Raw genomic sequence first — 144179 nt, 5'->3', positions numbered from 1 at the left:
AAGGAACTCTTAAGGAAACCAACCTTAAGATCACTAGTATACAACACCAGTTAAAACAACTGATAGGATGAGCTTAACCGAGCTCAATAGATCGATCAACCTCCTTGAAGAAAAAATAGTTGGGCTGATCATAAACCTTGACTTAACAGTCAATAAATATGTAACCACTAAGCAGTTAGAAGTTGCATCTGCAAAAATTATTGCAGACATTACTAAAGAGTTATCTGAAAAGATTGATTCTTGCCCTTGTAATAAAGACATTCTTGAACACATCAAAAATATTTCCATTATAGAGCAAAAAACCAAACCGGGAAAATACTCAGGACTTAAGAAATACTCACCTCCCAATCCTAGTATTGGAAACCCAGACCTAGGTAGCTCAAAAGACTCCATGAAGATTGATATTTTTAGGAAGGAGAAACAATGAAAGAAAAAGTCTCCGAGCAGCTTGAGAAATATTTCTTTAATCTTCAGTATGAAGACTATGATAAACCTGACAAAAAACTTATTCAGCTTCTATCCTTGGAAACTGAAGAATGCGAAGAACTATATTGTGACAACCGTCAAATTTCGCTCAAGTCAAAGTCAAACAAAGTCAACAAGTCAAACCGGTCAACTCCATTAACCCTTGTATGTTAGGGTTTACATTATACAATTCGCTATTTCAATGAGAAAACATCATTTGAAAAATTCATGTGTTTGATTTTCCTTAGCCTTAACAGTGCTAAACAACAAACCAAAGCGATAAAACACTATTGCACAATCATCGGGATTGTGTAAGACACTAAATCATGGCTTAACGGGGTTTATGGACCTTTCGTTGCGAAGCCGGACACTCAAAAAGATCACAAACGAAACCTCTCACAACCTCTTTCACTCAACCTCTCTCTATTAAAATCTCTCCCAAATCTCTCCCGAATCTCTCCCAAATCTCTCTCAAAAGTTCCTTTAATTTTTTGTAATCATTCGGGCCATCCCGACCCTTAACTGGGTCAAAAACCACTTGAAACGGGGTAAAAACGGGTAAAATAGGCTTAAGGACCCAAAACTGAAGCTTCAGGACCGAAGTCCCTGTCATAAAGGAAGACGACACACATTTGTCTGTCGTAACCTTACGACTCGCGTGTTGATGACACGCAATGAGTATCAAGGAAGCCCCTGTCATAAAAGAAGACGACATGCATGTTTGCATGTCATAATTTTTCCGGTTTTTCGACTACGACTTCGTTTTAACTCCGTTTTTCATTATTTTAACGTGGGATTTTCACCCAAAACTTTATTTTATAAACTAAGGCCCCAAAATATATAAATCTCCAGGGTTTTTATAAAAATGTATTAAAAGAATTGGTGGTTGGACTAATTATTGAGGGAATATTTGCTTTTCCTTATTTTATGACAAAAGCAAGCCACCACCACCTCACTCTATGATCATCCACTCTTTCCCACTACTCCTTGTCACCTTAGTGGACCTTTACACCCAATCTCCAGCTCTTCCCATGTTCTAAGAGCTGGAGGATTGATCCTCTCTCCTCATTCTCCATAAAGTTCTTTCATTCTACACTTAGCAACCAAAGGACACTCTCCAAAATTCTCTCATCTTTTCTCTCAATTTCAAGAACTTCAAGGCTTTCTCCAGGGATTTCTTCCTTCAATTAGTAAGTATCTTCATCATTCACATAATTATTAAACTCCATTCTACTCAAATCATTGATATCTTACACAAATTCCATCTTATTCGGTGTTAGATTCTCGAATCATCAAGACATCTTCTTAGTGTTCTTGGGTTGAACACTTCCTCTATCTCACTTTCATCTACTGAAATCACATAAGGTGAGTTCATACCCCTACATTTACATGTTTTTCTTAAGTTTTAAGGGGGGAATACAAGTAAAATCATCAAGAACACAATTAAACTTTTTCTAACAGATTACATCAGAAAAGATGGACGTTAATCACGGACTGTTTTGGTCAACTTAAATATTTTAGTTTTCAAAACTGTTCCAGGTGCAAGTAGTTCAAACTCTTAGATTTAAAATGGCTACTTGCACATCTCCATATGAGTTTTCTACAATTTATGGTGATTTTTACAAAACCGCCTGTCATTTCAGAGGCAAACCCGGACCAGTCTGTGATTATGAACATTTTCACCTCTGTTAGAGATCACTAAAAATCATGGTAAAATTTACGAACAAACTAGACTCATATTCCAAACTCTCAAAATTTGCGGATTTGGATTTAGAGCTTTGATGATTTTTTTATAAATTTTCTAAGAACAGTAACAGAAACTGTTTTTCAACGAAAAGTTGCTGTTAATTTCATTTCACCTTGTAACATGTTGAGCAAGGTGTATATCTTTATGTGATTATATGTTATTGCAATATATGACATTTTATCTTAATATTTAGACACACATCAGTTTACAAATGGATTTGGTCATATAAAATATAAAGAATAACAAGTGATTATAATCAAAGTACAATCGATACATTCAAACATTTAATAAACTATTTTGAATATAGTTTGCATACATTACCACGTACTACCCTTGGTTGATAAACTATAATAGGTATAGTTTATGATACATTACATAACACATACATTTAAAAATGGTACATTTATACAAAGGATATTTTCATTAAGCAAGGTACGGCCATACGGTACCAAGTTTTCATAACACGTAATTCCGTTAATGACTTTGTGAGACATTTACTTCAAATTACCATTAAGTCCTGTATTGTAACCAGAGTCTCCTTGAGGGAGAGCGTGATACTTGTGTATAGATCTATATTGGGTTTGACAAACCCACACCTAAGCTGCATGCAACAGCTAGACCGGCAGGTCTGGGGTGACAAATGTCATAACATTTCCGACTTCTGAAGAACGTCGTTTCAGGCCAACTAGGTCATAGCATGGTTATAATAACTCACATAAAGTATTAATAAACGTTGGAATTTACGGGAACTTCATTAAAATTTAACGAGTTTATGTCGATTTAAACTTGCATTGTTTTACTATAAATATGACAAATTACTTGTACATTTCGGTCTTTGGGTTTTAAGACTACATTTACACATTAAGGAAAATATTGGATTTTCTAACACAAATACTACTTTCACAAACGAAAGGCTTTTAATAATACCAAACAAAAGCTTATGAACTCACCAACCTTTGTGTTGACACTTTTTCAAACAACTTGTATTCTCAGGAAATCATTAAACAGGTAATCAAGTGCTTTTGAGGATGGGACGCTAAGGCGTCTACTATTTCATATTTTGTCAACATATTGTAATTGATTTGTAAACATGTAATTCATACAATGATGTAACTTTTTCAATTATATATATGTTGGTTGTGTTTGCTTGAATTACTATTACAATTGTTGTTATGATACTATACATGAAGTCCTCCACCCCCGGACGTTTCCGCCATCCTTGGTTTGGGGGTGTGACATATATCAAAAAGAGCACCAACTTTTTGATCAATACTTTAAAATAGCTAAAGTAAATGAACCTGATACCTGTTGAAAAATGTTTTTGTATGTGACCATCACTGAAATAAGACGAATTGTTTTTTTTATATTATCTAACAAATATTATCAGTTATTTCAGGTTGCATAAATTCGTCATCAAACGGAAAATATGAAAACACGCGAATGACAAAAACGCATAGACGATAAAATTAGTTGTGCGACTAAACAGTTTCAACGATATATATATATATATATATATATATATATATATATATATATATATATATATATATATATATATATATATATATGTATATATATTGTGTTGAAAAGTCAAAGAAAGAAGCATACCACTTGCACACACTAGCCATTACTTTAAAAATACTCAAGTGAAGAAGATATTTGTTTCATGTATGTATACTTGTATGTATGTATGGAAAGTGTATGTATATGTAAGTTAGTATATAAGAGAGTTGTGTGCTCTTTCATTCATAACCTCTTATAAACTTTGAAAAACCTCTCCATACACCAAAACCTCTCAACCAAGAACATCTCCTGCATCTTCAAGAAGTTCTTCAACATCATCTTCATCTTCATCCTTGAAGCAAGAACACCAAGAACACCAAGAACACCAAGAACATCAAGAACACCAAGAACACCAAGAACACCAAGAACATCAAGAACACCAAGAACACCAAGAACACCTCCAAACAACCTACAAATACCCTCCAAACATCCTACAAATACCCTCCAAACATCCTCCAAATACCCTCCTTAAACCTCCTCCAAACATCCTTTAAACCACCACAAAATCTCCACCTTGCTGTTTTTTCGACATCAGAATTTCGAAGTTAAGAAAAAAATCACCGAGCACAACTCAACAAGATAATACGGGAGAGATTTTTACCACAAATTATTCAGAACCTTACCTACATCTAGGAAGTTTTCTGGACGATTTTGACCAAGGGAAACCCCAGAGAGACGATATACAAAATCGGGTATCCAGATAGATTTCGGTTCACCAGATCAGAATCTTCAAGTCAGAAACAAAGCTAACTGGGTACAATACATCCAACAAACCCTGGAGAGATTTTTACCACAAATTATTCAGAACCTTACCTACATCTAGGAAGTTTTCTGGATGATTTTGACCAAGGGAAACCCCAGAGAGACGATATACAAAATCGGGTATCCAGATAGATTTCTGTTGACCAGATCAGAATCTTCAAGTCCAAAACAAAGCTAACTAGGTATAATACATCCAACAAACCCTGGAGAGATTTTTACCACAAATTATTCAGAACCTTACCTACATCTAGGAAGTTTTCTGGACGATTTTGACCAAGGGAAACCCCAGAGAGACGATATACAAAATTGGGTATCCAGATAGATTTCGGTTCACCAGATCAGAATCTTCAAGTCAGAAACAAAGCTAACTGGGTACAATACATCCAACAAACCCTGGAGAGATTTTTACCACAAATTATTCAGAACCTTACCTACATCTAGGAATTTTCGTGGTCGATTTTGACCAAGGGAAACTCCAGAGAGACGCCAGAGAAAATCGGGTATCCAGAGAAATATATCCAAAAATTAAGAAAACCTTCAAACCCTTATGTAAACAAATTGTTTTACATAAAATTTGAAACAAAAAGAATTTTGTGCTACTTATCATATTCCGGATTGAACTATTGAACAAATAGTGACAAAGTCTTTTAGGTTACCAGTCCAACCCTAAGCATGTTCAGTCAATTTATTGGCGAACTTACTTGAAAGACCAGTCGCTTCATCCGTCCAGTTCTAAACCCGTTATATATATTTATACATATTATTTAACTTCTAACATTTATATACAGTCATTTATATTATTTACAGCTTAACGTTATTTAAATACAGTTATTTACTTTATTTATAGCTTTCAGTCATTTATTGCTTTCTAGTGGTGACTAATAATCCCATATTTATTTCCGCAACTATTATTGTTTATATTCCGCATTTTATATCTAATTAATATAAATATCTGTCACACAGTAACTGTATCCGAGCCGTTATTCGTGGTGATTAGATCTTATATTATAATTTCTAACAATACCGAATGATAACAGGAAGACAATCCTAACATAAACGCTGTCATGTTCGAATACTCAGATAACAACGAAGAAATGGAAGCAGAATCTTCATATATGGCCGCAAACAGAGGCGAGAGAAAGAAGAAAAAGAACTATGAGTTCAAAATGCCTGTCCATAATGGTATTCCAAATAGTGGTAAAGGACCCAAACGAGCAATGTCCTCAATATTGATTGTATCCAGGACTTAAAACTCAGAGAAAGAGTTATAGAAGAATGGGTTACTGAGGTTTCACTAATCTTACAAACAAACCCAGATGAATTTGGGAATGCAAAAAATGTTCTCCTACTTTTAGAACACAAGACTGATGGAATTGTGCAAAAATTCCTTAGAAATAATAATTGGAATGAAGAATTACATGGATTAGACCTTTTTGATAATCTTATAAATGTCATTTACACTACCTTCTTAGGACTAGATTATGTCTCCAATAAAGACTTCACTATAAATAAGAAAGTCGACATAGCAAGAGTCTCAATGACAAACCTCCAGTTACATGATATTTGTCTCCTTGACAAATACACATGTAGATATGAATCATATCTTTATGATATTCCACAGAGAAGTGAATATTCACAATGGATATCTGGTTATCTTATGAAAATACCAATCATTGGAGAAATCTGTACTGAAAGATGGAAAAAAAAAAAGCCATTGGAGAGATTCAGCAAACATGTCTTTCTTATGCAACAAAAATTGCAAAAGAAGAAATTGACAGAATATGTCAAGATATGTATAAACAACAAAAGCTTAAAACTATAAGCAAGGATTGTTGTAACATTCTGTCTGATTTCAAAGATTTTGATATCGGAAGAAAAACTTATACTAAGAAAAAGTATAAAGATAAAAACAAAAAGAAATACAAATCTTTTTGGAAGAAGAAAAAGAGAAGATTTTCTCCAGGAAAATACTTCAAAAAATCTTCGAAAGAAACACCTAAAAAGAATACTTCCTGCCCACAAGGAAAGAAAAAATGCAGGTGTTGGATTTGCAACGAAGAAGGACACTACGCTAATGAATGTCCAAATAGGAAAAAGTACCCTGACAAGGTCAAGGTATTAAAAGCTGCTAATAACGGAGGCTATGAAGCTCTTGAAGAAGAATACGACGGTATACAACGTGTTTTCATTCTACATGTTGATACTAATTCCTCGTCATCCTCAGAAGAAGATGAAACAACTATTGATGACTCAGAATAGCCTTAAACAGACTCCGGCTTTTAAGACGGGTGTGGTTAACCATTTTTGTGCAAACCTCCAGAAAAATAATGATTCTCTCATGAATCTCACTAATCCAAACTCTATTTATGTTTCTGCTTTCCTTAACTTCAAAGGATATAAGAAATTTAGGGTACACTGTTTTGTAGACACAGGTGCATCCTTATGTCTTGCAAGCAAGTTCATCATTCCAGACGAACTATGGGAAAATGCTCCCAAAGAAATTGTCGCTACTATTGCAAATGGTGACACTATATAAATTAATAAAGTTTGCAGAAACATTAATCTCGAGCTTTCAGGAGAACATTTCAACGTTCCCAGTATTTATCAACAAGACTCAGGAATTGATGTTGTAATTGGCAACAACTTCTGCCAAGTCTATGGACCATTTATACAATGGATAGATAGAATTGCCTTTCATCTTAACTACGATATGGTAATTGTAGAAAAGGTTACTGAAGCCTTTAGTAAAGGAAAACCAAGTTTTCTTGAAACCCAGAAAAAGGGTTCTAATGAAAAACAAATTTCGGGTACCAATATAACCCAAGAATGAATTATTGGAGAAAGGATTATTTCTGCCCAAACCACCTTTTTCAAACAGATAGAAGATCTTCTTGAAAAATTTTGTTCTGAAAATCCTATTGATCCAGAAAAAACCAAAGGATGGATGAAGGCTTCAATCAAGCTCATTAATCCTAAAATAATTATTAGAGAAAAACCTATGGTTTACTCTCCACAGGATAGAGAAGGATTCTCCAAACAAATCAAAGAACTACTTGATATGAGGTTAATCAAAGAATCAAAATCTCCTCGTATGTCCCCTTCTTTTCTTGTTAACAAAGATGCTGAGAAAAGAAGGGGAAAGAAACGCATGGTTGTCAACTACAAGGCAATCAATGATGCAACCATTGGAGATTCCCATAATCTCCCTAATATGCATGAGCTCTTAACCCTATTACGGGGAAAAAATATTTATTCAAGTTTCGACTGCAAATCTGGTTTCTGGCAGGTCCTACTTGATGAAGAATCGCAGCTACTCACTGCTTTTACATGTCCTGATGGACTCTTTCAATGGAAGGTACTACCCTTTGGGCTTAAACAAGCTCCTAGTATTTTTCAAAGACACATGTAGAACGCCCTACGAGGTCTTGAAAGTTTATGTACGGTATACGTTGATGACATCATGGTCTTCAGCAAAAATGAACAAGAACACTATGGTCATGTTACCCAGGTTCTCAGAACCATTTTAAAATACGGAAAAATACTTTCAAAAAAGAAAGCTCATCTTTTCAAAACAAAAATTAATTTTTTGGGTTTAGAAATAAATGAAGGCACTCATTGTCCTCAAAAACATATTCTTGAACATTTACATGATTTTCCAAATGTTTTAGAAGATAAAAAACAACTGCAAAGATTTCTTGGTGTTTTAACTTATGCTGAAACATATATTGAAAAACTTGCAGCCATGAGAAAGCCCTTACAGGAAAAATTAAAAAAAGATGTCATTTGGAATTGGTCAAATACCGATACAGATTACATCAAAAAGATAAAGAAAATTTTAATCAATTTTCCAAAGCTTTATCTTCCGAATATTGAAGACAATTTAATTATTGAAACTGATGCTTCTGATGAATTTTGGGGAGGAGTTTTAAAAGCCAAAAATTCCAAAAACGAAGAACAAATTTGCAGATACACCTCTGGCAGTTTCAAAGCAGCCGAGAAAAACTATCATAGCAATGAAAAAGAATTACTCGCTGTAAAAAGAATTATTACAAAATTCTCTGTATATTTAACCCCGGTAAAATTCTTGGTACGTACAGATAATAAAATTTTTACTTATTTTCTCCGAACTAAGATTGCAGGAGACAACAAATTAGGCCGACTAATACGTTGGCAAGAGTGGTTCTATCGATATACTTTTACCGTAGAATATCTTGCAGGAGATAAAAATATGCTGGCAGACTGTCTCACCCGTGCCTTCAGGTATGTCTTACATCATCCATGATCTCACTTGCTCCTCTCGATCCCTATAAAAGGATATGATCCCCACGACATATTCCTTACAAACTTCACTCACAAAAAAGAGAGGGGAAGGATAAAGAGTTTAAACAATTTACAAAATGGAAGACCTCAAATCCTTGAGGATGAAGAAACAAATGCTCCTCCTAGAGCTATCAGCAATCGAACAAAAAATCAACTTGTATAAACAAGTAACAACGGTCACCGATGTACCGGAAAGCGAAAGCTTAGAAACAAAGGCTATTCCAGTGCAAACGGCATCTGGTAAAGAAACAACAAATCCGTTGAAAGCTGATGCTTTGCTTAAAAGCATAATAAAGGAGACAACTACTCCTTTTCCAGAAGGAAAAACTAGCTTGTTGGTTAATTCCAACCCTTGTACTAAAGGAATCAGTAAAATGACAATTTTGTCACCAACTAACAAATCTGTGCAGGAGCTTAAACCAGATTACAAAAAGGTTCTTAACAAAGAAGCTGAAAGATTCTATGTAATCTACAAAGGGCCACACGCCGGAATACATACAGACTGGGGAATTACAGAGACCTTCTACAAGGTCGATAAAGTAACATGCAAGAAGTTCAGAAATGAAACAAGTGCACGACTTAGTTTTGCCACCTTCAATGACGAAGCCAATCAAACCAAAAAACCTCTTCTAAAGCCGAAAGTCCAGAAGATCAAAGAAGAACACAGAGACCAAATATTTGACATCCCAAATGACGTCGAATATGAAGTCAACAACCCGGCAATCTCCTTTGAAGATTTCAGAATAATCTGGAGTAAAGCTAGAGCGGCATGCCCAGAAGATCTTATCCATGAAAGATTTTTCACAACAGATAAGAAAACCAAAAGTCTGTACAACTTCCTAGAAGGAGTAGATCCAAGATTAATCCAACAAGCCTTTTCGGCAGGATTAATAGACAACATCTATCCAAGCTGCAATTTGCAAGAACTAAAGTTCTTCCCGTCCAGCATGATAGAAACCATTAAGATCTTCCGAAAGAAAGTTCTCAAAGAAGAGATGATCCAATTTATATCAGAGTCATCTCCTCTCTTCCAGATTGGATTCAAAGAGCAACACTTGCCCCTTATCACTATCTAGAAATTGGCTTAGCAAAAGCCAAAAAAGACATTGAAAAATATCGACCCACGAAAGACAAAGATCTCCCGTTCGAAGAAATCCTTCATCAAAATCGTATCAACGGCCTTAGAAGAATTTCTGAAAAGATCATTGAGATAATCTCAGGATCAAAGAAAAAAGTTAATTATACAAATTCACACTGCATAATCACCAGCTGGAGCTATGGCAACACCAGCAACGAAGACCTTGAACGAGCATCCAAATTTGAAGAACAGTTCATGAACAACAACTTTGATGCTTCTACCACTACAAGACAAAATTTCTGTAGGCATGCGGAGCAGTTGTTTGAAGACCATCATTGCAACTACTGCATTTGCATTGATTCCACGACAAAGGAGGGTCCCTTCTCTGAAGATGACAAATCTTCATCATCTTAAAGAAATATGCTTCACACGTCAAATGGCCCCCGCCACTCAAGAAAATAATGCCTCCTACATTATTAAAAGCTTTCCAACTGTCCACAATAATGTAATCGTTAGTGGATAGAAACGTCATGCCTGACATAATAGGCAATTATCAGACCCTCTCAATGTATCTATAAATTGAGAGTTATGTTTTCATTAGAGATCATCACAATAACGAGTGCAAGAAAAACACTCCCTATTCTGTAAATTTGTAAATGTCTTGTAAGTAAAATCTCCCTTAGAAGGGAGAAGATGTGAAATATTGTAAGAGTACTCCCATTTCGGGAGCTCTTATATCAATAAATCCATGTTTTGTTATACTTGAGTGTTCATACAAAATAGAGTCATGAAACCTGTAAGTGACAGAGTGTCAGGTCGACGATGGTCAACAGTACCGCAGGCATGAGGCCAACAGGGAAACCAAACACACAGACCAAAGGATGACACAGGCTGGCTTGAATAGTTTCTATCTACGTAAGTTATACTCCTACTCCAAAACACTTATTGATTAATAAGTTTTCTCTTTACAATTTTTACATCTATTCCCTTCTTATTTAAAACATCATACAAAAAATCCCACACACCCAAACTGGTATCAGAGCCTTGTTAAAAATGGCATTACATTATAATAAAAATCGCTCTGATACCAGTTTGAGTGTGTGGGATTTTTTGTATGATGTTTTAAATAAGAAGGGAATAGATGATAAAATTGTAAAGAGAAAACTCATTAATCAATAAGTGTTTTGGAGTAGGAGTATTACTTACGTAGATAGAAACTATTCAAGCCAGCCTGTGTAATCCTTTGGTCTGTGTCGTTGCTTTCCCTGTTGGCCTCATGCATGCGGTACTGTTGACCATCGTCGACCTGACACTCTGTCACTTACAGGTTTCATGACTCTATTTTGTATGAACACTCAAGTATAACAAAACATGGATTTATTGATAAAAGAGCTCACGAAATGGGAGTACTCTTAAAATATTTTACATCTTCTCCCTTCTAAGGGAGATTTTACTCACAAGACATTTAAAAATTTACAGAATAGGGAGTGTTTTTCTTGCACTCGTTATTGCGATGATCTCTAATGAAAACATAACTCTCAATTTATAGATACATTGAGAGGGTCTGATAATTGACTATTATGTCAGGCATGAAGTTTCTATCCACTAACGATTACATTATTATGGACAGCTAGAAAGCTTTTAATAATGTAGGAGGCATTATTTTCTTGAGTGGCGGGGGACATTTGACGCGTGAAGCATCTTTCTTTAAGATGATCAAGATTTGTCATATTAAGAGAAGGGACCCTCCTTTGTCGTGGAATCACTGTAAATGCAGTAGTTGCAATGATGGTCTTCAAACAACTGCTCCGCATGCCTACATAAATTTTGTCTTGTAGTGGTAGAAGCATCAAAGTTGTTGTTCATGAACTGTTCTCCGAATTTGGATGCTCGTTCAAGGTCTTCGTTGCTGGTGTTGCCATAGCTCCAGCTGGTGATTATACAGTGTGAATTTTTATAATTAACGTTTTTCTTTGATCCTGAGATCATCTCAACGATCTTTTCAGAAATTCTTCTAAGGCCGTTGATACGATTTTGATGAAGGATTTCTTCGAACGGGAGGTCTTTTTCTTCCGTGGGTCGAGATTGTTCGATGTCTTTTTTGGCTTTTGCTAAGCCAATTTCTAGATAGTGATAAGGGGCAAGTGTTGCTCCTTGAATCCAATCTGGAAGAGAGGAGATGACTCTGATATAAATTGGATCATCTTTTGCTTTAAGAACTTTCTTTCGGAAGTTCTTAATGGTTTCTATCATGCTGGATGGGAAGAACTTAAGTTCTTGCAAATTGCAGCTTGGATAGATGTTGTCTATTAATCCTACCGAAAAGGCTTGTTAGATTAATCTTGGATCTGCTCCTTCTAGGAAGTTGTACATACTTTTGGTTTTCTTATCTGTTGTGAAAAATATTTCATGGATAAGATCTTCTGAGCATGCCGCTCTAGCTTTACTCCAGATTATTCTGGAATCTTCAAAGGAGATTGCAGGGTTGTTGACTTCATATTCAACGTCATTTAGGATGTCAAATCTTTGGTCTCTGTGTTCTTCTTTGATCTTCCGGACTTTCGGCTTTAGAATAGGTTTTTTGGTTTGATTGGCTTCGCCATTGAAGGTGGCAAAACTAAGTCGTGCACTTGTTTCATTTCTGAACATCTTGCATGTTACTTTATCGACCTTGCAGAAGGTCTCTGTAATTCCCCAGTCTGTATGTATTCCGGCGTGTGGCCCTTTGTAGATTACATAGAATCTTTCAGCTTCTTTGTTAAGAGCCTTTTTGTAATATGGTTTAAGCTCCTGCACAGATTTGTTAGTTGGTGACAAAATTGTCATTTTACTGATTCCTTCAGTACAAGGGTTGGAATTAACCAACAAGCTAGTTTTTCCTTCTGGAAGAGGAGTAGCTGTCTCCTTTATTATGCTTTAAGCAAAGCATCAGCTTTCAACGGATTTGTTGTTTCTTTACCAGATGTCGTTTGCACTGGAATAGCCTTTGTATCTAAGCTTTCGCTTTCCGGTACATCGATGACGGTTGTTACTTGTTCATACAAGTTGATTTTTTGTTCGATTGCTGATAGCTCTGTGAGGAGCATTTGTTTCTTCATCCTCAAGGATTTGAGGCCTTCCATTTTGTAAATTTTTTAAACTCTTTATCCTTCCCCTCTCTTTTTTGTGAGTGAAGTTCGTAAGGAATATGTCGTGGGGATCATATCCTTTTATAGGGCTCGAGCGGAGCAAGTGAGATCATGGATGATGTAAGACATACCTGAAGTCACGGGTGAGACAGTCTGCCAGCACATTTTTATCTCGTACAAGATGTTCTACAGTAAAAGTATATCGAGAGAACCACTCTTGCCAACGTATTAGTCGGCCTAATTTGTTGTCTCCTGCAATCTTAGTTCGGAGAAAATGAGTAAAATTTGTATTATCTGTACGGACCAGGAATTTTACCGGTGTTAAATATACAGAGAATTTTGTAATAACTCTTATTACAGCGAGTAATTCTTTTTCATTGCTATGATAGTTTTTCTCGGCTGCTTTGAAACTGTCAGAGGTGTATCTGCAAATTTGTTCTTCGTTTTTGGAATTTTTGGATTTTAAAACTCCTCCCCAAAATTCATCAGAAGCATCAGTTTCAATAATTAAACTGTCTTCAATATTCGGAAGATAAAGCTTTGGAAAATTGATTAAAATTTTCTTTATCTTTTTTATGTAATCTGTATCGGTATTTGACCAATTCCAAATGACATCTTTTTTTAATTTTGCATGTAAGGGCTTTCTCATGGCTGCAAGTTTTTCAATATACGTTTCAGCATAAGTTAAAACACCAAGAAATCTTTACAGTTGTTTTTTATCTTCTAAAACATTTGGAAAATCATGTAAATGTTCAAGAATATGTTTTTGAGGACAATGACTGCCTTCATTTATTTCTAAACCTAAAAAATTAATTTTTGTTTTGAAAAGGTGAGCTTTCTTTTTTGAAAGTATTATTCCGTATTTTAAAATGGTTCTGAGAACCTAGGTAACATGTACATAGTGTTCTTGTTCATTTTTGTTGAAGACCATGATGTCATCAACGTATACCGTACAGAAACTTTCAAGAGCTCGTAGGGCGTTATGCATGTGTCTTTGAAAAATACTAGGAGCTTGTTTAAGCCCAAAGGGTAGTACCTTCCATTGAAAGAGTCCATCAGGACATGTAAAAGCAGTGAGTAGCTGCGATTCTTCATCAAGTAGGACCTGCCAGAAACCAGATTTGCAGTCGAAACTTGAATAAATATTTTTCCCCGTAATAGGGTTAAGAGCTCATGCATATTAGGGAGATTATGGGAATCTCCAATGGTTGCATCATTGATTGCCTTGTAGTTGACAACCATGCGTTTCTTTCCTCTTCTTTTCTCAGCATCTTTGTTAACAAGAAAAGCAGGGGACATATGAGGAGATTTTGATTCTTTGATTAATCTCATATCAAGTAGTTCTTTGATTTGTTTGGAGAATTCTTCTCTATCTTGTGGAGAGTAAACCATAGGTTTTTCTCTGATAATTGTTTTAGGATTAATGAGCTTGATTGAAGCCTTCATCCATCCTTTAGTTTTTTTGGATCAATAGGATTTCCAGAACAAACTTTTTCAAGAAGATCTTCTATCTGTTTGAAAAAGGTGGTTTGGGCAGAAATAATCCTTTCTCCAATAATTCATTCTTGGGTTATATTGGTACCTGGAATTTGTTTTTCTTTAGAACCCTTTTTCTGGGTTTCAAGAAAACTTGGTTTTCCTTTACTAAAGGCTTCAGTAACCTTTTTTACAATTACCATATCGTTGTTAAGATGAAAGGCAATTCTATCTATCCATTGTATAAATGGTCCATAGACTTGGCAGAAGTTGTTGCCAATTACAACATCAATTCCTGAGTCTTGTTGATAAATAGTGGGAACGTTGAAATGTTCTCCTGAAAGCTCGAGATTAATGTTTCTGCAAAATTTATTAATTTGTATAGTGTCACCATTTGCAATAGTAGCGACAATTTCTTTGGGAGCATTTTCCCATAGTTCGTCTGGAATGATGAACTTGCTTGCAAGACATAAGTATGCACCTGTGTCTACAAAACAGTGTACCCTAAATTTCTTATATCCTTTGAAGTTAAGGAAAGCAGAAACATAAATAGAGTTTGGATTAGTGAGATTCATGAGAGAATCATTATTTTTCTGGAGGTTTGCACAAAAATGGTTAACCACACCCGTCTTAAAAGCCGGAGTCTGTTTAAGGCTATTCTGAGTCATCAATAGTTGTTTCATCTTCTTCTGAGGATGACGAGGAATTAGTATCAACATGTAGAATGAAAACACGTTGTATACCGTCGTATTCTTCTTCAAGAGCTTCCTAGCCTCCGTTATTAGCAGCTTTTAATACCTTGACCTTGTCAGGGTACTTTTTCCTATTTGGATATTCATTAGCGTAGTGTCCTTCTTCGTTGCAAATCCAACACCTGCATTTTTTCTTTCCTTGTGGGCAGGAAGTATTCTTTTTAGGTGTTTCTTTCGAAGATTTTTTGAAGTATTTTCCTGGAGAAAATCTTCTCTTTTTCTTCTTCCAAAAAGATTTGTATTTCTTTTTGTTTTTTTTATTTATACTTTTTCTTAGTATAAGTTTTTCTTCATATATCAAAATCTTTGAAATCAGACAGAATGTTACAACAATCCTTGCTTATAGTTTTAAGCTTTTGTTGTTTATACCTGTCTTGACATATTCTGTCAATTTCTTCTTTTGCAATTTTTGTTGCATAAGAAAGACTGGTTTGCGGAATCGCTCCAATGGCTTCTTTTTTCCATCTTTCAGTACAGATTTCTCCAATGATTGGTATTTTCATAAGATAAGCCGATATCCATTGTGAATATTCACTTCTCTGTGGAATATCATAAAGATATGATTCATATCTACATGTGTATTTGTCAAGGAGACAAATATCATGTAACTGGAGTTTTGTCATTGAGACTCTTGCTATGTCGACTTTCTTATTTATAGTGAAGTCTTTATTGGAGACATAATCTAGTCCTAAGAAGGTAGTGTAAATGACATTTATAAGATTATCAAAAAGGTCTAATCCATGTAATTCTTCATTCGAATTATTATTTCTAAGGAATTTTTGCACAATTCCATCAGTCTTGTGTTCTAAAAGTAGGAGAACATTTTTTGCATTTCCAAATTCATCTGGGTTTGTTTGTAAGATTAGTGAAATCTCAGTAACCCATTTTTCTATAACTCTTTCTCTGAGTTTTAAGTCCTAGATACAATCAATATTGAGGACATTGATCGTATTGGGTCCTTTACCACTATTTGGAATACCATTATGGACAGGCATTTTGAACTCATAGTTCTTTTTCTTCTTTCTCTCGCCTCTGTTTGCGGCCATATATGAAGATTCTGCTTCCATTTCTTCGTTGCTATCTGAGTATTCGAACTTGACAGCGTTTATGTTAGGATTGTCTTCCTGTTCTCATTCGGTATCATGTTCATTTACTTTAGCTATTTTAAAGTATTGATCAAAAAGTTGGTGCTCTTTTTGATATAGTTCTTCGCATTCTTCAGTTTCCAAGAATAGAAGCTGAATGCGTTTTTTGTCAGGTTTATCATAGTCTTCATACTGAAGATTAAAGAAATATTTCTCGAGCTGCTCGAAGACTTTTTCTTTCATTGTTTCTCCTTCCTAAAGATATCAATCTTCTGGGAGTCTTTTGAGCTACCTAGGTCTGGGTTTCCAATACTAGGATTGGGAGGTGAGTATTTCTTAAGTCCTAAGTATTTTCCCGGTTTGATTTTTTGCTCTATAATGGAAATATTCTTGATGTGTTCAAGAATGTCTTTATTACAAGGGCAAGAATCAATCTTTTCAGATAACTCTTTAGTAATGTCTGCAATAATTTTTGCAGATGCAACTTCTAACTGGTTATTGGTTACGTATTTATTGACTGTTAAGTCAAGGTTTATGATCAGCCCAGCTATTTTTTCTTCAAGGAGGTTGATCGATCTATTGAGCTCGGTTAAGCTCATCCTATCAGTTGTTTTAACTGGTGTTGTATACTAGTGATCTTGAGGTTGGTTTCCTTAAGAGTTCCTTCAATATTTGCTCTTCTGGCAACTTCTTCCACAAACTGATTATTTTTTAAAGTGTTTTCTAGGAGGATAGAATGTTTATCAATAGATTGGGTTAATTCAATAGTCAACCTATTTTGTTTTTCGATTGTTTCGAATAATTTTTCAAAATCTTTTTTGTCAAAATCATTTTTAAGGAAAGCTAAATCACTTTTAAATTGGTTAAAAGGTAGTTTATTTTTTGAAATATTTGTAGAAATATCTTTTGAAAAACCAAGGTAATGGCTTATTTTTGAAGTCTTTAAAAGACATCTTGCAATGATCTGGTTGAGATTATTGCAATGATTTATAATAGTTTGAATACCAGCTTTCCCAGAAGTAGAGAAAACGTATTCTTTCTTTTCAGTATTGTCGTCAAGAGTTTTAATTTTGACTGTTTTACCTTTTTTATAAAAATGAGGAAAATCTATTTTATTACTCATTTATAATCTTAGTGATTTGTTTGATATTTTGACGTAGGCTATCAATTTTTAAAGACATGTTTCTTTTTAAGTTACTATCTTTACTTTCTGAGCTTTCTCCTATGTGAAGTGAGTCCAGAGAAATTCTAGGTCTAAGAGTTTCTCCTAGAGCTTTTTTGTTTCTAGCTATGTTTAAAACCCAAGAGTTTTCTTGAGGATTTATGTCGCAGAATTGCTTATCTTTGACATGGCCGATTTCTGAGAAGACGTCGTCAAGTTTGATATACTCGTCTTTCTTGTAGTCTATGCTATGGTGACTATTGGTCAGGGCATATCCTATGAGATAGGTTATTATGAACGGTTTATCAGCTGGACTCATAAGGTCACTTCTCTCAAAGTGATGTATAAAAGATAAGGTTTTATCTATATTTGCAGATTTTAAATCCAGAGCAAACTTTGGATAGACTGAAAACATAAACTGTGACAGTCGTCAAAATTCGAGTCGGTTTTAGATTTGACTAAACTTAGTTGCACATATAGGCACTACACATACTAGACTTAGTAACTAGAAGCTAAGTTATAACCTACTAGAAACTTGGAAACAATTAGAATCAATGGATAGTGTGCATAGATTTCACATTGATATGTGAATTCTATAACTACTTAACTGTAGAGACTATCCATATTCGGGTCATTCTATGACTCGAACACCATTTCATGAATCATATTCACACATCATGCACTTGACCTAGAAGTAGAAATTAGGTCAAAGTCTCATAGAAACTTAAGTCAAAGTTGAAGAGTAGGACTAGTATACTTGATTCCTCAATTTCGTTTGAATCTCGGAATCACTACATAGAATGCCAATAAACCGCTAAAAATAAATTACAAACAATATTTCTAATTTGAATAAGAGTTATGAAACTCTAAAATAGTTTGAAGTCTCAAAATTCAAGTAATTTTGATATCCAAAGATTTACAAACTCTCAAAAACCCTAAATGCCCTAAAAACTCACATTTATAAACTTTGACCTTAAAAATTCTATAAAAATAATCATGAACCTTATAATATGATCTTATAACAATTAAAATTATGAAAATGCATTCAAGGAAAATGAAATTTAAGTCACTAACATTTACCCTTAATTTATAAACCAAAAATCAAGAGTTTTATGCATAAAAACTAGGTTAAGGTGCACATTTTATAAAAAGTTGGATATTTTTATAAAAGATTTGAATTTTTATAGAAGAAACAAGAGAGAGGGAGCCTCTCCTCTCTTAAAATCGGATCCCTCTCTCCCCATATCTCTCTCTCACACTCTCATTCTCCAACACACACATCTCTCTTCTTTCTCTCTCTAGAAAACTCTCTCTACCTTCTCTCTACTTTTTCTCTACAAACACCACTCCATTCTCTCTTCCTCCCTCTAAAGAACCAATAAATATTCCAGAAAACAAACCCAAGAACACTCCTCAAACTCGAAATCTTCATCATCTTGTGGTATTCTTGAAGGTAAAATCGATTTCTACTTCACTTTTCCTTCAAGTTTTGCTCTTTTCTTACACTTTCTCCTTCTTCATCTTCTTCAAACTTGTTTTCTTTTTGTTAAAATGATTTTTAGAACATGATGGATGTGTTTTAACACCATGCATGTATGATAAACAAGGTTGCATGTTCATGATCTTAGTGCAAAAATCGATTTTAAGGATTAAAACATCAAACTCAAGTTAAGAGTTTTTTAGAAACAAAATTTTCTTCATAAATGCATGTATACATTTTGATAAGTTTTAATCTTTTGATCTCTGGAAACATGACCAAAATATGAGGTTATCATGATATATTTAAAATACTTCAAAAGGTTTTCTCAAGGAAATGATGAAAACCCACTTTTCTAACCAATCATCATGCATGCAATCTGCCAAATTTCTTTACCTGACTTTAAACTGTCATATCTCACTCATTTCTTAGCCAAAATTCGTGATTCTTTTTCTGAAATATAATATTTTGAGTTAGCTTTCAAACCCATCTGACCTCACTGAAATAACAATCTGAAATAACAATCTGATTACCACGAATAAAAGGCTCGGTTACCAGTTACTGGGTGACAGATATATATATTTAATGAGATTAGATGCGGAAAGATAAGAAGTGTGGAATAAATAAATACTGGAAAGCTATAAATGACTGAAAGCTATAAATGAAATAAATGACAGTATTTAAATGACATAAAGCGTTAATAAAATATATAAATATATATATAGTAGGTGGTGTTAGAACGGGACTTGTGGAACGACTGTTTTGTCAAGTTGTTAGTCAAATAAATGACTAACAGGCTTAGGGTTGGACTGGATCTTAATAGACTGTGTCTCTATTTGTTCAAAGTTCAATCCGGTAAGTAACAATAAGTTCTTTTTATGTAACAATGAATTGTTTACAAAACGATACAAAATACACGGGTAATGTTTTTTTGTATGTGGGTATGGGTTTTTTTAAGGTGATTTGATGAGGTTGAAGTGGGTATTTGGAGGGTGGTAGAAGGTGGAATAAGGTTGTAGTTTTGGTGGTATAAGGTAACAAAGAGGGTGATGTTGAAAGAGCTTTGGGTGGTTATGAATATAGATTTTCGTAGTAAATCTCTCTGGATAGCCAATTCTCTCTCGCGTCTCTCTGGGGTTTGCAGTGGTCAAAAAAATCGAGGAAAATTCCTGGATGTAGGTAAGGTCCTGAATAATTTGCGGTGCAAATCTCTCCCGTATTATCTTGTTGAGTTGTGCTTGATGAATTTTTTCTTAACTTGCAAATTCTGATGTCGGAAAACAGCAAGGTGGTGATGGTTGTGGTGATTTGAAAGGGTTTTTGGAGGAGGTTTAAGGAGGGTATTTGGAGGGTGTTTGGAGAGTATTTTGAGGTTGGCTATGTGTTTATTCTTCTGGAGATGAGAGAGTAATAGGAGATATATTACAAGGAAACATAAAACACACACAAAAACTCATGTAAACATGCATCTATATATATGCAAAGGAATCAAGCAACTCTTGTTTGTTTAAGGAAAAGTAATGAAGTGATTGATTGTAAAGGTTGGAAGCACACATGATGTTTGGTACTTTTGCTTTTGTGAAGATTTCTTTCCAATATATATATATATATATATATATATATATATATATATATATATATATATATATATATACATGAATCATGCACATGTATATATATATATATATATATATATATATATATATATATATACAATATATACAATATACATACATATATATATATACAATATATACAATATACATACATATATATATATACAATATAACATATATACATATATATTTATATAATATATATATATATATATATATATATATATATATATACACGAACACTTATATATATATATATATATATATATATATATATATATATATATATATATATATATCCAATTGTGAATTGAATTTCCATTTTTGACCCTTGAGGTTTTTAAATTCTTGACAATTTTAGTCTTGATTTGTTTTGTCTTCAAACGACCAAATATTGCGTCTATTTTTCCGTCTTTGCGTATTTCGTCTTTTGCATATTTTTCTATTTCATAATTAAGCACAAATCTACGCAGCCTGAAATAACTGATAATATTTGTTAGATAATATAAAACCAATTCGTCTTATTTCAGTGATGATCACATATAAAAACATTTTTCAACAACCCTAATTCAGAAAAGGGATTTGGAACAAAAAAATCAGTCAGTCATTTCTTCTGAAATAAAAGATGTTTTAGAAATGGAAATCCTTCAGTTGAAACAAGACTTTCAAGAATCAACTGACAAATACAATATTTTAAATGAAAAACTGACTGATTCTTTAAAATAAATCAATTCTCTTGAAACTGAGAATAAAAGACTGATATGGAATATGGATTCTATCAAAGTTGCTAGAAAACTAAGTGATGATATTTTCACCAAGGCAAACACCTTAGGAACTGTCAAAATTGATACAAATTACAGACCAGGAACTGGAAGAGAATCCTTTGAAATTGAACAAGCAAAACAGGAAAACATGACGAATTGTGAAAACTCTGAATCCACTCTACCAGATATTTTCACATCTGTTAATGAGGAAGATTCAGATGACGAAACAGTTATCAAATGTAGCCCAGATGATACTGCTTTCACTGTTTCCAAAAAGTCTTTCAAAATAGTTGTAAATTCTGAAACAGACTCTGCTAGTTCTTTAACTCACCAAATCAAACATACCGACGGAACCACCAAACTCAAAAACTTTTTGAATGGAGAAAATTCCTCTTATGAAGATGGTAGTACTTCTGTACCAACTGCTTTTCTTACAATGAGTTCATCAATTGTTCGAAAAACTAGTCCGGGACAAAATGTCACACCCCGCTAAAGCGGAAACACGAGGCGTGGCAGTATAAAGGGTTTCATAGCAAAAGTTAAAAGACAACACCAACCATAGTATTAAAAATCATTACAATTTTACAATGGGTTTGAACAATTTTTAAAAGAAATTACAATGTAAATTGAAATACAACACATGCGAATGCTCCTAAAAGTGAAGTGTCCCTAAGTGCCACTTACTCGATGATTCCTGAAAAAGCATGTAAAACGAGCGTCAACTATAAAAATAGTTGATAAGTACTCACAGATAAACAAAATAATATTGGTTCCATGAATTGAAATCAAAGTTTTGATAAAAGTTTCCAATAATAAAAGTATATTGTTAAAATGAGTAAATAAGTTTGTAAAAACAAAGTTCTTTGTCATCATGAGAGATAAAGTATGTTGCCCAAATAAGATGCAACATTCATATTCTCATGGAAGATAAAGTTCGTTACTCAAACGAGTAAACAAGTTTCATTGCTAAAATGAGCAATCAATTTCGTTGCTACAAGGAGCAAACAATTTCATTGCTAAAACATGTATATAAGTTTTCAGTAATAAAAGTTCGTTGTTGTAATGAGAAACAAAGTTCATTGCTATAATTAATAACAAGTTTATTGCTATAACGAGAAACGAGTTTGTATGTGTATGAGCAAACAATGAGTCTCAACCAAACCTATGACTGAAGCCCTCTCAAGATCTATGCTTATCGTTCCATAGATGAATATGGTATCATGCACTCCAGTAATAGGGCGAGTGAGGAGTTGTCAATTCCTAATAGCGCTATCCATAATGACCATTGGCTCAAAGAGTTAATGGTTAGAGATAAGGGAAGGGCCTTAGTACGATAAGTTCTCATGTTCCGTGTTAAATAGACATACATAGAGAGACATAGCAATAAAATAGCAATCATGTTTGATACAAATCAATTTAAATACAACATTCAAATAATAGTTTTTCGGGACATGCTTTTCCACCCCAAAACATAAAAACTGAAAATAGGGGAGTGTGTGAATACTCACAATGCATTTAGATGATGCAAATGGTGCCTTGAACTACGTTCCATGTGTACCACTACCGATTCCTACAATAATGGTATTCGCTAGTGAGTCTCTAATCGAAATCTAACACTAGTATACTTACTACTACAATAGAATTATGCCAATAATGTGTCAATATTTAATATTGATAAGTTACAAACATTTTTCTGTGGAAATTAAGTTTCAAAGAATCAATTGTTATATAACAATTTAAGTGGAAAATTTCCATTATTGAAATTTTAATATTTGACATTTTAGAGGTGTTCCAATGATTAAATATTCAAAACTAAATCAATTTAGTTCTAAACTTTCCCAAACTTTGTATTTAAGTTTTAATTGAAGTCAAAGACCTTAAGATAAATTTTCTTGAATTTTTGATTTGTCTGACTATTTTTCACGATTTTAGTTTCTTGAATAACCATAAAATCATGAAAAATACTAAACAGTTAATAAAAATTACCAAACTTCAGATTTTGGTTCTAAATGTACTAAACGACTTCTAGATAAATTTTCATGGATTATGAATATGTATAACCATTTTTCACATATTTAATTCTCTAAATAGATACAAATTCATGAAAAATAGAAATCAGTTATGAAAATACCCCAAACTTTTTATAACAATGTCATTACACATAATTAAGCTGGGAAAAATATAAAAAGAGGTTTCTAACCTGTTTAACCTAATTTTATGATTTTTATGCATTTATTCTAATAAAAATGGGGATAAATAGAAAACAGTCTCTAAAATTACCCTAACTTTTTGTGATATTGTTATTAAACATTCTTAAGTTGGGAAAAATATAAAAATTGGTTTCTAAACTGTTTAACCCAATTTCATGATTTTTGAGCATTTATTCTAATAAAAATTGAAATAAGTAGAAAACAGTTTCCAAAATTGCCCAAAATTTTTGTACCACTTTTATTATACATGTAGAAGCTGTGAAAAATATAAAAGATATTTTTCAATTAGTCTTTCTATTTTTCTTTGTTTTATCCTCTTAAATAATCATTAATTGGAGAATAATTATTAAACAGTTAAAGTAAATTACCAAAAATTTTGCAAAGTTCATGTACAGTGTAAATAATCTGGGAAAAATACCAAATGTGGTTTTTATCTACTGGAATCCGATTTTGTGTATTTAAGTGTATTTAATCTTAGAAAATAGGAGAAAAATAGTATATAGAAGGTAAAAGTCATCAAAAATTTTATGTAGCCTCCTAATGTACTACAAGGTGTTCTGGCAAATGTTTATGAATTTTGGATAAGCAGAACTATTTTTCCTGTTTTTAGTCCATAATATACACAAAAATCGGGGAAAAATAGGAATACATTATGCAAAATTCTGACAATATTTTTCTAAGTCTTCCACAGAGAGTATAAGCTGCGAAAATTATTATATAACCTTTTCAAATTATCTAAAGCGGTTTTATGATTTATTGGGGCTAAACAAAAAGAAAATTCAAAACCATATTAAACAGTAACAAAAATCGATGAAACTTAATGAGGGATCATTATTTAGCATAGGGGTCGTCCAAAAATTTAACTAGGATTTATAGACCCCAGAAAGTATTTTATATGATTTATTGCCCTATTTTCTTGCATTAATTATAATAATTCTAGAAAAATGAATTATTTTCTGGAAATTTATAGATCATCTTATTTTGTTGATGGGAATCTAGGAAAAATCGGATTTCTTCAGAAAAGGAGTTTTAGATATTTATTTGGAAATAAATCCTTCATGAACATATTTGAAAGCTTTTAACAACATACTTTGATGATCTAGCATATTAGCTTGAAGATCATCACATGCATGTTGGTTTGCAGATCATTTATGAGTTTGAAATGTTCAAAAATCGTTTTTGATAGAAAACATAGGGTGCATGTGGTGTGTTTCCACCAAAACATATAGAAAAGTGCATTTCCATGGTTTTGACTTAGGTTTAGGTCATGAATCTTCACCATTTTGTAACATGCAAGATGTTTTTGGTGAAAATCTTCCACCATCATCATCAAAACTGAAGTGAATGAATATTCACACAAATTTTCTAAGAGAAAGGTGTAGAAGAAGAAGGAAATGCAAGAAAAACCTTGAAAACATGGAGGAAAATGAAAGGAAATCGTGTTCTACCTTAATGAACACCACTAGATGATGAAGATTTTGAGTTTGAGGTGTGTTCTTGGACTTATTCTCTGGAAAATTTCGTGGGTATAGAGAAATGAAGAGAGAAATGGAGTGGTGGTGATGAAGAGTATGAGAGAGAATGAGGGGTAGAGTGAGAGAGAAGATGGAGTGTGAGGGTGAAGTGAATGATTAAAAATTTTGGGAAGAGGGTGCCTAGGAAAGAGGGGGGACGAATTTTGATGAGGAGAGAGGTTCCCTCACTCTTCCATTTTTATAAAATTCTAATTATTTTATAAAAACACCAAATTTTTGTAAAATATGCACCTTAATATAGTTTTTACTCATAAAATATTGATTTTTGACTTATAAATTAAGGGTAAATGTTAATGACTTAAAATTTTTTTTCCTTGATTATATTTCCTTGAATTTAATTATTTTAAGATAATATTATAAGTTTCATAACTAATTTTATAAAATTCTTGATGTTAAACTTTATAAAATTTAGGTTTTAGGGCTTTTAGGGTTTTGGAGTTTAATAAACTTTGAATATCAAAATAAATTGAATATTTGAGACTTCAAATTGTCTTATGGTATTATAACTCTTTTATAGTTATAAATAGTGTTTGTAATTTATTTTTATCGGTTTATTGGCATTCTATGTAGTGATTCCGAGATTCAAGCGAAATTGAGGAATCAAGTATACTAGTCTTAGTCTTCAACTTTGACTTAAGTTTCTATGAGACTCTGACCTAATTTCTACCACTAGGTAAAGTGCATGATGTGTGTATATGATTCATGAAAAGGTGTTCGAGTCAAAGAGTGACCTAAATATGGATATTCACTACAGTTAAGTAGTTGTAGAATTCACATATCAATGTGAAATCTAAGTACACTATCCATTGATTCTAATTGTTTCCAAGCTTCTAGTAGGTTATAACATAGTTTCTAGTTACTTAGTCTAGTATGTGTCGTACCTATACATGCAACTAAGTTTAGTCAAATCTAGAACCGAATCGAATTTTGACGGTTGTCACAGTCTCCCCCGGTTGAAAGAATTTCGTCCCGAAATTCAATTCGTGACGTATTCTATTAGAACTCAGTCGAATACAATTATATAGCTGGAGAGGTGGTGACTTGAAGTGTTCTTTGATTATTTTGGGTTTATTTCCTCAAAGGAGAACCCAATTCATTAGCTATAGTCAAATTAATGTTTCCTTAATTCGAGTTCTTTCTTCTAGATTATGGAAAATTTGATTCATGGAATCATGATCCAACCACGGCGACGTAGTCGAAAAAAAGATCATCTAGTTATATATTATCTGAATTAAGAGAGCGGTACAAGTTATGCAGAAGCACGAACTACACTGAGCGTTAAATCCACATTGATCCTTAAGTTGCATTCTAAATTAGCACTAAGTGTAAATTTTCCGCCTAATAAAGAAGAGATTATGAACAATTTGTTCACTTCCGGGTTGGCTACTAAATCTGGAAAAGATATATTCCAAAATAAGAAGGGGTAGCACAAATAAAAGAGAAGCAATCGAGGGTAAGTTCCTAAATATACGTACTAAGGGTAGGCAACGAAGTTTTTGTACATCTCAAATGTGAAGACTATTTAAGTGTCGTCTACAAAATAAATTACGAAATTATTGAGGATCTCCGAGGCTATAATTACTACTACATTTACTCTTACAATAATAAAACCTTATTCGAAGAATAAATATATTTAGAGAGTCATTCTTGCAAATGGAAGCGATGAAAGTTTATGATATTTTAAATTACATTGTGTAGATAGCATTTTAAGTGTTTAGAAGTGAATAAAAAAAAATCTCATTGTTATTAAAATGTGTGTTTAGAAATGATAATTAATCTCACTATTATCAAAATATGTAATAATTTCAAGATAACGAAAATACATGTGTGGCGATCAAACGAAGTAGTAAAATAATATAAAGATTAATTAAGGTTACAGGTTTAAGTCATCAATAAGGGAATTTATACGAAAATATTTTGATTACTCTTTTGAGAAATTGTCTAATTCTCTAAGTCAGGACAAATTCAAGCTTATGAGTCAGAATATTTATAAAAACAAAGTTGAGAGTTTAGGAACTCAATGAAAATTACAAAGTAGAATGCTATTTTAAGAAACGTGTAAAAATATCGATAATTGAAAATAGTGGATTCTTAATTTAGTGTTTCTACAAAAACAATCATTTAGAGAATATGTAATAGTAAAATTCAAGACTTTTGATGTATTTAAAGAAAAGAAGAAGCATAAGAATACATATCCTCCACATATATTTTTCGGATATAGAAAAAAATGATAAGCATAAGAATATTCATCTTGTGTATTAATTATAAGGAAAAATACAATGAAAATTGCATTTTATATCAAGTTTCCGAACTTAGAACGAAAGAGCAAATGTAAATAAAGATCACTTGTTTATAGTAGATTTCAAAATAAAAACAAGATATATATGATAAAAGGCGTAATTGAATATATCCAAGTTGACTAAATCAAAGGTATGCCTCATGACTATACACATATTAATCGCTCAAAACGAAAGGGTAGACTTCTAGTCTTTATGTATACGAACATGATACCAGGAGAAGCAAAATAGACAGAAACAAAGTTAGACGATGTATTATGTTAATATTATGGCGTGCGAGATCTAAAATCAGAAGGAGAGCGAGAAATCAAGTTCGAGGGGAAAGAAAAAGGAAGATAGCGGCGGCAATGATTGCTATTGTTAAAATTATAAGAACAATACCTATAGGTATATTTAAAACCAGGTTGAGATATATTTCAAACTTAAATATTTGATGTATGTTGATGATTAAATAGACATGTGGGAGTTTTAAAGTGTTTGCTAAAGATTGCTAAAAATTCACGAGTTATCTATTAAGTTAAACTTCAATTGTGGAAAAAAAACCACTACAACTGGTAATTGAAAATCTGACAGTCTTGACCCTTTTAGGCTTGAGTCCATCAATGGTTAAAACGGATAAGGTAAAGACTTAACATATTTAAATGAATAATTATGCATTGTCGAAAGTGTGTCACTGGAATTTTAAAAGTGAACACTAAGTTTTTCAATTCTTTAAATTTTAGAAACTTTACAAATTATAAAACTAATTTGAAAAAAAAAATAAAGAAAATGATGTATGTTGAAAATGTAGGAATTAGAGATTTCCTATAAACATGTTTAAATTAGAAAGTTGTAAAAATACCGTGTTGGGTTTCAAGAAAACACATTTAAGTAAAGTACAATGCCTAAATGAGAAGGTAGTCAAGAGTCTTAAAACAAAAGTGGTTTGAAGATCCGATGAAGCTTTTACATATAATAGGACTTCTGTTAGAAATATATTACAATCTGATTACCACAAATAAAAGGCTCGGATACCTTGTTACTGGGTGACAGATATATATATTTAATCAGATAAGATGCGGAAAAATAAGAATGCGGAATAAATAAATACTAGAAAGCTATAAATGACTGAAAGCTATAAATGAAATAAATGACAGTATTTAAATGACATAAAGCTGTAATAAAATATATAAATATAGATATAGTAGGTGGGTTTTGAACTGGACTTGTGGAACGACTGGTCTATAAAGTACGTTTGTCAAATAAATGACTGAACGACTTAGGGTTGGACTGGATCTTAATAGACTGTGTCTCTATTTGTTCAATGTTCAATCAGGTATAAGTAACATAAAATTTATTCAAAATTCTGTTACTCAATTGTTTATACAGTAAGACAAATACACTGGTTTTTATGTAATTGTATTTAAGGTATTTCTGGTTGTTTTGAGAGGTTGTTGTTGGTAAGGTGGGTATGTTGTCTTGGTTGATTTGGGTATGGGTATTGGTTGATTTGGGTGTTGGTATGGGTTGTTTTGGGTGTTGGTATCGGTTGTTTTGGGTGTTGGTATCGGTTGTTTTGGAAGGGTCTTTTTGGGCAGAGGTTGAACACGGGTCGTGTAGATATTTGGCTTGGACTCAACACGGGGCGTGTTCAAGGTTTAGAGAATTTCTGGGTTTGGTGTTTACAGGGGTCGTGTAAGTTTATGGGTTTGCTTAACAAGGGTCGTGTTCTTGCAGTTTGCATGCATAAATTAGAAGTTCTTCATATTGTTTAGGGTTGTTTTGTGGTTGGGTTTTGGTAGTTTGATGTGAGATAGGTGTTTGGTGGTGATTGGTGTAGTAAAAAAAAGGTGGTGTAGGCTTTGTTTGATGGGTTGAATGTGAAGAAGATGATGAATAGTGTTTGTATTCTTGAGTTGTTCTTGAAGAAGAGGTTGTTCTTGAAGCTTGTTGGTCTTGGCTTTGGCTTTCTTCTTCTGGAGTGAAAGAGTTACAGAATATTACAATGAAAACTCTTTAAACACTCTCTAACACACACAATACACTCACATACATCCACACACACACATACTCACGTATGCTCTCTCTCTCTCTCTCTCTCTCTCTCTCTCTCTCTCTCTTTTTGGTGTATTTATCCACAGCACTCCGACACTTTGGTGATTTTATTCAGACTTTGGTGTTTTTCTCCACACTCATCTCTTCTTGCATGCATCTATATATATATGCACAAATACTCCAGGCAACTCTCATTTGTTTAAGGGAAAGTAAACATTGTTGAGGAGTGAAAGCTGGAAAGAAGTTGGAAGCATGCAAGTGGGTTTTCTTCTTTTGTGCTGTCTTTGCTTTCTTTCCTCACAGCACACACATACACACGATGCATGTGCATGTATATATATTCAAAAGTGATTTCTAAGTGGTATGTATGCTGGAAATGATGATGAAGCTGTGGGTTTAGAAAGAAAGAAGAAACACATGTGATGGAGACTTTTGCTTTTGTGTTTTCTTGTTTCTTCCTTCATATGTATATATATACGATACATGTATATATATATATATATATATATATATATATATATATATATATATATATAATATACAACATACATATATATACATATACACACAATATACATATATATAATATATATTCGTGGGTATTTCTTGCATGGGTGAGTCTTACGCGGTTTATGCGCGGGTCGCATGCATGGTCGCGTATAGCAGAGCGGTTTGGACCTGAAGTAAAAACGATCTACGCGGGTGTGGGCGCGGGTCGCGGGTAGGTCGCGTGCTTGGCTGCTTCTTGCGATCTGAATAGCTGAAGTGAAGAACTCGATCTACGCGTGTATGAACGCGGGCCACGGGTCGGTCGCGGGACCTGAACGTTTTGGTTCTGAATTCGGATTTGAACCATGATCTACTCGGGTATGGGCTCGGGCCGGGGGTAGGTCGCGGGACCTGATCGTTTTGGTCTGAAATTGATGCTGTCTTGTGCGGTTTAGGCTCGCGCCGCGGGTTGGTCGCGGGACCTGATCGTTTTGGTCTGAATTGTTTTTGATCCATGTGGTTTGGTATGCGAGTCAAGTCGGGTTCGTGAATCATCTTGCTTTGGTTTGATTCGTTTTTGATCTTGTATTCGGTTTTGCAAGTGGTTTGAGTTGCATGACTTGAGTCTTGAGATTCTTATCTTCATGCGGTTTGAGACTTGTCGAGTTGTGAATTTACGTCTTTGCGTTTTTGTCATTCACGTGTTTTTGTATATGCCGTTTTGATTACGCATTGATTTATCCTGAAATAACTGATAATATTTGTTAGATAGTATCAAAACAGTTCGTCTTATTTCAGTGATGGTCACATACAAAAACATTATTCAACAATTTCCCCCTATGTGATCATTAATGAAATAAGGGCAAATATTATCACATTAACAATTTTAATCTTGAAGATTTGGGAAAAAGGTTTTGTCAATGATAAGATATATATAAAACATAGTGATCGTTTTGAAAGCTTGTGACTTTGTTTAACATATCTTATGTAAAAGATTTTCAGAAATTTGTTTCCGAATCAAAGTCTCGGGTTCGGTTATCAAAGGGTAGCCATATATGTATCTAAAGAAATTTCCTTAGATTTTATAGCATTATTAACGACGACAAGTGGTCTAACAGGTCGATTCAGTTGAACGCGCATGGGTATAGCTCACACTTCACTTTGGGTGTTTGGTTGTTCTGGCAGCAGAACAAGTTAATGATCACTAAAAATGAGTGATATCTCTCTCTGACGACTCACACTTCACTTTGGGTGTTTCCTTTTCTGAATGTTTTTGGAAATATTGGTTATTTGAATGTTTTTGGTATTTTTTAAAAGGAAAGCAATTTTCAATTGTTTTTGAATTTTCCTTTTGAATGAAAGTAAACACACTTTTGTACAAACAAAAAGTAAAAGTTTAAGGATAGATGTTATCTGGATTTAACATTCCTAGACAGACTAGGAAGTATTGAAACTTTGTTTCATCGAGAGCCTTAGTGAAGACATCGGCAATTTGATATTCGGTGTTGATGAAGTGAAATTCGATATGACCCTTTTGAATGTTGTCTTTGATGAAATGATATCGAATGTCGATGTGCTTTGTCATGGAATGGTGAACGGGATTGTGAGAAATGGCAATTGCACTGGTTGAGTCACAAAATATGGGAATTTGTGAAATTTTGAAGCCATAGTCTCGCAGTTGAGTTTGCATCCATATGACTTGCGAACAACAGCTGGCGGCAGCGACGTATTCAGCTTCTGTTGTTGATGTGGATACACAAGTCTGTTTCTTTGAAGTCCAACTCACTAGTCTACCTCCTAGGAATTGACAGCTACCAGATGTACTCTTTCTATCTAACTTGCATCCTCCATAGTCTGAGTCGGTGAAAGCGTTCAGCTGAAAATCGGATTTAGCTGGATACCAAAGGCCAAGTTTGGGAGTGCCTTTTAGGTATTTGAAGATGCGTTTCACAGCAACTACATGGGATTCCATAGGATTTGCTTGGTATCTGGCACAGACACATGTAGAAAACATGATTCCAGGTCTGCTGGCAGTGAGGTATAAGAGTGATCCGATCATTCCACGATATCTTTTCTGATCAACAGGTTTGCCATTTAAGTCTGCATCGATTTTGTATCCAAAAGCCATTGGGGTTTTTGCGGTATTGGATTTGTCCATTGAAAAGCGAGTGAGTAGGTTTTTGACATAATTCTCTTGGTTGATGAAAATGCCATCAGTTGACTGTTTGATTTGAAGTCCGAGAAAAGTAGTCATCTCCCCAATCATGCTCATTTCAAATTTGCTCTTCATTAGATCTGCAAACTTAATACTCAAAGATTCATTAGTAGAACCGAAAATAATGTCATCAACATATATTTGTACGATTAAAAGATGTTTATTATAGATTTTACGAAAGAGGGTTTGATCGATTGAACCTCTTTTAAAACCTGATTCTTCGAGAAAGGTTGTCAATGTGGCATACCAGGCTCGGGGTGCTTGTTTCAAGCCATAGACAGCTTTCTGCAATTTGAAGCTGTGATCAGGAAATTTGGGATCTTCGAAACCTGGTGGTTGTTGGATGTATACATCGCGATCTAACTCTCCATGTAGGAATGCACATTTAACATCCATTTGGAATACTTTGAAGTTCTTATGTGCAGCATATGCAAGAAAGATGCGAATTGCTTCAATTCTGGCAACTGGAGCATATGTTTCATCGTAGTCGATTCCTTCTTGTTGTGAATATCCTTTGACTACGAGACGTGCCTTGTTTCGACAAACGATTCCTTGATCGTCAGTTTTGTTTCTGAATACCCATCTTGAACCTATAACAGAAACATCGGGTGGGGTAGGGACAAGATTCCATACGTCATTTCTTTCAAATTCTTCTAGCTCTTCTTGCATAGCTTTTACCCAGTCTGGATCTTTGAGAGCAGAATGTATGGTTTTGGGTTCATTCATGGATAAGAAGGCTCCAAATAAACAATCATTAGAAGTTGCGGCTCTAGTTTGGATGCCTGAGTTTGGATCTCCGATGATTTGGTCAGTTGGGTGGTTTCTGGTCCATTTTATTAAGCGATTCTCTTCCGCTATAATAATTGGAATTTCAGTATCCCATTGTTCTTCTCCGGGAGTTTCATCTTGGAATAGGTTTGAAGGTTTCCTCATAAATGATGCATCGGGATTGTTTTGGATATTTGGGGATGGGGTATTTAAAGGAGGATTTGGTGTTTGTTCCAATGAAGAAGCATGTGTAGGTGGTTCCCCCTCGAATTGATCTGCATCATTTCGGTTTGTTTGTGGAGTTCCTTCAGTGGTTGTTCCTGTAGAATCAATAGAAGTAGTTAGAAGTTCAGAATTGTAAGCGGTTTTGGGTTGTTCAAAAAGTAAATCAAGATCGATTTCAATATCTCTGTCAGGAGAAGGTGTTTGTTGAATTGGATTTTGAAAAATATTATCGATCATTTTTGAACCAAAATGTTCACGATCCAATTTCCTGACATAAAATTCATCGAAATGAACATCGGTACTTTCTTCAATTACTCTGGTACGTTTGTTCAGTACTCGATAAGCAGCTGAAGAAAATGAGTAACCAAGGAAAATTCCTTCGTCCGACCTTGATTCAAATTTTGAGAGGTGGTCTTTATTGTTCTTTATGAAGCATCGACAACCAAAAATATGGAAAAATTTGATGTTTGGTTTTCGGTTGTTAATGACTTCATATAGTGTTTTATGAAGATGTTTATGGATTAAGGAACGATTTTGAGTGTAGCAAGCTGTGGCTATTGCTTCTGCCCAGAAGCATTGTGGCAGATCAGCGAAGATAAGCATTGATCTTGCAGCTTCACATAGAGTTATGTTCCTTCTTTCGACAACTCCGTTCTGTTGTGGAGTGTATGGGGCTGAGAAGTTATGTTCAATTCCTTTGTCTTTGAGAAATGAATCTAGAGTCTTGTTTTTGAACTCTAAACCATTATCACTTCGGATTCTTCAAACAGGTCGTTTGAGCTTCAGTTCGATTTGTTTTATGAAGTTGATCATCTCTTCAGGTGCTTCTGATTTTAGTCTTAAGAAGAAGACCCAAGTAAAGCGCGAGAAGAAATGGCCGACTGACTTTTTTGTTCCAAATCCCTTTTCTGAATTAGGGTCTGATTTAATTGTTCCAAGACGTGGTTATAATCTTCTGATTTTCTTTCAACGTCTCTTTCCAATTTGTTCTTTATCCTTGTTGATTCTCCAAATTTGAGTTGCAAGGTTTGTAACTCAGATTTGCAGATATCGGAATTGATCATTGTGTCATGATATTTTTTGAGATCAGCTTCTAAACTTTTCTCAATCTTGGTTATGTGGGACTGAAAAATTGTTTTTGAAAAACCAAGTTCAGAGATCATAGACCATACCTGTTCAATGACATTTGGAGCTCTTGAAGGTCTATCAACACCAACTACGAAACATAAGTTTGATTGTGTTGGTTCATTGTCAGCTTCGTCTTCAAAAGTTGGCCAGTATTCCACGTTTGGTTCATGGATTACCATCAATGCTCTTTGCTTATCTTGATTTTCCTGTTTCTTTAACTCATTGGCTTTTTGAGCGTAGTATGCTGAGTCTTTGACTTTGGTTTTGTTTTTGGCTCGGCATTCTCTGGCATAGTGATTAGTTCCTTTGCAGTTGTGACAAATGATCACTTCTTCATCACTGTCATCCTTTTGACTTTTAATCGGAAGTCTTTCAGGAGCTTGAGTTTGGATTTGTTGGGAAGATTGGGAAGGGTTCTGTTGGAATCCAAAATTTTGGTTGTTTTGAAAGCCATTGTTTTGATTAGTGTAACCTTGATTTTGGAATCCTCTATTTTGGTTTTGAAAACTATTGTTTTGGTTATTGTTACGATGACTTGAGTTGGGATTGTTTTGAAATCCCTGGTTTTTGAAAACCTTGGTTTGAATTGTTTTGGAAGGAAGGTCTTTGAAAATTTTGTCCAAAATAAGGTCTTGGTTGAAAACCTGAGTTGTTTTGAACAGGTTGAGGTCTTGGTTGAAATCCAGAATTATTTTGTCCAAATGATGGTCGGTTTTGAAAATTTGGTTTAAAATTCGATTGACCGTGATTTGGAATAAATCTCTGGAGGTTTGTGTTTGCTACCAAAGCACACAGTTGTTGGTAGTCTGCTTCATCATTTAAATCAGATTGATCAAAAGAATTGTTCAAAAAGGGTTGGTTTTGAAAAGATGTCTGATTAAAATCATTGAAGTTTTGTTCATTAAAAGGTGTTTGGTTTTGAGAAGATGTGGAAACGAGAGCAAGTGGTCCTCCAAAAGCTGTAGTGGTTGGTGGGTCAATCGAGGATTCATACGATTGAAGTTCTCCATACAAATTGAATAAAGTTTCAGTATGAATGGCTAGATTTCCCTGAATGATGAGTTTAACCATCTTCCAGCTTTCGTAAAGATTGTTCAGTAGTGGTTGGTGGGTCATGGATGGTTTCTGATGAAAGCATCTTGAAATTATCGAATTCATTTAAAACAGATGTTCTTTTGTTTCCAATAATTCTTTGTTTTCCACAAAAACGATTTTTTAAATTTTCCCAGATTTGATTTGCAGTCAACAGTATTATGTCATCCATTTGACTTAGAATACTGTGGGGAATTCCAGACACAAGTTCCTTTTTGGCTTGGACTTGCAGCCTTTTTTCGGTTTCAACAAGAGTGGCTTGATTTGTAGCAAGAGTAGCCATATTTTCTGGAGTAACATATGTTCCTTCTACACAATTCCAGACATCTTCACTTATGGTGTTAAGATGAAGATTCATACGGCCAACCCACGAATTATACTCTTCAGGAATAAGTATGGGTGCCCATGAACCAGATCCCAAGCTGTTAGCAATAGAAACAGAGTTCATGTTGGAGTAATTAGCAGAAGACATTTTTTTGTTTTGAAAGGATTTTGAACAAGTGATATTAAAATGAAATTTTTAAAGAAAAACTTGTGGAAGGTTTATAAACGCTAACCAAAAGTTTTCGACAAAAATTTCAAAGTAAATCACACAAGCTCTAAATTTTTTTTTAAGATTTTTTTTTAATTTTTTTAATTTTTTTTTAAGGATTTTGAACAAGTGATATTAAAATGATATTTTTAAAGAAAAGCTTATGGAAGGTTTATAAACGCTAACCAAAAGTTTTCAACAAAAATTTCAAGGTAAATCACACAAGCTCTGATACAAATTGTTAGAAATATATTACAATCTGATTACCACAAATAAAAGGCTCGGATACCTAGTTACTGGGTGACAGATATATATATTTAATCAGATAAGATGCGGAAAAATAAGAATGCGGAATAAATAAATACTAGAAAGCTATAAATGATTGAAAGCTATAAATGAAATAAATGACAGTATTTAAATGACATAAAGCTGTAATAAAATATATAAATATAGATATAGTAGGTGGGTTTTGAACTGGAATTGTGGAACGACTGGTCTATAAAGTACGTTTGTCAAATAAATGACTGAACGGCTTAGGGTTGGACTGGATCTTAATAGACTATGTCTCTATTTGTTCAATGTTCAATCAGGTATAAGTAACATAAAATTTATTCAAAATTATGTTACTCAATTGTTTATACAGTAAGACAAATACACTGGTTTTTATGTAATTTTATTTAAGGTATTTCTGGTTGTTTTGAGAGGCTGTTGTTGGTAAGGTGGATATGTTGTCTTGGTTGATTTGGGTATGGGTATTGGTTGATTTGGGTGTTGGTATGGGTTGTTTTGGGTGTTGGTATCGGTTGTTTTGGGTGTTGGTATCGGTTGTTTTGGGAAGGGTGTTTTTGGGCAGTGGTTGAACACGGGTCGTGTAGATATTTGGCTTGGACTCAACACGGGGCGTGTTCAAGGTTTAGAGAATTTCTGGGTTTGGTGTTTACACGGGTCGTGTAAGTTTATGGGTTGCTTAACAAGAGTCGTGTTCTTGCAGTTTGCATGCATAGATTAGAAGTTCTTCATCTTGTTTAGGGTTGTTTTGTGGTTGGGTTTTGGTAGTTTGATGTGAGGTAGGTGTTTGGTGGTGATTGGTGTAGTAAAAAAAAAGGTGGTGTAGGCTTTGTTTGATGGGTTGAATGTGAAGAAGATGATGAATAGTGTTTGTATTCTTGAGTTGTTCTTGAAGAAGAGGTTGTTCTTGAAGCTTGTTGGTCTTGGCTTTGGCTTTCTTCTTCTGGAGTGAAAGAGTTACAGAATATTACAATGAAAACTCTTTAAACACTCTCTAACACACACAATACACTCACATACATCCACACACACACATACTCACGTATGGTCTCTCTCTCTCTCTCTCTTTTTGGTGTATTTATCCACAACACTCCCACACTTTGGTGATTTTATTCACACTTTGGTGTTTTTCTCCACACTCATCTCTTCTTGCATGCATCTATATACATATGCACAAATACTCCAGGAAACTCTCATTTGTTTAAGGGAAAGTAAACATTGTTGAGGAGTGAAAGCTGGAAAGAAGTTGGAAGCATGCAAGTGGGTTTTCTTTTTTTGTGCTGTCTTTGCTTTCTTTCCTCACAGCACACACATACACACGATGCATGTGCATGTATATATATTCAAAAGTATTTTCTAAGTGGTATGTATGCTGGAAGTGATGATGAAGCTGTGGGTTTAGAAAGAAAGAAGAAATACATGTGATGGAGACTTTTGCTTTTGTGTTTTCTTGTTTCTTCCTTCATATGTATATATATACGATACATGTATATATATATATATATATATATATATATATATATAATATACAACATACATATATATATACATATACACACAATATACATATATATAATATATATTTGTGGGTATTTCTTGCATGGGTGAGTCTTACGCGGTTTATGCGCGGGTCGCATGCATGGTCGCGTATAGCAGAGTGGTTTGGACCTGAAGTAAAAACGATCTACGCGGGTGTGGGCGCGGGTCGCGGGTAGGTCGCGTGCTTGGCTGCTTCTTGCGATCTGAATAGCTGAAGTGAAGAACTCGATCTACGCGGGTATGAACGCGGGCCGTGGGTCGGTCGCGGGACCTGAACGTTTTGGTTCTGAATTCGGATTTGAACCATGATCTACTCGGGTATGGGCTCGGGCCACGGGTAGGTCGCGGGACCTGATCGTTTTGGTCTGAAATTGATGTTGTCTTGTGCGGTTTAGGCTCGGGCCGCGGGTTGGTCGCGGGACCTGATCGTTTTGGTCTGAATTTTTATAGCATAGAGTTTAAACACTTTTATAAAAGAAAATGTTTCTAAGTTTTATGAAAACGTGTCAAAATGGTAAGCAAGGTTTAAAATGGTTTATATGCCCTTAAAAACACATTTATCCATTGAAATGGATTTGAAATAAAATTGAAATAGCAAGGTTAAAACCAATAATGGTTAAATTGAGTTTTGAAGAAAAGTGTTAAGTTAAAGCAAGTTGTCAGAAGATTTTTAGCGAGAATATGGCTTACATTGTTAAGAAATGTCTACTAAGTTGATTGAAGTGGTTATGAAATATTTTATTGATGATAAATAAAACCGATGAAGCGAAATAATTTTTCGATTGAAGGTTAAGAAGTAAGGAATAAGTATGTTAGTGTAGCTGATCGTACCTAAATACTAAGGCGAGTCTAAGGCGAGTACCGATGTGTTTTCCTCAAAATAAAGGACAAGAAAAATTGTTTGTAAAACGTTTTATGGTGTCAATGTAGTTTCGTGGCCTTTTATAGAGGTCAAAGGGGCATCCTATGTTAAGTTTTAAGCTTAAGGTGGAAACAACCTAAAGCTAAATTCGTAGTGTAGTAGAGAAGTCTCATGTATGGGTTAAACCTCCTTGTGTCTCCTCGTTAGTCGAATCCAGGATGCTCGCCAATGGTATCCAAGTGATTACTTAGTGGTGACACGTCTACCTTTTTACGCGATGCTCTGATTCTCATCCGTGTCGGTATCGAAATGCTTTTTCCTAGTTGTAACTCTACTACGAAGACGATGAAGAGGTATTGAGGAATAATTGGCATATGTTTCGACTTAAGATTATTACTAGTGTATATCTAACTACTAGCCTTACATCTAAAGTCAATAGCTACCGATGAATGCTCATTCTCAGTACTAAGTGCATTGCTCCTAGAGTGGCTAGTGATATAACCTAAGTGGTTAACCTAGCACTTGATAAGGGGTAAGAATATTTCTAAATAAAGGCATTGTTATAAAAGTGCACTTAGTTTCTAAGTGTATCTAGATGAATGCCTATAATATGCAATGCCCGTACGCACACCGAAAAATTTTGTTTTTCAAAAGTTTAAGTTGAAAATCGTTTTGAACATAATTCTACTATAACCGTTTCAAGCCTCACATTAAGTTTCCTTAATTAAGCATAGTTGGCCAGGCTATACTTAATTAAAGTCTGATAATGCGTACTCGAATTAGTTATACCAGTAGTATGTTCAGTATTTTAAAAACGTTTAGAAGTATTTTGGCTATAGTTGTGGTTTTCCAAAGGAAAACCGGTATTCTCTATAACCTTCGGCTCTGATACCATTTCCTGTCACACCCCGCTAAAGCGGAAACACGATTCGTGGCAGTATAAAGGGTTTCATAGCAAAAGTTAAAAGACAACACCAACCATAGTATTAAAAATCATTACAATTTTACAATGGGTTTGAACAATTTTTAAAAGAAATTACAATGTAAATTGAAATACAACACATGCGAATGCTCCTAAAAGTGAAGTGTCCCTAAGTGCCACTTACTCGATGATTCCTGAAAAAGCATGTAAAACGAGCATCAACTATAAAAATAGTTGATGAGTACTCACAGATAAACAAAATAATATTGGTTCCATGAATTGAAATCAAAGTTTTGATAAAAGTTTCCAATAATAAAAGTATATTGTTAAAATGAGTAATTAAGTTTCTAAAAACAAAGTTCTTTATCATCATGAGAGATAAAGTATGTTGCCCAAATAAGATGCAACATTCATATTCTCATGGAAGATAAAGTTCGTTACTCAAACGAGTAAACAAGTTTCATTGCTAAAATGAGCAATCAATTTCGTTGCTACAAGGAGCAAACAATTTTGTTGAAAAATGTTTTTATATGTGATCATCACTGAAATAAGAAGAATTGGTTTTATATTATCTAACAAATATTATCAGTTATTTCAGGTTGCATTAATGCGTGATCAAACGGAATATACGAAAACACGTGAATGACAGAAAACGCATAGACGAGAAAATTTAGCTGTGCGACTAAACAGTTTCAACAATATATATATATGTATGTATATATATATATATATATACAATATACAATGTATGTATATTGTATATATATATATATATATATATATACATATATATATATATATATATATATATATATACATATTGTATATATATATATATATATATATATATATATATAATGGAAAGAAATGAACAAAGCAAAAAGAACCCAACACCATGTGTGCTACCAACTATTACATCCACCAAGCTATTTCTTTTTCATAAACAAACACAAGTGGAAGAGTTGTTTGATTCATTTTTGCATATATATATGTATGTATACGTGATTTTTGAGTGAGAGTTTAAGTGTTTTTTTCTATTTCTTCAGGTTGCGTGGATTCGTGCTTAATTATGAAATAGAAAAATATGCAAAAGACGAAATACGCAAAGACGGAAAAATAGACGCAATATTTGGTCGTTTGAAGACAAAACAAATCAAGACTAAAATTGTCAAGAATTTAAAAACCTCAAGGGTCAAAAATGGAAATTCAATTCACAATTGGATATATATATATATATATATATATATATATATATATATATATATATATATATACAAGTGTTCGTGTGTGTATATATATACATATATATATATATATATATATATATATATATATATATATATATATATATAATATAAATATATATATATATATATATTATATTGTATATATATATATGTATGTATATTGTATATATTGTATATACACACACACACACACACACACACATATATATATATATATATATATATATATATATATATATATATATATGAATCATGCATATATATATATATATATATTGGAAAGAAATCTTCACAAAAGCAAAAGTACCAAACATCATGTGTGCTTCCAACCTTTACAATCAATCACTTCATTACTTTTCCTTAAACAAACAAGAGTTGCTTGATTCCTTTGCATATATATAGATGCATGTTTACATGAGTTTTTGTGTGTGTTTTGTGTTTCCTTGTAATATATCTCCTATTACTCTCTCATCTCCAGAGGAATAAACACATAGCCAACCTCAAAATACTCTCCAAACACCCTCCAAATACCCTCCTTAAACCTCCTCCAAAAACCCTTTCAAATCACCACAACCATCATCACCTTGCTGTTTTTCGACATCAGAATTTGCAAGTTAAGAAACAATTCACCGAGCACAACTCAACAAGATAATATGGGAGAGATTTGCACCGCAAATTATTCAGGACCTTACCTACATCCAGGAAGTTTCCTCGATTTTTTTGACCAGTGCAAACCCCAGAGAGACGCGAGAGAGAATTGGCTATCCAGAGAGATTTACTACGAAAATCTATATTCATAACCACCCAAAGCTCTTTCAACATCACCCTCTTTGTTACCTTATACCACCAAAACTACAACCTTATTCCACCTTCTACCACCCTCCAAATACCCACTTCAACCTCATCAAATCACCTTAAAAAACCCATACCCATATACAAAAAACATTACCCGTGTGTTTTGTATCGTTTTGTAAACAATTCATTGTTACATAAAAAGAACTTATTGTTACTTACCGGATTGAACTTTGAACAAATAGAGACACAGTCTATTAAGATCCAGTCCAATTCTAAACCAGTTCAGTCAATTTATTGACGAACCGACTTTATATATATTTATATATTTTATTACAGCTTTACGTCATTTATTTCATTTATAGCTTTCAGTCATTTATAGCTTTCCAGTTTATATTTATTCCGCACTTCTTATTTTTTTTTCCGCATCTTATCTCCTTAAATATATATATCTGTCACCCAGTAACTGGTATCCGAGCCTTTATTCGTGGTAATCAGATCGTATATTTTCAACAATTGGTATCAGAGCTTGTGTGATTTACCTTGAAATTTTTGTCGAAAACTTTTGGTTAGCGTTTATAAACCTTCCATAAGCTTTTCTTTAAAAATTTCATTTTAATATCACTTGTTCAAAATCCTTAAAAAAAAAAAAATTAAAAAAAAAGTTAAAAAAAAAAAAAAAATCTTAAAAAAAAAAAATCAGAGCTTGTGTGATTTACCTTGAAATTTTTATCGAAAACTTTTGGTTAGCGTTTATAAACCTTCCATAAGCTTTTCTTTAAAAATTTAATTTTAATATCACTTGTTCAAAATCCTTTCAAAAACAAAAATTTTATTATGTCTTCTGCTAATTATTCCAACATGAACTCTATTTCTATTGCTAACAGCTTGGGATCTGGTTCACGGACACCCATACTTATTCCCGAAGAGTATAATTCATGGGTTGGCCGTATGAATCTTCATCTTAACACCATAAGTGAAGATGTCTGGAATTGTGTAGAAGGAACATATGTTACTCCAGAAAATATGGCTACTCTTGCTACAAATCAAGCCACTCTTGCTGAAACCGAAAAAAGGCTGCAACTCCAAGCCAAAAAGGAACTTGTGTCTGGAATTCCCCACAGTATTCTAAGTCAAATGGATGACAGAATACTATTGACTGCAAATCAAATCTGGGAAAATTTAAAAAATCGTTTTTGTGGAAATCAAAGAATTATTGGAAACAAGAGAACATCTGTTTTAAATGAATTCGATAATTTCAAGATGCTTTCATCAGAAACCATCCATGATGCTCATGATAGGTTCAATTTTATCATGCTAAAAATGAACAATTTGGGCATCAAAAAGACACAACACGAGATAAATCTCAAATTTCTAAACAATCTTTACGAAAGCTGGAAGATGGTTAAACTCATCATTCAGGGAAATCCAGCCATTCATACTGAAACTTTATACAATCTGTATGGAGAACTTCAATCGTATGAATCCTCGATTGACCCACCAACCACTACAGCTTTTGGAGGACCACTTGCTCTCGTTTCCACATCTTCTCAAAACCAAACACCTTTTAATGAACAAAACTTCAATCATTTTAATCAGACATCTTTTCAAAACCAACCCTTTTTGAACAATTCTTTTGATCAATCTGATTTAAATGATGAAGCAGACTACCAACAACTGTGTGCTTTGGTAGCAAACACAAACCTCCAGAGATTTATTCCAAATCACGGTCAATCGAATTTTAAACCAAATTTTCAAAACCGACCATCATTTGGACAAAATAATTCTGGATTTCAACCAAGACCTCAACCTGTTCAAAACAACTCAGGTTTTCAACCAAGACCTTATTTTGGACAAAATTTTCAAAGACCTTCCTTCCAAAACAATTCAAACCAAGGTTTTCAAAACAATCCCAACTCAAGTCATCATAACAATAACCAAAACAACAGTTTTCAAAACCAAAACAGAGGATTCCAAAATCAAGGTTACACTAATCAAAACAATGGCTTTCAAAACAACCAAAATTTTGGATTCCAACAGAACCCTTCCCAATCTTCCCAACAAATCCAAACTCAATCTCCTGAAAGACTTCCGATTAAAAGTCAAAAGGATGACAGTGATGAAGAAGTGATCATTTGTCACAACTGCAAAGGAACTAATCACTATGCCAGAGAATGCCGAGCCAAAAACAAAACCAAAGTCAAAGACTCAGCATACTACGCTCAAAAAGCCGATGAATTAAAGAAACAGGAAAATCAAGATAAGCAAAGAGCATTGATGGCAATCCATGAACCAAACGTGGAATACTGGCCAACTTCTAAAGACGAAGCTGACAATGAACCAACACAATCAAACTTCTGTTTCGTAGTTGGTGTTGATAGACCTTCAAGAGCTCCAAACGTCATAGAACAGGTATGGTCTATGATCTCTGAACTTGGTCTTTCTAAATCAATTTTTGAGTCCCATATAACCAAGATTGAGAAAAGTCTAGAAGCTGATCTCAAAAAATATCATGACACAATGATCAATTCCGATATCTGCAAATCTGAGTTACAAACCTTGCAACTCAAATTTGGAGAATCAACAAGGATAAAGAACAAATTGGAAAGAGACGTTGAAAGAAAATCAGAAGATTATAATCACGTCTTGGAACAATTAAATCAAACCCTAATTCAGAAAAAGGATTTGGAACAAAAAAATCAGTCAGTCATTTCCTCTGAAACAAAAGATGTTTTAGAAAAGGAAATCCTTCAGTTGAAACAAAACTTTCAAGAATCAACTGAAAAATACAAAACTTTAAATGAAAAACTGACTGATTCTTTAAACCAAACCAATTTTCTTGAATCTGAAAACAAAAGATTGATATGGAATATGAATTCTATCAAAATTGCTAGAAAACTAAGTGATGATGTTTTCACCAAAGCAAACACCATAGGAACTGGCAAAATTGATACGAATTACAGAACAGGAGTTGGAAGAGAATCCTTTGAAAATGAACTAGCTAAACAAGAAAACATGACAATTTGTGAAAACTCTGAATCCACTCTTCCAGATCTTTTCACATCTGCTAATGAGGAAGATTCAGATGACGAAACAGTTATCAACTGTAGCCCAGATGACACTGCTTTCACTGTTTCCAAAAAGTCTATCAAAAGATTTGTAAAATCTGAAACAAACTCTGCTAGTTCTTCAACAAACCAAATCAAACATACCAATGAAGCAACCATAACCCCACTTAACAAACCAAAGGCTTTTGAAAACAAACCAAAGAAACCTGTTAAACCATACGTCATACCTCAAAAACAGGTTTCCAAACAAAAACCAAAACATTTTCAAAAACCTTTTGAAAACCGCTTTCAAGAGATCACCTTTAAAAATTCAAGGAACTTTCAAAAACAACCAAATCAGAAAGTTTCAAAACATCATCTTCAAAAAGACTTTCATAACCGCCAATCACATCCCAGATATGAAGAGAACTTTTCAAAAAAAAATTCACATCTAGGATATCATTCACCAAATCACAGATTTTATCAACCAACGAATTTTCAGAAACAAATCACTTTTTGGGAAAATTTGATAAATAAAATCAAACCTCAACCATTCCATCCTTATAAACCAAACTCTTATAGCAATATGAAGTCAAATGCTATAAGAAATTCATTAAGCAAAACACCCAAAATAACAACAACTAACAAACCAGGACCCATTCAGATTTGGGTACCTAAACCTTCTGTCTAATTGTAGGTATTTAATGCTGGAGAATCCAATGATGATACATGGTATATTAATAGTGGCTGCTCCAAGCATATGACAGGAAACCGAAACTACCTGCGTGACTTCAAACCCACCCAAACCAATCAAGACGTTACCTTCGGCAACAACATGACGGCAAAAATCAAGGGTTATGGAAACATAACAAATGGTAACTTCACCATAAAGAAAGTTGCCTATGTCGATGACCTGAAACACAACCTTATCAGTGTTTCTCAACTGTGTGATAACAATCTTGAAGTCCTATTTACCAAACAAAGAAGCTTGATCATGGACGCCAAAACCAAAGAAATTATTGTTGATTCTTACCGTGCCGGAAATATGTATCCACTTGACATGGATCTTATCTATGGTAAACCTGATATATGTCTGCTATCAAAAGCCCCAGCAGATATCAGTTGGTTATGGCACCGCCGCCTTTCCCATCTAAACTTTGGGTACATCAACAAACTGATCGGCGATGATCTTGTTAGAGGACTGCCACTTCTGAAGCTTGATAATGAAACTCTGTGTGCCGCATGTGAAAAAGGAAAACTTTCCAAATCAACTCACAAAAGCATCTCAGAATCTAGTGTATCTGAACCACTAGAATTGTTGCACATAGACCTTTGTGGCCCTGCCAAAACCCAAACCATACAAGGGAAGAAGTATATTCTTGTTGTCGTTGATGGTTTCTCGTGCTTTACTTGGGTCTTTTTCTTAAGACTAAAATCAGAAGCACCTTAAGAGATGCTCAACTTCATCAAACAAATCGAACTGAAGCTCAAACGACCTGTTCGAAGAATCCGAAGTGATAATGGTTTAGAGTTCAAAAACAAGACTCTAGATTCATTTCTCAAAGACAAAGGAATAGAACATAACTTCTCAGCCCCATACACTCCACAACAGAACGGCGTTGTCGAAAGAAGGAACAGAACTCTATGTGAAGCTGCAAGATCAATGCTTATCTTCGCTGCTCTGCCACAATACTTCTGGGCAGAAGCAATAGCTACAGCTTGTTACACTCAAAATCGTTCCTTAATCCATAAACATCTTCATAAAACACCATATGAAGTCATTAACAACCGAAAACCAAACATCAAATTTTTCCATATTTTTGGTTGTCGATGCTTCATAAAGAACAATAAAGACCACCTCTCAAAATTTAAATCAATGTCGGACGAAGGAATTTTCCTTGGTTACTCATTTTCTTCAGTTGCTTATCGAGTACTGAACAAACGTACCAGAGTAGTTGAAGAACGTACCGATGTTCATTTCGATGAATTTTATGTCAGGAAATTGGATCGTGAACATTTTGTTTCAAAAATGATCGATAATATTTTTCAAAATCCATTTCAACAAACACCTTCTCCTGACAGAGATATTGAAATCGATCTTGATTTACTTTTTGAACAACCCAAAACCGCTTACAATTCTGAACTTCTAACTACTTCTATTGATTCTACAGGAACAACCACTGAAGGAACTCCACAAATAAACCGAAATGATGCAGATCAATTCGAGGGGGAACCACTTACACATACTTCTTCATTGGAACAAACACCAAATCCTCCTTTAAATACCCCATCCCCAAATATCCAAAACAATCCCGATGCATCATTTATGGGGGAACCTTCAAACCTATTCCAAGATGAAACTCCCGGAGAAGAACAATGGGATACTGAAATTCCAATTATTATAGCGGAAGAGAATCGCTTAATAAAATGGACCAGAAACCACCCAACTGACCAAATCATCGGAGATCCAAACTCAAGCATCCAAACTAGAGCCGCAACTTCTAATGATTGTTTATTTGGAGCCTTCTTATCCATGACTGAACCCAAAACCATACCTTCTGCTCTCAAAGATCCAGACTGGGTAAAAGCTATGCAAGAAGAGCTAGAAGAATTTGAAAGAAATGACGTATGGAATCTTGTCCCTACCCCACCCGATGTTTCTGTTATAGGTTCAAGATGGGTATTCAGAAACAAAACTGACGATCAAGGAATCGTTTGTCGAAACAAGGCACGTCTCGTAGTCAAAGGATATTCACAACAAGAAGGAATCGACTACGATGAAACATATGCTCCAGTTGCCAGAATTGAAGCAATTCGCATCTTTCTTGCATATGCTGCACATAAGAACTTCAAAGTATTCCAAATGGATGTTAAATGTGCATTGCTACATGGAGAGTTAGATCGCGATGTATACATCCAACAACCACCAGGTTTCGAAGATCCCAAATTTCCTGATCACAGCTTCAAATTGTAGAAACCTGTCTATGGCTTGAAACAAGCACCCCGAGCCTGGTATGCCACATTGACAACCTTTCTCGAAGAATCAGGTTTTAAAAGAGGTTCAATCGATCAAACCCTCTTTCGTAAAATCTATAATAAACATCTTTTAATCGTACAAATATATGTTGATGACATTATTTTCGGTTCTACTGATGAATCTTTGAGTATTAAGTTTGCAGATCTAATGAAGAGCAAATTTGAAATGAGCATGATTGGGGAGATGACTACTTTTCTCGGACTTCAAATCAAACAGTCAACTGATGACATTTTCATCAACCAAGAGAATTATGTCAAAAACCTACTCACTCGCTTTTCAATGGACAAATCCAATATCGCAAAAACCCCAATGGCTTTTGGATACAAAATCGATGCAGACTTAAATGGCAAACCTGTTGATCAGAAAAGATATCGTGGAATGATCGGATCACTCTTATACCTCACTGCCAGCAGACCTGACATCATGTTTTCTACATGTGTCTATGCCAGATACCAAGCAAATCCTATGGAATCCCATGTAGTTGCTGTGAAACGCATCTTCAAATACCTAAAAGGCACTCCCAAACTTGGCCTTTGGTATCCAGCTAAATCCGATTTTCAGCTAAACGCTTTCACCGACTCAGACTATGGAGGATGCAAGTTAGATAGAAAGAGTACATCTGGTAGCTGTCAATTCCTAGGAGGTAGACTAGTGAGTTGGACTTCAAAGAAACAGACTTGTGTATCCACATCAACAGCAGAAGCTGAATACGTTGCTGCCGCCAGCTGTTGTTCGCAAGTCATATGGATGCAAACTCAACTGCGAGACTATGGCTTCAATTGGATATATATATATATATATATATATATATATATATATATATATATATATATATATATATATATATATATATACAAGTGTTCGTGTGTGTATATATATATATATATATATATATATATATATATGAATCATGCATATATATATATATATATGCATATATATATATATATATATATATATATATATATATATATATATATATATATATATATATATATTGGAAAGAAATCTTCACAAAAGCAAAAGTACCAAACATCATGTGTGCTTCCAACCTTTACAATCAATCACTTCATTACTTTTCCTTAAACAAACAAGTGTTGCTTGATTCCTTTGCATATATATAGATGCATGTTTACATGAGTTTTTGTGTGTGTTTTGTGTTTCCTTGTAATATATCTCCTATTACTCTCTCATCTCCAGAGGAATAAACACATAGCCAACCTCAAAATACTCTCTAAACACCCTCCCAATACCCTCCTTAAACCTCCTCCAAAAACCCTTTCAAATCACCACAACCATCATCACCTTGCTGTTTTTCGACATCAGAATTTGCAAGTTAAGAAAAAATTCACCGAGCACAACTCAACAAGATAATACAGGAGAGATTTGCACCGCAAATTATTTAGGACCTTACCTACATCCAAGAATTTTCCTCGATTTTTTTGACCACTGCAAACCCCAGAGAGACGCGAGAGAGAATTGGCTATCCAGAGAGATTTACTACGAAAATCTATATTCATAACCACCCAAAGCTCTTTCAACATCACCCTCTTTGTTACCTTATACCACCAAAACTACAACCTTATTCCACCTTCTACCACCCTCCAAATACCCACTTCAACCTCATCAAATCACCTTAAAAAAACCCATACCCATATACAAAAAACATTACCCGTGTATTTTGTATCGTTTTGTAAACAATTCATTGTTACGTAAAAAGAACTTATTGTTACTTACCGGATTGAACTTTGAACAAATAGAGACACAATCTATTAAGATCCAGTCCAATTCTAAACCAGTTCAGTCAATTTATTGACGAACCGACTTTATATATATTTATATATTTTATTACAGCTTTACGTCATTTAAATACTGTCATTTATTTCATTTATAGCTTTCAGTCATTTATAGCTATCCAGTTTATATTTATTCCACACTTCTTATTTTTTTTTCCGCATCTTATCTCCTTAAATATATATATATCTGTCACCCAGTAACTGGTATCCGAGCCTTTATTCGTGGTAATCAGATCGTATATTTTCAACAAATTTCATTGCTAAAACATGTATATAAGTTTTCAGTAATAAAAGTTCGTTGTTGTAATGAGAAACAAAGTTCATTGCTATAATTAATAACAAGTTTATTGCTATAACGAGAAACGAGTTTGTATGTGTATGAGCAAACAATGAGTCTCAACCAAACCTATGACTGAAGCCCTATCAAGATCTATGCTTATCGTTCCATAGATGAATATGGTATCATGCACTCCAGCAATAGGGCGAGTGAGGAGTTGTCAATTCCTAATAGCGCTAACCATAATGACCATTGGCTCAAAGAGTTAATGGTTAGAGATAAGAGAAGGGCCTTAGTACGATAAGTTCTCATGTTCCGTGTTGCATAGACATACATAGAGAGACATAGCAATAAAATAACAATCATGTTTGATACAAATCAATTTAAATACAACATTCAAATAATAGTTTTTCGGGACATGCTTTTCCACCCCAAAACATAAAAACTGAAAATAGGGGAGTGCATGAATACTCACAATGCATTTAGATGATGCAAATGGTGCCTTGAACTACGTTCCACGTGTACCACTACCGATTCCTACAATAATGGTATTCGCTAGTGAGTCTCTAATCGAAATCTACCACTAGTATACTTACTACTACAATAGAATTATGCCAATAATGTGTCAATATTTAATATTGATAAGTTACAAACATTTTTATGTGGAAATTAAGTTTCAAAGAATCAATTGTTATATAACAATCTAAGTGGAAAATTTCCATTATTGAAATTTTAATATTTGACATTTTAGAGGTGTTCCAATGATTAAATATTCAAAACTAAATCAATTTAGTTCTAAACTTTCCCAAACTTTGCATTTAAGTTTTAATTGAAGTCAAAGACCTTAAGATAAATTTTCTTGAATTTTTGATTTGTCTGACTATTTTTCACGATTTTAGTTTCTTGAATAACCATAAAATCATGAAAAATAATAAACAGTTAATAAAAATTAACAAACTTCAGATTTTGGTTCTAAATGTACTAAAAGGCTTCTAGATAAATTTTCATGGATTATGAATATGTATAACCATTTTTCACATATTTAATTCTCTAAATAGATACAAATTAATGAAAAATAGAAATCAGTTATGAAAATACCCCAAACTTTTTATAACAATGTCATTACAAATAATTAAGCTGGGAAAAATATAAAAAGGGGTTTCTAAACTGTTTAACCCAATTTTATGATTTTTATGCATTTATTCTAATAAAAATGGTGATAAATAGAAAACAGTTTCCAAAATTACCCAAACTTTTTGTGATATTGTTATTAAACATTCTTAAGTTGGGAAAAATATAAAAATTGATTTCTAAACTGTTTAACCCAATTTTATGATTTTTGAGCATTTATTCAAGTAAAAATTGAAATAAATAGAAAGCAGTTTCCAAAATTGCCCAAAATTTTTGTAACACTTTTATTACACATGTAGAAACTGTGAAAAATATAAAAGATATTTTTCAATTAGTCTTTCTATTTTTCTTTGTTTTATCCTCTTAAATAATCATTAAATGGAGAATAATTATTAAATAGTTAAAGTAAATTACCAAAAATTTTGTAAAGTTCATGTACAGTGTAGATAATCTGGGAAAAATCCCAAATGTGGTTTTTATCTACTGGAATCCGATTTTGTGTATTTAGGTGTATTTAATCTTAGAAAATAGGAGAAAAATAGTATACAGAAGGGAAAAGTCATCAAAATTTTTATGTAGCCTCCTAATGTACTACAAGCTGTTCTGGTAAATTTTTATGAATGTTGGATAAGCAGAACTATTTTTCTTGTTTTTAGTCCATAATATACACAAAAATCGGGGAAAAATAGGAATACATTATGAAAAATTCTGACAATATTTTTCTAAGTCTTCCACAGAGAGTATAAGCTGCGAAAATTATTATATAACCTTTTCAAATTATCTAAAGCGGTTTTATGATTTATTGGGGCTAAACAAAAAGAAAATTCAAAACCATATTAAACAGTAACAAAAATCGATGAAACTTAATGAGGGATCATTATTTAGCATAGGGGTCGTCCAAGAAAATAATTCTAGAAAAATGAATTATTTTCTGGAAATTTATAGATCATCTTATTTTGTTGATGGGAATCTAGGAAAAATCGGATTTGGTCAGAAAAGGAGTTTTAGATATTTATTTGGAAATAAATCCTTCATGAACATATTTGAAAGCTTTTAACAACATACTTTGATGATCTAGCATATTAGCTTGAAGATCATCACATGCAGGTTGGTTTGAAGATCATTCATGAGTTTGAAATGTTTAAAAATCGTTTTTGATAGAAAACATAGGGTGCATGTGGTGTTTTTCCACCAAAACATATAGAAAAGTGCATTTCCATGGTTTTGACTTAGGTTTAGGTCATGGATCTTCACCATTTTGTAACATGCAAGATGTTTTTGGTGAAAATCTACCACCATCATCATCAAAACTGAAGTGAATGAATATTCATACAAATTTTCTAAGAGAAAGGTGTAGAAGAAGAAGGAAATGCAGGAAAAACCTTGAAAACATGGAGGAAAATGAAAGGAAATCGTGTTCTACCTTAATGAACACCACTAGATGATGAAGATTTTGAGTTTGAGGTGTGTTCTTGGACTTATTCTCTGGAAAATTTCGTGGGTATAAAGAAATGAAGAGAGAAATGGAGTGGTGGTGATGAAGAGTGTGAGAGAGAATGAGGGGTAGAGTGAGAGAGAAGATGGAGTGTGAGGGTGAAGTGAATGATTAAAATTTTTGGGAAGAGGGTGCCTAGGAAAGTGGGGGGACGAATTTTGATGAGGAGAGAGGTTCCCTCACTCTTCCATTTTTATAAAATTCTAATTATTTTATAAAAACACCAAATTTTTATAAAATATGCACCTTAATATAGTTTTTACTCATAAAATATTGATTTTTGACTTATAAATTAAGGGTAAATGTTAATGACTTAAATTTTTATTTCCTTGATTATATTTCCTTGAATTTAATTATTTTAAGATAATATTATAAGTTTCATAACTAATTTTATAAAATTCTTGATGTTAAACTTTATAAAATTTAGGTTTTAGGGCTTTTAGGGTTTTGGAGTTTAATAAACTTTGAATATCAAAATAAATTGAATATTTGAGACTTCAAATTATCTTATGGTATTATAACTCTTTTATAGTTATAAATAATGTTTGTAATTTATTTTTATCGGTTTATTGGCATTCTATGTAGTGATTCCGAGATTCAAGCGAAATTGAGGAATCAAGTATACTAGTCTTAGTCTTCAACTTTGACTTAAGTTTCTATGAGACTCTGACCTAATTTCTACCACTAGGTAAAGTGCATGATGTGTGTATATGATTCATGAAAAGGTGTTCGAGTCAAAGAGTGACCTAAATATGGATATTCACTACAGGTAAGTAGTTGTAGAATTCACATATCAATGTGAAATCTAAGTATACTATCCATTGATTCTAATTGTTTCCAAGCTTCTAGTAGGTTATAACTTAGTTTCTAGTTACTTAGTCTAGTATGTGTCGTGCCTATACGTGCAACTAAGTTTAGTCAAATCTAGAACCGAATCGAATTTTGACAGTTGTCACAGTCTCCCCCGGTTGAAAGAATTTCGTCCCGAAATTCAATTCGTGACGCATTCTATTAGAACTCAGTCGAATACAATTATATAGCTGGAGAGGTGGTGACTTGAAGTGTTCTTTGATTATTTTGGGTTTATTTCCTCAAAGGAGAACCCAATTCATTAGCTATAGCCAAATTAATGTTTCCTTAATTCGAGTTCTTTCTTCTAGATTATGGAAAATTTGATTCATGGAATCATGATCCAACCACGGCGACGTAGTCGAAAAAAAGATCATCTAGTTATATATTATCTGAATTAAGAGAGCGGTACAAGTTATGCAGAAGCACGAACTACACTGAGCGTTAAATCCGCATTGATCGTTAAGTTGCATTCTAAATTAGCACTAAGTGTAAATTCGCCGCCTAATAAAGAAGAGATTATGAACAATTTGTTCACTTCCAGGTTGGCTACTAAATCTGGAAAAGATATATTCCAAAATAAGAAGGGGTAGCACAAATAAAAGAGAAGCGATCGAGGGTAAGTTCCTAAATATACGTACTAAGGGTAGGCAACGAAGTTTTGGTACATCTCAAATGTGAAGGCTATTTAAGTGTCGTCTACAAAATAAATTACGAAATTATTGAGGATCTCTGAGGCTATAATTACTACTACAGTTACTCTTACAATAATAAAACCTTATTCGAAGAATAAATATATTTAGAGAGTCATTGTTGCAAATGGAAGCGAAGAAAGTTTATGATATTTTAAATTACATTGTGTAGATAGCATTTTAAGTGTTTAGAAGTGAATAAAAAAAATCTCACTGTTATTAAAATGTGTGTTTAGAAATGATAATTAATCTCACTATTATCAAAATATGTAATAATTTCAAGATAACGAAAATACATGTGTGGCGATCAAACGAAGTAGTAAAATAATATAAAGACTAATTAAGGTTACAGGTTTAAGTCATCAATAAGGGAATTTATACGAAAATATTTTGATTACTCTTTTGAGAAATTGTCTAATTCTCTAAGTCAGGACAAATTCAAGCTTATGAGTCAGAATATTTATAAAAACAAAGTTGAGAGTTTAGGAACTCAATGAAAATTACAAAGTAGAATGCTATTTTAAGAAACGTGTAAAAATATCGATAATTGAAAATAGTGGATTCTTAATTTAGTGTTTCTACAAAAACAATCATTTAGAGAATATGTAATAGTAAAATTCAAGACTTTTGATGTATTTAAAGAAAAGAAGAAGCATAAGAATACATATCCTCCACATATATATTTCAGATATAGAAAAAAATGATAAGCATAAGAATATTCATCTTGTGTATTAATTATAAGGAAAAATACAATGAAAATTGCATTTTATATCAAGTTTCCGAACTTAGAACGAAAGAGCAAATGTAAATAAAGATCACTTGTTTATAGTAGATTTCAAAATAAAAACAAGATATATATGATAAAAGGCGTAATTGAATATATCCAAGTTGACTAAATCAAAGGTATGCCTCATGACTATACACGTATTAATCGCTCAAAATGAAAGGGTAGACTTCTAGTCTTTATATATACGAACATGATACCAGGAGAAGCAAAATAGACAGAAACAAAGTTAGACGATGTATTATGTTAATATTATGGCGTGCGAGATCTAAAATCAGAAGGAGAGCGAGAAATGAAGTTCGGGGGGAAAGAAAAAGGAAGATAGCGGCGGCAATGATTGCTATTGTTAAAATTATAAGAACAATACCTATAGGTAGATTTAAAACCAGGTTGAGATATATTTCAAACTTAAATATTTGATGTATGTTGATGATTAAATAGATATGTGTGAGTTTTAAAGTGTTTGCTAAGGATTGCTAAAAATTCACGAGTTATCTATTAAGTTAAACTTCAATTGTGGAAAAAAAAAACCACTACAACTGGTAATTGAAAATCTGACAGTCTTGACCCTTTTAGGCTTGAGTCCATCAATGGTTAAAACGGATAAGGTAAAGACTTAACATATTTAAATGAATAATTGTGCATTGTCGAAATTGCGTCACTGGAATTTTAAAAGTGAACACTAAGTTTTTCAATTCTTTAAATTTTAGAAACTTTACAAATTATAAAACTAATTTGAAAAAAAAAAATAAAGAAAATGAGGTATGTTGAAAATGTAGGAATTAGAGATTTCCTATAAACATGTTTAAATTAGAAAGTTGTAAAAATACCGTGTTGGGTTTCAAGAAAACACATTTAAGTAAAGTACAATGCCTAAATGAGAAGGTAGTCAAGAGTCTTAAAACAAAAGTGGTTTGAAGATCCGATGAAGCTTTTACATATAATAGGACTTCAATGTTATATGTTTAAGTTTTATAGCATAGAGTTTAAACACTTTTATAAAAGAAAATGTTTCTAAGTTTTTTGAAAACGTGTCAAAATGGTAAGCAAGGTTTAAAATGGTTTATATGCCCTTAAAAACACATTTATCCATTGAAATGGATTTGAAATAAAATTGAAATAGCAAGGTTAAAACCAATAATGGTTAAATTGAGTTTTGAAGAAAAGTGTTAAGTTAAAGCAAGTTGTCAGAAGATTTTTAGCGAGAATATGGCTTACATTGTTAAGAAATGTCTACTAAGTTGATTGAAGTGGTTATGAAATATTTTATTGATGATAAATAAAACCGATGAAGCGAAATAATTTTTCGATGGAAGGTTAAGAAGTAAGGAATAAGTATGTTAGTGTAGCTGATCGTACCTAAATACTAAGGCGAGTCTAAGGCGAGTACCGGTATCTTTTCCTCAAAATAAAGGACAAGAAAAATTGTTTGTAAAACGTTTTATGGTGTCAATGTAGTTTCATGGCCTTTTATCGAGGTCAAAGGGGCATCCTATGTTAAGTTTTAAGCTCAAGGTGGAAACAACCTAAAGCTAAATTCGTAGTGTAGTAGAGAAGTCTCATGTATGGGTTAAACCTCCTTGTGTCTCCTCGTTAGTCGAATCCAGGATGCCCGCCAATGGTATCCAAGTGATTACTTATTGGTGACTCGTCTACCTTTTTACGCGATGCTCTGATTCTCATCCGTGTCGGTATCGAAACGTTTTTTCCTAGTTGTAACTCTAGTACGAAGACGATGAAGAGGTATTGAGGAATAATTGGCATATGTTTCGACTTAAGATTATTACTAGCGTATATCTAACTACTAACCTTACATCTAAAGTCAATAGCTACCGATGAATACTCATTCTCAGTACTAAGTGCATTGCTCCTAGAGTGGCTAGTGATATAACCTAAGTGGTTAACCTAGCACTTGATAAGGGGTAAGAATATTTCTAAATAAAGGCATTGTTATAAAAGTGCACTTAGTTTCTAAGTGTATCTAGATGAATGCCTATAATATGCAATACACGTACGCACACCGAATTTTTTTTTTTTCAAAAGTTTAAGTTGAAAATCGTTTTGAACATAATTCTACTATAAACGTTTCAAGCCTCACATTAAGTTTCCTTAATTAAGCATAGTTGGCCAGACTATACTTAATTAAAGTCTGATAATGCGTACTCGAATTAGTTATACCAGTAGTATGTTCAGTATTTTAAAAACGTTTAGAAATTTTTTGGCTATAGTTGTGGTTTTCCAAAGGAAAACCGGTATTGTCTATAACCTTCGGCTCTGATACCATTTTATGTCACACCCCGCTAAAGCGGAAACACGAGGCGTGGCAGTATAAAGGGTTTCATAGCAAAAGTTAAAAGACAACACCAACCATAGTATTAAAAATCATTACAATTTTACAATGGGTTTGAACAATTTTTAAAAGAAATTACAATGTAAATTGAAATACAACACATGCGAATGCTCCTAAAACTGAAGTGTCCCTAAGTGCCACTTACTCGATGATTCCTGAAAAAGCATGTAAAACGAGCGTCAACTATAAAAATAGTTGATGAGTACTCACAGATAAACAAAATAATATTGGTTCCATGAATTGAAATCAAAGTTTTGATAAAAGTTTCCAATAATAAAAGTATATTGTTAAAATGAGTAAATAAGTTTGTAAAAACAAAGTTCTTTGTCATCATGAGAGATAAAGTATGTTGCCCAAATAAGATGCAACATTCATATTCTCATGGAAGATAAAGTTCGTTACTCAAACGAGTAAACAAGTTTCATTGCTAAAATGAGCAATCAATTTCTTTGCTACAAGGAGCAAACAATTTCATTGCTAAAACATGTATATAAGTTTTCAGTAATAAAAGTTCGTTGTTGTAATGAGAAACAAAGTTCATTGCTATAATTAATAACAAGTTTATTGCTATAACGAGAAACGAGTTTGTATGTGTATGAGCAAACAATGAGTCTCAACCAAACCTATGACTGAAGCCCTATCAAGATCTATGCTTATCGTTCCATAGATGAATATGGTATCATGCACTCCATCAATAGGGGGAGTGAGGAGTTGTCAATTCCTAATAGCGCTATCCATAATGACCATTGGCTCAAAGAGTTAATGGTTAGAGATAAGGGAAGGGCCTTAGTACGATAAGTTCTCATGTTCCGTGTTGCATAGACATACATAGAGAGACATAGCAATAAAATAGCAATCATGTTTGATACAAATCAATTTAAATACAACATTCAAATAATAGTTTTTCGGGACATGCTTTTCCACCCCAAAACATAAAAACTGAAAATAGGGGAGTGCGTGAATACTCACAATGCATTTAGATGATGCAAATAGTGCCTTGAACTACGTTCCACGTGTACCACTACCGATTCCTACAATAATGGTATTCGCTAGTGAGTCTCTAATCGAAATCTAACACTAGTATACTTACTACTACAATAGAATTATGCCAATAATGTGTCAATATTTAATATTGATAAGTTACAAACATTTTTCTGTGGAAATTAAGTTTCAAAGAATCAATTGTTATATAACAATTTAAGTGGAAAATTTCCATTATTGAAATTTTAATATTTGACATTTTAGAGGTGTTCCAATGATTAAATATTCAAAACTAAATCAATTTAGTTCTAAACTTTCCCAAACTTTGCATTTAAGTTTTAATTGAAGTCAAAGACCTTAAGATAAATTTTCTTGAATTTTTGATTTGTTTGACTATTTTTCACGATTTTAGTTTCTTGAATAACCATAAAATCATGAAAAATACTAAACAGTTAATAAAAATTACCAAACTTCAGATTTTGGTTCTAAATGTACTAAAAGACTTCTAGATAAATTTTCATGGATTATGAATATGTATAACCATTTTTCACATATTTAAGTCTCTAAATAGATACAAATTCATGAAAAATAGAAATCAGTTATGAAAATACCCCAAACTTTTTATAACAATGTCCTTACACATAGTTAAGCTGGGAAAAATATAAAAAGGGGTTTCTAAACTGTTTAACCCAATTTTATGATTTTTATGCATTTATTCTAATAAAAATGGGGATAAATAGAAAATAGTTTCCAAAATTACCCAAACTTTTTGTGATATTGTTATTAAACATTCTTAAGTTGGGAAAAATATAAAAATTGATTTCTACACTGTTTAATCCAATTTTATGATTTTTGAGCATTTATTCTAATAAAAGTTGAAATAAATAGAAAACAGTTTCCAAAATTGCCCAAATTTTTAGTAACACTTTTATTATACATGTAGAAGCTGTGAAAAATATAAAAGATATTTTTCAATTAGTGTTTCTATTTTTCTTTGTTTTATCCTCTTAAATAATCATTAATTGGAGAATAATTATTAAACAGTTAAAGTAAATTACCAAAAATTTTGCAAAGTTCATGTACAGTGTAAATAATCTGGGAAAAATCCCAAATGTGGTTTTTATCTACCGAAATCCGATTTTGTGTATTTAAGTGTATTTAATCTTAGAAAATAGGAGAAAAATAGTATACAGAAGGGAAAAGTCATCAAAATTTTTATGTAGCCTCCTAATGTACTACAAGGTGTTCTGGTAAATTTTTATGAATTTTGGATAAGCAGAACTATTTTTCCTGTTTTTAGTCCATAATATACACAAAAATCGGGGAAAAATAGGAATACATTATGAAAAATTCTGAAAATATTTTTCTAAGTCTTCCACAGCGAGTATAAGCTGCGAAAATTATTATATAACCTTTTCAAATTATCTAAAGCGGTTTTATGATTTATTGGGGCTAAACAAAAAGAAAATTCAAAACCATATTAAACAGTAACAAAAATCGATGAAACTTAATGAGGGATCATTATTTAGCATAGGGGTCGTCGAAGAATTTAACTAGGATTTATAGACCCAACAAAGTATTTTATATGATTTATTGCCCTATTTTTTTGCATTAATTATAATAATTCTAGAAAAATGAATTATTTTCTGGAAATTTATAGATCATCTTATTTTGTTGATGGGAATCTAGGAAAAATCGGATTTGGTCAGAAAAGGAGTTTTAGATATTTATTTGGAAATAAATCCTTCATGAACATATTTGAAAGCTTTTAACAACATACTTTGATGATCTAGCATATTAGCTTCAAGATCATCACATGCATGTTGGTTTGCAGATCATTTATGAGTTTGAAATGTTCAAAAATCATTTTTGATAGAAAACATAGGGTGCATGTGGTGTTTTTCCACCAAAACATATAGAAAAGTGCATTTCCATGGTTTTGACTTAGGTTTAGGTCATGGATCTTCACCATTTTGTAACATGCAAGATGTTTTTGGTGAAAATCTACCACCATCATCATCAAAACTGAAGTGAATGAATATTCATACAAATTTTCTAAGAGAAAGGTGTAGAAGAAGAAGGAAATGCAAGAAAAACCTTGAAAACATAGAGGAAAATGAAAGGAAATCGTGTTCTACCTTAATGAACACCACTAGATGATGAAGATTTTGAGTTTGAGGTGTGTTCTTGGACTATTTCTCTGGAAAATTTCGTGGGTATAGAGAAATGAAGAGAGAAATGGAGTGGTGGTGATGAAGAGTGTGAGAGAGAATGAGGGGTAGAGTGAGAGAGAAGATGGAGTGTGAGGGTGAAGTGAATGGTTAAAATTTTTGGGAAGAGGGTGCCTAGGAAAGAGGGGGGACGAATTTTGATGAGGAGAGAGGTTCCCTCACTCTTCCATTTTTATAAAATTCTAATTATTTTATAAAAACACCAATTTTTTATAAAATATGCACCTTAATATAGTTTTTACTCATAAAATATTGATTTTTGACTTATAAATTAAGGGTAAATGTTAATGACTTAAATTTTTATTTCCTTAATTATATTTCCTTGAATTTAATTATTTTAAGATAATATTATAAGTTTCATAACTAATTTTATAAAATTCTTGATGTTAAACTTTATAAAATTTAGGTTTTAGGGCTTTTAGGGTTTTGGAGTTTAATAAACTTTGAATATCAAAATAAATTGAATATTTGAGACTTCAAATTATCTTATGGTATTATAACTCTTTTATAGTTATAAATAATGTTTGTAATTTAGTTTTATCGGTTTATTGGCATTCTATGTAGTGATTCCGAGATTCAAGCGAAATTGAGGAATCAAGTATACTAGTCTTAGTCTTCAACTTTGACTTAAGTTTCTATGAGACTCTGACCTAATTTCTACCACTAGGTAAAGTGCATGATGTGTGTATATGATTCATGAAAAGGTGTTCGAGTCAAAGAGTGACCTAAATATGGATATTCACTACAGTTAAGTAGTTGTAGAATTCACATATCAATGTGAAATCTAAGTATACTATCCATTGATTCTAATTGTTTCCAAGCTTCTAGTAGGTTATAACTTAGTTTCTAGTTACTTAGTCTAGTATGTGTCGTGCCTATACGTGCAACTAAGTTTAGTCAAATCTAGAACCGAATCGAATTTTGACGGTTGTCACACAAAAATACTCCAAGAAACAACAAACAAGCAAAAAATCCATTCAAGACAACAAAACCCCACTTTTCAAACCAAAAGCTTTTGAAAACAAACCAAAGAAACCAGTTCAACCCTACGTCATACCTCAAAAACAGGTTTGCAAACAAAAACCAAAACCTTTTGAAAACCGCTTTCAAGATATCACTTTTAATCATTCAAGGAACTTTAAAAAACAATCACATCAGAAAGTTCCAAACCATCATCATCAAAAAGCTTTTCAAAACCGCCCTTCACATCCCAGATATGAAGAAAACTTTTCAAACAAACCTTCACATCTAGGATATCTTTCACCAAATCACAGATCTTATCAACCCACAGATTTTCAAAAACAAATCACATTTTGGGTAAACTTGATAAATCAAATCAAACCTAAACCATTCCATCCTCATAAACCAAACTCTTACAACAACGCGAAGTTAAATGCTAGAAATTCATTAAGCAAAGAACCCAAAATAACAACTGACAAACAAGGACCCATTCAAATTTGGGTACCTAAACTTTCTGTCTGATTGCAGGTAATTAATGTTGGAGAACCCAATGATGATACATGGTATATTGATAGTGGCTGCTCCAAGCATATGACAGGAAACCGGAACTACTTACGTGACTTCAAACCTACACTAACCAATCAAGATGTTACATTCGGCAACAACATGACAGCAACAATCAAGGGTTATGGAAACATAACAAATGGTAATTTTACCATAAAGAAAGTTGCCTTTGTTGATGACCTGAAACACAATCTCATCAGTGTTTCTCAACTGTGTGATAACAATCTTGAAGTTCTATTAACCAAACAACGAAGCTTGATCATTGACGCCAAAACCAAAGATGTTATAGTTGATTCAGACCGTGCTGGAAATATGTATCCACTTGACATGGATCTTATCTATGGTAAACCCGATATATGTCTGCTATATAAAGCCCCAGCAGATATTTGTTGGTTATGGCACCGCCGCCTTTCTCATCTAACCTTTGGGTACATCAACAAACTGATCGGCGATGATCTTGTTCGAGGGCTACCACTTTTGAAGCTCGATAACGAAAATCTTTGTACCGCATGTGAAAAAGGAAAACTTTCAAAATCAACTCACAAAGGCATATCAAAATCTAGTGTATCCGAACCACTAGAATTGATGCACATAGACCTTTGTGGCCCTGCTAAAACCCAAACCATACAAGGGAAGAAGTACATTCTTGTTGTCGTTGATGGTTTCTCGCGCTTTACTTGGGTCTTTTTCTTAAGACTAAAATCAGAAGCAACTGAAGAGATGATCAACTTCATCAAACAAATCGAACTGAAGCTCAAAAGACCTGTTCGAAGAATCCGAAGTGATAATGGTTTTGAGTTCAAAAACAAGACTCTAGATTCATTTGTCAATGATAAAGGAATTGAACATAACTTCTCAGCACCATACACTCCACAACAGAAATGGTGTTGTCGAAAGAAGGAACAGAACCCTATGTGAAGCTGCAAGATCAATGCTTATCTTTGCTGATCTGCCACAATACTTTTGGGAAGAAGCAATAGCCACAACTTGCTACACTCAAAATCGTTCCTTAATCCATAAACATCTTCATAAAACACCATATGAAGTCATTAACAACCGAAAACCAAACATCAAATTTTTCCATATTTTTGGTTGTCGATGCTTTATAAAGAACAATAAAGATCACCTTTCAAAATTTAAATCAAGGTCGGACGAAGGAATTTTCCTTGGTTACTCGTTTTCCTCAGCTGCTTATCGAGTACTGAACAAACGTACCAGAGTAATTGAAGAAAGTACCGATGTTCATTTCGATGAATTTTATGTCAGGAAATTGGATCGTGAACATTTGTGTTCTAAAATGATTGATAATATTCTTCAAAATCCAATTCAACAAACACTTTCTCCTGACATAGACATTGAAATCGATCTTGATTTACTTTTTGAACAACCAAAAACCGCTTACAATTTTGAACTTCTAACTACTTCAATTGATCCTATAGGAACACCCACTGAAGGAACTCCACAAACCAACCAAAATGATGCAGATCAATTCGAGGGGGAACCACCAACACATACTTCCTCTTTGGAACAAACACCAAATCCTCCTTTCAACACCCCATCCCCAAATAGCCAAAACAATACCGATGCATCATTTATGGGGGAACCTTCAAACCTATTCCAAGATGAAACACCCGGAGAAGAACAATGGGATATTGAAACTCCAATTATTATAGCGGAAGAGAATCGCTTAATAAAGTGGACCAGAAATCATCCAACAGACCAAATCATCGGAGATCCAAACTCAGGCATTCAGACTAGAGCCGCATCCACAAATGAATGTTTATTTGGAGCCTTCTTATCCATGACTGAACCCAAAACCATACATTCTGCTCTCTAAGATGCAGACTGGGTAAAAGCTATGCAAGAAGAGCTAGCAGAATTTGAAAGAAACGACGTATGGAATCTTGTTCCTACTCCACCCGATGTTACTGTTATAGGTTCAAGATGGGTATAAAGAAACAAGACCGACGATCAATGAATCATTTGTCGAAACAAGGCACGTCTTGTAGTCAAGGATATTCACAACGAGAGGGAATCGACTACGATGAAACGTATGCTCCAGTTGCCCGAATTGAAGCAATTCACATCTTTCTTGCATATTTTGCGCATAAGAACTTCAAAGTATTCCAAATGGACGTTAAATGTGCATTCCTACACGGAGAGATAGATCGCGAAGTATACATCCAACAACCACCAGGTTTCCAAGATCCCAAATTTCCAAATCACAACTTTAAATTGCAGAAAGCTGTCTATGGCTTGAAACAAGCACCCCGAGCCTGGTATGCCACATTATCAACCTTTCTCGAAGAATCAGGTTTTAAAAGAGGTTCAATCGATCAAACCCTCTTTCGTAAAATATTTAATAAACATCTGTTAATCATACAAATATATGTTGATGACATTATTGTCGGTTCTACTGATGAATCTTTGAGTGTTAAGTTTGCAGATCTAATAAGAGCAAATTTGAAATGAGCATGATTGGGGAGATGACTGCTTTTCTCGGACTTCAAATCAAACAGTCAACTGATGGCATTTTCATCAACCAAGAGAATTATGTCAAAAACCTACTCACTCGATTTTCAATGGACAAATCCAATACCGCAAAAACCCCAATGGCCTTTGGATACAAAATTGATGCAGACTTAAATGGAAAACCCGTTGACCAGAGAAGATATCGTGGAATGATTGGATCACTATTATTCCTCATTGTCAGCAGACCTGACATCATGTTTTCTACATGTGTGTGTGCCAGATACCAAGCAAATCCTATGGAATCCCATGTAGTTGTTGTGAAACGCATCTTTAAATACCTTAAAGGCACTCCCAAACTCGGCCTTTGGTATCCAGTTAAATCCGATTTTCAGCTGAACGCTTTCACCGACTCAGACTACGGAGGATGCAAGCTAGATAGGAAGAGTACATCTGGTAGCTGTCAATTCCTAGGAGGTAGACTAGTGAGTTGGACTTCAAAGAAACAGAATTGTGTATCCACATCAACAGCTGAAGCTGAATACATCGCTGCCACCGGCTGTTGTTCACAAGTCATATGGATGCAAACTCAACTGCATGACTATGGCTTCAAAATCTCACAAATTCCCATATTTTGCGACTCAACCAGTGCAATTGCCATTTCTCACAATTCCGTTCACCATTCCATGACAAAGTACATCGACATTCGAAATCACTTTATCAAAGACAACATTCAAAAGGGTCATATCGAACTACACTTCATCAGTACCGAAGATCAAATTGCCGATGTCTTCACTGAGGCTCTCGATGAAACAAAGTTTCAATACTTCCTAGGCCGTCTAGGAATGTTAAATCCAGATAACATCCATCCTTAAACTTTTACTTTTTGTTTGTACAAAAGTATGTTTACTTTCGTTCAAAAAGAAAATTTAAAAACAATTGAAAATTGCTTTCCTTTCAAAAATACCAAAAACATTCAAATAACCAATATTTCCAAAAACATTCAGAAAAACAAATCTTCAAAAACATAATAAAAGACTTGCCATAATAAGCTTTTATAGAACCTTGTGATTAATCGTCTCTTGACTTAATTTTCAGATGCTTATGCTCGATGAAGATTTTAAGTCATATTGATTCTCAATTGGAGTGAAGGTTCAGATCTCATACTTTTCATAATGTATATAACTTTATTTCCTTCGATTTTATTTCATTATTGGCGATTTTAAACAATCAAGGGACATAAGGTTAGGAGGTTCAGATGAAAACAAAAACCCATGTGATAATTTGTGCCTCGTCAATCTATATAACTGTGGATTTCATTTCTTGTGAGCTTAGGTGTGTCACAATTGCTTATAAGGTATATCCGATTATACCTTGTCACGGTCTCATTTTTGCTTAGATATCAAAATGACCAGGGACGATACATTCATTTCTTACATACTAGACAAACTGTCTTTTATGCCACTAATCCCTACCTAGATATAAGCCAACCAAAATGAAGTCTTGAGATCCCGTGATCCATCAACAAGAAAAGACGAAACGAAAAGGATTTCAACAATCACTTATCAAAGGAAAACAAATATCTATCCACATCCAATCTTCAAATACGAATCAAGATAAAGACGAATCAACAAAAAGGGCCAAATCATTCACTGAAGAAATACCAAAGAAAACAAAAATATTCTACATTTGGTATTTTCAAACAAACTTTTCAATAAAATGGTTATTTCAAAACAAACATCATAAGATTCCGTGATCTGTTTTTAGAGATGTTTCACAAAAGAAGATATCTTAATCCCGCAAGACAGATACTCACAAAAAACCCAATTTTCTCAAATATAGCAAATTCTTGATGCTAAAACAAAATATCCTTTTACAATAAATCGATATTGATCAACAAACAGGACACCATCAAAGAAGAAGCTGCAACAACAATAGATTTCCCGCGATACTGTAGCCTTCATCACTGAAGAATCTTAGTTGCAAACTGCACTATGAAAATTACTAAACCCCTCTACATGTATTTCCCGACGGAAAGAGAGTGAAAGTTAATGGCATAAATGAAGAAACCCGCTGAGTAATGCCGAAACCAGTCTTATGTGATTCATTATCTAATAATGAGACTAAGTGACCTTTCAGGAAAAGCATACCTGAAGACCTCCTATATGAGTCTGAGTCGTCAGAGAGAGATATCACTCATTTTTAGTGATCATTAACTTGTTCTGCTGCCAGAACAACCAACCACCTAAGGGAAGTGTGAGCTATACCTATGAGCGTTCATCTGAATTGACCTGTTAGACCACTTGTCGTCATTAATAATGCTATAAAATCTTAGGAAATTTCTTTAGATACATATATGGCTACCCTTTGATAACCGAACCCGGGACTTTGGTTCGGAAACAAATTTCTGAAAATCTTTTACATAAGATATGTTAAACCAAGTCACAAACTTTCAAAACGATTACAATGGTTTTATATATATCTTCTCATTGACAAAACTTTAATCCCAAATCTTCAAGATTAAAAATGTTAATGTGATTATATCTATCCTTATTTCATCAATGATCACATAGGGGGAAATTGTTGAAAAATGTTTTTGTATGTGATCATCACTGAAATAAGACGAACTGTTTTTATGTTATCTAACAAATATTATCAGTTATTTTAGGTTGCATGAATGCGTGATCAAACGGAATATACGAAAACACGTGAATGACAGAAAACGCATAGACGAGAAAATTTAGCTGTGCGACTAAACAGTTTCAACAATATATATATGTATGTATATTATATATATATATATATATATATATATATATATATATATATATATATATATATGTATGTATATTATATGTATATTATATATATATATATATATATATATATATATATATATATATATATATAATGGAAAGAAATGAAGAAAGCAAAAAGAACCCAACACCATGTGTGCTACCAACTATTACATCCACCAACAAATTCTTTTTCATTTATAAACACTAGTGGAAGATTTCGTTTGATTAATTTTGCATATATATATATATATATATATATATATATATATATATATATATATATATATATATATATATATAGATACATACGTGAGTTTGTAATAGTGAGAGTTTAAGTGTTTTGTGTGTTTCTTTGTAATATCTCCTGCACTCCTTCATCTCAAAACAACCTACAAACAACCTCAAAATACTCTACAAACACCCTCCAAATACCATCCTTAAACCTCCTCCAAAAACCCTTTCAAATCACCACAAACATCATCACCTTGCTGTTTTTCGACATCAGAATTTGCAAGTTAAGAAAAAATTCACTGGGCACAACTCAGAAGATAATACGAGAGAGATTTTTGACCACGAATTCTTCAGGACATTACCTACATCCAGGTATTTTTCTTGATTTTTTTGACCAATGGAAACCCCAAAGAGACGCGAGAGAGAATTGGCTATCCAGAGAGATTTACTACGAAAATCTATATTCATAACCACCCAAAGCTCTTTCAACATCACCCTCTTTGTTACCTTATACCACCAAAACTACAACCTTATTCCACCTTCTACCACCCTCCAAATATCCACTTCAACCTCATCAAATCACCTTAAAAAACCCCATACCCACATACAAAAAAAACATGACCCGTGTATTTTGTATTGTTTTGTAAACAATTCATTGTTACATAAAAAGAACTTTTTGTTACTTATCAAATACCGGATTGAACTTTGAACAAATAGAGACACAGTCTATTAAGATCCAGTCCAATTCTAAACCAATTCAGTCAATTTATTGACGAACCGACTTTATATATATTTATATATTTTATTACAGCTTTACGTCATTTAAATACTGTCATTTATAGCTTTCAGTCATTTATAGCTTTCCAGTTTATATTTATTCCGCACTTCTTATTTATTTTCGCATCTTATCTCCTTAAATATATATATATCTGTCACACAGTAATTGGTATCCGAGCCTTTATTTGTGGCAATCAGATCATATATTTTCAACAGAGCAGATCCAAGATTAATCCAACAAGCCTTTTCGGCAGGATTAATAGACAACATCTATCCAAGCTGCAATTTGCAAGAACTAAAGTTCTTCCCATCCAGCATGATAGAAACCATTAAGAACTTCCGAAAGAAAGTTCTCAAAGCAAGAGATGATCCAATTTATATCAGAGGCATCTCCTCTCTTCCATATTGGATTCAAGGAGCAACACTTGCCCCTTATCACTATCTAGAAATTGGCTTAGCAAAAGCCAAAAAAGACATCGAACAATCTCGACCCACGGAAGACAAAGATCTCGTGTTCGAAGAAATCCTTCATCAAAATCGTATCAACGGCCTTAGAAGAATTTCTGAAAAGATCATTGAGATAATCTCAGGATCAAAGAAAAAAGTTAATTATACAAATTCACATTGTATAATCACCAGCTGGAGCTATGGCAACACCAGCAACGAAGACCTTGAACGAGAATCCAAATTCGGAGAACAGTTCATGAACAACAACTTTGATGCTTCTACCACTACAAGACAAAATTTCTGTAGGCATGCGGAGCAGTTGTTTGAAGACCATCATTGAATAGTTTCTATCTACGTAAGTAATACTCCTACTCCAAAACACTTATTGATTAACGAGTTTTCTCTTTACAATTTTTACATCTATTCCCTTCTTATTTAAAACATCATACAAAAAATCCCACACACCCAAACTGGTATCAGAGCCTTGTTAAAAATGGCATTACATTATAATAAAACACTTTACAGTGAAGTTTTTGAAGAAATTCATAATATCGAGGTTGAAATTTCTCACGATAAAGAAATGATTTTCAATAATAAGAAAAATTTAGTGCATATAAATTTCAGAATTCTACAAGCACAAAATAAACATACTCACGGATATATACCAACCGTGGTTACTATACGTAAGTATCTCCTTCATAGGAAAAAAATATATCAAGAACACCTTGATAGAGCTTTAAACTCAGTTTCAGAACTCAGAAAGAGGATTTTGACTTGCTAAACATCTCTTAAAATGAATAAAGAAATTTTCAACAATTCTGAAGAAAATAATTCAGAAGAAAAACAAATCTTAACTTATGTTGAGGATGAAGACGGCTTTCATGCAAACCTCTTAATAAAATAAGACCTTCTCTCTCGAGTTAAGAAAACAGATTTAAAAATAAAGAAAGAAAACATTTTAAAAAATGTTCCTTCTAAACTTAGTATTTTAAACCCTCTCAAGAGGAAAAATGAAATTTTCTACTTTTTTAGTACTAGACATAAAAGATACAATAGGAGCTGTTTTCCTACCCCTTTTGACTAAGGAACAAATAAACAATAACTTGAAAAATAGTCCAGTTGAGATTAGATCAAAAATAAGAATGGTCCATATCGGAGTTGTAAAAATTTTGATAAAATCCAAATTCCAAGCAGGAATAAATTCTCCCATAAAAATTGCCTTAATTGACAACAGAATCACTGACCGACAGGACTGCATCTTAGGTGCTGCTAAAGGAAACCTTGCTTACCAAAAGTTTATGTTTTCTTTCTATCTAACGTTTGCTCTGGATTTAAAATCTGCAAATATAGATAAAACCTTATCTTTTATACATCACGTTGAGAGAAGTGACCTTATGAGTCCAGGTGATAAACCGTTCACAATCACCTATCTCATAGGATATGCCCTGACCAATAGTCACCATAACATAGACTACAAGAAAGACGAGTATATCGAACTTGACGACGTCTTCTCAGAAATCGGCCATGTCAAAGATAAGCACTTCTGCGACATAAATCCTCAAGAAAACTCTTTGGTTTTAAACATAGCTAGAAACAGAAAAGCTCTAGGAGAAACTCTTAGACCAAGAATTTCTATGGACTCACTTCACATAGGAGAAAGCTCAGAAAGAAAAGATAGTAACTTAATAAGAAACATGTCTTTAAAAATTGATAGCCTACGTCAAAATATCAAACAAATCATTGAGATTATAAATGAGTTATAAAATAGATTTTCCTCATTTTTATAAAAAAGGTAAAACAGTCAAAATTAAAACTCTTGACGACAATACTGAAAAGAAAGAATACGTTTTCTCTACTTCTGGAAAAGCTGGTATTCAAACAATTGTAAATCATTGCAATAATCTCAACCAGATCATTGCAAGATGTCTTTTAAAGACTTCAAAAATAAGCCATTACCTTGGTGTTTCAAAAGATATTTCTACAAATATTTCAAAAAATAAAATACCTTTTAACCAATTTAAAAGTGATTTAGCTTTCCTTAAAAATGATTTTGACAAAAAAGATTTTGAAAAATTATTCGAAACAATCGAAAAACAAAATAGGTTGACTATTAAATTAACCCAATCTATTGATAAACATTCTATCCTCCTAGAAAACTCTTTGAAAAATAATCAGTTTGTGGAAGAATTTGCCAGAAGAGCAAATATTGAAGGCACTCTTAAGGAAATCAACCTTAAGATCACTAGTATACAAGACCAGTTAAAACAACTGATAGGATGAGCTTAACCGAGCTCAATAGATCGATCAACCTCCTTGAAGAAAAAATAGCTGGGCTGATCATAAACCTTGACTTAACAGTCAATAAATACGTAACCACTAACCAGTTAGAAGTTGCATCTGCAAAAATTATTGCAGACATTACTAAAGAGTTATCTGAAAAGATTGATTCTTGCCCTTGTAATAAAGACATTCTTGATCACATCAAGAATATTTCCATTATAGAGCAAAAAACCAAACCGGGAAAATACTCAGGACTTAAGAAATACTCACCTCCCAATCCTAGTATTGGAAACCCAGACTTAGGTAGCTCAAAAGACTCCCAGAAGATTGATATATTTAGGAAGGAGAAACAATGAAAGAAAAAGTCTCCGAGCAGCTCGAGAAATATTTCTTTAATCTTCAGTATGAAGACTATGCTAAACCTGACCAAAAACTCATTCAGCTTCTATCCTTGGAAACTGAAGAATGCGAAGAACTATATCAAAAAGAGCCAGAACTTTTTGTCAATACTTTAAAATAGCTAAAGTAAATGAACCTGATACCAAATCAGAACAGGAAGACAATCCTAACATAAACGCTGTCAAGTTCGAATATTCAGATAGCAACGAAGAAATGGAAGCATAATCTTCATATATGGCCGCAAACAGAGGCGAGAGAAAGAAGAAAAAGAACTATGAGTTCAAAATGCCTGTCCATAATGGTATTCCAAATAGTGGTAAAGGACCCAATACGATCAATGTCCTCAATATCGATTGTATCCAGGACTTAAACTCAGAGAAAGAGTTATAGAAAAATGGTTACTAAGATTTCACTAATCTTACAAACAAACCCAGATGAATTTGGAAATGCAAAAAATGTTCTCCTACTTTTAGAACACAAGACTGATGGAATTGTGCAAAAATTCCTTAGAAATAATAATTGGAATGAAGAATTACATGGATTAGACCTTTTTGATAATCTTATTAATGTCATTTACACTACCTTCTTAGGACTAGATTACGTCTCCAATAAAGACTTCACTATAAATAAGAAAGTCGACATAGGAAGAGTCTCAATGACAAAACTCCAGTTACATGATATTTGTCTCCTTGACAAATACACATGTAGATATGAATCATATCTTTATGATATTCCACAGAGAAGTGAATATTCACAATCGATATCTGCTTATCTTATGAAAATACCAATCATTGGAGAAAGTTGTACTGAAAGATGGAAAAAAGAAGCCATTGGAGAGATTCAGCAAACCAGTCTTTCTTATGCAACAAAAATTGCAAAAGAAGAAATTGACAGAATATGTCAAGACAGGTATAAACAACAAAGGCTTAAAACTATAAGCAAGGATTGTTGTAACATTCCGTCTGATTTCAAAGATTTTGATATATGAAGAAAAACTTATACTAAGAAAAAGTATAAAGATAAAAACAAAAAGAAATACAAATCTTTTTGGAAGATGAAAAAGAGAAGATTTTCTCCAGGAAAATACTTCAAAAAATCTTCGAAAGAAACACCTAAAAAGAATACTTCCTGCCCACAAGGAAAGAAAAAATGCAGGTGTTGGATTTGCAACGAAGAAGGACACTACGCTAATGAATGTCCAAATAGGAAAAAGTACCCTGACAAGGTCAAGGTATTAAAAGCTGCTAATAACGGAGGCTATGAAGCTCTTGAAGAAGAATACGACTGTATACAACGTGTTTTCATTCTACATGTTGATACTAATTCCTCGTCATCCTCAGAAGAAGATGAAACAACTACTGATGACTCAGAATAGCCTTAAACAAACTCCGACTTTTAAGACGAGTGAGGTTAACCATTTTTGTGCAAACCTCCAGAAAAATAATGATTCTCTCATGAATCTCACTAATCCAAACTCTATTTATGTTTCTGCTTTCCTTAACTTCAAAGGATATAAGAAATTTAGGGTATACTGTTTTGTAGACACAGTTGCATACTTATGTCTTGCAAGCAAGTTCATCATTCCAGACGAACTATGGGAAAATGCTCCCAAAGAAATTGTCGCTACTATTGCAAATGGTGACACTATAAAAATTAATAAAGTTTGCAGAAACATAAATTTCGAGCTTTCAGGAGAACATTTCAACCTTCCCACTATTTATCAACAAGACTCAGGAATTGATGTTGTAATTGGCAACAACTTCTGCCAAGTCTATGGACCATTTATACAATGGATAGATAGAATTGCCTTTCATCTTAACAATGATATGGTAATTGTAAAAAAGGTTACTGAACCCTTTAGTAAAGGAAAACCAAGTTTTCTTGAAACCCAGAAAAAGGGTTCTAAAGAAAAAGAAATTTCGGGTACCAATATAACCCAAGAAGGAATTATTGGAGAAAGGATTATTTCTGCCCAAACCACCTTTTCCAAACAGATAGAAGATCTTCTTGAAAAAGTTTGTTCTGAAAATCCTATTTGTTAGAAATTATAATATAAGATCTAATCACCACGAATAACGGCTCGGATACAGTTACTGTGTGATAGATATTTATATTAATTAGATATAAAATGCGGAATATAAACAATAATAGTTGCGGAAATAAATATGGGATTATTAGTCACCACTAGAAAGCAATAAATGACTGAAAGCTATAAATAAAGTAAATAACTGTATTTAAATAACGTTAAACTGTAAATAATATAAATGACTGTATATAAATGTTAGAAGTTAAATAATATGTATAAATATATATAACGGGTTTAGAACTGGACGGATGAAGCGACTGGTCTTTCAAGTAACTTCGCCAATAAATTGACTGAACAGGCTTAGGGTTGGACTAGTAACCTAAAAGACTTTGTCACTATTTGTTCAATAGTTCAATCCGGAATATGATAAGTAGCACAAAATTCTTTTTGTTTCAAATTTTATGTAAAACAATTTGTTTACATAAGGGTTTGAAGGTTTTCTTAATTTTTGGATATATTTCTCTGGATACCCGATTTTCTCTGACGTCTCTCTGGAGTTTCCCTTGGTCAAAATCGACCACGAAACTTCCTAGATGTAGGTAAGGTTCTGAATAATTTGTGGTAAAAATCTCTCCAGGGTTTGTTGGATGTATTGTACCCAGTTAGCTTTGTTTCTGACTTGAAGATTCTGATCTGGTGAACCGAAATCTATCTGGATACCCAATTTTGTATATCGTCTCTCTGGGGTTTCCCTTGGTCAAAATCGTCCAGAAAACTTCCTAGATGTAGGTAAGGTTCTGAATAATTTGTGGTAAAAATCTCTCCCATATTATCTTGTTGAGTTGTGCTCGGTGATTTTTTTCTTAACTTCGAAATTCTGATGTCGAAAAAACAGCAAGGTGGAGATTTTGTGGTGGTTTAAAGGATGTTTGGAGGAGGTTTAAGGAGGGTATTTGGAGGATGTTTGGAGGGTATTTGTAGGATGTTTGGAGGGTATTTGTAGGTTGTTTGGAGGTGTTCTTGGTGTTCTTGGTGTTCTTGATGTTCTTGGTGTTCTTGGTGTTCTTGATGTTCTTGGTGTTCTTGGTGTTCTTGGTGTTCTTGCTTCAAGGATGAAGATGAAGATGATGTTGAAGAACTTCTTGAAGATGCAGGAGATGTTCTTGGTTGAGAGGTTTTGGTGTATGGAGAGGTTTTTCAAAGTTTATAAGAGGTTATGAATGAAAGAGCACACAACTCTCTTATATACTAACTTACATATACATACACTTTCCATACATACATACAAGTATACATACACACACATAAATATCTAATATGTATGGATTATTGGCTGTCAAATAAAGAGGTGGAGTAGTAGAAGTCAATTTGGCTTTTGCTTCTTTGATTTGCAAGAGAAGTATTTGGTATAAATACTAGGTATTTGGTATAAATACTTGTATTTTGGAGATGTATCTTTTCTTCACTAGGTATTTGCAAATGAAATACAAATAAATTAATATACATAAATTCAATTAAGATTAATTGAATTTACATAATTAATCCAAATTGTTTTGAAGTTTGACACATTTAGCCCTTGATTGGTTTTTGTCTTCAAACGTGGTTGACTTTCCGTCTTTGCGTATTTCGCCTTTGCGTATTTTTGTTTAATTACGAATCCATGAAACCTGAAATAACTGATAATATTTGTCAGATTAAATAAATACAGTTCATCTTATTTCAGTGATGGTCACATACAAAAACATTTTTCAACAATTTCCCCCTATGTGATCATTGCTGGAATAAGGACATGTATGTTTTTAAAAGACCGATTATCAATTAACAATTTATCTTTAAGATTTTGGATAAAAGTTTTGTCAATCGATAAGATATATATAAAACCATAGTGATCGATTTGAAAGTTTATGACTTGGTTTGACATATCTTATGTAAAAGATTTTTAGAAATTTGATTCCGAATCAAAGTCTCGGGTTCGGTAATCAAAGAGTAGTCATATATGTATCTAAAGAAATTTCCTTAGATTTTATAGCATTATTAACGACGACAAGTGGTCTAACAGGTCGATTCAGATGAACGCTCATAGGTATAGCTCACACTTCACTTGGGTGTTTGGTTGTTCTGGCAGCAGAACAAGTTAATGATCACTAAAAATGAGTGATATCTCTCTCTGACGACTCACACTCATATTGGAGGTGTTCAGCTATGCTTTTCCTGAAAGGTCACTTAGTCTCATTATTAGATAATCAATCACATAAGACTGGTTTCGGCATTACTCAGCGGGTTTCTTCATTCATGCCATTAAAGTTCACTCTCTCTCCGTCGGGAAATACATGTAGAGGGGTTTAGCAATTTTCATAGTGCAGTTTGCAACTAAGAATCTTCAATGATGATTGCTACAGTATCCCGGGAAATCCTTTGTTGCAACTTCTTCTTTGATGGTATCCATTTTGTTGATCAATATCAATTTATTGTAAAAAGATATTTTCTTTTAACATCGAGAGTTAGCTACTTTTGAGAAAATTTGTTTTTGAGAGTATTTGTCTTGAGGGATTGAGATATCTTCTTTTGTGAAAAATGGTTAAAACAAATCGCGGGATTTTATGATTTTTGTTTTGAAATAACCATTTGGTTGAAAGTTTGTTTGAAAATACCAAATATAGAATATTTTTTTGTTTTGTTTGGTATATCTTTATTGAATCCATTTGTTTTCTTGTTGATTTGTCTTTGAGGATTAGATGTTGATAGATATTTGTTTCTCTTTTGGTTTTCTTGTAAGGATATGTCGTTGTTTGCTTGATGGATCATGGGATCGCAAGTCTTCATTTTTGGTTGGCTTTTATCTAGGTAGGGATAGGTGGCATAAAAGACAGTTTGTCTAGTATGTAAGAAATGAATGTATCGTCCCTGGTCATTTTGATATCTAAGCAAAAATGAGACCGTGACAAGGTATAATTGGGTATACCTTATAAGCAATTGTGACACACCTAAGCTCACAAGAAATGATTTCCACAATGATTTAGATCGACGAGGCACAAATTCTCACATGGGTTTTTGTTTTCATCTGAACCTCCTAACCTTATGTCCCTTGATAGTTTAAAATCGTCAATAATGAAATAAAATCGAAGGAAATAAAGTTATATACATTATGAAAAGTATGATATTTGAACCTTCACTCCAATTGAGAATCAATATGACTTAAAATCTTCATCGAGCATAAGCATCTGAAAATTAAGTCAAGAGAAGATTAATCACAAGGTTCTATAAAAGCTTATTATGGCAAGTCTTTTATTAATTTTTTTGAAGATTTGTTTTTCTGAATGTTTTTGGAAATATTGGTTATTTGAATGTTTTTGGTAATTTTTAAAAGGAAAGCAATTTTCAATTGTTTTTGAATTTTCCTTTTGAATGAAAGTAAACACACTTTTGTACAAACAAAAAGTAAAAGTTTAAGGATAGATGTTATCTGGATTTAACATTCCTAGACGGCCTAGGAAGTATTGAAACTTTGTTTCATCGAGAGCCTTAGTGAAGACATCGGCAATTTGATCTTCGGTGTTGATGAAGTGCAATTCGATATGACCCTTTTGAATGTTGTCTTTGATGAAATGATATCGAATATCGATGTGCTTTGTCATGGAATGGTGAACGGGATTGTAAGAAATGGCAATTGCACTGGTTGAGTCACAAAATATGGGAATTTGTGAAATTTTGAAGCCATAGTCTCGCAGTTGAGTTTGCATCCATATGACTTGCGAACAACAGCTGGCGGCAGCGACGTATTCAGCTTCTGCTGTTGATGTGGATACACAAGTCTGTTTCTTTGAAGTCCAACTCACTAGTCTACCTCCTAGGAATTGACAGCTACCAAATGTACTCTTTCTATCTAACTTGCATCCTCCATAGTCTGAGTCGGTGAAAGCGTTCAGCTGAAAATCGGATTTAGCTGGATACCAAAGGCCAAGTTTGGGAGTGCCTTTTAGGTATTTGAAGATGCGTTTCACAGCAACTACATGGGATTCCATAGGATTTTCTTGGTATCTGGCACAGACACATGTAGAAAACATGATGTCAGGTCTGCTGGCAGTGAGGTATAAGAGTGATCCGATCATTCCACGATATCTTTTCTGATCAACAGGTTTGCCATTTAAGTCTGCATCGATTTTGTATCCAAAAGCCATTGGGGTTTTTGCGGTATTGGATTTGTCCATTGAAAAGCGAGTGAGTAGGTTTTTGACATAATTCTCTTGGTTGATGAAAATGCCATCAGTTGACTGTTTGATTTGAAGTCCGAGAAAAGTAGTCATCTCCCCAATCATGCTCATTTCAAATTTGCTCTTCATTAGATCTGCAAACTTAATACTCAAAGATTCATCAGTAGAACCGAAAATAATGTCATCAACATATATTTGTACGATTAAAAGATGTTTATTATAGATTTTACGAAAGAGGGTTTGATCAATTGAACCTCTTTTAAAACCTGATTCTTCGAGAAAGGTTGTCAATGTGGCATACCAGGCTCGGGGTGCTTGTTTCAAGCCATAGACAGCTTTCTGCAATTTGAAGTTGTGATCAGGAAATTTGGGATCTTCGAAACCTGGTGGTTGTTGGATGTATACATCGCGATCTAACTCTCTATGTAGGAATGCACATTTAACATCCATTTGGAATACTTTGAAGTTCTTATGTGCAGCATATGCAAGAAAGATGCGAATTGCTTCAATTCTGGCAACTGGAGCATATGTTTCATCGTAGTCGATTCCTTCTTGTTGTGAATATCCTTTGACTACGAGACGTGCCTTGTTTCGACAAACGATTCCTTGATCGTCAGTTTTGTTTCTGAACACCCATCTTGAACCTATAACAGAAACATCGGGTGGGGTAGGGACAAGATTCCATACGTCATTTCTTTCAAATTCTTCTAGCTCTTCTTGCATAGCTTTTACCCAGTCTGGATCTTTGAGAGCAGAATGTATGGTTTTGGGTTCAGTCATGGATAAGAAGGCTCCAAATAAACAATCATTAGAAGTTGCGGCCCTAGTTTGGATGCCTGAGTTTGGATCTCCGATGATTTGGTCAATTGGGTGGTTTCTGGTCCATTTTATTAAGCGATTCTCTTCCGCTATAATAATTGGAATTTCAGTATCCCATTGTTCTTCTCCGGGAGTTTCATCTTGGAATAGGTTTGAAGGTTCCCCCATAAATGATGCATCGGGATTGTTTTGGATATTTGGGGATGGGGTATTTAAAGGAGGATTTGGTGTTTGTTCCAATGAAGAAGTATGTGTAGGTGGTTCCCCCTCGAATTGATCTGCATCATTTCGGTTTGTTTGTGGAGTTCCTTCAGTGGTTGTTCCTGTAGAATCAATAGAAGTAGTTAGAAGTTCAGAATTGTAAGCGGTTTTGGGTTGTTCAAAAAGTAAATCAAGATCGATTTCAATATCTCTGTCAGGAGAAGGTGTTTGTTGAATTGGATTTTGAAAAATATTATCGATCATTTTTGAACCAAAATGTTCACGATCCAATTTCCTGACATAAAATTCATCGAAATGAACATTGGTACTTTCTTCAATTACTCTGGTACGTTTGTTCAGTACTCGATAAGCAGCTGAAGAAAATGAGTAACCAAGGAAAATTCCTTCGTCCGACCTTGATTCAAATTTTGAGAGGTGATCTTTATTGTTCTTTATGAAGCATCGACAACCAAAAATATGGAAAAATTTGATGTTTGGTTTTCGGTTGTTAATGACTTCATATGGTGTTTTATGAAGATGTTTATGGATTAAGGAACGATTTTGAGTGTAGCAAGCTGTGGCTATTGCTTCTGCCCAGAAGTATTGTGGCAGATCAGCGAAGATAAGCATTGATCTTGCAGCTTCACATAGAGTTCTGTTCCTTCTTTCGACAACTCCGTTCTGTTGTGGAGTGTATGGGGCTGAGAAGTTGTGTTCAATTCCTTTGTCTTTGAGAAATGAATCTAGAGTCTTGTTTTTGAACTCTAAACCATTATCACTTCGGATTCTTCGAACAGGTCGTTTGAGCTTCAGTTCGATCTGTTTGATGAAGTTGATCATCTCTTCATGTGCTTCTGATTTTAGTCTTAAGAAAAAGACCCATGTAAAGCGTGAGAATCCATCAACGACAACGAGAATGTACTTCTTCCCTTGTATGCTTTGGGTTTTGGCAGGGCCACAAAGGTCTATGTGCAACAATTCTAGTGGTTCAGATACACTAGAATTTGGGATGCTTTTGTGAGTTGATTTGGAAAGTTTTCCTCCTTCACAAGCAGCACAAAGAGTTTCGTTGTCAAGTTTTAGAAGTGGTAGCCCTCGAACAAGATCATCGCCTATGAGTTTGTTGATGTACCCAAAGTTTAGATGGGAAAGGCGGCGGTGCCATAACCAACTAATATCTGTTGGGGCTTTGGATAGCAGACAAATATCGGGTTTACCATAAATAAGATCCATGTCAAGTGGATACATATTTCCGGCACGGTCAGAGTCAACAATAACATCTTTGGTTTTGGCGTCCATGATCAAGCTTCGTTGTTTTGTGAACATAACTTCAAGATTGTTGTCACACAACTGAGAAACACTGATGAGGTTGTGTTTCAGGTCATCAACATAAGCAACTTTCTTGATGGTAAAGTTACCATTTGTTATGTTTCCATAACCCATGATTTTTGCTGTCATGTTGTTGCCAAAGGTAACATCTTGATTGGTGTCGGTTGGTTTGAAGTCACGTAAGAAATTCCTCTTTCCTGTCATATGCTTAGAGCAGCCGCTATCGATATACCATGTATCATCCTTGGGCTCTCCAGCATTAAGTACCTGCAATTAGACAGAAGGTTTAGGTACCCAAATCTGAATGGGTCCTGGTTTGTCAGTTGTTAACTTAGGTACTTTGTTTGATGAATTTCTTTTGTTGTAGGGTCTTGGTTTATTATGACGGAATTGTTGTGGTTTGATCTGACTTATCAAGTTTTCCCAAAAAGTGATTTGTTTTTGAAAACCCGTGGGTTGATAAGATCTGTGTTTTGGTGTAGGATATCCTAGATGTGATGTTTTGTTAGAAATTGTTTTCTCATATCTAGGATGTGAAGTATGGTTTTGAAAAGCATTATAATGATGGTTTTGAACTTTTTGATATGATGGTTTTTGAAAGTTCCCTGACTGTTTGAAATTGATATCCTGAAAGTAATTTTCAACAGTCTTTCGCAAAGGTTTTGGTTTAGAGTTGAAAACTTGTTTTTGTGGCACAAAGTCAGGTTTCAAAAGTTTCCTTGGTTTTGTGGACTGAGCGTGGACAGCCTGAATGGGTTGCTTATTTTTTTGTTGTTTCTTTGAATACTTTTGTCCCAAACTGTTCTTTCCAACTATGGTAGAATTCAAAGAAGGGAAGACATTTGGAGCAGAAGTATTTCCATGCTCATGAGTAGATTTTTGTCCATTTAGGAAAATCTCAGGTTTGATTGTGCCATCATTCTTTGTTAGTTCATTAGATCTCAATTGATGAGTTATTGAACTAACGGAGTCTGATTCAGAATTCACAACTCTTTTGTATGACTTTTTGGAAATAAAGAAATCAGTATCATCTGGGCTACAGTTGATAACTGTTTCGTCATCTGAATCTTCCTCGTTGGCAGATGTGAAAAGATCTGGTAGAGTGGATTCAGAGTTTTCACAAATTGTCATGTTTTCAATTTGTTCCTTTTTAAATGCTTCTCTACCAATTCCTGGTTTATAACTTGTATTAACTGTGCCAGATCCTAAGGTTTTTGCCTTAGTGAAAATATCATCACTTAATTTTCTAGCAATATTAATAGAATCCAATTTTCCTTGCAGTCTTTTGTTTTCGGATTCAAGAAATATGATTTTGTTTGAAAAATCAGTCAGTTTTTGAGTTAAAACATAATTTTCATCAGTTGAAGATTGAAATTTTTGTTTCAACTTAATGATTTCCATTTCTAAAATATCTTTAATTTCAGAAGAAATAACTGACTGGTTTTTCAATTCCAAATCCCTCTTTTGAATTAGGGCTTGATTTAATTGTTCCAAGACGTGAACATTATCTTCAAATTTTCGTTCAACGTCTCTTTCCAATTTCAAAATCGTTCTTATATTTTCTCCGAGTTTGAATTGCATCGTTTGTGATTCAGACTTGACAATGTCCATTTTAACCATGTTGTTATGATATGTATTGAGATCAACTTGCAGGCTATTCTCAATCTTGGTTATATGGGATTCAAAAATTGTTTTAGAATAACCAAGTTCTACAACCATGTTCCATACCTGTTCAATGACGTTTGGAGCCCTTGAAGGTATTTCTTCACCAGCCATGAAGCAGAAATTTGACTGTGCTGGTTCAGAGTCTGCTTCATCATCTGAAGTTGGCCAGTATTCGACGTTGGGTTCGTGGATTGCCATTAAAGCTTTATCTTTCTTTTCTTGTTTCTTCAGTTCTTCAGCTTTTTGAACGTAGTATGCTGAGTCCTTGACTTTGGATTTGCTTTTAGCACGACATTCTCGAGCATAGTGATTTGTTCCTTTACAATTGTGACAAATGATCACATCATCATTATCACTGTCAGCCTTTTGACTTTGAATTGGTGGTCTTTCAGGTGCCTGGGCTTGGTTCTTTTGTTGAGATTGCTGAAATCCAAAATTTTGATTGTTGTTAGAACCTTGATTTGAGTTGTTATTAAAAATTGGATTGGGATTGTTTTGAAATCCCTGGTTTTGGAAACCTTGGTTTGGGTAGTTTTGGAAAGATGGTCTTTGAGAACTTTGTCCAAAAGATGGTCTTTGTTGAAAACCTGGATTGTTTTGTCCAAAGTATGGTCTTGGTTGAAAACCTAAATTGTTTGGTCCAAAAGATGGCCTGTTTTGATAATTTGGTCTGAAATTTGATTGACCAGAATTTGGCAAAAATCTTTGTAGGTTTGTGTTTGCTACCAAGGCGCATAGTTGTTGATAATCCGCTTCATCATTTGAATCAAAAGAATTATAACAATTTCCCAAAAATGCTTGGTTTTGATTTTGATCGAAAAAGGGTGTTTGGTGTTGAGAAGATGTGGACAAAAGAGCTAATGGTCCACCAAAAGTTGTAGTGGTTGGTGATTCAATAGAGGATTCATACGATTGAAGTTCTCCATACAAATTGTATAAAGATTCAGTATGAATTGCTGGATTTCCCTGAATAATGAGTTTTACCATTTTCCAGCTTTCAAAAAGATTATTCAAAAATTTGAGATTTATCTCATGTTGTGACTTTTTGATACCCAAATTGTTCATTTTAATAACAATAAAATTGAACCTGTCGTGAGCATCATGAATGGTTTCTGATGAAAACATTTTGAAATTGTCAAATTCATTCAAAATGGATGTTTTCTTGTTTCCGATTATTCTTTCGTTTCCACAAAAACGATTTTTTAAACTTTCCCAAATTTGATTTGCGGTTAACAGTATAATGTCATCCATTTGACTTAGAATACTGTGTGGGATTCCAGAAACTAGTTCCTTTTTAGCTTGGAGTTCAAGCTTTCTGTTGTTTTCGGCTATTGTGATTTGATTTGTAGCAAGAGTGGCCATATCTTCTGTAGAGATTCCAGTATACGTTCCTTCCACGCATTTCCAGACATTTTCACCTAAAGTATTTAGATGAAGGTTCATACGGCCAACCCACGAATTATACTCTTCAGGTATAAGTATGGGTGCCCGTGAACCTGAACCCAAACTGTTAGCAATAGAAACAGAATTCATGTTTGAGTAATTTGTTGAAGACATAAAATAATTTTTTTTAAAAATTTTTTGATTAAGGATTTGAACAAGTGATATTAAAATGAAACTTTTAAAGAAAATCTTATGGAAGGTTTATATAAACGCTAACCAAAAGTTTTCGACAAAAATTTCAGAATGAATCACACGAGCTCTGATACCAATTGTTAGAAATTATAATATAAGATCTAATCACCACGAATAACGGCTCGGATACAGTTACTGTGTGACAGATATTTATATTAATTAGATATAAAATGCGGAATATAAACAATAATAGTTGCGGAAATAAATATGGGATTATTAGTCACCACTAGAAAGCAATAAATGACTGAAAGCTATAAATAAAGTAAATAACCGTATTTAAATAACGTTAAGCTGTAAATAATATAAATGACTGTATATAAATGTTAGAAGTTAAATAATATGTACAAATATATATAACGGGTTTAGAACTGGACGGATGAAGCGACTGGTCTTTCAAGTAAGTTCGCCAATAAATTGACTGAACAGGCTTAGGGTTGGACTGGTAACCTAAAAGACTTTGTCACTATTTGTTCAATAGTTCAATCCGGAATATGATAAGTAGCACAAAATTCTTTTTGTTTCAAATTTTATGTAAAACAATTTGTTTACATAAGGGTTTGAAGGTTTTCTTAATTTTTGGATATATTTCTCTAGATACCCGATTTTCTCTGGCGTCTCTCTGGAGTTTCCCTTGGTCAAAATCGACCACGAAACTTCCTAGATGTAGGTAAGGTTCTGAATAATTTGTGGTAAAAATCTCTCCAGGGTTTGTTGGATGTATTGTACCCAGTTAGCTTTGTTTCTGACTTGAAGATTCTGATCTGGTGAACCGAAATCTATCTGGATACCCAATTTTGTATATCGTCTCTCTGGGGTTTTCCTTGGTCAAAATCGTCCAGAAAACTTCCTAGATGTAGGTAAGGTTCTGAATAATTTGTGGTAAAAATCTCTCCCGTATTATCTTGTTGAGTTGTGCTCGGTGATTTTTTTCTTAACTTCGAAATTTTGATGTCGAAAAAACAGCAAGGTGGAGATTTTGTGGTGGTTTAAAGGATGTTTGGAGGAGGTTTAAGGAGGGTATTTGGAGGATGTTTGGAGGGTATTTGTAGGATGTTTGGAGGGTATTTGTAGGTTGTTTGGAGGTGTTCTTGGTGTTCTTGGTGTTCTTGGTGTTCTTGATGTTCTTGGTGTTCTTGGTGTTCTTGATGTTCTTGGTGTTCTTGGTGTTCTTGGTGTTCTTGGTGTTCTTGCTTCAAGGATGAAGATGAAGATGATGTTGAAGAACTTCTTGAAGATGCAGGAGATGTTCTTGGTTGAGAGGTTTTGGTGTATGGAGAGGTTTTTCAAAGTTTATAAGAGGTTATGAATGAAAGAGCACACAACTCTCTTATATACTAACTTACATATACATACACTTTCCATACATACATACAAGTATACATACACACACATAAATATCTAATATGTATGGATTATTGGCTGTCAAATAAAGAGGTGGAGTAGTAGAAGTCAATTTGGCTTTTGCTTCTTTGATTTGCAAGAGAAGTATTTGGTATAAATACTAGGTATTTGGTATAAATACTTGTATTTTGGAGATGTATCTTTTCTTCACTAGGTATTTGCAAATGAAATACAAATAAATTAATATACATAAATTCAATTAAGATTAATTGAATTTACATAATTAATCCAAATTGTTTTGAAGTTTGACACATTTAGCCCTTGATTGGTTTTTGTCTTCAAACGTGGTTGACTTTCCGTCTTTGCGTATTTCGCCTTTGCGTATTTTTGTTTAATTACGAATCCATGAAACCTGAAATAACTGATAATATTTGTCAGATTAAATAATTACAGTTCATCTTATTTCAGGGATGGTCACATACAAAAACATTTTTCAACACTATTGATCCAAAAAAACCAAAGGATGGATGAAGGCTTCAATCAAGCTCATTAATCCTAAAACAATTATCAGAGAAAAACCTATGGTTTACTCTCCACAAGATAGAGAAGAATTCTCCAAACAAATCAAAGAACTACTTGATATGAGATTAATCAAAGAATCAAAATATCCTCATATGTCCCCTGCTTTTCTTGTTAACAAAGATGCTGTGAAAAGAAGAGGAAAGAAATGCATGGTTGTCAACTACAAGGAAATCAATGATGCAACCATTGGAGATTCCCATAATCTCCCTAATATGCATGAGCTCTTAACCCTATTACGGGGAAAAAAATATTTATTCAAGTTTCGACTGCAAATCTGGTTTCTAGCAGGTCCTACTTGATGAAGAATCGCAGCTACTCACTACTTTTACATGTCCTGATGGACTCTTTCAATGGAAGGTACTACCCTTTGGGCTTAAACAAGCTCCTAGTATTTTTCAAAGACACATGCAGAACGCCCTACGAGGTCTTGAAAGTTTATGTACGGTATACGTTGATGACATCATGGTCTTCATCAAAAATGAACAAGAACACTATGTTCATGTTACCCAGGTTCTCAGAACCATTTTAAAATACGGAATAATACTTTCAAAAAAGAAAGCTCGTCTTTTCAAAACAAAAATTAATTTTTTGGGTTTAGAAATAAATGAAGGCACTCATTGTCCTCAAAAACATATTCTTGAACATTTACATGATTTTCCAAATGTTTTAGAAGATAAAAAACAACTGCAAAGATTTCTTGGTGTTTTAACTTATGCTGAAACATATATTCAAAAACTTGCAGCCATGAGAAAGCCCTTACAGGCAAAATTAAAAAAAGATGTCATTTGGAATTGGTCAAATACCGATACAGATTACATCAAAAAGATAAAGAAAATTTTAATCAATTTTCCAAAGCTTTATCTTCCGAATATTGAAGACAGTTTAATTATTGAAACTGATACTTCTGATGAATTTTGGGGAGGAGTTTTAAAAGCCAAAAATTCCAAATACGAAGAACAAATTTGCAGATACACCTCTGGCAGTTTCAAAGCAGTCGAGAAAAACTATCATAGCAATGAAAAAGAATTATTCGCTGTAAAAAGAGTTATTACAAAATTCTCTGTATATTTAACACCGGTAAAATTCCTGGTCCGTATAGATAATAAAAATTTTACTTATTTTCTCCGAAATAAGATTGCATGAGACAACAAATTAGGCCGACTAATACGTTGGCAAGAGTGGTTCTCTCGATATACTTTTACTATAGAATATCTTGCAGGAGATAAAAATGTGCTGGCAGACTGTCTCACCCGTGACTTCAGGTATGTCTTACATCATCCATGATCTCACTTGCTCCTCTCGAGCCCTATAAAAGGATATGATCCCCACGACATATTCCTTACAAACTTCACTCACAAAAAAGAGAGGGGAAGGATAAAGAGTTTAAAAAATTTACAAAATGGAAGACCTCAAATCCTTGAGGATGAAGAAACAAATGCTCCTCATAGAGCTATCAGCAATCGAACAAAAAATCAACTTGTATGAACAAGTAACAACGGAAAGCGAAAGCTTAGAAACAAAGGCTATTCCAGTGCAAACGGCATCTGGTAAAGAAACAATAAATCCGTTAAAAGCTGATGCTTTGCTTAAAAGCATAATAAAGGAGAAAGTTACTCCTCTTCCAGAAGGAAAAACTAGCTTGTTGGTTAATTCCAACCCTTGTACTGAAGGAATCAGTAAAATGACAATTTTGTCACCAACTAACAAATCTGTGCAGGAGCTTAAACCAGATTACAAAAAGGCTCTTAACAAAGAAGCTGAAAGATTCTATGTAATCTACAAAGGGCCACACGCCGGAATACATACAGACTGGGGAATTACAGAGACCTTCGGTAAGGTCGATAAAGTAACATGCAAGAAGTTCATAAATGAAACAAGTGCACGACTTAGTTTTGCCACCTTCAATGACGAAGCCAATCAAACCAAAACACCTCTTCTAAAGCCGAAATTCCGAAAGATCAAATAAGAACACAATGACCAAAGATTTGACATCCCAAATGACGTGGAATATGAAGTCAACAACCCTACAATCTCCTTTCAAGATTTCAGAATAATCTGGAGTAAAGCTAGAGCGGCATGCCCAGAATATCTTATCCATGAAAGCTTTTCACAACAGATAAGAAAACCAAAGGTCTGTACAACTTCCTAGAAGGAGCAGATCCAAGATTAATTCAACAAGCCTTTTCGGCAGGATTAATAGACAACATCTATCCAAGCTGCAATTTGCAAGAACTAAAGTTCTTCCCGTCCAGCATGATAGAAACCATTAAGAACTTCCGAAAGAAAGTTCTCAAAGCAAGAGATGATCCAATTTATATCAGAGTCATCTCCTCTCTTCCAGATTGGATTCAAGGAGCAACACTTGCCCCTTATCACTATCTAGAAATTGGCTTAGCAAAAGCCAAAAAGGACATCGGACAATCTCGACCCACGGAAGACAAAGATCTCCCGTTCGAAGAAATCCTTCATCAAAATCGTATCAACGGCCTTAGAAGAATTTCTGAAAAGATCATTGAGATAATCTCGGGATCAAAGAAAAAGTTAATCATACAAATTCACACTCTATAATCACCAGCTGGAGCTATGGCAACACCAGCAACGAAGACCTTGAACGAGCATCCAAATTCGGAGAACAGTTCATGAACAACAACTTTGATGCTTCTACCACTACAAGACAAAATTTATGCAGGCATGCGGAGCAGTTGTTTGAAGACCATCATTGCAACTACTGTATTTGCAGTGATTCCACGACAAAGGAGGGTCCCTTCTCTGAAGATGACAAATCTTCATCATCTTAAAGAAAGATGCTTCACGCGTCAAATGCCCCCGCCACTCAAGAAAATAATGCCTCTAACATTATTAAAAGCTTTCCAGCTGTCCACAATAATGTAATCGTTAGTGGATAGAAACGGCATGCCTGACATAATAGGCAATTATCAGACCCTCTCAATGTATCTATAAATTGAGAGTTATGTTTTCATTATAGATCATCGCAATAACGAGTGCAAGAAAAACACTCCCTATTATGTAAATTTTTAAATGTCTTGTGAGTAAAATGTCCATTAGAAGGGAGAAGATGTAAAATATTGTAAGGGTACTCCCATTTCGGGAGCTCTTTTATCAATAAATCCATGTTTTGTTATACTTGAATGTTCATACAAAATAGAGTCATGAAACCTATAAGTAACAGAGTGTCAGGTCGACGATGGTCAACAGTACCGCAGGCGTGAGGCCAACAGGGAAAGCAACCACACAGACCAAAGGATGACACATGCTGGCTTGAATAGTTTCTATCGACGTAAGAGGGATGCCGTAATCATAATCGAATTTTGAGAATGCACTATGTATCCATGACTAAATTTTATTAACATTTATCAATCTAAGCTTTTAGATTTTGAAACGAAGTATAATATTCTCTCCCTTAATTATAGGAAAACAACTTTTCCACCCTTGCAACTTTGCACAGTGAATCTTTGTTTTCTATAATTAATATTGCTAACTTGCAATACTGAAAATAATAATCATGCTCCCACTAACACGATGATTATTACCATACAAGCATAACACTTATGCTCCCACTAGCTTTAACATATATCTAGAAAACATTTGAATTTTCAGAAAACAATGCTTATTGAATTCCTTAAGTTCATATTTCTAAATACTTGATGCTTTGATAAGCCTTTATCTAAGCTTTTTAACCTCATACACCTTTGCCTTAGAAAGCTCACATGTGTGTCTAAAGAAATTCAGAACTTATGTTACTAAGTCCCAAATGTTCAGACTAATTGCCAAATCTCACAATTCGAACTATGAAGAGGGATGCCGTAATCATAATCAAATTTGAGAATATAATTTTCACAATTTCAATCTTCTTAAAATCTCTCTTAGTGAAAGCATTTCCTTACAATCATTTTCATGAAGGAGGGAAACCTCATGACACTTAGATTTTAGAGTGTATGTGTTCCTATCCCTGTGAATTTGCCAAAACCAAAGTTTGCGACAAATCCAAACTCATATGGACCGAATGGTTTAGCAACTCATCCTTACTTATCAATGTACTTTCCATTGATCAAGGTGTTTTGTCTTTATGCATTCACATGAGAACTCATAGAACTCACATGCATAATTAACTCAATTGGAATGGCACAGAAAAAGAGTATGTCATCCATGATAGGCTTTAAACCTCAAGTCGTGTGCTAGTGATGATCAGTTAGGTTTATTCTTGATTTGTTCATGAAACTTTTCAAGTCCATTAAGACTCCCACTGACTCCTTGACATATGAGGTTCTCTTATCAAGAAACATTTCTTGACAAACAAATATTCAAGAGTTAGTGTAGCCTTTTAACACTTCACACAATTGGTCTTGGTTGGTCTTTGTCTTATCCAAGATATCACAACTAACCAATTTCAAATGTGCAAGAATAAGAAAACTTTTCCAAATTCCACATTTGATGAGTGTTATAAACCTACTGAAGACTTGTCACTCGAGTCACAATCTTGGAGTATGACTCTTAAGACTTGATATTGGAACGAAGTATGATTGACTTATTGATTTAACTATTTCCATAATTCTCGATTCCTCTTCTTAGACATGCAAATGCACTAAGACTCACTTAGAGGACCAATTGAGAAATAGTTCTTAATCATTAAGACCTATCATAAAACACAATAAAAGGTACTCTCCCTTCTTCTTAGAATAGAGAAACTTTTATATTTCTGCCTACTTGATTCTTCTTATTCGTTCTGCTATTGATTGAAACTCTTTCGATCAACTCAGAATTATACTTAATCTTATAAGTATAACCATATTTACTAAACTTTAGTAAATCAATGACGAATATCTTTATCACTCTTGTGGTGGACTTGATTAACGCACAACCTAGTGTACTCGATCTCCTAGTCCTTCTCTTGACACTTTGTCAAAGATTTAGTCTAATTTCCAAATATGAAGTTTCTCATTCATCACGCAACCAAGTTGTATGATTCCAAGTTTCTGTCCAATTGAAACTTGGGCGATGAGAATCTTCCCTTATTTGGCAAATTCTCGACATTTCCACATATAACATAATTAAGAATCAAATCCATTATTGCTAATAATAGAAATGATTAAACATCAATTTTTCATTCACACCATTGCAAGGATAAATTAATAAGACAAAATCAAAATTTATTTTATTGCGGAAAGATTTGTCCTTACAATGCAATTCAACTGAAAAACTATGCTATTACATATTTCTAATCAATCTATCCTAACTCTAGAGCAGCAGCTCAAAAATCTGATCTTCGAATCCATGCGATCGAAATCAATTTCTTCATGATCAGATTCAACACGCTTCTTCCTTAAGCTTCCTCTCTTTTCTTCGATCCTGCAAAACATCAAAATGTAATCTTATCACATCATGTATCAAGAATAAAAAAATAGGAATTTACAGAGTCAGATAATGGATTTTACCTGAAGTAGATCCATATTCCTTGACTCTCCCATCTTTTAGATCTCTCAGGTAGTTTGGGCAGCTTCGACTCCATTGCCCCTTCTCTAGGCAATAAAAGCAAATGGACTCCTTTGGCACAGCACATGGGGCAATCTCATGCTTAGTCCTTTCTGGACTTCTAATGTTGCTAGTGTCCATTGAAGTTTGGGAGTTTGATTCACCAGACAAATTTGCTTGATTAGCACGCCAAATCATTGATGATTCAGCAGCTATAAGCAAATAGGTCAGATCAATGAGGGTCACGTCGTGTTCCATCATATAGTACTCTCTTACGAACTCACTATATGATTCAGGAAGTGACTGAAGAACCCAGTCAACAGCCAACTCACCTGAAATCTCGACACCCAACATCCTTAACCTGTCAATGTGTGACTTTATCTCCAAGACGTGTGCACACACATGTTTCCCATCTTCGTGTTTACATGGCAATAGGGCTTGAGTCAGCTTAAACTTTTCAAGCCTTTGAACTTGTGGGTTAGGGAGAATAATTGGAGGAGGTGGAGGAAGTGAAGCATGACTCTCATTTCCTTGATCGTATCGTGGAACGTCATCTTCATTTGGAAAGCTTGTTCCAAGGGACTTGGGAAGACCATTGTAAGATTTAGACATCTACAAAACGGGAGAAAATTCAAGTTAGTTGATAAGAATCCTTGATGTAACACCCAAATGGAACATCAAGGCTAGGATCCAACACAATATTCTACAACCTAGAAGAGGGATGCCGTAATCTAGTTGCAGAATATTTGAAGGTAGGTAAATGACGATTTACAAATTCCCACCATGAAAAACAAAAATGAAGTTTAAGTTTTAAAAGAATTGAAACTCCTAGGTCTTTTGTGATTCATTGAACTTTTCAATGGCATATTTAATCTCGATTATGCCCTTCAAATTTGCGACTGGGATGCCGAGGATCACAAACAAGGTGTGAATAACCATGCGAACCTATGTGGTGCTCTCAATGCTACTACCACCTAATCAATGTGCTGGTTAACCACACACACTCCATTGATCTATGATAAACATAGAGCCACCCTTCACTACCAATGTCAACCCCAAATTAGTGTGCCGTTAACCACACACGCTCCACTAACGTTTGACAAGGGTACGAAGTGTAATTCCATGGATTAGCATATAATTTCACATTTTGCCTAAAGTAACTATGATTTGGGAATTTGTAAAAGCATTTAGTTACTTTGTACTTCATTATACTTATAATGGAAGGTTTCGTCCTATCCTACCCGTTCGGCTAACGACCCTCCACTAGTCAAGAGTGCGGTGGGTAAGAGTGGATACCCATTCAATCGCCATTTTATAGGCAATTTCCTTAAATACCCCTTATAGACCAGCTTCGTGAATGAGGCCTAGTAACGGTAAGACTGACGTTTTACTCATACATATATAATATTAGACTCTTAATGTTACATATAGTATAAGGGTGTATTTTATACTTTTAAAATACTAGGTGGTCTAATTTAATAAATTATACTTTTAATTTAGTTAAATGTAAACCAAAACTTTATGGAATTATTAACTCTCTTTTAATTATACACTTTAATTAATTAATACAACCATATGGGTGTAAATTGAACTTTTCAAAATACTGGGGTTTTAGAATCTAAATATTACATAATTAAACTATTAATCAAAATTTTAAATTCCAAAACATGAGGGCAAGTTTTGAAACACTTCAAAACATTACGGTTTAGAATTTAAATATTTCAAAATTAAACTTTTAATTAAAAAAATTTAAATTCCAAAACTTGAGGGCAAGTTTTGAAACTTTTCAAAACATTAGGGTTTAACTATTTAAATTTCAAAAACAAAACTTTTAAGTTCAAATTTAAACTATAAAACCTAAAGGGGAAAATTGAAACTTTTTCACAAGATAATTCAAATCTAAATTACAAATAATCAATCTTTATCTAATAAAACAAAAGATTATCTAAATTTTGACAATTATCTTCTATTTTGGCAAGGATAATCACCATAAATACATAAAATTCGGATTTTATTGATAAAAACTGTTTTGGTAATTATCCCACAGCAAAATAGGCAAGAAAATCGCAAAAACAGGCTGCCAGATCCAAGGACTCGCCGAGTCAGGGACTGGACTCGCCGAGTCGGCCTGAATCGCCGAGTTCATCCACTAACTCGCCGAGTCAGTAAGGCAGATGGCTAAAAACTTCGTTTTTCATGCAAAAATCGAAGCATCAAATTCACCAACAAACTGCCCTAGTCTCCGATACCACTGATGGGTTTCGAGCAATACATCATTCCTATGGTGTACATGCAAACCCTAATAGCTTTTGGATCTAGTTTGTCTAATGAACATGCAATTGAATATCCAAAGCTATAAACCCTAGATCTATCATATAAGAACTGAAATAAGGGTTTAGTAATTACCTTTGATTGTTATATAGTAATAACAATCAATTCCTTGCTTTGATTGGCTTCAGAAAGCTTAGTGCCTCAAGTGTTGCACCTCTAATGGAGTCACAAACACCACTAAGCAATTGGATGAAGGAGAGAAGAGAGGGGAGGCACCAAAAACGGCTGGAAACCCTAATCCAAGTGCTAGCCACGTTTCTGGTGCCTAAGGGTTCCTTATATACTTAGGCTATTAGGGTTATCCAACAAAGAAACCCTAATTTGACTACTTAAGCCCTAAGCAACCCATGGACCCCTTCTGGAACATGCCTTGGACGATTTCTAATGGGCTTCCCCATAGAATTCGTCGAACCTATTATTCCAAGGTGATCCATAGCCCAATTGCAATTATCCTATAATTACAATTCAAGTCCCCTAAGTTTAATTAATCTCTTTTAGTCACAAAATTAATTCTTAATTAATTCTTGACTAATATTAATATGATTTCTCCTTTAATATATTATTCTTATAATATATTAATAAATCATAATTAAACCTTTCTCTCCTTAATTCATCCTACATATTGCTATGGTGAAGGCAACCCAAAAGGACCATGCTCATAATCGGGTCAAGTACATACCAAAATAGTTATGGACTTAGACACTAATCCAACAGTCATATGCGGTGGAGTATGATTGAGAGTGAGGGGATTGTACTACGAGTGAAAGTGGACCACCGAAGTCTGAACAGTCTTTGAGCACCGTAGACTCTTGGGCTTGCAGTTCACCATAGAGCTTATAGAGAGAAAGAGAATGAATTTTTCTATCCCCTTGAACGATCATTTTGGCAGTTGTCCAGTGTCTTCCTAAACCATTTACAAACTAAAGATTTGTTTCATAGTTGCTTCGGACCATGCCAGCATTGGATAGCTTTGTGACTATCAGATTAAACCTCTTAAAGGAATCTTCCAAACTTTCACTCGCATGAGCTTTAAAGTTGCTAAACTCATTGAGTGCAGTAGTAAGCTTTTTGTCTTGATATAACATTCGGGTTCCCAGGTATTCTGTATTGTTCATTATTTTTGAGTTAGAGAGAAGGACTTGACGAGTTGGCGCCTAGATTCGTCGAGTAGGATAGCGATTTGATGACTGGATTAATGATTGGACTCGACGAGTCGGCTTGGTGACTCGACGAGTCTGCGCTGGCGGCGGAAACCCTAAATCTTGGGGTATGTGCCCTATTTAAAGGCCTTTATGGCCTTCATTTGCGGCCATTCCACCCCTGAGAAACCCTAGAGAGCAGAGAGAACGTTTGTAGTGCAAGAGGAGGGCTAATTCATCATTATTTGGTGTTTTTTAGCAAAGGGAATGGAGGATTTCAAGCTAGGCAGTCTTGTTGGACTCAAATCTTCCATCATTTGGTGCAGAGCTGCTGTGGGACGTAAGGATTCATGTCCATTTTCATTGAGTAACAGATTTCATGAATCTAGGGCTTTTTCTCTTCTTTTTGGTAAGAGATCTAGTGTATGTGATGTCCCCTTGTGTCAATATCATCAGATCTGGACCTTGATATGTCCAGAGAGTCCCTATGCTCCAGCTTTATGCAGTCCTTTATGAGTTTGGGGCTTAGGTTATCATATTAAGGGTTATTTTAGCATATAGAGATGATAGTGTGATGCATGGGCCTAAAGTTCGAACCTTTACGTGATTATCATGCTTGGGAAGGCCAGATCTATAGATTAGAGAAGCAGATCTGACCTCAGAAGGTCATTTGAGTGTGAGCATGGAAGCAACTCGCCGAGTTCATAAGTGGACTCGACGAGTCGATTCGGGGTTGCCCCGCGAATCGTGACAGGAGGAACCCGTCGAGTGGAGGGATGACTCGACGTGCCAAGAGAGGCTGGAAGGATTTAGAGGACCCCCATGTGCACTCGACGAGTCGGGTCAAAGTTTGACCGTTGACTTCCATTGACCTTAGGGTTTTGGTCAAGACTGATTCAAGGGAGTTCAGGGAGGGGTAGAATAGCCTTCTACCCAATCTTTAGATTTGGGGCTATGAGAGAATATTGATCGCGAATGTTATTTGAATAATAGGAGGAGGCTAGGTCGGGACGTTGAGCACGAGAGTTTATCCGACATCATTGAGGTAAGTCTTCTCACTATACTGTACCTGGAAGGGTACCTATGTGTGACCGGAAGGTCTTATATGCTATGAGATGTATGTGTCGTATGCTGTTATGTGATATGTATGTGCTATGAATGTTATGTATGATAAGGACCTGAAGGTCATGATGATATGGACCGGAAGGTCGGGAAGTTACGGACCAGAAGGTCGATACGGGTAGGACCGGAAGGTCTACCGGGATTTGGGACGGAAGTCCCCTGAGACACTTGGACCAGAAGGTCCAACAGATTTATGGCGTGGAAAGGCATATGTGTTGTATGTGGTATTTTGGGGAACTCACTAAGCATTTATGCTTATAGTTGTTGTGTTATGTGTTTCAGGTACTAGTGAGGATCGCGGGAAGACGCCGACATGATCCGTACACACTCATGGAGTTTATGTCTTGAGATTCTGGGATATGTTTTGTCATGATAACATTGGATACATTATGTTATAATATCACCTTATGAATGAAAGTATGTTTTAAAAAAAATGAAAAATTGTTTTGGAAATTTACGTTGTTACACTTGAGCTTGTTTAGTTCCTTCATACAGATTTTTGAGAACATTCCAGATCTCCTTTGCAGACTTGCAATTTATGATTATGTCGAAGTTGTCAGGCACAACTCCACACAAAATCTCATAAATGGCAATAGCGTCATTTTCCATTTTGTCAAGATCGTCCTTTGGGGGACGATTCAATGCTGGTTGACCTCCTCATAGTCTAGCAGTGGTTCCATCGGGTTTTACTAGAGTAAGGACAGGAACATGAGGTCCTTCTTCTACAGATCTCCATACGTCTGTTCCAAGTCTCCTTAAATATCATTCCATTTTCTGAGACCAGTGATGATATTCATTTGCCACAAGTATTGGTGCTCTATTCGAACCACCAACACTGTTTGATACATTAGGAGATAATGCCTGTGCCATATTTCCTTTTTTTGAAAGTTTTTTTGTTTTTTTTTAAGAAATGATCTTCAGTGGTATAGAAGGCTTTTTGAAGATCAGAGTTTTGCTTCAAAAGGCAACCACTTTGGCTCTGATACCAATTGTTGAGAGAAAAACTTGAGTCACACTTGAACTAATGTTAGAACAAGTATAGTTGCGGAATAGTTTATCTCAAAGGATATAAAAGCTCAACAATAATAATAAGTTAGAGTTAGATAATTAGAGAGTTAGGTGCAGAAATGTAAGGAAATATAAATGACATCAGATATTATATCAAGTATACACATAAGTTGATTCTTAACAAGGAATGCATTCAGACCAAGTTAGTAAGTGAGATCAAACTTAGTGATTAAGTCAAGAATGACTTGCTCCGAAGAGAGATAATATTCAGTTATAATCTAGTAAACTTTTTTTTAGAGTAAGAAGGAGATAAGAGTAATAACACAAGATATGAGATTCAAGATGCGTAGTGTTATCTGATGTTTTGAATAAGAAGGATTGAGCTCTATATATAGAGACTCAAAGGTTACACTTGTTCAAATATCTAACTGTAGCCATGCAAGGCATACTGGACAAAAGAGAGTATTCTAAGAAAAGCATATAAAGAGCTAAACTAAGAGAGCTAGATAGTGAACTGCGGATGATGATGACTTCGGATGTGGTTGCTGAACTGGGTTGACTGCGGATAGAGGAGGGTTGCAGTAGACCAAGTTTAAGAGGGTCACTTTTATGATTCAACAGGGGATAAGCTCTTAAAGTTTAAGACTTCAAGCTTCATCAAATGGCATGTTATCTAACTAGACTTTTGTATTATAGTTGCTTCATATTATGCTAGTTAGGATGAAACCCTGGAATATTGAATATTTGCATGTATAATAGAGAAAACATAGATCCAATGTTTATAGGGTTGCATGTACACCATAGAAGTGTTAGAATGCTCAAAACCCTTCAGTGGTATCTGAGCCTAGGCTTTTTTTCAATTATACTTGATTCTATGCAAGAAAAATCATTTTTTTGGAATCTGTCAGTTCACCACGAGGTGGTAAAATTTACCACGACGTGGTGACTGTTGAGTGAATTTTTTTTTAGTTTTTTGGCCTGTTTTGGATTAGAAGCATTACCACAAAGTGTTTTTGTTCATACAACTTGATTTTGAGATTATGGTAATGTTTATTCTCATCCAAATAAATGATAATTGTCAAAGTTTCAAGACTTGTTTTAGTTTATGTGATTAGCTAAGTTCTTGAAAATTGTTGATATGAATTATCTTCACTTATGAGTTTGATCTTGTTTATAGAAAAATTACTTGATTATTGTGTTAATTGGTAATTTGATCTTAATGGTTTTTATGAAGTCCATAACCTGTCCTCAAGTTATGGAAAATGAAGAGTTTTTCTTTTAAGTGTCATTAAAAGTCATAGGTTATGAAAATGGAAGAGTCTCTAATTTTAATGTCATCATAAAATAATTTTTATGTCTTCCATAACTTGTCCTCAAGTTATGGAACTTGAAAAGTTTTTCATAAAAACCATATTAAACTCATAAGTTATGGAAACCAAAAGTTTTTGAATTGTTCAAAACTTGCCCTCAAGTTTTGGAATTTGTAAAGTTTCCCCCATGAATACTTTAATTCCAAATTAAACCCTTAGAATTTTAAAAGTTAAAATTCAACCCTTATACTATTATAAGATTATAGGTTTAATATTTGTATATATGTATAAGAACAAAGTCAGTCTTATCATTAGTAGGCCTCATTCACGAAGTCGGTCTATAAGGGGGTATAAGGTTACTGCCTATAAAATGACAGTTTAATGGGTGTCCACTCTCACCTACAGCTTCCTTGACTGGTGGAGGGCCGCTAGCCGAACGGGTAGGACAAGGACTAGAATTCTCCCTTCATTATAAGTATAATGATAAATATAAAGTAACTAAACCTTTTATAAATTCCCAATCTTAGTTACTTTAGGAAAATGTGAATTTGGTGCTAATACATGAAATTACACTTTGCACTTTGCTTAAATCGTTAGTGGAGCGTGTGTGGTTAACCGAAACACTAACCTGGATTTAACAAGGTAGGGAAAGGGTAACTTAATGTTTATCATAGGATCGGTGGAGCTCGTGTGGTTAACGGGAACATCGATTAAGTGATAAATATTAAGGGTACCAAGTATATTTGCATGGTTATTCACACCTTGTTTTGTGATCCTCGGCATCCCAGTCACAAAACTTGAGAGGGCACAATCGAGATTGAAACATGCCATTGAAAAGTTCAATGAATCTCAAAAGATCTAGGAGTTTCAAATCCAATTAAAACCTAATAAATTATTTTGTTTTTCAAGGTGTAAATTGGTGGATCGTCATTCGCTTACCTTCAAATATTCTATAGCTTGGATTACGGTATCCCTCTTCCAAGTTATAAAATATTGTGTTGGGTCCTAGCCTTAATATTTCATATTGGGTGTTATATTAAGGACTTAAATCAACTAACTTGATTTTCTCCCATTGTAGTTGTCTGGTTCAGACAACTATGATCTTCCCAAATCTCATGGAAATCATAATTCTCTTCCTCCACCTCCTCCAATTATTCTCCCTAAACCACAAGTTCAAGGTCACTCAAGCCCTATTAGCAAGCAAGGTCTATGTGTGCTCACATCTTGGAGATGAAGTCACATATTGACAAGCCGGGAGAGTTGGGTGTCAAAGTCTTGAGGAAGTTGGATGTTAACTAATCACTTCCTAAGTCACATAGTGAGTTCTTTAAGGACTACTATGTAACAGACTATGACATGACCCTTAATTATCTTATCTATTTGCTTGGTGTTGCTGAATCAACAATGATTTGGAGCACTGGTAAAGCAAATTTGATTAGAAGATCAACTTCCCAAAATACCATGGACATTGACAATGGTAACATTGGATATCCAGCAAAGTTTTCTCTTCCCAATGGAAAGGGATCGGCCATAGTCAACTAATTTGATCAAATGGTAAAGAGAAAGGCTAAGTCTGAGATAGTACTGTGTACCATTCCCAAATGGTCCATCTGTTTCTATTGCCAAAGGAAGGGGCGTTGGTTGTGAAGCTGCCCTAACTACCTAAAAGATATGAGAGAAGGTCAAGTCAAAAAGTTTGACTCTGCTTCAGGTAAGTCCACTATCTAACTCTCTTAAGTTCCTATTTGAAGATTCTTAATACATTTTGATGTATGACAGGATCAAGCAAAGGGAAGGAAACTTAAAGGAAGAGTATGCTGAATCTGATCGCGAAGATAGATTTCAATCGCATGGTTCGAAGATCAGATTCTTGAGCTACTACTTTGGAGTTATGATAGATTGCTAGAATATATGTAATAACATAGTTTTCATTTAAAGTTGCATTGTAAGGAAAAAGTTTTTCCGCATTTTATAAATAAATAAAATTTTGTTTAATTTTATTATATCTCCTTGCAATGGCACTTATGAAAAATTGATGTTTGTATGTTTTTAGCAAAAATGGAAATATGAATTTGATTCTTTCATTTGTGGTAGTGTCTAAATTTACCAAATAAGGAAATATTCTCATCACCCAAGTTTTCAATTGGACCGAAACTTGGAATCATGCAAGTTGTATAGTATGATGAATGAGAATTTTCATCTTTGAAAAATGAAGACTAACTCCTTGTTCACATGTATATGTGAGTCAAGTGAAGGACTAAGGGATCGAATACACATTCTTGTGCATTGGTCAAGTCCACCACAAAAGATCGATAAGAATATTCGTCATGATTTACTAAAGTTTAGTAAATATGGTTATTCTTAACAATTTACATATAATTCTGAAACATTGGAAAAGTTTCGATGTATGGCAGAACGAATGGGAATAATCAAATTAGGCAGAAAGATAAAAGTTTCTCAAATATGAAAAGATGGGAGAGTACTTTAGTATCATGTTTTGTGATCATCTTAATGATTAAGAAACCATATCACAATTGGTCCTCTAAGGACATCTTAGTGCATTCCTATGACTAAGAAGAGGAATCGTAAATTGTTGAAATGGTTAAATCAAGAAGATGAGTCATACTTCGTTCCAAAACAAGTCTTAGAGTCATACTCCAAGATTGTAATTTAAGTGACACATCTTAAATAAGGTTTATTAACACTTGTCAAATGTAAGATTAAAATGTGTCCTACTCTTGTACATTTGAAATTGGTAAGTTGTGATGTTTTCGATAAAACAGAGATCAACTTAGGCCAATTGTCTGAAGTGTTTGTCTTGATAAGAATCCGCACTATCTCTTGAATATTTTTTTGTTAAGGAATGGGTCTTGGCAAGAGAGTCTTATATGTCAAGAGGACAGTGGGAGTCTAAAAGATCTTGAAAGAGTCTAATCAAGAATAAAACCTGTAGTTTGTCACTAGGACACGACTTGAGGTTTATAACCTGTCGTGTTGACATATTCCTATTATTGTGCCCATTCCAGTTAAAGTTGGCTTTGCATATTAGTTCTGAGAGTTCTCAATTGGTTGCATAACAACTTGGAAGCAATGGCAGGCCCTTATGCTGCCAGGTGGCAAGAAGTTAAGAATTCACAAGTTCAATCCATATGAGTTTCGATTTGTCACTAACCTTGTCTTCTGATTATGGTTTTGACAAATTCACATGGATAGGAACGCAAACACCATAAAATCTAAGTGTCATAAGGTTTCTCTCCGATTCATGAAAATGATGGTGAGGAAACACTTTCAGTAAGTAGATTTGAAGTAGATAGCAATTGTGATATTTGCATTCTCAAAGTCATTAGTGGAGAAATGCCAAAGGTCTAAACAATTGAGACTATGATTACGACATCCCTTTTTATAGTTCTAAAATTGTTTAGACACACATGTGAGCTATCTAATGAAAGGTCTATGATTTTGATGAAGTTTTATCAAAGCATCTCGTAATAGAAGTCTGAACTTTGGTAAGAAAGTCAATAAAGTATTGATTTCTAGAAGTCCAGCTGATTTCTGAGTACATGTCAAAGCTAGTGGGAGCATAAGTGTTATGCTGATAATTCTCATGTTAGTGGGAGCATGATAATTATGAAAGTGTTGCAATTTAGCAATTTTAATTATAGAAAACAAAAAGTTTCAATTGGGAAAGTTGTTTGCTATAATTAAGGGAGAGGAAATTGTACTTCATTTCAAATATAAAAGTCTAGATTGAGATTTTAATCATCTTTATTCAAGGATATATATATATATATATATATATACATATATATATATATATATATATATATATATATATATATATATATATATATATATATATATGAATTTTATGTTGGAATGACTCAACTTAAGGAAATTCTATATATATTGCGTTCTTAAAATTCGATTATGATTACCGCATCCCTCTTCATAGTCAAATTATGAAAACATGGCAAATAAAAATATTGTAGCAAAAGACTAGTCTAGAATCATGTCTTTATGCGAGACATCATGAATCGTGTCTCCTATGCTTCATGTATAGGATCGATTGCATGTGCTATAATATTTATCCTTTCTAATTTCTCCAAAATGCCTGGGGGCATTAAGAGGGGAAAAGGTCTAGAATTGGATATGACTAAAATGATTAAGCAATTGTCGAGGACTAACTAAGGGTTACCAAAGATTGGTTACTCAGAGACAGTTGGAAGTATAGTGTTAATTTTGGAAGTAGCATATTGACATATTCTGAAAAGAGGCAACTCTTGTTCAGAAGTGATAGTCAAAATGGGAATATGGAAATGTTCCCATAGGTGGAGGTTATTCATTAAATCTGTGTAAGATTAGGAAACTTAATGCAAGAAGGATGTTCAAAGCAACGTACTTTGAATATGAGACTTCGTTTCCATGGAGTTGATCTCCATTGGAATACTCCGTAATGTCTGTTGACAAGTCTTTGTGACTTTGTGCATAATCATTACAAGAGGACCAGTGCATATAAGTTTAAAATCTAACAAATTTCGGTAAATGGCAGGAATTTGGAATTCTTGCATTTGCGGTAAGGATTTGGGATTGTGAAATGAGAATCATTGGAATTATGTTCAATCGATCTATTTCACAAAGTAAAGATCATAGACAAACTTAGTGTGCATACTTTGTGTATGGCATAACTAATGTTTGGAAAAACATAGTGTGCATACTTGGTGTATGGCATGACTAGTGTTTAGAAAACATAGTGTACATGCTTGGAGCATGGGACAACTATTGTTTTAATTCAAGTATAAAGTTGATAATTTGAAACAGTATGCAATGAATGATGTGTAATCAATATGGTGATAAATAAAAGGTGTTCTATTTATATTCATAAGTTCTGAGACCATATTGGATTCGATTATTCTTGTGTTTCACTTTGCATGTTTTGACTTCCAGAATAACTAGGTCGTTCTTCCTGAATGAGTAAGTTGTTCAAACCATCCATAGTCGATAATGAGTTGGAAGTAGGTATTAAGGCAAGACTGTCATGAAGCTGGTTTGTAGATGTCCAAGGTATTGGACATAACAAGAGTTGCTGCAACATTCATGAGTGCTCATAAGTTCTGAGTATTGGATTAAACCCACGCTCATTTGACTCACTTCATGGATTTTATCACGAGTGATCATGAGACGATAATATCTTATATTCTTCAAACCTAGAGATATGAGTTGTTGACTATGAGTTGGTTATACATTGATTGCACGAAAACGCATTTGGTAACTCGATGTTATAAAACGTGCCTTTGTGTATGATTCAACAAGTAGTAGAACAAGAAAACGAGTCGAAGTTTATCCATTCCTTTTACCCTTAAAGGGATAAAAGCGATATATGTGGGCCCCTCGATGATTTACTGATGACACCCCGAAGTGCTTGGCCAAGCCTGGACTGATTTGATTTGTTCAATTAGTCGGTCGTCATAAATCGGAAATCGGGAAAATACAAATGGACAGAGAGAATGAATATAATCCATGTCTCAGTCCATATGATATCTAGAATGGAGGAACATATGATCCCTTATCTAATGGACAAGTTATTGACTAGATCAGAGTTCGACAGCGGCTTTCAGAGCTACGATTGCTAGTCGGGTTTTGGAGTCATACGCAATAATAGTTTTAGACTTATCCAAGTGGGAGACTGTTGGATTAGTGTCTAAGTCCATAACTATGATTGGTATGCACTTGACCCGATTTGGCATTGTCCATTTGGGTTGCACTTCATCGGAACAATTTATGTGGATAGTCTTTTGAGAATTGTATGTTTATGATTTATATTAATATATTATAAGTTATAATATATTAATATGTAATCATATTATTTAATTAGTATTGATCAAGAATTGATTTAGAATTAATTTAGTGATTAAAAGGAACTAATTAAATATGGACTCTTATATATATTATGGGCCAAGTTCATTTAGGTTGGGCTATGCTTGCATGGATAGTCCATGGAGTTTTTAACCCATGGATCCTATGGAGATGAAAGGTCATGGGTATTAGGGTTTACATGGATGAAACCCTAATCCTCCATACTATATAAAGAGGTCCTTGGCGCATGAAATGGGACTAGTGTGTGTGTAAACAATAGTGGGCCAATTTCTAGTGTGCTTACTATTCTCTCAAGTTTTCGAAGGTGTTTTTGGTGATTTGTGATTCCAGTAGAGGCTTCCAAACTACTGGGGATAAGCTCTTAAAGTTCAAGACTTCAAACTTCATCAAAAGGTATGTTAGCTAACTAGACTTTTGTAGTATAGTTGCTTCATATTATGCTAGTTAGGATGAAACCTTGGAATATTGAATATTTACATGTATAACAGAGAAAACACAGATCCAAGGTTTATAGGGTTGCATCTACACCATAAGAGTGTTAGAATGCTCAAACACAGAGATCATACGGGAAACGACAGAGACGATCGTTCAGATTCGTGAACGATTGAAAGCCTCTAGAGAACGACAGAAAAGCTATGCAGACAAGAGGAAACCTTTGGAATTCCAGGTGGGTGACCGTGTTCTATTGAAGGTCTCACCCTGGAAGGGCTTGATACGCTTCGGAAAGTGTGGAAACCTAAATCGAAGATACGTAGGGCCTTTTGAGATTATTGCTAGAATCGGCCCTGTAGCTTACAAACTCAAACTACCTCACGAACATAAAAACATACACCCTACTTTCAACGTTTTGAACTTGAAAAAGTGTCTGTCCGACGAGACTCTTGTAATCCCACTCGAGGAAGAAACAGTGGAGATCATGGACCGAGAGGTCAAGAAAACGAAGAAAAGATGTATCCCGATTGTGAAGCTTTGCTGGAATGCCAAGCGGGGACCTGAAATCACTTGGGAGTGCGAGGATCAAATGAAACTGAAATATCTTCATATTTTTAATTAGTTATTTTTAATTGCTTAAACTCTAATTTCGGGACAAAATTCTCTCTAACGGGGGGATGATGTGACAACTCGAAATTTCTATCTTTTGAAGCTATTCAATTCAATCACAAGTCAGACTTGTTTCAGCTATCTTTTAGCATTGTTAAGGGTCTGTTTGAGTGTTCTAAGCCTAGTACATTCAAGGATTGAGTGTTAGGAAGTATCTGCTTGAGCTCATTGTGCAACATTCAAGCCGGAAAACTCCAACACTTAGAGTTTACGGCCGTAAACTAGAGCTTACGACCGTAAGCACTTGGCTGGCCATAAAATAGTCCCATAAGTATGATATTCCTTCATTTTATTCACTTCTCACACTTCCAACTCAAGAACACTCATTTCTCTCACAAGTATCATCAAGAACACTTCCTTTTCTCGACAAAATTGTAAGTGATTCTTCCATTTATTAGTTGATATCGTTCTTAATCTAGTAAAACCACATGATTTCATCAGTGAATTCATCTCTTTTTGGGGTTAGATCTTCAAGAACACCAAGAACACACACTAGTTCTTTGGGCCGTAATCACCTCTTTTAGCTTCCAAATCGTAAGTATCATTTCCATATACTAGTTATGCATTAGAAGCTCTTGAAATACATCCTTGAAACAAACATTTCATCAAGAACATCAAGAGTTTACGACCATAACTTCTCCCTTGGCCGTAACCCTTCTCAAGAACATATTTGGCCGTAAACTCAAGCCATTTCATGTGTTGGCCGTAAACATCTTTCGCCGTAAACACCCATGGCCATAAACACCTTGGCCGTGAACACACCTAGGCCGTAAACACACACTTGTGTGGCCGTGAACACCTTTAGAACAATCATATGTGATTGTAACACTTCATTCCAAGTGTTTCCTAGTCCGTAAGGTTGTTCCCTATCATGATTAGTTGTTATATACACTAATTATATTCATATATGTGTCGTTATATGCTTAATAGGATCCGTTTGTGCTCGAGACTTCACTTGACACTTAGCATCCTATATCGATCTTACATTCGAATCACTCACTACAGGTGAGTTCACACCCCTAACTTATCTTTTAAATGATTTTAAATGCTTTTATGGGGGGAATACAAGTAGAAAACATTATAGTTATTGTATCAATCACATGTGATTAATAACTATCAAACAAGTGGATTTCTTATACTTCAAAACTGTGTTATCAAAAAAGCTATTTCAATACATTTTATAAACTGACATCAAGTCATCAATAACCATTCAAATGGTTAAAACTCTTTTATATGCTGAACTCTTTATCAAACTCTTTTAAACTTATATATTGTCAAAATCATGTCTATATAGATATAGTTATATAAATAAGGTTGAAAGGGCTTAGGACTGATAACTCGCTTTATTTCATGTTCCTTGTTTGGTTGTGGACTTAGGGTATCGGTTGTTTGTCCGAGTGTCGTTTGGATCTTAGTTATATATTATGTATATGTGTATAGATATAAAAGTTCTTACATCAGTTCAACACCTTTGGGTAGCAAAGGTGTACAAACGTGCTCAGTTATTCAAACATCTTTACTAGTATACTATAATAGGTATAGTTTAGAGGATTACTACTCACTATTTCTAGTACAATCAAACATACAAGATTCAGTTCATACATGAGTCAGTTCAAACATACTATAAAGAGAAACAGAAAGAACATACTATAATGAGAAACAGAAAGAACATACTATAATGAGAAACAGGGAGGAACATACTATACACTAGAACAAAGAGAACATACAATACACTAGAACGGAGAGAACATACTATACAAATTCAAGAACACTATAACATTAATGTGAGCCACTACTTCATGGCATGGCAATATACTGTTGTGTCATGTTTTGTAACCAGAGTCTTCTGGAGGGAGAGCGTCAATTTCTCTATATATCAATACGGGATTGACCATCCTACACCTTGCTGCTAGCTACACCGGGACATGCAGGTCTACGGGTGACAAATGTCATACCATTTCGATGTCTTCGAACGTCGTGGTTTACTTGTCAATCAAGCATGGTTATAATCTCATCACATTTTACCTTAATTAAACAATTGGTTTAAGGTAGTTAGTACAATAGCAATTACTATATACAATACTACAGTACATCTTTATTTTCCCATTACATTCACATTGTGATCTTCTCACATAAACGGTAATGTAAACTATATTTTGGTAATGATAGTCATACTTGGGAAAAACAGTCACTTTTACAAACGAACAAACATACAAAACAGTCGGGTCTTGGTAGAAGACTACATTTCAAGTAGAAAATATAGGATTTTCTAGGAGATACAAACATTTACAACAAACATTTACAGCAAACACATGCAAACACTTTCAGCAAACTTATACAAACATTTGACACTAAAATACTTATGAACTCACGAGCTTAAATGTTGATCTACTCTTTCAAAATAACTTGTATTCTCAGGCCACCAGTAGACAGGTACACTGGACCAGGTTTTTGAGACGACAGAGAGTGTTCAAGACTCATCTTTTATTTTGATTCATATTTTGGTGTCTTTCAAACTATACACAGAACACACTTGTATTAAATTATACTATTAATGCAATGGATGATGTTGTTGCTTGTTTACTATTATGCATTGAGATAATACTGTACATGACGTCCTCCGCCCCCGAACGTTTCTGTCATTTTGGTTTGGGGGTGCGACACACGCTATCTGCTATTTGCATTAAATATATTTGTTGGGAATTAGGAGCAGCCATTGAAGTTACGATATTAGAGGCGAAGCGATACATAAAAGAACTTTTATCCTGAACACAGAAATGATTGAAATACCAAGGTAATTTCAAATCAACTATAATTTGTTCTTATTGATTTAAAGGACAACCACTCAAGCTCTGATACCAATTATGAGTACAAGAATCAATTCGCAAGGACAACGTTTGAAAACTCAAACCTTGAGTTAATATTTAAGATCAATGTCTTCTCTTAATTAATGGTTCCAGTCGAATCTGGTAAAACCAGTTAAGACTTGAATGAAATATTCAACAAAGTGTTCAAGTAATAAATGAAGTGAGTATTTAGAGTATAATCAATGCAAAGATATTTTAAAGAACAAGAAGAATGTTATGAAAGAACTTTGACTTGAAGGAAAAGTGAAAGCGATGTAAAGAGAATAAATACTATATTTTGAGTAAAACATAAGATCTTCTGATTGTTGTTAAATGAAGAGACAATCACTCCTTTTATAATGAAAGGAGGTACAAAGTACAAACCGAGAAACACTCCGAGGACTGGATAATACACAGAGTTTGACAAACTGTTATCCAAAAGATACATCAGGAAAAGTCCTATGAAATGTTACATCACAAATAAGACAAAATACATTAATTATTTGAACAGACAGCTAATCTCGGAATTGCCTTTCATTTTGGAATGATCTTCTTATCTTGGAACTTCATCTCATCTCGGACTCATCTACTGACCTCGGAACTTGTGTGATTGCTAAAGGTTCACTTTTCATGATTTAACAATCTCCCCCTAAGTGAACTTAGCAATCTTGTCAGCTTAGTTGGATTCTTCTTTGATAAACGTATAAGCTCTGTATAGCCAGTTCCGAACTTCCAGGTACCATTGGAGTTGATTATTGAATTTGTTTTTCACATTACCATATTTTAAGTATAACTTATGTTTAAGTTCATCATCATTATTATGAACCTATAAACAAGTTTTATCAGTGATTCCAAGTCGTTATACTGATTGATCTATGTACGGGGATGATGTTTAGGTTGGGTTTAGTGAGGTGTTTAAAGCAGGATTTCAAAACAGTATACTTTGTATACCAAACGGACCCGACCTCCGATATGATCCTACCTGGTTGTCCCTTATCAACTATAGATCAGTAGACTTTAAATTAATGATGAATCTAGACTAATAATTAGTCGCAATAAATATTAGACTAAGACTTAGTAATAATGACACTAGGTTACGTCAAAGCAAAAGAGAGTTGCTAGAAGCGAAGCGTTGTCCGAATTTCGAGTCGTCACTTTAACAAGTGAGTGCATAGTTACTTTCATCTTACACATAGATATGAAATATTTTATATTAATACATGCTATATGTGCTTATTATCTGTGTTCCTGATATCTATGCTAGATGAACGATTTATACATGTTTTACTTGATTTAAACTGTATATGTATTTTTATACCTATAAATATATTGGGTAAAGATGGGTATATGAAGGATGATGTAGATGATGAGGGATGAAATATGATACAGATGGAGATGAAAGATGAAATAGATAATGAGAGGCATTGACTTTAAAGATGATGACATCTAGCAGAGTATAGATGACAACCACGGACTATTCTAGACAGTCCAGTGGAACGCTAGATGGCTCGCAACCTGTAGGTGCTTTTGACCTAAGTGTTCACCAGATTTACTCTAAAAACCCATTGACATGTATTATGGGTCGACTCCCTAAATTAATATTGTCAATAAAGGAGATAAACCCTGGCAACTATGGACTTAGTGCCTTATAGACCAACGCTGGCAGCTATTGACTTAGTTCCTAATGGATAACACTGGCAGCTATGGACTTAGTTCTTATTAGATAAACCCCGGCAGTGATGGACTTCGTGCCTATTCCTTAGGACAAATCCTTACGAATAAATATTGAAGAATACCTACTGACAAGTATCATGGAGGAATCCTTGAACTAGTACTGTCAGCATATATGATCCTTAGGAATAAAGGAGATAATGGGGATGCGAAATCGGGTTAATTGTTTGATTATTAAACATATTAATTATATTATCCTGGGTTGAAAACCATATGTACTCACCAGGTTTTCCAACCTGACCCACTCAGTTTATTGTATCACAAGTAGCGATATTAAAGATACATTCTGTTGAGAGATTCAAGGAGTATTATGCCACTGTTTTAATTATAGTAAGGCTTGTACTATTTCGTTATGCTTATGTTTAGTATCATTATCATGTTTTCTGGGAACTAATTCCGCAACATTATTCTTTAATAGGATACTCTGATTTTAAATAAAGCATAAACAAATCGGTCTTTTCTGGCCGTGAAATTGGGGATCTCACAATTCAATATCAATGTGATTGGTTTATATATGGATCGAGTTTATTTTTATTGATCTTTCATGTCTAGCATATGAATCTCGACTGTTTTTAAAAATACTAAACTCTTGATTTTTGTTTTGGTAAAAAGTTGAGCAAGTATTATTCAACCAAATTGTAAAAGGGGTTGTGGTGTTTAAGGAAATGCAAGTATCGGATAATGATCAGCGTGAGATAAGTGAGTTACAAGGAAATCCCTTGAACCTTTATAGGATCTTCGATATAAAACCTTGGGAGGTGATAATGATCACATGCCTTGTTTTTTTTTATTTATTTGAATGTGAGAATACATAAATGATGACGATAATACGAATACAAATGTAGTTGTAAGTTAATCGTGTCCTTAGTGTGTAATTTACAGGTGTATTTGTAGTCTATACTAAACAACGATATGTCTGATATTTCCGGGATCCTCTTGAATGAGTATATGCACGTTATTTGACATGGTATTCCTGGGTCTTAATCCTGGTTGAAGTGATTTTTTATTAAGAATGATTCTTAGGTTGACCGTTTCTACACATGTGAGAAAAAGAAATAGAAATATAGACGTTAACAGTGTTAGGAAATTATAACGAGAATGATCAGGATCCTGAGGTATGTGTAAGGATCCTGAGGCTTCGTTAACATCAAGGATCCTGAATATGGTTATGGGATCATGCCCCTAACAATTTCCTCCAAATTATACCTGCATGATATTTAGGTTAATTTTAAATAATAATGGTATAATTTTAAGTAAATAAGGATAAGGAGCTTAAATTTCAAACCCTGACGGATAGAATTTATATGTTCCATGAGCATCGTTACGTAGTCAAATCGCCTTCTCTCTCCTCTGTCACTAGGATGAATAGAGGTAATCGGTTCAATATTTTCTTTACCTTCCCCAGCTTTTCTCTCGATCATCTTAGGTTACTTTCAAAGGTAATTTCATTTTCCTCTTTTCCTATCGTTTTCCTCCTTTCTGATCATGGGTAAGAAATTCGATCGTTCTCGTGCTAGCATACTTACTCCTTCCAATGATGACTTCATTAATCAGAAGATCTATGCTCATGATGAGTCATGCTCTTTCTATAATGAGGATATATTCAATCTTTGAAGACTAGAGATGCTTTTCCCGATGGTGTTGTTTTCAAATCCTTTGATGATTCGGTTCAGCCAGATTTTGTCTCACCCACCTGGGTTTGCTTCCCGAAATACCCCTTTACTCTGGGTTTAACTTATCCTTCTCTAGTATCATCTCTGAATTCTTTGAGGTTACCCAACTATCCTACATCCAGGTTATGCCAACCGTTTGGAGGATCCTTTATTGGGTCAATCATCTAAATCAGTCTGGGAATTTGGATATTAGTTTATCCGAGTTGGCCTCTATTTATGATCTTTCCACATTTGGATCCTCTCATTTTTTCAAGGTCAAACCAAACGAACCACTTCTTGTTATAAAATCCAAGCATAACGACGACACTTGGAAGGAAAAGTTTTTCTTTGTGAGACGTGATTCCTTTCCTAATGGAAGTTCCTTGCCAGAGAGATGGGTTAAAAAGGGTAGGATTTTTTTTTATTCTTTAGGGATCCTAGGATTTACTTTCTTATTTTATTTGTTGTGATGCGTGTTGGGTTTTAGTATACTACAACATCGTATGGTGCATATACAACCCTAAATACCTTGGATCTATGTTTTCTCTATTATACATGCAAATATGAAGTTTCCAAGGTATTACCCTATACTAGCATACAAATATCATATACTACACAAGAATCTAGTAAGGATAACATACCTTATGGTGGAGCTTGAAGTCTTGATGTATCTAGCCTTAAGATCTTAGCCCCAATAGTGTGGAAGCCTCAAGTGGAATCACAACACACCATGGACAAAGGATGAACTTGAGAGGGAATCTCCATGCACCCAAAAACACCCATGAAATCCAAGAACTTCATGTGTAACCACAAGTGGCGTTGTTAGGTCATGATGCATGTATTTATATGTGTGGTATTTCAAGAGTCATGGGTATAACCCAAATCCATACCCATGGGTTTTATGATCCATGGTTCATGTGGCCCAACTCTTTATGTATCCATACATAAACTTGGTCCAACATGGATCATAAGCCCAACACATATAAATATAACTAATTATCATAATTAGTCCCCATCGATTTAATTAGTCTCTATTGATCACTAAATTAATTCCAAATTAATTATTGATCAATACTAAATAAAACATATGAGTTCATATTAATATATTATAACTTATAATATATTAATAAACCATAAATAACCTTATCTCAAAAGTCCATCCTAACAAATTGTCCTAATGATATGCTACCCAAATGGACCATGCTACTCTCGGGTCGAGAACATACCAATAATAGTTATGGGCTTAGACATCTAATCCAATAGTTTCCCACTTGGATAAGTCTAAAACTATTACTGCAAGTACGACTTCATAGCCTGACTAGCAATCGTAGCTCTTAAAGCCGCTGTCGAACTCTAAACAAATCAATGACGCGTCCATTAGATAAGGGATCATATATTCCTCCATTCTAGATATCATATGGACTGAGACATGGATTATAATCATTCTCTTTGTCCATTTGTTGTTTCCGATTTCCGATTTATGATGACCGACTAATTGAACAAATCAAATCAGTCCAGGCTTGGTCAAGCACTTAGGGTGTCATCACTAAATCATCAAGGGGCCCATAGATATCGCTTTTATCCCTTTAAGGGTAAAGGGAATGGATAAACTTCGACTCATATGGCTTGTTCTACTACTTGTTGAATCATACACAAAGGCACGTTTTATAACATCGAGTTACCAATACGTTTTCATGCAATCAATGTATAACCAACTAATAGTAACAACTCATATCTCTAGGTTTGAAGAATATAGGATATTATCGTCTCATGATCACTCGTGATAAAATCCATGAAGTGATTCAAATGATCGTGGGTTGAATCCAATACTTAGAACTTATGAGTACTCATGAGTGTTGTAGCAACTCTTGCCATGTCCAACATCTTAGACATCTACAAGCCAACTCATGACAGTCTTGATTTAATACCTACTTCCAATGTATTAACGACTGTGGATGGTTTGAATAACTTAGTCATTCGGGAAGAATGACCTAGTTATTCTGGAAGTCAAAACATGCAAAGTGAAACATAAGAATAATACTAATCCTATATGGCCCCAACACTTTGAGAGTAAATAAAACACCTTTTATCTAAGCACCATATTGATTACTCATTATTCAATGTTTCGATTTTATCAACTTTATACTAGAATTTAAAAAACACTAGTTGTCCCATGCTCCAAGCATGTACACTATGTTTTTCTAAACACCAGTAATGACATACACAAAGTATGCACACTATGTTTGTTTACGATCCTTACTTTGTGAACTAGATCGATTGAACATAATTCCAATGATTCTCATTTCACACTCCCAAATCCTTATCGAAAAATGTAAGAATTCCAAATTCCTGCCATTTACCGAAATCTGTTAGATTTTAAAGTTATATGCACTGATCCTCTGTAATGATTATGCACAAAGTCACAAGGACTTGTCACCAGACATTACAGAGTATTCCAGTGGATATCATCTCCATGGAAACGAAATCTCATATTCAAAGTACACTGCTTTGAACATCCTTCTTGCATTAAGTTTTCTAATCTTACACAGATTGAATAACTTCCACTTATGAGAATATTTCCATATTCCCATTTTGACTATCACTTTTGAACAAGAGTTCCCTCTTTAACACTATACTTCCAACTGTCCCTGAGCAACCAATCTTTGGTAAACCTTAGATTGTCCTCGACAATTGTTTAATCATTTTAGTGATATCCAATTCTAGAAATTTTCCCTTCTTAATGCCCCAGGCATTTGGAAAATTTAGAAAGGATAAATATTATAGCACATGTAATCGATCCTATACTCGAAGCATATGGGACACAATTTATTCTATAAAATTTTTATTTCCCATGTTCTCAAAATTCGAACTATGAACAGGTATGTCGTAATCATAATCGAATTTTGAGAATGCAACATATATATAATTTCCTTATGTTGAACCATTCCAACATAACATTCATATATATCCTTGACTAAAGTTGATTAAAATCTCAATCTAAGCTTGTAGAAATGGAATAAAGTATAAAATCCTCTCCCTTAATTATAGCAAAACAACTTTTCAAAGCGAATTGATACTTTTGTTTTCTATAATTAACATTGCTAACTTGCAATACTTATCATAATTATCATGCTCCCACTAACATGATGATTATTAGCATAACACTTATGCTCCCACTAGCTTTGACATGTATCAGAAAACAACTGGACTTCAAGAAGTCAATACTTTATTGACTTTCTTACCAAAGTTTAGATTGCTGATACGAGATTGCTTTGACAAGACTTTATCAAAATCATACACTTTTTCTTAGATAGCTCACATGTGTGTCAAAACAATTGTAGAACTATGAAAAGGGATGTCGTAATCATAGTCTCAATTGTTTAGACCTTTGCCATTTCTCATAAGTCCATGTTAGTGTGCCGGTTAACCACGCTCTCTCCACTAACGACTTTGAGAATGCAAAGATCACAATTGCTATCTACTTAAAAACTACTTAGTGAAAGCGTTTCCTCACCATCATTTTCATGAATAGGAGAGAAACCTTATGACACTTAGATTTTTTATGGTGTAAGTGTTCCTATCCATGTGAATTTGTCATAACCTTAATCACAAGAATATGTCAACACAATAGGTTACAAACCTCAAGTTGTGTGCTAGTGATTAACAGTAGGTTTACTGTTGATTAGTTCTTCAAACTATACAAGATCTTTAAGACTCCCACTGTCCTCTTGACATATAAGATTCTTTTTGTCGAGAACCATTCATTGACAAAACAAATATTCAAGAGTTAGTGCGGATTCCTATCAAGATAAACACTTCACACAATTGGTCTTAGTTGGTCTTTGTCTTATCCAAAATATCACAACTTACCAATTTCAAATATACTAGAGTAAGAAAACATTTTACTCTACATTTGACAAGTGTTTTAAACCTTTCTTAAGATTATGTCACCCAAGTTACAATCTTAGAGTACGACTCTAAGATTTGATTTTGGAACGAAGTACAATTTATCTTTTGATTTAACCATTTCAACAATTCATAATTCATCTCCTTAGTCAAACAAATGCACTAAGGTGTCCTTAGAGAATCAATTGTGATATGGTTCCATAATCACTAAGATAGTCATAAAACAAGATACTCAAGTACTCTCCCATCTTTTCAAAATGGAGAAACTTTTATCTTTCTGCCTAATTTGATTCTTCTTATTCGTTCTGCCAATCATTGAAACTTTTCCAATGTTCAGAATTATACTTAAAGTTGTAAGCATAACTATATTTACTAAACTTTAGTAAATCATTATGAATAATCTTATCATTCCTTGTGGTGGACTTGACCAGCGCACAACCAAGTATACCCAATCCTTTAGTCTGTCACAACTAGCATTCTAGCTAGGAAATTTTGTACTCTTGTAAACACTATCTACTATAAACTCATAAACCCTAATTCATGTTGTGCTTGAAATTCAACCCACTTTCATGAAACTTAACTTTTTGGGCCATAATGGGCCTAAAATGGATTTACCTTAATGGGCCTTATTGGGCCATAACAAATCCAATAAGCCGTAATGGGCCGTAAAACTCATTCTTTTATGCAACTTGGGCCGTAAACTACCCAATGGGTCCAATGGGCCGAAAAACCATTAATTTGGGCTCCATATTATGGACTCTAGCACGAAAGGCACAAGCTATTCTCTTCCTTCCCTCTCTCTCAGCCCAAGTAGAAAAAAAAAAGGAAAAAGATGTAATTACGGAGGGTTGACCTTGGAGGTGCCACCTCCTTATTACACCACATATCTCCATGCAAAAATCCAACATGTTTCCATGATAGTCATTTCATCACCTCTCTCTTCCCCTCTCTTTTTCTTCTTCGGCCGAGAGCACAAGGAAAACACACACACACACACAGCATCAAACTTCTTCCAAACTGTCTCAAGTATCCTCCTCCTTCCCACTCCAAAATCTCGAAATTTTGTTTGTGTATCAAGAGGATTTCAAGATAATATCATCACTTCTTGGTAAGTTGTACTTAGATCCATGGTTTAGTTTCTGGATTCTTTTATAAATCTCCTTCTAACTCATGAAAGTTCATGATCATGCTTCTTAGAAACTATCTAAGCCAAAGTCTTCTCAAGAAGCTTTCTAGGGCCGTTAATAGCATCAAACTCTTCCATTTATTTCTTCAAATAAAAAACAACAAGCAAAGGTGAGTTCATACCCCTCTATTTTCGGTTTTCATATGTTTTATGGGGGAGAATACAAGTAAAATGTGAAGATCTATGTGTATTTGTATGTTATGTGTGATTTCTTTTGTTTTTGTGGTATATATGTGCTAAAAATGAAAGATATTTCGAGATCTATAGTTCAAGAAGGAAAAATATGTGATCTAGGTCATATTTCACTTAACATGTCAAGATAAACTAATATACAATCTTTAAAATAACACACTACAACATAAAACTCATTATTGGACTATTTTTGTCAAATAAACAAACGTTTGGGAATAAGTTATCATTTACGGTTTTTCACAAGGTTCATAATGTCAAAACAGTTAAAATGGAATTTTCTATGAACATTATGTTTTTCAAAGGACAAAAAACGAAATTTGTAGCTTATTGGGCTAAATTTTGGGCTTTTCGACCCATAGACCCAAAGTTGCGAAAAATACGGATTTAAGGGGCTGAAATGGTAAATTTCTTAAAACAGTGGGTAGAAAGGTAAATAAATCTATTTATGGGGTTTAAAATGATCATATTTGTTAAAAAGGATTGAAAATGCAAAGATTTTGGATTTTGGGTAAAAAGTGTAAAAATTACGAAAAAGGTGGACTAAAATGCATATCTTTTAACTAAAGGGTTGAAACTTTCTAAAATTTACTTTTGGGCTTAAAACATTATTTAAATAAGTGTTTGGGTCAAAGATGTCAAGAAAAATGGTTCAAGGACCTTAAATGTCATTTTTTTTATAAAAAGGGCAAAAATTGCCAACTTTACAAAATAAGGGGGCTGAATAGGTCAAACTAATGTTTTTGGTCAATTATGTTGATAATAATAATAATTGGGTCAAAATATACAAAACTTTATAACTTATGGGTTGTAAATAGAAAAATAACTATTTTATAAATCTATAAATCGTTATGAAACAAATTCGTGAATTATGCGACATATCGATTAAACAACTCGCAACATTAATTATATGCAAAACAAGTAAACGTTCAAATGGTTGGCTTGAGAGATTCTAATCATGCTTAATGGGCCTTCGTGACTCATTAACTTGGCTTTTGGGCCCAACATAAATAATACATGTTATTGGGCCTCCTGCGACTCAATTACATGCTTAGGGGACCCTCAATGGTTATTACATGCTATTGGGCCTCAGTGGCCCATTAGCATTACTAGTATGGTCCAAATAAATCATATGCAAATTGGGCCAACGCGCTTTTCGTATACTCGACAGCCTTAAATAACATACAAAATTAGTAGGGCCTAGTAGTCATCTTCTCCTCGTCTGTTAGGCTTACCTTCTCTTCAAGTAAAATAAAATTAGATCGTTAATCAAGGGTAATCAAATTCATGTGGATTGAGTGAGTAATAACGGGTGACACCAATAAGTGTCGGTCGTAGTCTGTTGTTGTAATCAAAGTCTTCTGGAGGGAGAGCGAAAGTTTGTGTATAGATCTATACGGGGGTGACTCCCCCACACCTAAGTTGTTCGCCACAGTTAGACTCGGCTAGTCTAGGGTGACAAAGTCTTAAGATCAAATTTTGGTGTTCATTAGAATGCCAAGACAGACGAACTAGTCATTATCATGCATGGTTATAACGAATCACGTAGAAATCCGACATCATTAATCAAGGGAATTCATATTCATTCGATGTAACGATTCAATAAAGCAAAACTATCATAACTTTTTATCGGAAAACATCGGGTTTTCCGGGGAAACCAATCTTACTCATTTGTACTTTCAAAAACTATAATGCAAAACTTCTCATTTATTCATGTATTGAAATCACTCACCCACATACTTACAGGATCATCACCACATTTTCAAGAAAAATGTTTTAATACAGAAAATATCGGATTTTCTGGGTTTTTCAAATGCATAAACTGTTTCACATAAAACACACTTATGAACTCACCAACATTATATATGTTGACCGTTTTCAAAATAACTTGTATTCTCAGGTAATCGTTAGACAAGGATGCATCTAGTGTGTTGAAAGTTTCTTTTGTAGTTGCTAATCACCAAACACTTTATATTTTGAAATCATGTAATGTAAACCTTGTACTTGATGTAAACCATGCCAATTGTACTATGTAATGGTTGGTGATGCATGTGTTATGTTTCATATATATTCATTGTGATGATATTTCAATTTAAGTCAAGCGAGCCCTTGCATGTTTCAGCCGTCTGGTTCGGGGGTGTGACAGGTTGGTATCAGAGCTCTGTTTATAGTGAACTAGCATATCTAACCACACATTGATATGCAACTATAAACCCATAGAGGGACTAAATAACTCTGAACAAAACAAATAAAATATACTAATAAACACTCTTATTTGTGTGGCTTAGAAAAATGAACATAATAACAAATCGAATAAGACGATTGGAAGAACCTGACATCTCGGTTAAGCCAGGACTGTTGACAGTTCTATTAGGGATGAATGTAGCCTGATCAACTACATTTCTTCGTAATACAACTATCACATGCCCTGGAACGATGGCGATGGTCACTAAACCCATGGCATACCCTATTGTTAATCAAGAAGAATGCATTAACCCAATTTTATAACAACTAAGAATATTTTAGGATTAATAATAGCTTATTCATATACCTGATTACGTGTTCCCCCTCACAGTCACCATGGAAGAAGAGCATCAGGGCATTCAGTTTCACCAAGTCTTGGTGAACCAAGGAATGATTGATGATGACCCTGAGGAAGGACCAGGGGCAACACACAACGTTGGATCCGAAGTGAAACAGGAAGAATATGTGGTAACTGATTACGAATATGACGAATCTGATCAGGATTTAGATGAAAAGAAGGACGTAGAGGAGGCACTTAGTGAACCCCACCTATCAAAAGCCCCATCGGATCCCCGTACGGCTCAAAAAGGTGATACAGACTAGATACGCTCTCTCGAGGAAGCAATTATCAGCCTCAAGCTTCAACTTTTTATGACCGAAGCAAGGGTGGTGCGAGCCGAGCAAAGGATAGAGGTAATCACCCAAGAGGCGGATGAACTAGCTGAACTCCTGATATGTCAGCTCGACGATTGAGTGTCATCGTCATCTCTACTGATAAGACCCGCTCTTCTATTTGCTATATAGGTCTCACCGTATGAGGAACAAGCCGTATCCCTCGTCGGTATCATGCTAAATGATCCATATTATGTACTACCGACTCCATGTTTAAGTGATTACACTACTCATAGAGTCGTTATGCTGTCGAACTTTGTACCTCTATGTATGCTTTTTCGAGCAAATTTTCATGTATCAAAGTATGGATAATATTAGTGGAAAATGTTATGTGTTTAGTTGTGATGTTGTTATCTGTTATGTGTTTTATGTTCTTATTGATTAGTGTAAATTATCGAAACACTTATATGCGCAAATTGATTGACAAAATTCTCAACCTGAAAACAATACATACTCAACATCTTTCTGTTCCGTAACAGCAAGATGCCTCAGAGACCAAACCGCGGAAATAACCAACCACCGACACCCCCCGGAAGTCAACTCAGCCGCGTTCCAAGCCGCTATATCTGCTGCGGTCACAGCAGCCATGGCGCAAACCCACCAGGGGAACAATGGCGGAGGAAACGGGCAGGGAGCTGGAAGTTCAAACAACGGAATAAATCAAGGACCTACCAAGACATGGTCTTACAAAGACTTCACCAACGCCAAGCCACAAACCTTTAATGGAATGGGAGGCGTCATAGCCCTAAAGAGGTGGATTGAGAAAATCGAATCCGTCTTTGAAATTTGCGGGTGGCCAGATGGGTGCAAGGTCAAGTTCGTAGCATGTACCTTTGTCAATCAAGCTCTTTCATGGTGGAATGGTCACATTGAAGCCATGACCCTTCCAGTGGCAAACGCGATGCCCTGGGAAGAACTGAAGGAAATGATGTTGGCAGAGTACTGCCCTAGAGGCAAGATACAAAAGATGGAACAAGAATTGTGGAACTTGACAGTTCAGAACTCCAACATCGAAGCATATATATCCAGGTTTAGCGAGCTATCCCTTCTGTGTCCGGGTATGATCACCTCATAAGGGAAAAAGATTGAGAGGTTCATCTGGGGATTGACTTCACCTATCAAAGGGAATGACATTGCGGCAAACCCTGAGACGTTTGATAGCGCCAAAATATTGGCCAAGAAACTGTATGATCATGGCAACAAGAAGGGCGTTAAGATCGTGGAAGCGGATGTTAAGAAGGAAGAAGAGAAGAAGAAAGTAAAGAGTAACAAGAGAAGAGGTAAACAGAACTCAGAATCATCTAAGAAGCAACAGACAGTGACTATCCACGCAGCAACCCAAGCTACCCCAGCACCACATGCTCCAGCCTCATCCACGCCAAATACTCCGAAGCAGTACACAGGGAATCTACCCAGGTGTAACAAATGTAACAACCATCACCTCGGGGAATGCATAGAGATGATGTGCACAAGATGCAACCGGAAGGGCCATACAGCAAAATATTGTAGGACCCAGTTTCCACAAAACCAGATGCACAACAACAACAACAACACCAAGGACGGAGCCAGTTATACCTGTTATGGGTGCGGGAAAACTGGACATTTCAAACGAAATTGTCCCAATGCGAACACCCAGGCGACAGGAGCAGCAGGAATAGTGCTGACTATGGGGCAAGGAGAAGCGGTTCAGGATCCCGCTATCGTCACCAGTACGTTTCTCCTTAACCACACATATGCATGCATCATGTTTGATACCGGAGCAGAGCGAAGCTTTGTGAGTAACAAATTCAAACACTTGCTAAAACAACAACCCCAAAAGCTTAATGAAACCTTTACGGTGGAAATGGCTAACGGGAAAACAGAATCAGCCGGGGAAATCTATGTAGGATGTACCCTAACTTTAAATCAGCATACCTTTTAAATAAACTTGATGCTTGTAACTATTAGGAGTTTTGATGTGATTATCGGCATGGAATGGTTGAGCCCCCATCATGCCGAAATTTTGTGTCGCGAGAAGGCCGTTCGCCTTCATCTCCCTAATCACGAAACCCTAATTATATACGGAGACAAACCCAGTACGAACCTTCGTCTTATCTCGTGCATTAAGGCACAAAAGTGTCTACAAAAGAAGGACTTGGCGTTTCTGGCACATATATTGGATAAGTCCAAGGAAGAGGTCAATATTCGAGACATACCAGTGGCTTGCGACTTCCCGGACGTCTTTCCCGAAGATCTACCAATGATACCCCCAGAAAGACAAGTCGAGTTCTGAATTGACCTGCTACCAGGAGCTACACCAATGGCCAAATCACCCAATAGGTTGGCTCCTGCGGAGATGCAAGAACTGTCAAGCCAACTCAGCGAGCTCTTGAGTAAAGGATTCATCCGACCTAGCTTCTCACCCTGGGGAACTCCGGTCCTTTTTGTTAAAAAGAAGGACGGATCCTTTAGGATGTGTATCGATTATAGAGAGCTGAATAAGCCCACTATCAAGAATCGCTACCCACTTCCACGAATCGACGACCTGTTCGACCAACTCCAGGGAGCAAATTACTTCTCTAAGATAGATCTACGGTCTGGCTATCACCAGCTCAAGGTCCGGGAAGTGGATATTCCCAAAACCGCTTTCCGAACCCGCTATGGACATTATGAATTCGTTGTAATGCCCTTCGGTCTAACGAATGCCCCTGCCGCATTCATGGACCTGATGAATCGAGTCTGCCGACCATTCCTCGAAAACTTTGTCATCGTTTTCATCGAAGATATTCTAGTCTATTCTCGAAACGAAGATGAGCATGGCCGACATCTCCGACAAATCTTGGAAACCCTACGAACTGAAAAGTTATACGCATAACTCTCTAAATGCAAGTTCTGGCTTTGAAGCGTAAACTTTTTAGGTCATGTTGTCAGCCAAGAAGGGATACATGTGGACCCTTCTAAGATCAAAGCCATTGAAGGATGGGCAGTCCCAGCGACACCCACAGAAATTCGTCAATTTTTAGGTCTCGCAGGCTATTACAGGAGATTCATTCAGAACTTCTCCAAAACAGCCAAGCCACTTACCATGCTTACACAGAAGGGTGTACCATTTGAATGGACAGAAAAGCAGGAGGTTGCCTTCGGAACTCTGAAGCGAGCTCTCTGTAGTGCACCAGTATTATCACTACCAGAGGGAACAGAGGACTTTGTAGTTTACTGCGATGCTTCGAATAAGGGTTTAGGCTGTGTACTCATGCAGCGTGGAAAGGTGATAGCTTATGCATCCCGACAACTAAAAATACATTATGTGAATTATACGACCCATGATCTCGAATTGGGAGTTGTGGTCTTCGCCTTGAAAATTTGGAGGCACTACCTTTATGGTACCAAGTGCACCATAGGATGGGTTAGAATGTGTGTAGCATCGCAAAAACGTGTCAAAAACACCAAAATAGGTGCGTGCGGCCGCACACCCGACTGTGCGGCCAAGCCAGCTGCACACCCTAGTGTGTGGCCCAGCCAACCGCACACACCCAACCGCACACCCATCCAGCCGCACACTCTCTCCTATATATACTACACTTGGTCATTTTGATCATTTACTCACACATCTTCAAAGCTAGGACCCAAAAATCCTCTCAAGTATCATCCAAATCTCCTTGTGGATCTTCATAAAAGGTAACATCTTCAACAAAGAACACCAAGAACACCAAGAACACCAAGAACACCATGTGTGCTGGCCGCACACACACCCTGGCCGCACACACTGGCCGCACACACCCGGCCGCACACCCTGGCCGCACACACCTCCTGGCCTCACACACTGGCCACACATGCACCCGGGCCGCACACCCTGGCCGCACACATACATATAGTGTGTATTTGGGCCATACACTCCCTTGTGTAGCCATATAACTCTTATATACAATCATATATGGATGTAACACTTAATTCTAAGTTTTTTTATGTCCCTAAGGTGTGTCCCTAACACTTTTAGTGATTATATTAGTGGGATGTATTCATATATGTGCAATTATATGTTAAATAGGAATCGTTTGTGCGCAAGACTCCATTTGATCACCAACAATCTTATATCGATCTTTCATTCGAGTTACACACTACAGGTGAGTTCATACCCCCTTAATTAACCTTTTAAATGTTTTTAACTGCTTTTATGGGGGGGGGGGGAATACAAGTTGAATTCAAACAAGTTATAGTATCAATCTCATGTGATTTATAATTTGCAACTAAAAGGATTTTCTATACTCTTACATGCTTCGCCAACAAAACTGTTTTGTAAATGTTCATCAAACTCATTTTCATGTAAAAGTGTTATAAAACTATTTCCAAATTGTTTTAAACTACTTTATTATCAAACCATATCTGCACCAATATATTTATGTAAGTAAGACTTGAAGGACTTAGAACTGATAGCTCACCCTACTTCCTGTTCTTGTTTGATTGTGGACTTAGGGTATATTTTGTTATCTGTCCGACTGTCGTTGATTTCTTAGTTATATATCATATATATATTTTTGTTAGATATAGAAGTCTTCATTTCCATTCAATACCTTCTGTAGCAAGGGTATGCAACCAACATTACTATTTAACTATAATAGGTATAGTTAAGGGTTACTACTCATTAATACTATTGCCATGAAAACTACCAGAGTCAGTTCAGTTGTGAGTCAATACATGCTATATACTATACGAAGAGAATACTATATACTATACAAAGAGAATACTATATACTATACAAAGAGGATACTACATACTATACAAGAGAACACTCTATACATTATACCAGAAAGTACATTGTACAGCATACAAGAGGAAATACTAAAATGGAATGTGACATACTATATATCGATACGACATTTCATTGTACTATCACCGTGTAACCAGAGTCTCCTGGAGGGAGAGCGGGCATTATGTGTATAGATCTATACGGGACAGACACTCCCACACCCTGACTGCTAGCTACAGTCCGAGCCGACTAGGCCCAGGGGTGACAAAATGTCACCATACTACGTGTGACCTGGAGGGTCATCAGTTATTCGATCGTCAATTAGCATGGTTACATACGAGTTCACATTCCGACCTTTAATTAATACATTAAGAATTAAGGGCAAAACAGACTCCCCGAGGTGTATTGTACATTTAATACTACCTGGAGTCTTCATTTTCATTTCATTGGCCGGCAGCGATACTGCTGGGGTAAAACATTATTTTCCCTATTTTCTTACAAAAACGGAGTCAAAAACTATATTCCATACCGATAGTTTCACTGGGAAAACTTTTACATTTTCAAAAGAGCAAACATGCAAACCACCGGGTCTTGGTAGAAGACTACTTTTACTGGAAAATATAGGATTTTATAGGGAATATACTATTTTCAAAACTTCGAAATCAATTATCACATTATATTGTTGTAAACATTATATACAAACAATGACATTAAAATACTTATGAACTCACCAGCTTTATGCTGATACTCGCTTTCAAAATAACTTGTATTCTCAGGTCATCAGTAGACAGGTACCGGAGACAGGTTTTGAGAAGATGGAGTTTGTTCAAGACTTGTCTTCAATTTTTGATGTATATGGTTTTGGTGTCTTTATAAACTTGACAGAACACGCTTGTATTACAATTATAATATTAATGCAATGGATGTTGTTGCTTGTCTTTACTACTATGCATTGTTATGATACTGTACATGACGTCCTCCACCCCAGAACGTATTCCACCGTTCTCGGTTTTGGGGTGTGACAGATTGGTATCAGAGCATTGTTTATAGTGAATCAAGTATATCAACCCATAAAAGATATACGAACTATAAACACATCGGGATAAAACACTCTGAACAAGAATATATACTTTTAAATAATAAAATATTTAACTAAGTATATATATACATTCATTCATACAAAGGGTCAGTATCATACTAGAACAGAACAAAAGTATTAAGATTGTTGAACAGCATAATTGGGCTTAGAGACATATGGTCAAATCTGGGTGGATGTAGCCTGATCAACTACATTTTCCTAGGAGTGACTAGCATGTGCCTCAGAATGGTTGTGGTGTTGCAGCAAATCTAAAAACTTACCAATACTACAACAAGAACATTAGAACAAGAATACTATGGGAGTATTCTACATTTCTGTGATTTACATATGTGAGAACTAAAAAGGTCGTTATCAGTAGGGCAATGATTGCTAAGTGGATACCCCACGATTACATGTGATTAAGGCGCTATAGACTTAGAATCTGTGATCTTTGCTTTACCTCCTATTCCTTGTTTGGTTGTGGATTTAGAGTTAGGGTCACTTATTCGAAGGTCTATCCTGGCTCGGTTATATGTAATTGGTATGCATTATGCGAGTATTGGGTCGACTAATAACGATCATCTTATAAGTATCTTAGATTAGCATGTCTATTAACTCTTCTTTCCCCATTCTTGCGTAGATAGCATGGCTGGCTTCCACCTTCCTGGCGATCCGTACTATCCGAATGAAGGCATTGGAGAATGGCTCGGTGAGGAGCCAGAAAATGATCACCCGATCCCTTTGGATGATCACCGTGCTGAAGGCTTTTCGGATAGCTCCGACTTCGAACCAGAAGTCAACAACCTACCCCCAATAGCTCCAAACCCCAACCCCCGTCCAACATTCCAAGGTCCCACCCCTATGTGGGCAACAACCTTGAATCGATGGAGTGATGAGCAGGGTCAGCCCTTACCCTTCGATGGAGACCGAAACTTTTACAACATAAGTGAGGGAGGATCAGCTGACCGAGTTCTTCCTATCATGGTCCGCAGGATTGCTAGGAACGTCGAACAAAGTCATGCAGCCATCGGTAGAGTTGTGGAAATTGACGCCAACTCTAACCTTAACATTGTCCGTATCCGCCAACTCGAAGAAGCTATGGATAGGACTAGGAGGACCAATGAGGCTCTGCAGCAATAGCTAGCTGCAACCCGAGCTGAAGTCATGGAACTCCGAGCGCGTCAGAGGACGCATGAGCGACATATTCAGGAAATGGTACGCCAACTGGCTGATCTTAGGATTCGCCCAAGGGATACCCGTAGCCAATAGAAGATGTCAACTCATCCTTCTCTTTTGATTTAGGAATAGCCTTCTTTCTATGCTCGGTAGAGCACTTGTCTGTAAACATTCCTAACTTTGGAAATACTCTAGCTAGATTGCTAAACTGCCAACATTTTCCTTTATGGTTTGATGTAAGACCTACTGCTAGGTCATTTTTCCTGAACTCATGTTACATCAGTAATACTAGTGATTTGGCAGTTATCTAATCTATGGGAAGTTTGTACTCTTGTGTTTCCCCTAATCTATTAGTATGTCTTCTATCTAATAGTTGGACTATGGCGACTTAGTCCATGAAACACTCTCATCATGCTTACCATCGATTCTTACTATTACCATCCTTTCCATAAAATTTTCAGTAACAGAATGCCGCCTCGCAAGCGTCCAGTCTGGAAAACTCCCGCGACTCAAGCTCCACCACCTCCACCTCCTCCACCACCGGTTCCTCCACAGTTCGACCCGGTGATGTTCCAAGCGGCTGTGACTGCAGCTGTAACCGCCGCCATGGCACAAGTCAATTCTGGTGGCGCCAGCGGAGGTGGAATGGGCACTGACTCTAGCTACGGTGAAACCCACCTACGTGCTCAGGAGTGCACCTATAAAGATTTCATCAACTGCAAACCTACCTACTTCAATGGAACCGGAGGGATCCTTGCAGTGTCCCAATGGTTTGAAAGAACTGAGGCGGTGTTCGAAATGTGCTCCTGCCCCGAGGGAAGCAAGATAAAATTTGCTACTTGCACCTTCACCCAAAGGGCCCTAACATAGTGGAATGGCCATGTCAAATCACTCTCCCTGGTCGCAGCCAACGCCATGGGCTGGGACACACTGAAGGACCTCATGATGAGGGAGTACTGCCCGAGGGGCGAGGTTCAAAAGCTTGAGGAGGAACTCTGGAACCTCAAAATGCAGGGTACTGACATCGTGGCCTATACGGCCAGGTACTGTGACTTGGTGGCCCTATGCCCTAACATGGTGCCCACCGAAAGCAAAAAGATCGAGCGATACATCTGGGGTCTGGTACCCCCGTATCGTGGGAACGTTCTATCATCAAAACCTACGACCTTCGAAAGTGCCAAGGAATTGGCCCAAAGGCTGATTGATCATGAAGTTCCCTCTACTCCATCAGCTACCGCAACCACCACCCCTGCATCAACCCATACCTCCGACAACAAAAGAAAGCGGTGGGACCGAAGGAAAGGAAAATCAGACAAATCCTCTTCCAGTAACCAGCAAACCGTGGCTGTCCATGCTGCCACTACTCCTACTGCCCCTGTACCCGCCAAAACATATGCGGGAAATCTACCCAAGTGCAATAAGTGCTCTTTTCATCATAACGGCCCCTGTCGTGAGATGCACTGCACCAATTGCGACCGGAAGGACCATACCGTATGGTTTTGCAGAGCAGCTCCTAAACCTATTTCCCAAATTCCCAGTTCGGGAGCAAGCCAGGCCTGCTATGGCTGTGGCGAGGTCGGACATTTCAAAAGAAACTGTCCAAAGGCTGGTAACGAGGGAGGAGCAGGTAGACTACTTGCTATTGGCCATAATGAGGCTGTAGCAGACCCCACCGTAGTCACGGGTACGTTCCTTCTCGATAGCTCTTATTCTTGTATTCTATTTGATAGTGGGGCAGAAAGCAGTTTCGTAAATCAAAACTTTAAACACTTACTCAAACAATCACCGCAATCATTGAAAGAAACCTTCGTCGTAGAAATGGCTAACGGCAAGACAGAAAGTTCTAACGAAATCTACATAGGTTGTACCCTCACGATAGATAATCATTCGTTTCCTATCGATCTCGTACCGGTAGCGATCAAGAGCTTCGATGTCATCATAGGCATGGACTGGTTGAGTCTCCATCGTACCGACATCCTGTGTTTCGACAAAGCCATCCGTCTAAACCTACCCAACAACGAAACCTTGGTGATCTACAGAGACAAACCCAGTACGAGCCTTCGTATCATCTCGAGTATTCAAGCCCAGAAGTACCTGCGTAAGGAATATCGTGCATTCCTGGCGCATGTTGTAGATACGAGCTGGAAAACAAAAGACCCGAAGGATCTTCCTATAGTACGCGACTTCCCCGACATCTTCCCCGAAGAACTACCGGGCTTACCTCCACAACGTCAAGTCGAATTCCGAATTAACTTAATTCCAGGAGCAAATCCCGTAGCCAAGGCGCCCTATCGTTTAGCGCCTGCTGAGATGCAGGAACTATCCGGCCAACTTAACGAACTGCTCAGCAAAGGCTTTATAAGACCAAGCTTCTCAACCTGGGGAGCACCAGTCTTGTTCGTAAAGAAGAAAGACGGATCGTTCCGCAGGTGCATCGACTATAGAGAACTCAACAAGCTGACGGTCAAGAATCGTTACCCTCTTCCCCGAATAGACGATTTATTCGATCAACTGCAAGGGGCAAGTTATTTTTCCAAGATTGATCTAAGGTCCGGGTATCACCAGTTGCGAGTGCTTGAGGAGGATGTTCCGAAGACAGCCTTCCGAACTCGCTACGGACATTTCGAGTTCGTAGTGATGCCCTTCGGACTAACCAATGCGCCCGCAGTCTTCATGGTCTTAATGAATAGAGTATGCCGTCCTTACTTGGATCAGTTCGTAATCGTCTTCATTGACGATATACATATCTACTCCAGGAGTAAGGAAGAGCATAGCGATCATCTGCGACAGGTCTTGGAAACCCTACGGTCGGAGAAGCTTTACGCAAAATTCTCTAAGTGCGAATTTTGGATCCGAAGAGTTGAATTCTTAGGACACGTGGTTAGCGAAGAAGGAATCCACGTGGACCCATCCAAGATTAAAGCTATTGAGAACTGGTCAGCACCAAAGACGCCTACAGAAATGCGCCAATTTCTAGGCCTCGCTGGCTACTACCGAAGATTCATTCAGAATTTCTCTCGGATTGCGAAGCCTCCTACGACGTTAACCCAGAAATGCATGGCATTTGACTGGGAAGAGAAACAAGAGAGGGCATTCCAAACCCTAAAACGAGCCTTGGGCACCGCAACGATACTATCCCTCCCTGAAGGGATAGAAGACTTCGTAGTATATTGCGATGCATCCAATCAGGGGCTCGGTTGTGTTCTGATGCAACGAGGTAAGGTCATCGCCTACGCCTCGAGACAGCTGAAGACACACGAGGTCAACTACACTACACACGACCTCGAACTAGGAGCAGTCGTGTTCGCCCTAAAGATATAGAGACATTATCTGTATGGTACAATGAGCACCATCTATACCGACCACAAAATTCTCCAGTACATCTTCAACCAGAAAGAGCTCAACATGAGACAACGACGGTGGGTCGAGCTACTCAACGACTACGAATGTGAAATTCGTTATCATCCGGGTAAAGCCAATGTAGTAGCAGACGCCCTAAGTCGGAAAGAATATTTTGGGCGAAGAGTCAAGTCCCTAACCATGACTATCCATTCGCACCTATCCACACAAATTAAGGAAGCCGAGCTCGAAGCTTTGAAACCGGAAAACGTGACGGGAGAGTCCCTGCGAGGAATGGATAAGAATCTGGTAGTCAAGGGTGACGGAACTTATTACCTCATGGACCGAATCTGGACACCGCGACACGGTGGCTTCAGAGACTTGGTCATGAAAGAAGCACACAACACTCGATATTCCGTTCACCCAGGTTCAGTTAAGATGTACCTGGATCTCAAGAAATCATACTGGTGGCCTAACATGAAAGCGGAAATCGCTACCTTCGTAAGTAAATGCCTTACTTGCGCAAAGGTCAAGGTCGAATACCAGAAACCCTCAGGTCTTCTTCAATAGCCAGAGATACCTGAATGGAAGTGGGAGAGAATTACTATGGATTTTATCACAAAATTACCCAAATCTCCGAGTGGGTACGACACCATTTGGGTAATTGTCGATCGGCTGACTAAATCTGCCCACATCCTACCCATCAAAGAAACTGAAAAGATGGAGAAACTCACAAGAACATACATCAGAGAGATCGTACGACTGCATGGTGTTCCTATATCTATTATCTCCGATAGAGATAGCAGATTCACCTCGAGGTTATGGCAGTCCCTACAAAGCTCCCTGGGAACGAGGCTAGACATGAGTACAGCCTACCATCCTCAGACTGACGGACAAAGTGAGAGGACCATCCAAACTCTGGAAGATATGTTGCGAGCCTGTGTGATCGACTTTGGTAAGGCTTGGGATACCCACTTACCCCTTGTCGAATTTTCCTACAACAACAGTTATCACACGAGCATCAAAGCTGCTCCATTCGAAGCCCTCTACGGCCGAAAGTGCAGGTCTCCTCTGTGGTGGGCTGAGGTGGGTGACACTCAATTAGCTAAAGGACGAGTTCCTGAAAGCACTCTCACAGGTCCGGAAATCATTCGAGAAACAACAGAGAAGATTGCTCAGATCCGAGAACGATTGAAAGCCTCCAGAGACCGACAGAAAAGCTACGCAGACAAACGAAGGAAACCTTTAGAATTCCAGGTGGGAGACCGAGTCCTTTTGAAAGTCTCACCCTGGAAGGGCTTGATACGCTTCGGAAAACGTGGAAAGAAGAATCCAAGATACATAGGGCCTTTTGAGATTCTCGCTAGAATCGGCCCCGTAGCTTACAAACTCAATCTACCCCGCGAACTTAGTAATGTACATCCTATTTTCCACGTCTCGAACTTGAAAAAGTGCCTATCTGACAAGACTCTTGTAATCCCACTCGACGAGATCGAGATCAACGAGAGCTTCAACTTCATGGAAGAACCAGTAGAGATCATGGACCGTGAGGTCAAGCGAACGAAACAAAGCCGCATCCCGATAGTGAAGGTTCGCTGGAACGCCAAGTGAGGACCAGAATTCACTTGGGAGCGAGAGGATCAGATGAAACTGAAATACCCTCGTCTTTTTACTTAGTTATTTGTAACTACTTGCTTGCCTAAATTCTAATTTCGGGACGAAATGCCTTCTAACGGGGGGATGACGTGACAACCCGAAAATTTCTAGCTTATACTTTTCATTTTTATCGAAGTTAGCCTCGTTGTGCTATTTTATAATGAAGTTTTGGGTCTATATGAGTGCTTAAGGCTTAGTATAATCGGAATACGTGTCATAGGATGGGTTAGAATGTGTGTAGCATCGCAAAAACGGGCCAAACACACCAAAATAGGTGTGTGCGGCCGCACACCCGACTGTGCGGCCCAGCCAGCCGCACACCCAACCGCACACCCTAGTGTGCGGCCCAGCCAACCGCACACACCCAACCGCACACCCATCCAGCCGTACACTCTCTTCTATATATACTACACTTGGTCATTTTGATCATTTACTCACACATCGTCAAACCTAGGACCCAAAAATCCTCTCAAGTATCATCCAAATCTCCTTGTGGATCTTCATAAAAGGTAACAAGAACACCAAGAACACCAAGAACACCAAGAACACCATGTGTGCTGTCCGCACACACACCCTGGCCGTACACACTGGCCGCACACACACCCGGCCATACACCCTGGCCGCACATGCCTCCTGGCCGCACACACTGGCCGCACACGTACCCGGGGCGCACACCCTGGCCGCACACACACATATAGTGTGTATTTGGGCCATACACTCCCTTGTGTAGCCATATAACTCTTATATACAATCATATATGGATGTAACACTTAATTCTAAGTGTTTTTATGTCCCTAAGGCATGTCCCTAACACTTTTAGTGATTATATTAGTGGGATGTATTCATATATGTGCAGTTATATGTTAAATAGGAATCGTTTGTGCTCAAGACTCCATTTGATCACCAACAATCTTATATCGATCTTTCATTCGAGTTACACACTACAGGTGAGTTCATACCCCCTTAATTAACCTTTTAAATGTTTTTAACTGCTTTTATGGGGGGGGGGGAATACAAGTTGAATTCAAACAAGTTATAGTATCAATCTCATGTGATTTATAACTTGCAACTAAAAGGATTTTCTATACTCTTACCTGCTTCGCCAACAAAACTGTTTTGTAAATGTTCATCAAACTCATTTTCATGTAAAAGTGTTATAAAACTATTTCCAAATTCTTTTAAACTACTTTATTATCAAACCATATCTGCACCAATATATTTATATAAGTAAGACTTGAAGGACTTAGAACTGATAGCTCACCCTACTTCCTGTTCTTGTTTGATTGTGGACTTAGGGTATATTTTGTTATCTGTCCGACTGTCGTTGATTTCTTAGTTATATATCATATATATTTTTGTTAGATATAGAAGTCTTCATTTCAATTCAATACCTTTTGTAGCAAGGGTATGCAACCAACATTACTATTTAACTATAATAGGTATAGTTAAGGGTTACTACTCATTACTACTATTGCCATGAAAACTACCAGAGTCAGTTCAGTTGTGAGTCAATACATGCTATATACTATACGAAGAGAATACTATATACTATACAAAGAGAATACTATATACTATACAAAGAGGATACTACATACTATACAAGAGAACACTCTATACATTATACCAGAAAGTACATTGTACAACATACAAGAGGAAATACTAAAATGGAATGTGACATACTATATATCGATACGACATTTCGTTGTACTATCACCGTGTAACCAGAGTCTCCCGGAGGGAGATCGGGCATTATGTGTATAGATCTATACGGGACAGACACTCCCACACCCTGACTGCTAGCTACAGTCCGAGCCGACTAGGCCCAGGGGTGACAAAATGTCACCATACTACGTGTGACCTGGAGGGTCATCAGTTATTCGATCGTCAATTAGCATGGTTACATACGAGTTCACATTCCAACCTTTAATTAATACATTAAGAATTAAGGGCAAAACAGAATCCCCGAGGTGTATTGTACATTTAATACTACCTGGAGTCTGCATTTTCATTTCATTGGCCGACAACGATACTGCTGGGGTAAAACATTATTTTCCCTATTTTCTTACATAAACGGAGTCAAAAACTATATTCCATATCGATAGTTTCACTGGGAAAACTTTTACATTTTCAAAAGAGCAAACATGCAAACCACCGGGTCTTGGTAGAAGACTACTTTTACTGGAAAATATAGGATTTTCTAGGGAATATACTATTTTCAAAACTTCGAAATCAATTATCACATTATATTGTTGTAAACATTATATACAAGCAATGACACTAAAATACTTATGAACTCACCAGCTTTATGCTGATACTCGCTTTCAAAATAACTTGTATTCTCAGGTCATCAGTAGACAGGTACCGGAGACAGGTTTTGAGATGATGGAGTTTGTTCAAGACTTGTCTTCAATTTTTGATATATATGGTTTTGGTGTCTTTATAAACTTGACAGAACACGCTTGTATTACAATTATAATATTAATGCAATGGATGTTGTTGCTTGTGTTTACTATTATGCATTGTTATGATACTGTACATGACGTCCTCCACCCCAGAACGTATTCCGCCATTCTCGGTTTTGGGGTGTGACAACACGATACTCCATCCATCCAGGGTCAGATAAAATGTACCTGGATGTCAAGCAATGTTATTGGTGGCCTAACATGAAGGCAGAGATTGCCACTTACGTTATCAAATGCCTCACTTGTTCTAAAGTAAAAGTAGAGTATCAAAAGCCCTCAGGACTATTACGACAGCCAGTAATACCTGAGTGGAAATGGGATAGGATTACTATGGACTTTGTTACCAAATTGCCCAAGACAACAGATGGATTGGATACGATATGGGTGATAGTCGACAGGTTGACAAAATCCACCCATTTCCTGCCAATAAAGGAGACACACAAGATGGAGCGACTAACAAGAATATACATCAAGGAAATTGTGAGACTCCATGGAGTACCAATATCTATCATCTCAGATCGAGATAGTAGGTTCACTTCACGCTTTTGGCAATTGATACAGAAGGCTATGGGGACACAACTCGACATGAGCACTGCTTACCACCCACATATGGATGGTCAAAGTGAGCGAACCATTCTAACGCTGGAGGATATGCTTCGAGCATGTGTGATAGACTTTGGAAGGTCGTGGGATACCCACTTACCTTTAATTCAGTTTTCATACAACAACAGTAATCACGCAAGCATCAAAGTTGCTCCTTTCGAAGCATTATATGGTCGTAAATGTAGATCACCGTTGTGCTGGTGTTGGGTCAAAAATATGGTTTATACTTTGCTTTTCTAGGAAAATATATTTTTCTATAATGTAATATGTAATTTTGTGGCTGTGTACGGCTGCACATGTGTGTGCGGCCGCACACCCTGTGTACGACCGTACACGCGTGTGCAGTTGTACACTCGTGTACTGCTGGGAGTGCTATAAATAGAGGAGTGCATGTGGGAGTGTGAGGTGAGAAGAGAGAGAAGGAGTGGAGCATGTTCTAGAGAGAGAAAGTTAGAGAGAAGAAGAGTGTGTGAGAGAGAATCTATGTATAAGGAGCATCATTCATATTGAATACATCATTAGATTCATCTTAATTCTTCTTCTCCTTCTCTTCTATTTGATCTGATATCATCCAATTGATTGGGATTCTGCACCATCAATTGGATCTGATTGATACACAAGCAATTTCGGGACTAACAATTGGTATCAGAGCTTGGTTGTATCAATCATTTTTTTCAGATCTGGAGCTTATTTGATCTTATTTTGAAAAGATATTTGCTTTTTTGGATAGATCGGGGCAAAATAAGGGGGTTTCTTCCTTGCATTTTTCATAAAAACGAGTTTTTGATCGAGTTTTGGAGCAAAAAGGGTAAAAAACGTCGTTTTTTTCGCGAATCTGTTAAAGGTGTGCGGTTGAAGCTTGAAGGAGTGCGGTTGAAGTTGTTTGAAGGTGTGCGGCTAGGCGTGTGCCGACTCGGAGTGTGAGGACTCGGAGTGTGCGGCTCGGTGAGCTGCTAGGTGTACGGTTCAGCACTTCGTCCTGGCAGCGTGGTTCTATTAAAAAAGAGGGAGGGATTTTGAGGGTGCAAGGATTTAAACTCGAGACCTCTAGCTCAACAAACACGCACCTTACCAACTCGTCTGGCATACTCTTTGTGTCACTCCTCCGAAATTTAAAACATAACATGTCCTACCCGGTTTCAACTTTCGAAAATTGACATTTTTAACCCCAAAATCAATTTCCTTTTATTTTAAAATTCCATTTTCAACCCAAAATTTTAGTTTTTAATTTTTGACTTTTATTTTTAACTTTTGACGTTAAAATTTTGACTTTGACTTTTCTAGTTTGACCTTTGACTTTAAACTTTGACTTTTTCGTTTATCTTTCAAATTTTCAAATTTAGCTTTTCGGTTTGACTTTTAAGTTTGACTTTTTGAGTTTGACTTTTAAGTTTGACTTTTAAAATTTGATTTTTAAGGTTGACTTTCTCGGTTTTTAAGTCAAAGGGAAAATTCAAATAAAATATATAAAATATAATAAAAAAATGAGTTCCACATCAATTCCGATAAATGAAGTTTCATGCTCTCCATCATGCGCTAAAACTATAAATTTTTTGCGAGAATCAATGGAGTTAATCAAGAGAGAGAATGAGGACTTGAAATATGAGGGATATTGTCTTAGAAAAAACCAAAAGCCCTTAAAGACTCAACTAGAAAATGAAATAAATGACTTTAGGAAATTACAAGAGGATTACAACAACAAATGTGAGAACTATGACCATATCAAACGAAAATTTGAAGCTGTGGCTGCTGAACTTGACGCTTTGAAAATTAAGTGTGGAAAAACAGATGTTAGTTTCAAAAATTACACTGCGTCAAGTCAGACAGTCGAGTCCTTATTTGAAACCCAATTAAAATTCAAAGATAATCAAAACAAGGGTCTAGGGTATGATAATGTTCCTCCACCTTTCAATCATAACTACACATCCATCCCTATGACACAGGAAGAAATTGACAGGGAGGCACATCTTCAATATGGAAAACGAGCTGGATTTGTGTCAGGAGGAGTTATTAATGTTGAAGATTCTAATGTTTCTACTTCCAACGCAGATTCGTCAGTAATCAAGGGTAAAGTAGCAGAGGATGAGAACAAGGAGAACACCATTGAACATACCAACATCTCCTTGAACTCTGAATATGTTGCTTCGAACTCAACTGCTTCTGATCAACCTGCTGTTGGTAAATACATGCCACAAATTCCAGCGAATCAGGGTGCCTGCTGCAAGTGTGCATGTGCGAACAACAAGAGACAAGGCATGGACACGCCACCAGGGGCAGGAAGAAACAACTTCACAGTGAAGAAAAAGTCTTGTTTTCACTGTGGAACACCTGGACACATTGCCCGAAACTGTCCAAATCGCGCATACGATCCCTACTATGCACAAGGGTGGCAGAACGCGCCAAAAGGGAGATACTCCAAAAGAAACCCCTCAAGGTCACGTTCAGACAATGGCGACTGGAATGCCACGAAGGGCAAGAGTTCAACTCCCAAGGCCAAGAAATCAAATCCCAAGGTCAAGAAGGGAATACCGGCCAGGAAGTATAATCCAAGAGATGCTCCAGTGAAGCCAAGACCGGTTAGGTCAAAGTCATCTCGGCAATCGACTTTAAATTCAAAAGCAAGCAATAAGGTACCCATCAGATCGAAAACGAAATGGGTCAAACCCGACTACAGATGGATACCAAAGGTTCAATCTCCCAAATCTCCTAATGCTTCTAACGTTTCTTCATCTTCTGTTTGTGATAAACAAGATATGTCATGGGAGAGAGTACCGTGCAAGGATGAAAAAGGTCAACCTAGTTTCAAAATGGACTGGGTTCCAAAGACCAACTAATCCTGCTCTGTTGGATAAGGTGTCTAAGTCCATAACTATTTCTGGTATGTACTTGACCCGACCCGGCATGGTCCATTTGGGTTGCATGACACCATGCAATTGGATAGACTAAATGAGAGAAATAACACTTGTGGATTATTAATATATTATAAGTTCTAATATATTAATAATATTATTTAATTAGTTTGATCAAGAATTAATTAAGTGATCAAAAGATAACTAATTAAATATATGGGTTGATTATGTAAATTATGCATAACTTGTATAGTGGGCTAAGAGGCTCCATGGATTATCAAGTTGGGTTAAACCCATAGGATGCTCCATGGGAGTTACAAACCCATAGGTCATGGAAATAAAGAGTCATGACACATTAGGGTTTACATGATGTAACCCTAGATGTGTCAACACTATATAAAGAACCCATGCTCCACCAAAATCGGTTGCACACAAGAAACAAGAGGGCTAGGCCGATTTAGAAGTGTGTATTCTCTCTAAAGTCATTCCAAAAGCATTTGGTGTTGTGTGAAGCATTTGAGGCATCACACTTGGGGTGCTAGGCTCACAAGGTTTCAAGGATCATAATCAACAACAAGGTAAGTTATTCTATCTTTCATTCAACTTAAAAATGTTCCCCATGTATGCCAGATAGGAATATAACCTTGGAATTCAACTTTGCATGATAATTAGACAAACATAGATCCAAGGTTATTAGGGTTGCATGTACACTTAGGAAGTGTTAGAATGCTCAAAACCCATTAGTGGTATCAGAGCAAGGTTTGTTTGTTGTTTTTTTTGTGCAAACTGCTTGAAAAAAATCGTTTTTCTGTTTTCTGCTCGTATGAAAGTTTGCATATTTGTTGCTGGAAATGGAGTAGAAACATTACCCTAAACTGTTTTTGATGTTTTAAAACTTGTTTTAGATGGTGTAATGTTTATGCAAATCCATTTACAATGGCAATTATCAAAATTACAAGTTTTTTTTAAGTGTAATTTTTGATTCTTGAAAGTGTTCATATTTATGTTCATGAACTTATGAAATTAGATGATCATAGGAATTGTTTGTAACCTTCATGGTAGTTTAATTCATGATCATAATGTGTTTTAATGGAGTCCGTAACTTGTTATCAAGTTATGGAAAACCAAAAGTCTCACTTTTATTAAAGCCATTAAAAGAACACAAGAGTTATAAAAATGAAGAGTCTTCATTTTTATTACTCAATTAATTCATAAGTTATAAGAAATGAAAAGTTTTTGAAGTTTACAAAACTTGCCCTCAAGTTTTGGAACAAGTAAAGTCTTGATTAAAACTTTAGTTCCAGCCCTTAGAATTTTAAAAGTTAAATTCAACCCTTACACTTTATATTATAAGTTAATAATATATATATGTATAAGATCAAGTCGTCTTACCGCTAGTACGCCTCATTCACGAAGCCGGTCTATAAGGGGGGTATAAGGTTGTTGCCTATAAAATGGCAACTTAATAGGTGTCCACTCTCACCCACCGCTTCCTTGATCGGTGGAGGGTCGTTAGCCGAACGGGTAGGACAAGGACTTATAAATTCTCATTAAAAGTATGATGAATATTATAAAGTAACTAAATGCTTTTATTAAATTCCCAATTTTAGTTACTTTAGGAAAAATGTGAATAAGGTGCTAATCCATGAAATTACACTTTACACTTTGTTTAAGTCGTTGGTGGAGCGTGTGTGGTTAACCGGCACACTAACTTGGACTTAACAAGGTAGCTAAAGGGTGACTTAAAGTTTATTATAGGTCGATGGAGCTCGTGTGGTTAACCGGCACATCGATTGAGTAATAAACATTAAGGGTACCAAGTGATTTGCATGGTTACTTCACACCTCGTTTTGTGATCCTCGGTATCCCAGTCACAAAACTTGGAGGGCACACTCGAGATTTAAACTTGCCTTTGAAAAGTTCATTGAATCTCAAAAGAATCTAGGAATTTCTAAGAACCAATTAAAAACCTAATATTTATATTTCGTTTTTCATGGTGGAAATTGGTGAATCGTCATTCACCTACCTTTCAAATATGTTATAGCTTGGATTACGGCATACCTCTTCTAAGTTATAATATATTGTGATTGGATCCTAGCCTTAATATTACATTTGGGTGTTTTATTAAGGACTCTCTTAATATCTAAACTAATCTTATCCTCTTCTTTCAGATGTCTTCAAACAATGCTGCTTCTGGCTCTAATCCTAATGGCTCCTTTACCCTAATGAACTTGTGTGGGAAAGTCACTTTTGATGGATCCAACTTCAATGAATGGATCAGAAACATCAGGATGATTACCCACTACGAGGACAAAGAATATGTCCTTGACAAGGAGCTTAAGGATATTGATGAGACCACTGCAACTCCCCAGGAGATCGCTGACTTCTGGCCACATGAAAGGGATGCTATAAAAGTGGCATGCATCCTGTTGGCCACTATGACAGCGGAACTCCAAAAGTCCTATGAGGACTTCTACCCTTTTGAAATGCACCAAGATCTGATGGAAAGATACCATCAAAGTGCACGACAAGAGAGGTATGAAATCATATGATCTATCATAACAACCATGATGAAGGACGGGGAATCCGTCACGAGCCACATGCAGAAAATGCAAAGGTATGTGGATCGGTTGCTGAAGCTTAATGTGAACTTCCCTGAGGAGCTTGCAATAGATATCATTTTGCACTCTTTACCATCGTGCTATGATCAATTCCGCATGACATATCACATGAATAAGGAAGAGGTCACACTCAGCAAACTTCAGGGACTCCTCAAGACCGCAGAAACAGGTCTTAAGGGTAAGTCAGTTGTTAACACTCCTACTCCAAACTGTGCCCCGGTTTTGGCAATCGGGAAAAGTCGAGGGAAGAAGAGGAAGGGCTCTTCGAAGGGTACCAAGGCTAGGACCCTTGATGGATCTTCTTCAAGTGGAACCAAGAAAGGTTTCGTCACTCCTTCTTCTGACCCAAAAGAGGCTGAATACTTCTATTGCCATGAAAAATCACATTGGAAACGGAACTGCCCAAAATACCAGCAAGATGTGAAGGATGGGAAAGTTAAACCTAACCATGCAGGTATTTACACTATCTTATCTAATAACTCACCCCATTCTAATTCTTGAGTCCTTGATACTGGTTGTGGTATTCATATATGTTCTGATTTGTAGGGACTAAGAAGAAGTGAGAATGTGGAGCATGGAAGAATAAACTTAATCATGGGGAATAGGAAAGCTTTACCTGTCACCAAGATTGGAGTTTATACTTTATCGCTAAGTAGTGGGTTTAGTTTATATTTGAATAAGTGTTGTTATTCGCCAGAAATGGCAAGAAACATTATTTCCTTTCATGCATTGTATAAACAAGGTTTCACCTTTTCATTTGATAATGAAGTTGGTTCGATTAATGCTTTCTTTAATAATGTTCTTTATTTTAAAGCATTACCTTGTGATGGCGTGTATGAAACTGTATCTGTGGTTGATAACTTAGGAAATAATGTATTGTGTATTGATTCTATTAATAATAATAACTTGGATAAAGCATCATTATGGCATTGTCGTCTTGGACATATAAGCAAGAAACGCATAGGCCAACTCCAAAAGGATGGAGTCTTGGAGTCATTTGACCTAAAGTCAGATGATAGTTGCGAATCATGCTTACTTGGAAAAATGACAAAGTCAGCCTTCACAGGTTCTTGTGAGAGGGGTGAAGGTTTGTTGGATCTTATACACACGGATGTGTGTGGACCCTTCAAACATGCCACAAGGGATGCTAATCGTTATTATTTGACTTTTACTGATGATTACAGTAGATATGGATATGTCTACTTAATCAAGCATAAGTCAGAGACCTTCGAAAGGTTTAAAGAATTTAAACAGGAAGTCGAGAATCAATTGGGCAGGAACATTAAGATGCTTCGATCCGATCGAGGTGGTGAGTATCTTAGTTCAGAGTTCCTCGACTATCTTAGGGAATGTGGGATTGTCTCACAATTGACACCTCCCAGGACACCGCAGTTGAACGGTGTAGCTGAGAGGCATAATCGAACCTTTTTGGATATGGTTCGTTCCATGATGAGTCGAGCTTCGCTACCAATCTCATTTTGGGGGTATGCCTTAGAGACTGCCCCCCATATCCTTAATCTAGTCCCTACAAAGAAAGTTGCCAAAACTCCTCATGAGATGTGGACTGGTAAAGTACCCAAACTAGACCACATCAAGATTTGGGGTTGCGAGGCTTTCGTGAGACGCGAGACTCATGATAAGCTCGAACCTCGAAGCGAGAGGTGTATTTTCATCGGCTACCCACAACAATCCTTTGGTTACCTCTTCTACAGACCTAGTGAAAATGTGGTCTTTGTAGCTAGGAGGGCTGTCTTTCGAGAGAGAGAATTCATAAGCCAAGGAGACAGTGGGAGGCAAGTTGACCTTGAAGAAATTCAAGAGTCAAGTGGTGAAGGAACTTCAAACCCTAGCACTCAACTTGAGGAGGAAACTCATGTTGAGCCAATTGACAAGTCTGTACCTCTAAGGCGTTCCACAAGGGTTAGGAATGCACCTGAGCATTAGTATGGATTCCATATTACTGCGGAAGGTGATACACTTATCAGTGATGAGACACTGATAGGTCTGGATGAACCTAACAGTTACGCGGAAGCCATGGCAGGCCCTGAGTCAGCCAAGTGGAAAGAGGCAATGGACAGCGAGATACAATCCATGTATGACAATCAAGTTTGGAACTTGGTTGAGAATGTACCAGGTCGTAAGACTGTAGTGTGCAAATGGATCTTCAAGAAGAAGACCGGCATGGATGGTAAGGTACACACTTATAAGGCACGACTGGTTGCAAAGGGGTTCTCACAAACTCCGGGAGTTGATTATGATGAGACCTTTTCTCCAGTGGCCAAGATTAAGTCTATTAGGGTTCTGTTAGCCATAACCGCATTTCATGACTATGAAATATGGCAAATGGATGTCAAAACCGCTTTCCTTAATGGAAAGTTAGCTGAGGATGTTTACATGAGTCAGCCAGAGGGTTTTGTCAATACAGAGTACCCTAATAGAGTGTGTAAGCTTGAGAAATCCATTTATGGGTTAAAGCAAGCACCTCGCAGATGGAATCTTTGCTTTGATGAGAAAGTCAAGGAATTTGGCTTTTCTAGGAGTGAAGATGAATCTTGTGTATATGTCAAGGCTAGTGGGAGTATAGTTAGATTTTTGGTATTGTATGTAGATGACATACTACTCATAGGAAATGACATCCCAATTCTGCAGGAAGTTAAGTCCTGGCTTGGGAAGTGTTTCTCTATGAAGGACCTAGGAGAAGCTGCCTATATTCTAGGGATAAGGATCTTGAGAGACCGGAGTAAAAGACTAATTGGACTTAGTCAGAGTACCTACTTGGATAAGGTGCTGAAGAGATTTGGCATGCATGACTCCAAGAAAGGAGAGTTACCCATCCAGAGTAATGCTAGATTGAGTAAGACACAAAGCCCTAGTACTGAGGCTGAGATAGCAGAAATGAGTCGAATACCTTATGCTTCGGCTGTAGGATCGATCATGTATGCTATGACGTGTACTCGACCTGATGTACCCTTTCCTTTGAGCATGGTTAGCAGGTATCAGGGGAACCCTGTGTCACACCCCAAAACCGAGAACGGCGGAATACGTTCTGGGGTGGAGGACGTCATGTACAGTATCATAACAAAGCATAATAGTAAAGACAAGCAACAACATCCATTGCATTAAGATAATAATTGTATACAAACGTGTTCGGTACAAATGTTAGACACCAAAAATACAATCAAAATAAAGTGGAGTCTTTTGTGTGCTCCGTCTTCTCAAAAGCTGCATCCGTACCTGTCTACTGATGACCTGAGAATACAAGTTATTTTGAAAACGTTTATCAGCATAAAGCTGGTAAGTTCATAAGTATTTAGTGTCGGTTCCTGTATAAAAATATTCACAATTATACATTTGTAAAAGAATGTTTCGGTGTTCGAAAATAGTATGAGCCCTAGAAAACCCTATGTTTTCCAGAAAAAGTAGTCTTCACCAAGACCCGATGGTTTGTTTGTTCCTTTGATAATGTACAAATTTTCCCAGTAGTTATTAGTTTGAAAATATAGTTTGACTTTATCCATGTATAGTAAAGAGAAAAATGTTTTACCCCAACAGTATCACTGTCGGCCATATGTAATTAAATGCAGACTCCAGGTAGTATTAAATGTACAATACTCCTCAGGGAGTCCGTTGCCTTTAATTTTTAAAGTATTAATTAAAGGTTTGAATGTGAACTCGTACGTAACTATGCTGATTGACGATCGAATCCCTTTGACCCTCCGAGTCATATGTAGATGTGACATTTTTTCACCCCTGGGCCTAGACGGCTCGGACTGTAGCTAGCAGTCGGGATGTGGGAGTGTCTGTCCCGTATAGATCTATACACATAATGCCCGCTCTCCCTCCAGGAGACTCTGGTTACGCGGTGATAGCACAAAGATGTGTCGTATCGAGAAATAGTATGTCACATTCTATTTTAGTAAATTCTCTTGTATAGTATGTAGTGTTCTCTTTGTATAGTATGTAGTGTTCTCTTGTATAGTATATAGTGTTCTCCTTGTATAGTATATCGTGTTCTCCTTGTATAGTATATAGTGTTCTCTTGTATAGTACATAGCATGTATTGACTCACAACTGAACTGACTCTAGTAGTTGTCATGGCAATAGTAGTACTGAGTAGTATCCCTTAACTATACCTATTATAGTTAAATAGTATTGTTGGTTGCATGTCTTTGGTATCCAAAGGCATTGAACTGATATGAAAAACTTTTATATCTGACACAAATATATAAGATATATAACTAAGAATTCAACTAGAGTCGGACTAATAACAAGATACCCTAAGCCCACAATCAAACAAGAACAGGAAGTAAGGTGAGTTATTAGTCCTAAGTCCTTCAAGTCTTACTTATATAAATATATTGGTGTAGATATGGTTTGGGAATAAAAATAGTTTAAACGAATTTTGGAAAATAGTTTTAAAGTGATTTAACATGAAAGTGAATTTGGTAAGCATTTGAAAACAGTTTAATTGGCAATATAGTTGAAAATATAGAAAATCCCTTTTGGTGGTAAAAACAGTTAATAGTGTAGAAAATCCTTTTGGTTGCAAGTTATAGTTCACATGCGATTGTGACTATAACTTAGTTGGTTCAACTTGTATTCCCCCCCATAAAACAGTTAAAACATTTAAAAAGGTTCATTTAGGGGTATGAACTCACCTGTAGTGAGTGAAGTGGATGGAAAACGCCGGGTAGGATGCTAGGTGTCAAGTAAGGACTTGAACACACACGGATCCTATGTAACATGTAGTGATGTATAAAGTATCTAATTAGTTGTGTAATCACTAATTAAGTGAGTAAAGGCACTTTAATGTATGAAAACACTTTGTTTCAAGTGTTAGGAGTGCCAAAGGTGGCATCTAAGGAGTGTATGGCCTCACTATGGAGTTTACACT

Source organism: Lactuca virosa, chromosome 3, assembly GCF_052849685.1.
Source record: "Lactuca virosa cultivar CGN04683 chromosome 3, Lactuca_virosa_CGN04683_v6, whole genome shotgun sequence".
In the NCBI taxonomy this organism is placed as follows: domain Eukaryota; kingdom Viridiplantae; phylum Streptophyta; class Magnoliopsida; order Asterales; family Asteraceae; genus Lactuca; species Lactuca virosa.
The sequence above is the reverse complement of the archived record's forward strand: the minus strand, read 5'-3'. Positions refer to the sequence as shown.